The sequence below is a fragment of the Scyliorhinus torazame genome, chromosome 5 (genome assembly GCF_047496885.1).
Source record: "Scyliorhinus torazame isolate Kashiwa2021f chromosome 5, sScyTor2.1, whole genome shotgun sequence".
Lineage (NCBI taxonomy): Eukaryota > Metazoa > Chordata > Chondrichthyes > Carcharhiniformes > Scyliorhinidae > Scyliorhinus > Scyliorhinus torazame.
In genome coordinates, this window is record NC_092711.1 from 148979778 (window position 1) to 149113506 (window position 133729).

The window sequence follows — 133729 nt, forward strand, 5'->3', positions numbered from 1 at the left end:
GTCCAAGGGTCAGAGGATGGTTCCCACAAAGTGTGGAGGCCATTCACCAACTTGTTCCAGGATCTGTTTGAAGCCAGCGATCAATGGAAAACTGGGGAGGGAGGTGGGCCAACGGGATCGCAGAGAGTAGGCAGGAAAAGGGATGTGGGGAGGGTAGGGTGAGGCTACTGGGAAAAGGAGGGAGAGGCCAGAATCCAACTGACACAGAGAGCCGAGAACAAAAACACAAGAAGAGGAACCCCCAAGGGAAGGTTTAAAACAGGACAGGGAGTGCGCGGGGTGGAAGGGGGGAGGCCCATCAATGGGGGGGAAGGGAGGGCACCGTCCACTTGTAAATAACAGATAACTCCCATTGTACAGTGAAGGGCCCAGGAAAGGACCCAGAAACGACGAGTGTCGGGGGCGGTGGGAAGGGACGGGTGATGGGGGGACCGGCACCAAGGAAATTGACATGCACATTGTAATCTGCAGTTACCCTGACTGCTTGGATCGTGTATAATAAGCATTGCCACAACCCTGCTACTCGATTGGAAAAAAAACTGCCCCAACCAATCCCGCTTCAATTTAAAGTGTTCCTCATAATCCAGATGCGTTTCCTGTAATAAAGCTATGTCGACTTTCTCCTTAAGAAAGGAGAGGATCTTTTTCCTTCTGATAGGGTGATGGATGCCCCGTACATTCCCTGAGAAAATTTGCAGATTAACTGCCGCCATTAGTTAGGCGACAGAGAGAACAGGAACAGATTTTCACACCACAATCGGGCGTGCGCCATTACCCCCTCCTCCAACTCTCTTTACCAAAGTCTCCCCAAACTGCTCCTTTCACAGATAAAAGCCCCGTCTGTACCAGAGTAGGATAAAGTAAACAACACATAAACCCTCCCACAATAACAAAAATACAAAGGAATCACGAGCACAATAGATCCAAGGGGACATTCCTCAATAAGACTGAGGACCCGGAGGATTAACCCCACGGCCAGACTGTCGTTACCCTCAGGAAACCTTCTCCAAAATGAGGAGAAGAAAAGTAACTTTTGTAAATTGTTTTTACAGGATATTAGAAGAGGAGGAATTACAGACAGAAATCTCAAACATCACGTCTCAATCTGACTGAGTCTCTGAATTCCTTGTAACTGAATATCACCGGACTTTGAATCTAGAAGGAGAAATGTTTTTCTTTTCTGTCGGCTACAAAACATCATTCTGACTGGAAAAGCACCGAGACACACACACCCGAGTGAGAGTGTTCCAGAGCACGGACTGTGGAAAGAGTTTGAACCAGTTGCACAGATTTTTTAAAAATCACACCATTCACATGGGGGAAAGACCGTACATGTGTTCTGTGTGTGGACGAGGCTTCAACTGATCGACAAACCTGGAGAGACACGAGGGCACCCCCACCCTGGAGAAACAGTGGATATGTGGGGACTGTGGGAAGGGATTCAGAGCTCCATCTGCACTGGAAGCTCATCGGCACATTCACACTGGGGAGAGGCCGTTCACCTGCTCTGTGTGTGAGAAGGGATTCATTCAGTTATCCGCCCTGCAGTCACACCAGCGAGTTCACACTGGGGAGACACCGTTCAATTGCTCTGTGTGTGGGAAGGGATTCGGTGATTCATCCAACCTGCGGATACATCAGCGAGTTCACACTGGGGAGAGGCCATTCATCTGCTCTCAATGTGAGAAGGCATTCACTCAGTTAGTTCACCTGCAGTCACACCAGCGAGTCCACACAGGGGAGAGGCCGTTCACCTGCTCTGTGTGTGGGAAGGGATTCGGTGATTCATCCAACCTGCGGATACATCAGCGAGTCCACACTGGGGAGAAGCCGTTCACCTGCTCTCAGTGTGAGAAGGGATTCACTCAATCATCCGACCTGCAGAAACACCAGCGAATTCACACTGGGGAGCGGCTGTTCACCTGCTCTCAGTGTGAGAAGGGATTCACTCAATCATCCAGCCTGCTGACACACCAGCGAGTTCACACTGGGGAGAAGCCATTCACCTGCTCTCAGTGTGAGAAGGGATTCACTCAGTTATCCAGCCTGCGAAGACACCAGCGAGTTCACACTGGGGTGAGGCCGTTCACCTGCTCTCAGTGTGAGAAGGGATTCACTACTTCATCGAGCCTGCTGACACACCAGCGAATTCACACTGGGGAGAGGCCGTTCACCTGCTCTCAGTGTGAGAAGGGATTCACTCGGTTAGCCCACCTGCAGAGACACCAGCGAGTTCACACTGGGGAGAAGGCGTTAACTTGCTCTGAGTGAGAGAAGGGATTCAGATATCCAGACACCCTGCAGGAACACTAGCGAGTTCACACCTGGAAGAGGCCATTCACCTGCTCGGAGCAGGGGAGACATTCAATGATCCGTCCCAACAACGGAGACACTAGCGAGTTAATTCTGGGGAGAGACCATTCATCTGCTCTCAATGTGGGGAGGGGGTTTGTGATTCATCACACCTGTTGTGATAGTTCACAATAAATTACAGATGTTGGCTCCATTGTTATTGTTTCTTCTCTCACTGACATGCAGGACTGCATTTTGTTCATTCTGACATCTGGTGAATGGTGATGATTGGAGGGTTTCTTTCTGCTGGACTGGCCGGTCTAACACCTCTGCCTCCGGTGGGCTGACCATTTTTGAGCCTCGTTGCGATTACCTGGTTCCAAGTTTGACGAGGAGCACAGAATGAAAAGGTGTTTGCACGTTGGAAGATATTTAGTCCCCAAAGCAGCCACGTTGCCATGAAGATGGGCTGTGGTGGTTACAGGGTTCTTTTGTCTAATTTATCTGGGTGTTTCTCGCAGAAGGAAACTGTCATGGTATGAGGGTCAAGTTGTCTGGTAGACTGGGAAATTACAATAAACATATCACTGAAAGTGGCAACGCAGGTGGATAAGGAGCTAAGAAGGCAGACGGCATGCTTGTCTTCATTGGTCGGGGCATTGAGTATAAAAATTGGCAAGTCATGCTGCAGCTGTACAGAACCTTAGTTAGGCCACACGTGGAATATTGCTGACAATTCTGGTCACCACATTAACAAAAGGATGTGGAGGCTTTGGAGAGAGTACAGAGGAGGTTTACCAGGATGTTTCCTGGCCTGGAGAGGTTGGATAAACTCGGATTGTATTCACGAGAGTAACTGAGTTGAGGGACGACCTGATTAAAAAAGTGGATAGTCAGAAGCTTTTTCCCAGGTTGGAAAAGTCAATTACCAGGTTGTGGTAATACCAGGTATGGCAGTACCTGAGAGGTGAATCACCATTGGCTAGACCTAGGAGTCTACCATTGGCTAACGTACGTAGCTCCGCTCTGAGAGGCGGGGTATAAGAACCAATGCCATCCCAGCAGCCTTCACTTTCTGTATCGAAGCTGCTAGGTACAGTTCTAGCTGATTAAAGTCGATTAGTATGACTCTCCTTGTCTCGAGTGTAATTGATTGTGCATCACAGGTGACAAAGGTTTAAGGTGCGAGGGGCAAAGTTTAGAGGGGATGTGCGAGGGAAGTTTTTTTACACAGAGGGTGGTGAGTGCCTGGAACTCGCTGCCGGAGGAGGTGGTGGAAGCAGGTACGATAGTGACGTTTAAGAGGCATCTTGACGAAAACATGAATCGGTTGGGAATAGACGGATACAGACCCTGGAAGCACAGAAGGTTTTTTTTTAATGTTTTTATTCTCCATTTTCACATTTTCCTTCAAAATTTACACCCCACCCACAAACAGTAAACGTAACATACAAAATCAATCCCCTTATCAACAACGATTTCATCCTCCCACCACCCCACCCAACGGCCCACCTGTCAATATATGCATCCAATAAAACAAACCCTCCCACGGTGGCAACAAAAAACTAAGGAGAAAAAGAAAATGGAGTCCGGGGCCGCCCATGGTCACCACTAACCTATAGAGTCCACTCCCCTCCCCCCCCCTTATACTCAACACCATCCAACCTCTGAAAGAGCAGTACATGATACCTAAGAGTTGTAAACAACGCCCCCCCCCCCCCCCCCCCCCGCACCTCTCTCTCTCTCTCGCTCTCTCTCCAACTCCTTCCATCCACTGCCTTCTGTAAAACTCCTCCCCCCAAACTCGGTTCCTTTCCCCCAACTTTCCACCCCAGCTAGACCACTCGGACCCTGTTCTGCCAGGCTCCGATGGCCGCAGCCCCTCCCCCCACCTCACTCCCGTTCACTGGCCAGCTTAAACCGGCCAGCGCGGAGGCCCCCTCCCGGGTCCCTTTCCCCTTGCTGGCCCTAGGAAAGCCCAGAAATCCCCTTTTAGCACACAAACCCCGCATATCCACCTACACCCCAAAGAACCCTCATTACGACTGAAAGTCCCATTTCTTCTCTTGTCCAAATATATACAACATTGGCTCCTTTAGCCCATACACCCGCACGCAGTGAAACAAAAAAGAAGAAAATACAGTCATGAGGTTACATCGGCACATGGCCATTCCTCAGTTTGTCAGTTCTGCCACAGTCCTGCCTTCGCAAACTCCTCCGCTGCATCCGCCATTCCAAAATAAAGGTCCTTGAGCTTGTAAGTCACCCTCAGCTTCGTTGGATATACAATGCCACACTGCACCTTGCTAATGTACAGTGCCCTCTTCACCCGGTTGAAGGCAGCCCGCCTCCTCGCCAGCTCCACCGTAAAGTCCTGGTATACACGTATACCAGCCCACTGCACCACCCGCTTCTGCTTGGCCCAGCTCAGGACCTTCTCCTTCACACTGTACCTACGGAAGCACAGAGTCACTATCCTTGGCGGCTCACTCGCCTTTGGTACAGGCCTCCACGACCGATGAGCCCGATCCAGTTCATATCGGGAGGGATCCTCCCCCTCCCGCAATAGGTTCACCAGCATCGCGGCAAAATACTCAGTCGGCCTCGGTCCTTCAACTCCTTCGGGCAGCCCCAAAATCCTCAAATTCTGTCGCCTGGATCTGTTTTCCAGGTCTTCCATTTTTCCTCGCAGATCCTTGTTAATGTCCATCACCTTCCGCATCTCCTTCCCCATCGAGGTAAGTTGATCACCGTGCTGCAATAATGTCTCCTCCACTTCCTTCAGCGCCTCCCCTTGCTCTCGCACCTCCGCCACTGCATTCGTCACCGGGGAAATCGCCTCCTCCACCAGCACACTCAACCTCTCTCATCTCCTTTCTCATTGTCTCCATGTATTTTGTAAACTGCCTTTCGAATTCCACAGCCATCACCTTAGTTATTTCTTCAGCCGTAAGCAATACGGCCTCCCTTGGTGCTTCAGCCTCCATTTTCCTTAGTGACCCCGCGGTGACCTTTCCACTCCCTGACGGACCTTCAGCTGTTTTCTTTACGGCCGTTATTTTGCTCACCCTTGATATTTTTCTTCACTGTGCCTTCACTGCCGCCTCTGTGCCTTCTCCTTGCTTTTGCCGCCTCCGTGGACCCTGGGACCGGGCTTAAAGCCCCGAAAATGCTGTTCCCAAATGGGAGCCCTCCATTGTGCGGCTGCCTCCCGCCCGCCATCACCGGAAGTCCCAGAAGATTTTAGTTTATACCGCTATCACGATCCGAGAAGGCTTGGTGGGCCGAAGGGCCTGTTCCTGTGCTGTACTGTCCTTTGTTCTTTGTTCTTTGTATGACAACAGACAATAGACAGGTAACCACTCGCATTTTATTTACATAAAATATAGATTCCTTTAAGAAGCAAAAATTAAACCGCAAAAGTGAAGCTATCATAGCTAACAAGAAAAGTTAAAGATTCCATGAGATAAATGGAGGAGACTCAGAAAGTGGCCCAAATAGTAGTGAGTCTGAGGATTGGGAACTTGTTTTAGAGTTCAGCAAAGGAGGACCAAGAAACTGATAAAGAGAAAATAGAATATGAGAGCAAACTGGGGAGAAACATCATAACCAACAGGAAAAGTTCCTATAGGAATGTGAAAAGGTAAAGATTAGCAAAGACCAATGTGGGTCCATTCCAGACAGAGACAGGAGAGTTTATAATGGTGGATAAGGAAATGGCAGAGAAACTAAACAATGTGTGTCTGTCTTCATGGAGGAAGATCCAGAAATTGTGCCCAAAACACGAGAGAACCAAGTGACCAGTGAGCACGAGGGACTGAAAGAGATAGTGGATGCATTGATTGTAATTTTCCAAAAATCCTTGGATTCTGGAGAAGTACCAGAGGATTGGAAAACTGCCAATGTGACGATTAGCCTAACATTTATTGTTGAAAAAAATGTTGGAATCAATTATTAGGAAGTAATAGCAGCACATTGAGAAAATCATAATCTAATCAAGCAGAGTCAGCATGGCTTTGTGAAAGGGAAACCGTGTCTGACTAATTTATCAGAGTGTTTCGAGGAAGTCTCAACCAGAGTGGATAGAGGGGGACCAGTAGATGTGTTGTATTTAAACTTCCAGAAGGCCTTTGACAAGGTACCTCACAAAACGTTGGCATGAGATGAGAACCCATGGCGTTGGCGTGGATAGAGAATTAGCTAATGAGCAGGAAACAGCAAGTGGGGATAAGGGGTTCTTTTTCAGGTTGGTGACCTGTAACCAGTGGCGTTCCACAGGGGTCAGTCCTGGGATCGCAACTGTGCAATTTACATTAATGACTTGGAGGAAGGAAGCAAATGTACTGTGCCCAAATTTGAAGACAAAAATAGGTGGAAAGAAAAGTTGCGAGGGGGATACAAACAGTTTACAAAGAGATATTGAGAGGTTAAGCAAGTGGACAAAAAGTTGCCACATGGAGCATAATGTGGGAAAATGTAAAGTTCATTTTGGAAGGGAGAACAAAAGAACAGTATTGTTTAAATGGAGAAAAACTGCAGAAAGCTGCAACACAAAGGGACTTGGGGGAACTTGTGCACGAAACACAGAAAGCTCACAGACAGGTGCAGCAGGTAATCAGGAAGGCGAATGGAATGTTGGCCCTGATTCCAAGGGGGTTGGAGTATAAGCGTCGGGAAGTCTTGCTGCAGCTGTACAAGGTGCTGGTGAGGCCACATCTGGAGAACTGTGAGCAGTTTTGGTCCCCTTATTTAAGGAAAGATATTTTATTGGAGGCTGTTCAGAGAAGGTTCACTGTGATGATCCCCATTATGGAGGGATTGTCTTCGGGTCAAAGGTTAAACAGATTGGGACTCTACTCATTGGAATTTAGAAGAATGAGAGGTGATCTTATTGAAACATCCAGGATTCTTAAGGGGTTTGACAGGGTAAATGCTGAGAGGATGTTTCCCTTCGTGGGAGAGTCTAGGACCAGAGGGCATAGTCTCAGAATAAAGAGATGTCAATTTAAGACTGAGATGAGGAGGAATTTCTTCTGAGAGTCTTTGGAACTGAGAGAGTTGTGGGGACAGAGTCCTTGTGTATATTTAAGGCTGAGATAGATTATTATTTTTTTTTTTTAAATGTGAATTTGGAGTGCCCAATTCATTTTTTTCCAATTAAGGGGCAATTTATTGTGGCCAATCCACCTACCCTGCACATCTTTGGGTTGTGGGGGCGAAACCCATGCAAACAAGGGGAGAATGTGCAAACTCCACACGGACAGTGACCCAGAGCCGGGATCGAACCTGGAACCTTGGCGGCGTGAGGCAGCAGTGCTAACCACTGCACCACTGTGTTGCCCAGCTGAGATAGATTCTTGATCAGTGAGGGAACCGAGGATTACGGGGAAAGGGCAGGAAAGTGAACGTGAGGAATGTTGGTTTCAGTCATGATCCTATTGAAATGTGGAGCAGGCTGGAAGGGCCGAATGGCCTACTCCTATTACTTATAAGACCATAAGACATGGGAGCAGACTTCCGGGTGCGGCGATGACCAGCTGAGTCGCACGTTTCGGCAGCTCCCGGTGAAACGGACTTTTGGGCTCTTGATAGGAGCCCCAACGGCAATTTTGACGGCTAAAAACACTGTACGGTAAACCAGAAGGGAATCCCCCCTGGATACGGATGAAAAAAGGAGGAGAAAGTGGCCGGATTGCAGTGGATCCTTTAGAACAGCGGCAAGGAAGGCAAGCAAAAACCAAGATGGCGTCGGAAGGTGGCAGTTTAACATGGGGCCCTGAACAACAAGAGTTCTTGAAATGCTGTGTGGAAGAGCTCAAAAAGGAAATGAAGAAAGAGCTGTTGGCCCCGATACTACAGGCGATCGAAGGGCTAAAGGAGGAGCAAAAGACCCAGGAGCGGGAGCTTCGGGTCGTGAAGGCAAAGGCAGCCGAGAATGAGGACGACATACAGGGCCTGGTGGTGAAGACGGAGATGCATGAGGCACATCAGAAACGATGTGTGGAAAGGTTGGAGGCACTGGAGAACGCAAGGAGGAACAACCTGAGGATTCTTGGTCTTCCTGAAGGTGCGGAGGGAGCGGACGTCGGGGCATATGTGAGCACGATGCTGCACTCGTTAATGGGAGCGGAGGCCCCGGCGGGTCCGTTGGAGGTGGAGGGAGCATACCGAGTGATGGCGCGAGGACCGAGAGCAGGAGAAATTCCCAGAGCCATAGTGGTGAGATTCCTCCGTTTTAAGGATAGAGAAATGGTCCTTAGATGGGCAAAGAAAACTCGGAGCAGTAAATGGGAGAACGCGGTGATCCGCGTTTATCAAGACTGGAGTGCGGAGGTGGCGAGAAGGAGGGCGAGCTTTAATCGGGCCAAGGCGGTGCTTCATAAAAGGAAGATAAAATTTGGAATGCTGCAACCGGCAAGACTGTGGGTCACATATCGAGGGAGGCACCACTACTTTCAGACGGCGGATGAAGCGTGGACTTTTATTGTGGAAGAAAAACTGGAATGAGCGGGTTATTAAAAAGAACGTTTGAACAAAGTGGTGGGGCGAAAAGGGGGGAAAGAGGAGTTTTATGTACTAATCCTGCGATGTGGTAACTTTTCTCTCTTCCACAGGTGGTGATGGGGGGAGGAGGGGAGGTGGAGGAGATGGGGTGTTGGCCATTGGGGGCGGGGCCAAGGGAGAAGCGCGGGCTTGGTTCCCGCGCTATGATAATCATGGCGGGAATAGAGAAGCAGGAAGGACGGGGCGTCGCACGGTGCGAGCCGAGGTCACGGGGGGAAGCCGAGGTCGGCCAGAGTTTGCTGACTTCTGGGAGCAACATGGGGGGAGTAATTACGCTAGCGGGGGATCTAGCGGGGGGGGGTGGGAGGGGGGAATTACTGGGCTGCTGCTGCTGGGGAGAGGGGGGAGCTGGTATGGGAGGGGATGGGCGGGGGGGGGGCACCGCCTGGGGGAGATACAGCTGTGTGGGAACCGGGTGAGGAGCTGGAAAAAGGGGATGGCTAATCGACAAGGGGGGGGGTAGGAAGCCCCCCAACCCGGCTGATCACGTGGAACGTGAGAGGGCTGAACGGGCCGATAAAGAGGGCACGGGTACTCGCACACCTTAAGAAACTTAAGGCAGATGTGGTTATGTTACAGGAAACGCACCTGAAACTGATAGACCAGGTTAGGCTACGCAAAGGATGGGTGGGGCAGGTGTTCCATTCGGGGCTAGATGCGAAAACAGGGGGGTGGCTATATTAGTGGGGAAGCGGGTAATGTTCGAGGCAAAGACTATAGTGGCGGATAACGGGGGCAGATACGTGATGGTGAGTGGCAAACTACAGGGGGAGACGGTGGTTTTGGTAAACGTATATGCCCCGAACTGGGATGATGCCAATTTTATGAGGCGGATGCTAGGACGCATTCCGGACCTCGAGATGGGAAAGCTGATAATGGGGGGAGATTTTAATACGGTGTTGGAACCAGGGCTGGATAGGTCGAAGTCCAGGACTGGAAGGAGGCCGGCAGCAGCCAAGGTACTTAAAGATTTTATGGAGCAGATGGGAGGTGTAGACCCATGGAGATTTAGCAGACCTAGGAGTAAGGAGTTCTCGTTTTTCTCCTATGTCCATAAAGTCTACTCGCGAATAGACTTTTTTGTGCTGGGAAGGGCACTGATCCCGAAGGTGAGGGGAACGGAGTATACGGCTATAGCCATTTCGGATCACGCTCCACACTGGGTAGACTTGGAGATAGGGGAGGAAACAGGAGGGCGCCCACCCTGGAGAATGGACATGGGACTAATGGCAGATGAGGGGGGGTGTCTAAGGGTGAGGGGGTGCATTGAAAAGTACTTGGAACTCAATGATAATGGGGAGGTCCAGGTGGGAGTGGTCTGGGAGGCGTTGAAGGCGGTGGTTAGAGGGGAGCTGATATCAATAAGGGCACATAAAGGGAAGCAGGAGAGTAAGGAACGGGAGCGGTTGCTGCAAGAACTTTTGAGGGTGGATAGACAATATGCGGAAGCACCGGAGGAGGGACTGTACAGGGAAAGGCAAAGGCTACATGTAGAATTTGACTTGCTGACTACGGGCACTGCAGAGGCACAATGGAGGAAGGCACAGGGTGTACAGTACGAATATGGGGAGAAGGCGAGCAGGTTGCTGGCACACCAATTGAGGAAAAGGGGAGCAGCGAGGGAAATAGGGGGAGTGAGGGATGAGGAAGGAGAGATGGAGCGGGGAGCGGAGAGAGTGAATGGAGTGTTCAAGACATTTTATAAAAAATTATATGAAGCGCAACCCCCGGATGGGAGGGAGAGAATGATGGGCTTTTTGGATCGGCTGGAATTTCCCAAGGTGGAAGAGCAGGAAAGGGTGGGACTGGGAGCACAGATCGAGGTAGAAGAAGTGGTGAAAGGAATTAGGAGCATGCAGGCGGGAAAGGCCCCGGGACCGGATGGATTCCCAGTCGAATTCTATAGAAAATATGTGGACTTGCTCGCCCCGGTACTGACGAGGACCTTTAATGAGGCAAAGGAAAGGGGACAACTGCCCCCGACTATGTCTGAAGCAACGATATCGCTTCTCTTAAAGAAGGAAAAGGACCCGCTACAATGCGGGTCCTATAGACCTATTTCCCTCCTAAATGTAGATGCCAAGATCCTGGCCAAGGTAATGGCAATGAGAATAGAGGAATGTGTCCCGGGGGTGGTCCAGGAGGACCAAACTGGGTTTGTGAAGGGGAGACAGCTGAACACGAATATACGGAGGCTGTTAGGGGTAATGATGATGGCCCCACCAGAGGGGGAAACGGAGATAGTAGTGGCGATGGATGCCGAGAAAGCATTTGATAGAGTGGAGTGGGATTATTTGTGGGAGGTGTTGAGGAGATTTGGTTTTGGAGAGGGGTATGTTAGATGGGTGCAGCTGTTGTATAGGGCCCCGATGGCGAGCGTGGTCACGAATGGACGGGGATCTGCATATTTTCGGCTCCATAGAGGGACAAGGCAGGGATGCCCTCTGTCCCCATTATTGTTTGCACTGGCGATTGAGCCCCTGGCGATAGCGTTGAGGGGTTCCAAGAAGTGGAGGGGAGTACTTAGAGGAGGAGAAGAACACCGGGTATCTTTGTATGCGGACAATTTGCTACTATACGTGGCAGACCCGGCGGAGGGGATGCCAGAAATAATGCGGATACTTGGGGAGTTTGGGGATTTTTCAGGGTATAAATTGAACATGGGGAAAAGTGAGTTGTTTGTGGTGCATCCAGGGGAGCAGAGTAGAGAAATAGAGGACCTACCGTTGAGGAAGGTAACAAGGGACTTTCGTTACCTGGGGATCCAGATAGCCAAGAATTGGGGCACATTGCATAGGTTAAATTTAACGCGGTTGGTGGAACAAATGGAGGAGGATTTCAAGAGATGGGATATGGTATCCCTGTCACTGGCAGGGAGGGTGCAGGCGGTTAAGATGGTGGTCCTCCCGAGATTCCTCTTTGTGTTTCAGTGCCTCCCGGTGGTGATCACGAAGGCTTTTTTAAAAAGGATTGAAAAGAGCATCATGGGTTTTGTGTGGGCCGGGAAGACCCCGAGAGTGAGGAAGGGATTCTTACAGCGTAGCAGGGATAGGGGGGGGACTGGCACTACCGAGCCTAAGTGAGTATTATTGGGCCGCTAATATTTCAATGGTGAGTAAGTGGATGGGAGAGGAGGAGGGAGCGGCGTGGAAGAGATTAGAGAGGGCGTCCTGTAGGGGGACTAGCCTATAGGCTATGGTGACAGCCCCATTGCCGTTCTCACCGAGGAACTACACCACAAGCCCGGTGGTGGTGGCTACACTGAAGATTTGGGGACAGTGGAGACGGCATAGGGGAAAGACTGGAGCCTTGGGGGGGTCCACGATAAGAAACAACCATAGGTTTGCCCCGGGGGGAATGGATGGGGGATATGGAATGTGGCAAAGAGCAGGAATAACGCAACTGAAAGATCTGTTTGTGGATGGGAAGTTCGCGAGTCTGGGAGCGCTGACCGAGAAATATGGGTTGCCCCAAGGGAATGCATTCAGGTATATGCAACTGAGGGCTTTTGCGAGGCAACAGGTGAGGGAATTCCCGCAGCTCCCGACACAAGAGGTGCAGGACAGAGTGATCTCAAAGACATGGGTGGGGGATGGTAAGGTGTCAGATATATATAGGGAAATGAGGGACGAAGGGGAGACTATGGTAGAAGAACTAAAAGGGAAATGGGAAGAAGAGCTGGGGGAGGAGATCGAGGAGGGGCTGTGGGCAGATGCCCTAAGCAGGGTAAACTCGTCGTCCTCGTGTGCCAGGCTAAGCCTGATTCAGTTTAAGGTATTACACAGGGCGCATATGACTGGAGCACGGCTCAGTAAATTTTTTGGGGTGGAGGATAGGTGTGCGAGGTGCTCGAGAAGCCCAGCGAATCATACCCATATGTTTTGGTCATGCCCGGCACTACAGGGGTTTTGGATGGGGGTGACAAAGGTGCTTTCAAAAGTAGTGGGGGTCCGGGTCGAACCAAGCAGGGGGTTGGCTATATTTGGGGTTGCACAAGAGCTGGGAGTGCAGGAGGCGAGAGAGGCCGATGTTTTGGCCTTTGCGTCCCTAGTAGCCCGGCGCAGGATATTGTTAATGTGGAAAGAAGCCAAGCCCCCGGGGGTGGAGACCTGGATAAATTACATGGCAGGGTTTATAAAGCTAGAGCGGATTAAGTTTGTTCTAAGGGGGTCGGCTCAAGGGTTCACCAGGCGGTGGCAACCGTTCGTCGAATACCTCGCAGAAAGATAGATGGAATGGAAAAAAGAAGGCAGCAGCAGCAGCCCAGGATCGGGGGGGGGGAGGAGGAGGAACCAGAAGGACTCTCAGGGTTGTTAATATATACTGTATAGTATGTATAGGTCGTTGCTACAGATAATTATATATTGGACTGTTAAATTATATTTTTGGAGAGTGTTACTTGTGATAAGGCAGTTGCCAATTAGGGTTAGTTTTCATTTTTGTTATTTATTATTTATTCATTTTTTAAAAAAAATTTTGTTTGTTTATAAAATATGTCATTGTTATTTGTGTTGTTATAATATTGTGTAAAGGATGCACAATGTACTGTGTTGGTTGACCAAAAATTTTCAATAAAATATTTGTAAAAAAAAAGACATGGGAGCGGAAGGCCATTCGGCCCATCGAGTCCACTCCACCATTCAATCATGGCTGATTTCAACTCCATTTACCCGCGCTCTCTCTCCATAGCCCTTAATTCCTCGAGAAATCAAGAATTTATCAACTTCTGTCTTAAAGACACTCAACGTCCCGGCCTCCACCGCCCTCTGTGGCAATGAATTCCACAGACCCACCACTCTCTGGCTGAAGAAATTTCTCCTCATCTCTGTTCTAAAGTGACTCCCTTTTATTCTAAGGCTGTGCCCCCGGGTCCTAGTCTCCCCTGGTAATGGAAACAACTTCCCTGCATCCACCCTATCTAAGCCATTCATTATCATGTAAGTTTCTATTAGATCTCCCCTCAACTTCCTAAACTCCAATGATTATAATCCCAGGATCCTCAGACGTTCATCGTATGTTAGGCCTACCATTCCTGGGATCATCCGTGTGAATCTCTGCTGGACCCGCTCCAGTGCCAGTATGTCCTTCCTGATGTGTGGGGCCCAAAATTCCTCACAGTATTCTAAATGGGGCCTAACTAATGCTTTATAAAGCTTCAGAAGTACATCCCTGCTTTTATATTCCAAGCCTCTTGAGATGAATGACAACATTGCATTTGCTTTCTTAATTACGGACTCAACCTGCAAGTTTACCTTTAGAGAATCCTGGACTAGGACTCCCAAGTCCCTTTGAACTTCAGCATTATGAATTTTGTCACCGTTTAGAAAATAGTCCATGCCTCTATTCTTTTTTCCAAGTGTAAGACCTCGCACTTGCCCACGTTGAATTTAATCAGCCATTTCTTGGACCACTCTCCTAAACTGTCTAAATCTTTCTGCAGCCTCCCCACCTCCTCCATACTACCTGCCCCTCCACCTATCTTTGTATCATCGGCAAACTTAGCCAGAATGCCCCCAGTCCCGTCATCTAGATCATTAATATATAAAGAGAACAGCTGTGGCCCCAACACTGAACCCTGCGGGACACCATTCGTCACCGGTTGCCATTCCGAAAAAGAACCTTTTATCCCAACTCTCTGCCTTCTGCCTGACAGCCAATCGTCAATCCATGTTAGTACCTTGCCTCGAATACCATGGGCCCTTATTTTACTCAGCAGTCTCCCGTGAGGCACCTTATCAAAGGCCTTTTGGAAGTCAAGATAGATAACATCCATTGGCTCTTCTTGGTCTAACCTATTTGTTATCTCTTCAAAGAACTCTAACAGGTTTGTCCGGCACGACCTCCCCTTACTAAATCCATGCTGACTTGTCCTAATCCGACCCTGCACTTCCAAGAATTTAGAAATCTCATCCTTAACAATGGATTCTAGAATCTTGCCAACAGCCGAGGTTAGGCTAATTGGCCTATAATTTTCCATCTTTTTCCTTGTTCCCTTCTTGAACAGGGGGGTTACAACAGCGATTTTCCAATCCTCTGGGACTTTCCCTGACTCCAGTAACTTTTGAAAGATCATAACTGATGCCTCCACTATTTCTTCAGCTATCTCCTTTAGAACCCTAGGATGTAGCCCATCTGGGCCCAGAGATTTATCAATTTTTAGACCTCTTAGTTTCTCTAGCACTTTCTCCTTTGTGATGGCTACCATATTCAACTCTGCCCCCTGACTCTCTGGAATTGTTGGGATATTACTCATGTCTTTTACTGTGAAGACTGACGCAAAGTACTTATTTAGTTCCTCAGCTATTTCCTTGTCTCCCATCACTAGATTACCAGCGTCATTTTGGAGCGGCCCAATGTCAACTTTTGCCTCCCGTTTTTAATGTATTTAAAGAAACTTTTACTATCATTCCTAATGTTACTGGCTAGCCTACCTTCATATTTGATCCTCTCTTTCCTTATTTCTCTCTTTGTTATCCTCTGTTTGTTTTTGTAGCCTTCCCAATCTTCTGACCTCCCACTACTCTTTGCCACATTATAGGCTTTCTCTTTTGCTTTGATGCATTCCCTAACTTCCTTTGTCAGCCATGGCTGCCTAATCCCCCCTCTGATAACCTTTCTTTTCTTTGGGATGAACCTCTGTACTGTGTCCTCAATTACTCCCAGAAACTCCTGCCATTGCTGTTCTACTGTCTTTCCCACTAGGCTCTGCTCCCAGTCGATTTTCATCAGTTCCTCCCTCATGCCCCTGTAGTTACCTTTATTTAACTGTAACACCTTTACATCTGATTCTACCTTCTTTCTTTCAAATTGGAGATTGAATTCTACCATATTATGATCACTGCCTCCTAAGTTCTCCCTTACTTTAAGATCTTTAATCAAGTCTGGCTCATTACATAACACAAAGTCCAGAATGGCCTGTTCCCTCGTGGGCTCCATCACAAGCTGTTCCAAAAAGCCCTCCTGTAAACATTCGATGAATTCCCTTTCCTTGGGTCCACTGGCAGCATTATTTACCTGCATATTGAAGTCCCCCGTGTTCACTGTGACCTTGCCTTTCTGACATGCACTTTCTATTTTGTGGTGCATTTTGTGCCCCCGGTCCTGACCACTGTTAGGAGGCCTGTACATAACTCCCATTATGGTTTTTTTGCCTTTGTGGTTCCACAACTCTACCCACACAGACTCCACATCATCTGGCCCTATGTCGTTTAGTGCTATTGATTTAATTTCATTCCTAATTAACAAGGCAACCCCACCCCCTCTGCCCACCTCCCTGTCTTTTCGATAGGTTGTGAATCCCTGGATGTTTAAATGCCAGTCCTGAACCCCCTGCAACCATGTCTCTGTGATGCCTACCACATCATACCTGCCAGTCACAATCTGGGCCACAAACTCATCTACCTTGTTCCGTACACTGCGCGCATTTAAATATAGCACCTTTAATTCTCTATTGACCGTCCCTTTTTGTTTTCTTAGTGTGGTGGACCTTGGTTTACTGAACCTTTCCATACACTGTGTCATATTTTGTGGGATGGGGACTATCGTAACCTCTCCTGAGTTTTGTCTTTTCGTGATTTTTTGTATTCCTAAGCAGCTACGCTTCCCACTGATTACTTCACCTCTTGGTTCCCTGACTTTCCCTTCCCCCCCAATCTTTAGTTTAAAGTCCTATTGACCACCCTATTTATTCTTTTCGCCAGAACACTGGTCCCAGCTCGGTTCAGGTGGAGACCATCCCAACGGTATAGGTCCCCCCTGTCCCAAAACTGATGCCAGTGTCCCATGAAAAGGAACCCCTCTTTCCCACACCACTCTTTCAGCCACGTGTTAACTTCCCTTATTCTTGCCTCCCTATGGCAATTTGCACGTGGCTCGGGCAGTATTCCAGAGATTATGACCCTTGAGGACCTGTTTTTAAAATTTGAATTCTAGCTCTTTATAATCTCTAAACAGGTCCTCTTTCCTAGACTTGCCTATGTTGTTGGTACCGACATGGACCACAACAACTGGATCCTCCCCCTCCCTCTCCAGTATCCTTTCAAGCCGGTCAGAGATGTCCCGCACCCTAGCACCGGGCAGGCAACATACCATGCGGGACTCTTTATCCTGCTCACAAAGGATACTATCTATCCCCCTGATTATGGTCTTAGTGTGGTCTTATTCCCACCTACCCCTGATAAAGATTCACCCCCTTGATTTTCAAGAATCTATCCAGCTTTGCCTTAAAAATATTCAAAGACTCTGCTTCCACTGCCCTTTGAGGAAGAGAGTTTAGAAGACTCCCAACCCTCTGAGAGATAAAGTTCTCCTCTGCCTAAATGGGCAAGTTATTACTTTTGTAGTGACCACAATTTCTAGATTCTCCCACAAGAGGAAACATCCTTTCCACATCCACCCTGTCAAGGTCCCTCAGCATCTTATACGGTTCAATCAAGTCACCTAAACTCCATCGGCCACAAGCCCAGCCTGTCCAATCATTCCTCATAAGACCAGCCTCCAATTCCAGGTATGAGTCCAGTAAACCTTCTTTGAACTGCTTCCAACACATTTACATCATTCCTTAAATGAGAGTAATACTGTACACAGTGCTCCAGATGTGGCCTCGCCAATATAGTACATAGAACATATAGTGAAGAAGGAGGCCATTCAGCCCATCGAGTCTGCACCGACCCACTTAAGCGCTATCCCCGTAACCCAATAAGCCCTCCTAACCTTTTTGATCACTAAGGTCAATTTATTGTGGCCAATCCACCTAACCTGCACGCCTTTTGACTGAGAGCACCTGGAGGAAACTCACGCAGAAACGGGGAAACGTGCAGACTCCACAGACAGTGATCAAGTGGGGAATCGATTCTCGGACCCTGGAGCTGTGAAGCCACAGTGGTATCCACTTGTGCTACCGTGTATAACTGAAGCAGAACCTCCCTACTTTTGTATTCAATTCCCCCACAATAAACAATAACATTCTATTAGCTTTCCTAATTACTTGCTGGACCTGTATACTCGCCTTTTGTGATTCATGCTCTTGGACACCCAGATCCCTCTGAATCTCAGAGCTCTGCAATCTCTCACCATTTAGATAATAAGCTTTTATATTCTTCTGGCCAACATGGACAATTTCACATTTTCCCACGTTCCCCATTTGGCAGATCTTATTCCACTCATTTAATATCTACCTTTTTAACCTCCTTATGTCCTCTTCATAATTTCCTTTCCTGCTTATCTTTGTATCATTGGAACATAGGAGGAGTTGGCCATTCAGCCCATCGAGCCTGCTCCACCATTCAATATGATCATGGCTGATCATCCACTTCAATGCCTTTCCCCCCACACTATCCCCATATCCCTTTGTGTTATTGGGATTTAGAAATCTGTCAGTCTCTGCTTTAAACACACTCAATGACTGAGCTCCCACAGCCCTGTGGGGTAGAGAATTCCAAAGATTCACAACTTGTAGATCTCTGTAGATCAAACCATTGCCCCGTTCTATCCCCGTATCCCTGTCAGTTTATTTCCCTTAAAAGCCCATCCAATTTCCTTTGGGTAACATTCCATCATCTCTGCTTCTACCCGCATCGTAGGAAGTGGCTTCCAGATATTTCCCACTTTCTTCAAATGCAAACGAGTCTCAGTCAGCACAGAAAGAGGCCATCCCGCCCATTGTTCCCATGCTAGCTCTTTGAATTAACTAATTAGTCCCATCGCCCGGCAAGTTTCTTTTCCTCCAGAATCTGTCCAGTTAACTTGTGAAAGTTACAGTTGAATTTCCTTCCTGCACCTTTGTCAGGCAGTGAATCCCAACAACTCGTTCTGTTTTAAATCTAATAATTTCACAATACATTGTGTTTGGATTTTCACAGGGGATTTGAAATGGAGAGAAAGACAAGGGGCGAAATTCTCCGATATCGGCGCGATGTCCGCCGACTGGTGCCCAAAACGGCGCAAATCAGTTGGGCATCGCGCCGCCCCAAAGGTGCGGAATGCTCCGCATCTATGGGGGCCGAGCCCCAACCTTAAGGGGCTAGGCCGGCGCCGGACGAATTTCCGCCCCGCCAGCTGGCGGAAAAGGCCTTTGGTGCCCCGCTAGCTGGCGCGGAAATTACATCTCCGGGCGGCGCATGCGCGGGAGCATCAGCGGCCGCTGACGGCATTCCCGCGCATGCGCAGTGGAGGGAGTCTCTTCCGCCTCCACCATGGTGGAGACCGTGGCGAAGGCGTAAGGGAAAGAGTGCCCCTACGGCACAGGCCCGCCCGCGGATCGGTGGGTCCCGATCGCGGGCCAGGCCACCGTTGCCCCCCCCCCCCCCCGGGACCAGATCGCCCCACGCCCCCCCCCCCCCCCAGGACCCCGCCCGCACCGCCTTGTCCTACCGGTAAGGTAGGTGGTTTAATCTACGCCGGCGGGACAGGCATTTTAGCGGCGGGACTTCGGCCCATCCGGGCCGGAGAATCGCGGGGGGGGGGGGCACGCCAACCGGCGCGATTCCCGCCCCCGCCGAATATCCGGTGCCGGAGAATTCGACAACCGGCGGGGATGGGATTTACGCCAGCCCCCGGCGATTCTCCGACCCGGCGGGGGGTCGGAGAATCTCGCCCATGGTTGTTGCACAAAATCAAGACTCAGTCTTTATGAGTGATCTTCATGAATGGGCAGAGTGTGAAATACCCAGGTTTGCGGTGCCAAGATGCCAGTCTGGCAGTGCCAAGATGCACACGTCCCAGGGGCTGTGCCAGGGGGGCACCCTGCCCTAGCCCTGACCATTCGGGGGCATCCATGGCCCAGGAACCCCTCGGGTACCATGATGCCTGGCCCATGTCTGTGTGGGGCCAATACTCATCGGCGTCCATGTGACCGACTGGGGAGTCGCTTAAATCAAGCTTTGCCTTAAGATAGGGGGTCCTTCCCGTTAACGGGATGGAGATTGGCCTTCATCCGGCCAGTGGGAATAGGCCGGTTAGATCGGAAACCGATTGGCGCTTGGTGCCCAATTTCGGACTCTCCTGCGATCTAACTGGCGCACTTGGATTCACGCCTTGCGCATCGTGGCCATTCGATCGTGCCCTGATTCTCATTTGCTGTAAAAATGTCAAAGGTTAATTGCTGTGTATAAAGAAAGTGCAATGTGGATAAATGTACTGACAAGAGAGACCTTCAAACTCTGATTAGCCTCAACATTTGAAACTGTATGAATAAGGGTTTGTATGGAATCAGATAAAGGGATAGTATGAAACAGTTCTATTGTATTCCTGTCTGAGATAATCAGAAGGTGGAGTCAGTAATTGGGGATCCAATTAAATTAATCTAGTAACCAAATTGAGCAATTATCATGTCACAACAGACCCAACTCTGACGTGAGGTAATGGTCACTTTGGGGATAAAAGTAGAGGTTCTGAAGATCTTCCTTGCTGGCCAAGTACTGAAGACTCCCGAGGCCGAGTTCCAAATAAATTACTGTGAAAGAAGGAGCTAGACTCCCGAGGCTGAATTCCACAAGAATTACTGTCAAAGGAGCCAGAGAGGGTTACGCTTCTACAGACTGATCACCCACATGAAGTTGGAAAAGTCAATGTCTTAAACTTGTTCAGTAAACATTTTCATTTAATAAACTTATTTTTAAATTTACTATCCAGACAATTCTGATTTTGTCTTAATTGGTTAAAGTCTTGTCTGAACCAAAGTGAATTTATTAAATCGCAAGTTGGGTGTGGCTCAAATCAATTAAGTTCCAGATAACAAGATCAGATAACATAAACCTTCAATTCAAAAAATTACATGTCTATAGCGCCTTTCACAACCACAGAACGTCCCAAAGTGCTTTACAGCCAATGAAGTTCTTTTAAGTGTAGTCACTGTTGTAATGTAGGAAGCGCGGCAGCCAATTTACACACAGCAAAATCCCACACACAGCAAATGATAATGAGCAGATGATCTGTTTTTAGTGATGTTGATTGAGGGATAAATATTGACCAGGACACCGGGGATAACTCCCCTGCTCTTCTTCAAAATAGTGGCTGTAGGAACTTTTGCATCCACCTGAGAGGGGCAGACAGGGCCTCAGTTTAACATCTTGTTTGGAAGACAGTGCAGCGCTCCCTCCGTGCTGGGACCAGGAATGTTGGAACTGGTTTTTGTCCACAGGTCCCTAACTGGGTCTTAACCTTCTGATCCAGAGGTGATAGTGCTGCCCACTGACCTATGACTGACACTAGCTAGAAAGGAAAAGTTACGCTTTAAAACCCTCCACCCTTTGCCTCCGATGCCTAAATCTAATAATTAAAACCCAGTATAAATAACATATATTTCACTGACAAATGTTGAAGTGTTGATTTTGAGCCACAAGTTTTAACTTCTCATTTCCTCCTCTGCCCCTTTCTGTCTCTGTCGCTTGTATCAATGACAGCCAGGTGACGGAGCTGAGGGCTGAATTTAGCTGAGAAATACAGGAGCTGTGCCCCATTTGGGAAACTGCCATGGACGTCGCACTAATAGAGAGACAGGAAGGTGCTGGAGGACTGACTGGGAAATGGACCTCCAACCAATTGTTACATTGGTCACTATTCCGATCCCAGACCAGACCCCAACAGAGGCTCGGATACTGGACCAAAGCCCCAATATTTCAGTTTATTTGTCAGACTGTGCGGAAAGAATGATTCGCTCCAGGAGTGATCGCATGAAGAAATAGGGCTTGGTTATTTTTAAAATAAAACTTTCTTATGACTACAATTTAAACTTTTTAACTTCACACCCAAAAACAACAGCTTACAATTACCCATTTAAACGTCACTACTCAATCTCCCATTAAACAACAGGAAAAGAAAGATACAGCTCTCAATCTATCTTACTGTGGGAGAATTGTGGACCCAGAATTCAACTCCTCTCTCCAAATCTTTCTCCAAAAACTGCTCTCTCAAGACTTTTTAAATGTCTTTCTGCCTTCCTCGGTTCCACCCAGCAATGCCCTCATCTCCCCAAGCTGGAAAACAAATGAGCTCTGACGGCTGCAAAGTACAGTAATTCCACAAGTACTTTCCCAGTCAAACCACAGTCCATTAGCCCAGACTGAAAACACATTCCTTTGACAATTTCACCTTCTGGCTACTAAAAACACCCAGGCCCTGCAAAACAGGATCCTTCTTTAAAATAAAAAAAGGGCCACTGCAGTGAACCGCACTCTAACCCCACGCTTTTAACCCTTAAATTGCCCAATACATTTATAATCAAATTTTCCTAAAATCTTCCAATCGTCACACCTCCCCCTTTAAAAAGATGAACCAGCGATGTACGCAGATGGCTTTGTTTTTCTAAAAACTTTTTGAATTTTAAACATTTCTTATGATTACATGAAATGAAATGAAAATTGCTTATTGTCACAAGTAGGCTTCAAATGAAGTTACTGTGAAAAGCCGCTAGTCGCCACATTCCGGCGCCAGTTCGGGGAGGCTGGTATGGGAATTGAACCGTGCTGCTGGCCTGCCTTGGTCTGCTTTCAAAGCCAGCGATTTAGCCCTGTGCTAAACCATGCTAAGCTATGTGCTAAACTAAACATGCAACTTATACTCTGTAATATCGTTTTACATTTTTCAACAGGCAAACATACATGCGAGTGTAGTAAGTATAGTCCATTTTAGTCTTCTCACATGTCACCATCGCGAGCATAAATTTATCCACTCCTAGATTTCCAAAGACCGGGGCAGCCTCCAAGATTACACAAGAAAAGCTTCAACAATTCCGTGATATGTAGTTGCCTGGCTCTGACAGCAGAATTCTTCACTTGATGGTCAGACAGGTTGCTATCGATGCTGCAGCATTCATCATCTGTTCTTCACATTTATCAGCTGCTTTGTATTCTGTGTCTGTTGAGGATAGCCAAAAATAATTGGCAATAGATGCAGGTGAGATGTTTCCCCGGGTTGGAGAGTCTAGAACCAGGGGACACAATTTCAAAATAAGTCACTTTGGATCGGTCTCGGAGGAGACATTTCTTTACTCAGAGGGTTGTGAATCTTTGGAATTCTCTACCCCAGAGGGCTGTGGGAGCTCAGTCATTGAGTGTGTTTAAAGCAGAGGCTGACAGATTTCTAAATACCAATAACATGAAATGAAAATCGCTTATTGTCACAAGTAGGCTTCAAATGAAGTTACTGTGAAAGGCCCCTTGTCGCCACATTCCGGCACCTGTTCGGGGAGGCTGGTACGGGAATTGAACCCTCATTGCTGGCCTTGTTCTGCTTTACGAGCCAGCTGTTTTAGCCCACTGTGCGAAACCAGCCCCTACACAAAGGGATATGGGGATAGTGTGGGGGAAAATGCATTGAAGTGGATGATCAGCTATGATCGTATTGAATGGTGGAGCAGGCTCAACGGGCTGAATGGCCAAGTCCTGCTCCTATGTTCCAATTATACAAAGATAGGAAGGAAAGTAAATTGTGAAGTGGACATAAGGAGACTAAAGTGATATAGATAGGTTAAGTGAGTGGGGAAAAAAATCAGCTAAATGGAGAATCATGTGGGAAAAGGTGTAATTGTCCATCTGGGTAGAAAGAATAAAAAAAGCTTATTATCTAAATGGTGAGAGATTGCAGAGCTCAGATTCAGAGGGATCTGGGTGTCCAAGAGCATGAATCACAAAAGGCGAGTATACAGGTACAGCAAGTAATTAGGAAAGCTAATAGAATGTTATTGTTTATTGTGAGGAGAGTTGAATACAAAAGTAGGGAGGTTATGCTTCAATTGTATAGGACATCGGTGAGACCACATCTGGAGCACTGTGTACAGTATTACTCTCATTTAAGGAATGATGTAAATGTGTTGGAAGCAGTTCAGAGAAGGTTTACTGGACTCATACCTGGAATTGGAGGCTGGTCTTATGAGGAATGATTGGACAGGCTGGGCTTGTGTCCGATGGAGTTTAGGTGAGTTGATTGAACTGTAAAAGATCCTGAGGATCTTTGACAGGGTGGATGTGGAAAGGATGTTTCCTCTTGTGGGAGAATCTAGAAATTGGAGTCACTTTAAAAGTAATAACTTGCCCATTTAAGGCAGAGGAGAACTTTTTTTCTCTGAGGATCGTGAGTCTTTGGAACTCTCTTCCTCAAAGGGCAGTGGAAGCAGAGTCTTTGAATATTTTGAAGGCAGAGCTGGATAGATTCTTGGTAAGTAAGGGGGTGAAAGGTTATCGGGAGGGTGGCGGGTATGTAGATTTGAGGTTACAATCAGAGCAGCCGTGAACTTATTGCATGGTGGAGCAGGCTCGAGGGGCCGAGTGGCCTACTCCTGCTCCTAATTTGTGTGTTATCACATCCTTTATAATAGATTGTAGCATTTTCCCTCCTACTGATGTCAGGTTAATGGGTCTGTGGTTCCCCGTTTTCTCTCTCCCTCCTTAAATAGTGGGGTTACATTTACCACCTTCCAATCTGCAGGAACCATTCCAAAATCTGTAGAATTTTTGAAAGATGATCACCAATGTATCCACGATCTCTACAGCCACATCTTTCAGCACTCTGGGATGTAGAGCATCAACTTTGTGGGATTTTATTAACTTTCAACCCACATGAATTTCTCCAATACTACTTTGTTACTAATACTAATCTCTTTCAGTCCCTCATGCACACTAGTTCCTTGGTTCCCTTGAGTTTTTGAGAGATTTTCTGTATCTTCCTCCATGTAGACAGACACACATTGTTTAGTTTCTCTGCCATTTCCTTATTCCCCATTATAAACTCTCCTGTCTCTGCCTGGAATGGACCCACATTGGCCTTTGCTAATCTTTTCCTTTTCACATTTCGATAGGAGCTTTTACAGTTCTCCCCAGTTTGCTCTCAGATTCTATTTTTTTGGTTTAGCAGTTTCTTGGTCCTCCTTTGCTGAATTCCAAACAAGTTCCCAATCCTCAGGCTTACTACTGTTTTGGCCACTTCAAGAGGCGCTTCCTTTGATCTAATGGGATCTTTAACTTTGATTTGTGTTCCTTAAAGGAATCTAGATTTGCTGTATTCTGGAAAATGAAAGTCACCAAAGGACCATGGGCTGCTCTCCCCTTTGAGAGAGAGAGAGCTTACTGGTGATGACTTACTTGAGGGTCACCAGACTTCAGGTGAGGGGCAATGTTGAGAAGGCAGGGCCTTCATGGATAACCTCTGAACGGGAATTGAACACATGCTGTTGGCGTATCTCCGCATCATGAACCAGCCAACTGAGCTAACTGACCAGCTGGTAAATATGTAACATTTCCTTTAATATTAGCTATTCTCTGTTTCCCAATCCACCTCAAACAACTTGCCACTCTGCAGGGGCTGTTTAGCACAGGGCTAAATCGCTGGCTTTGAAAGCAGACCAAGGCAGGCCAGCAGTACAGTTCAATTCCCGTAACAGCCTCCCCGAACAGGTGCCGGAATGTGGCGACTAGAGGCTTTTCACAGTAACTTCATTTGAAGCCTACTTGTGACAATAAGTGATTTTCATTTTATACCCTCGTAGTTTTCTTCTGTAAGGAACACCCAAATAAATTAAACAGGAAAAAACATTTAACCACCACAGTCCATCTCCATGGCAAGGTGGCGTGCTTTGGGGGTTCCAAACAGAAATAGGAACTAAATATCTTCAAACTTACAAATACTCTTTCAGTCTGTGATCCTCGTGAAATTTAGAACCAGGCAATTGCAACAAGTATCAAAGACCATCAGCCCACTGGCGACAATGTCGTGAGACCAGCCAGTCCAGTAGAAAGAAATCATCTGACCATCTCCATTGACCAACTATCAGAATGAACAAAATGCAGTCCTGGATGTCATTGAAGCAGAAACAATAACAGAATCCAACCCCTGTAATCAATTGTGAATTTGGTGGCAAATCAGCAGGTGCGATGAATCACAGATTTCCTTCCCAGGCTGAGAGCACGAGTGGCCTTTATCCAGTGTGAAGTCGTTGGTGTGTCCACAGGCTGGATGAGTGAATAAATCCTTTCCCACACTGAGAGCAGGTGAACGGCCTCTCCCCAGTGTGAACTCGCTGATGTGACCGTAGGCTGGTTGAAACTCGGAATGCCTTCCCACACTGAGGGCAGATGCATGGCCTCTCCCCAGTGTGAACTTGCTCATGTGACTGCAGGGTGTCTGACCGAGTGAATTTCTTCCCACACTGAGAGCAGGTGTATGGCCTCTCCCCTGTGTGAACTCGCTGGCGTTTCTTCAATATGGATAGCTCAGTAAATCCCTTCCCACAAGCAGAGCAGGTGAATGGCCTCTCCCCAGTGTGAACTCGCTGATGTTTCTTCAGGCTGCATAACTCAGTGAATCTCTTCCCACACTGAGAGCAGATGAACAGGCGCTATCCAGTGTGAATTAGCTGATGATTCCGCAGGTTGGATGAATCACTGAATCTGTTCCCACATTGAGAGCAGGTGAATGGCTTCTCGCCGGTGTGAATTCGCTGGTGTGCCCGCAGGTTGGATAACACAGCAAATCCCTTTCCACACAGAGCAGGTAAAGGACCTCTCCCCCATGTGAATGCATCGATGAGCTTCCAGCACAGATGGGGATCTGAATCCCTTCCCACAGTTCCCACATTTCCACGGTTTCTCCATGTTTTGGGTCTCCTTGTGTCTCTCCCGGTCAGACAATCAGTTGAAGCCTCCTGCACAGAACACGTGTATGGTCTCTCCCCGCTGTGAATGGTGTGATGTTTTTTTCAGGCTATGTAACTGGTTAAATGAATGAATGAATGAAAATCACTTATTGTCACAAGTAGGCTTCAATGAAGTTACCGTGAAAAGCCCCTAAGCTCTTTCCACAGTCAGTGCTCTGGAACACTCTCACTCGGGTGTGTGTGTCTCGGTGCTTTTCCAGTCACACTGATGGTTAAAATATTTTGAAGCCAACAGAACAGACAAATATTTCTCCTTCTAGATTCAAAGGCTGATGATAATCAGGTCCCAAGGAATAGAGTGGCTCCGTCACATCGAGAGGTTACGTTTGAGATTTCTGTCTGTAATTCCTCCTCTTCTAATATCCTATAAAAGGAGTTTACAAAATGAGTTTACAAAAGTGTAGGATAGAAATTCAGAATCGACAACTCTCATTTCTATGGAACATTTTTTCCTCTCTCATTCCCCAATACCGAGTCTCCAAAAACTACCCCATACGTCGTCTTCAGGGAGCGGATTCGGAGGGGCGGAGTGACAGAGCTGTGAGCATTGAGAAAGAGACCATTCTTTTAGCCAGACAAATAAATGTGTCAAACTGAGGGAGCAAAGGATGTCAATGTCTTTAAGGGAGGGAGAGACCTGGGCCAAGCTTTCCAGAGTCTGCACCCTCCCTGGATTCACTTCCTTTCCCTTCAGTTGCTGCAAGTCACCAATTGAAGGTGAGAATGAGAAAAGAAAGTTTTACTCACAGATGTTGGAGACGGGAGGAGGTGTGAAGCTCAAGCTCATTCAGAGTGAGGAGCAGCAGCTTTGCTGGGTCGGAATGAGCAGGTTAACAAGCTCAATTCCAAAGTCCGCAGGCAGACAATGAAGGAACTCTGATTGGCAGGCGGAGAAGAGTCCTACCGGTCCTCTCAGTTTGCCATTGGTCAATACCCCGACATGTGGGTCAAGGGGCGGGGCCTCCCCGCACATGCGCACCTACACCGCCCTTTGAACATGCGCAGTCCCGGACCTCGGGGGAGATCACCGAGCGGCTTCTCGCTCAGGCGGGAGCAATCAGCCAGTTGCCTGGAAACCTTGTCTGGAGGAGGTGTCGGGGGAGGGGGAACAATGGGGACGGGACTGCGCACTGGGGAACCCGCAGACGTCACCGTGGAGCAGAGTGATTTGGTATTGGTTGAATCAGGCACGGCTCCGTTGTGACGTCACAATTCGGAGGTTGGACAATGAGTTTCAGACTAAAACTTCCTCCTCATCTGGGAGCTCAGTGTTTCCTCCTTTCCATTTCCTTTCTCATTCTGGGGAGACATTGGTGACTTGCAGCAACTGTAGGAAAGGAAGCGAATCCAGGGAGGGTTCAGACTCTGAAAATCTTGGCCCAGGTCTCTCTCTCTCTCTCTCAAAGACATTGACATCCTTTGGTCCCTCAGCTTGACACATTTATTTGTCTGGCTAAAAGAATGGTCTATTTCATACTGTTCACATTAAAGTGATTAAGCCATTTATTATTATTTCTTGTCTTCTGATATAGTTCTGTGAATAAGTTCTCTATTTTATTACAGCACAGAAGGAATCCATTCAGTCACTTGAGTCCATGCCGACTCTCTGCAGAACAATTCAGGCTGTCACATTTCCTCTCGATATCACCATACCTCTGCAAGTTTATTTCCTTCACGTGCCCTTCTACATTCAGTTTCAAATAATCTTATCGTCTCAACTTGCACCACTAGGTAATGAGTTCCAAGTCATCAGCACTCACTGCCGAAATAAAGTTCTCCCCCACTGCCCCATATGTCTAATCATGGGTTAATATTAGATACAGCAGAATGAGAATGGAGGGAGTATGTGGGATGGAAATTTACAGCTTTAGGGGAACAAGGGAAGAAAAATATTCCATAGAAACTAGACTTGTCTTCTGAATTTCTGTTTTATTTGACAGTGATGATATTTATAATCTCCTTTTCCAGTACATTAGAAAGTGAGGATTTACAGACAGAAATCTGAAAGTAAATCTCGCATCTGGGTCTGACAGAGTCACTCGATTCCTTGGGACCTGAATATGATCGGACTTTGAATCTAGATGTAGAAATGTTTGTCTGTCTCAAGAGATTTTAAAGCACCAAGACACACAGACACCTGGGTAATTGCGTTCCAAGGAACTGACTGGAAAAGGCGTCAACCAATTACTTTGTTTTATAAATTTAGAATACCCAATGATTTTGTCCAATTAAGGGGCAATTTAGTGCGACCGATCCACCTAACCTGCACATCTTTGGGTTGTGGGGATGAGACCCGCGCAGACATGGGGACAATGTGTAACTCCACACAGACAGGGGGCCGGGATCGAACCCGGGTCCTCAGCGCCCTAGGCAGCAGTGCCAACCACTGCACCACCGTGCCGTCCTGATGTTAACCAATTACACAGCCTGAAAAAACATCGCATTATTCAGAGTGGAGAGAAATCCTGCATATTTTTGCTGTGGACGATGCTTCAACTGATTATGAAACCTGGAGAGTCTCAAGGACGCCTGCACTATGGAGAAACCCTGAAAATGTGGGCACTGTGGGAAAGGATTCAGATCCCCATCTGTGCTGAAACTCATCAATGTCGTCACACTGGGGAGAGGCCACTCACCTGCTCTGTGTGTGGGAAGGGATTCACTCAGTCATCCCACCTGCTGCCACATCAAAGAGCTCAAACCGGGGAGAAGCCATTCACCTGCTCTGAATGTGGGAAAGGATTCAGTAATTTATCCACCCTGCAGACACAGCAGTAAATTCACACTCGGGAGAGGCCTTTCAAATGATCTGCATGTGGACAGGGATTCACTAAGTCATTCAGCCAGATGATAGACCAGTGTGTTCACACTGGGGAGAAAGTGTTCACCAGGATGTGGTGTTCACCTGCTCTGCTTGCAGAAAAGGATTCCGTGATTCGTATAGCTTTCTGATTCATCAGCGAGTTCATACCAGGGATCGGATTCACTCAATTATCCAGCAGCTGACACTCCAATGAGAGAGTGTCATTGGAGAGACCGTTCACCTGACTGACTGCGGGAAGGGATTCACTCGGTTATGGGAAGCGACTTTTTGTGGATCATTTCAAAGGAGATGTACTCTCCCAGACTCAAAGAGCATCAGCCCACTGTCAGCAAGGTCGTGAGAACGGCCAGTGCAGCAGAAAGAAACCCTCTAACCATCCCACCTCACCAAGTGTCAGAATGAACATGGTTCAGTCCTGGGTGTGATTAACAGCAGAAAAACAGCAGAATCCAATCCCTGTCATCACTTCTGAACACTCTTCTGTCTCAACAGGATGCATAGCAGAGTGAATCCTTTTCCACAAATAGATCAGATGAACAACCTCTCTCTGCTGGTGTGTCTTCAGGGTGGATGAATCACAGAATCCATTCCCACAATCAGAGCAGGTGAATGGCCTCTGCCCGATGTGGATTCATTGGTGCATCTGCAGTTTGGATAACTGAATAAATCCTTTCTCACACTCAGAGCAGGTGAATGGCCTGTCCCTGTGTGAACCCGCTGGTGTTCCAACATGTTGGATGACCTTCTAAACCTCTTCCCAAGGTCAGAGCAGCTGAACGGTCTCTCCTCAGTGTGAGTGCACTGGTGGGACATCAGTTCTTGAGAACTTTTGAAGCCACTCCCACAGGCAGAGCATTTAAAGGGACTCTCATTGGTGTCAGTGACTTGGTGTATTCACAGGTTAGAAGAACGAGTGAATTGCTTCCCACACACAGTGCAGGTCAAAGGCCACTCCCCGGTGTGAACTCACTGGTGTGTCAGAAAATTGAATGACTCACTGAATCCCTTCCCACACTTTTTGCAGGTGAACGGTCTCTCCCCAGTGTGAACTCGCTAATGTGTCAGAAGGGTGGATGAATGTTTGAATCTCTTCCCACAGTGAGAGCACATGAACGGTTTGTCCCCAGTGTGAGCTCATTTGTGTCTCTGTAAGTGGGAATCCCTTCCCACACACACAGCAGGTGAATGGCCTCGCCCCAGTGTGACTGTGTTGATGAATTTCCAGCTTCGATGGGGATATGAATCCCTTCCCACAGTCCCCACATTTCCATTGTTTCTCCATGGTGCAAGTGCCCTTGTGTCTCTCAACATTTTATCATTTGTCCACACACATAACACGTGTTGGGTCTTGAACCCAAAAGAGAAAATGCTGGAAAAACTCAGCAGGTCTGGCAGCATCTGGAAGGAGAGAAAAGAGCTGACGCTTCGAGTCCAGGTGGCCCTTTGTTGGGTCTTTCCCTGCATCAATTCTTTATGTTTTCTTCAAGCTGTATAACTGATTAAAGCTCTTTCCACATTCAGTGCACTGGATGTCCTCTGTCCTGCTAGTGGGACAGGACATATCAGCAGAGGTGGTGGCACAGTGGTACACAGTCGGGAGGGAGGGAGTTGTCCTGGGGTCAATTCACTCTGGACCCCATGAAGTCTCATGTCTTCAGGTAAACATGGGCAAGAAATCCTCCTGCTGATTTCCACATACTGTCCAGCCTCAGCTGATGAATGAGTACTTCTCTATGTTAAACACCATCAAGGGCACAGAATGGACTCTGGGTGGGGGAACTTCAATGTCCATCACCAAGAGTGTCTCAGTAGTATCATTACTGACCAAGCTGGCCGGGTCCGAAAGGACGTAACTGCTAGACTGGGTCTGTGATAGGTGGTGAGGCAAAAAATTACCAGACCTCATTATCACCAACCTGCAGATGCTCTGTCCATGACAGTCTCGGTAATAGTGATCACTGCACAGTCCTTGTGGAGACAAAGTCCTCTTTTCAGATTGAGGATACCCTCCATCATGTTGTGTGGCACTACCACCGTGCTAAATGGGATAGGCTTTGAACAAATCTAATAACCCAAGACTGGACATCCATGAACGCTGTGGACCATCAGCAGCAGAATTGTACTCAAGCATAATCTGCAACCTCATGGCCCGGCACATCCCCCACTCTACCATTACCAGCAAGCCAGGGGATAAACCCTGGTTCAATGAACAGTACAGGAGGGCAAGCCAGGCGCAACACCAGGCATACCTAAAAGTGAGGCATCAACCTAGAAGCCAAACAGCATAAGCAGCAAATAATAGACAGAGCTAAGCAATTCCACAATGAATACATCAGTTCTAAGCTCTTCAGTCCTGCCACATCCAACTGTGAATGGAGGTGGACAATTAAACAACTCACTGGAGGAGGAGGCTCCACAAATATCCCCATTCTCAATGATGGATGAGCCCAGAACATCTGTGCAAAAGACGTTTGTAACAATCGTCAGCCAAACGTGCGAGTAGATGATCCATCTCGATCTATTCTGGAGGTTCCCAGCATCACAGATGTCAGTCTGTAGTGCCCTCGGCACGACTATCTCCAGCTGCTTCATCAATTACCTTCCTTCCATCATAAGGTCAGAAGTGGGGATGTTTGCGGATGACTGCACAATGTTCAGCACCATTTGTGACTCCTCAGACACTGAAGTAGTCCACATTCAAATGCACTAAGACCTGGACAATATCCAGACTTGGGCTGACAAGTAACAAGTAACATTTACACCATACAAGTGCCAGGCAATGACCATCTCCAATAAGAGTGAATCAAACTATTCTCCTTTGACATTCAATGGCACTACCATCACAGAATCGGCCAATAATGGGATTGAAAGTTTCAAATCTCCAGGGCCTGATAATCTTCATCCCTGAATACTTAAGGGAGTGCTCCGAGAAATAGTAGATCAATTGGTGGTCATTTTCCAAAATTCTTTGGACCTGGAATGGTTCCTACAGATTGGAGGGTAGCTTATATAACCCCAGTATTCAAAAAGGGAGAGAGAGAGAAAACAGGGAACTACAGACCAGTGAACCTAACCTTGATAGGACGGGAGTTGCTGGAGCCATGGTAGCACAGTGGTTAGCACAGTTGCTTCACAGCTCTAGGGTCCCAGGTTCAATTCCCAGCTTGGGTCACTCTGTACGGAGTCTGCACATTCTCCCCATATCTGAGTGGGTTTCCTCCAGGTTCTCCGGTTTCCTCCCACAATCAAAAGATGTGCAGGTTAGATGGATTGGCCATGTTAAATTGCCCTTAGTGTCCAAAAAGGTTGGGTTGCTGGGTTACGGGGATGGGGTGGAGGCGTGGGGTGCTCTTTCCAGGGGCCGTTGCAGACTCGATGGGCTGAATGGCCTCCTTTTGCACTGTAAATTCTGTGAGTCCATTATCAAGCATTTCATAGCACAGCATTTGGAAAGCAGTGATGCAATCAGACAAAGTCAGCATGGATTTACAAACAAAAATCATGCTTGACATATCTACTAGAATTCTTTGAAGATTTAACTAGTAAAATTGACCAGGCAGAACCATTGGATGTGGTTTATTCAGACTTTCAGAAGGATTTCGACAAGGTCTCCCTGAACAGGTGCTGGAATGTGGCGACTAGGAGCTTTTCACAGTAACTTCATTGAAGCCTCCTTGTGACAGTAAGCGATTATTATTAGAGCCACGGGGCACATATGAACATGACCCGGATGAGCAGGGGTGGAGGATAGGTGTGGGCCGTGCGCAGTGGGCCCGCAAACCATGTCCACATTTTCTGGGTGTGTCCAGGGCTTGTGGGACTCTGGCAGGGGTTTGGTGACATCATGTCGGAGGTACTGAAGGCAAGAGTGGTTCTGAGTCCAGAGGTAGCGATCTTTGGTGTGTCAGAAGACCAGGGAGTTCAGGGGGTGAGAGGAGGCGTTGCTGGGGAGCTGTTTATGTCAGATGTTGGCTGGGCTTTGGGTGTGTCATTGTTCATTGTGTTAAAATTTATAATATAAATGCCTCAATAAAATATTTAAAAACAAAAGAAAATGTGTCAGGTTTAAACCGCATGTCACTCTCCAGGGAGACAATTAAATGTTTGATCAATTAAATTAAATAAACTAATGTTAACAAACTGATTAGTGCAGCTGCTGCCAGACTTTCCAGCTGTTCCGACACAGCTGCAATGTGAAATAGATCCCAATTCCATCCCTTCATTAACTATAACAGAATAATAAACGTTGGGTTGGAATGATGAAAACGGGACGTGTGCGCGGCTTCAAGCCGATAATGCTGAGTTAGTGGTTTAATGGATGATTGACCAGAGCCCTAATGGGAACACGGCCAGGTTCTCCCCGTGATTATTTACTCAGTGCCAGTGATGAGATTGCATCACAGCCCCTTTTACAAATATCTCTGAAACTGTGCACCCAGCTTCATTCAAACATCTGTATATTCATCAGGAGTGTTTTGTTATGCTCTTGACGTAGCATAACTGCTTCCTTGATGTGCACTCTGACAAAGGAAGGTTCAGACTTGGAGATAGCTTTAACACATTTATTACTGTTAACGATTCTCCTACTTGGATTCAACGCTATTGCTAATCCTTCTATGGCTACTCAGACTGACGAACCAGTCTGCTACAATCCACATGGTGGGTGTGATGTTCAATCAACCCTGTGACTGTACCCACTGAGTGTCTGGAAGGAGGAAGATCATGTGTGCTGTGTCCTTATATATGGGTTGGTGTAATGCCCCCCTGTATTAGTGTCACCTCTGTGTGTATCGTGAATGCCCATTGGTCGTGTCCTATTTTACTGGCCTATTGGTTGACTGTGTGTCATGTCTCTGGTGCTCCCTCTAGTGTCTATCTAGTCTACGTGTATTTACATTAGCCCCTTGTGTATTTACAGTGATGGATATCACCACAAGGAGCATTTCCAGTTCCGTCCAGTTGGTTTCAATGTGGGAAGTTCGAGTTCAGCGCCGTTACTTTTAATGAATCCACGCCCAAATCAGTAAAGGTTACATTGAGTCCAGTTCTGCACAACAGCCTTCATTATAGACAGTCCCAAGTCAATGTGATTACATTCAGTGAGAGGTCCAGTTACAGATGGACACATTGAGGAAAATCACGTTTAAATAAACGACATAGGCGGTCCAGTTCATCATGGTTACTTTCACTTTAGTGCCCAGCACAGAATCAATGAAGTGTTACTGCACAGAAGGAGGCCATTTGATCCATGGTGTCTGAACCGGCTCTCCAAATGAGAATCATGATTTAGGGCCATTCCCCTGCCTTTTAACCGCCCCCTACACATTGTTGTCCATTCCCGCAGAAACGTGGCAGCCGACACTGTGTCTGAGCTAATTCCACATCAGAAAGAAAGTCCTGAACATGTCCAGTTAATTTTGGTTAACTTGAGCTCGGGAGGAAAGTTCAGCAAGTCTCCGATCCATGTTCAGAAATCAGGTTAGTCCAGAGCCCCAGGGGGTGGACATCAGTGTGAGCGGATCCAATTCAGTGATAAGAAATCAGTGTGCCGATATCTAATTTAGTTTTATTAACGCGCTCCACGCCCATTCAGCAAGTTTAGACATTTTGGGAGGCGGAGATGAACCCGGTTGAATGCAATGTGCACGGCTCCAGTTAAACTGATAGATTGAGTGTGGACAGAGCTGTCAACACAGTGTCCACAATACATTCATATTCTTCTGCTTCTCTTTCTGCATCTGCTCCTTCTTCTTCTCTTCTTCTTGTGGTGATATGCAACACTGTAAATACACAAGGGGTTAATGTAAATACACTACGACTAAGGAAACACGAGAGGGAGCACCAGAGACGTCATGACATGCAGACATACAGCTAATGAACACATAGAGTAGGACACGACCAATGGGCAGTCAAGACACCAGAGGTGACACTACCACAAGGGGCCATTACACAACCCATATATAAGGACAGGGCACACATGCTCTGTCTCTTTTCCACAGGCGACACTTAGAGTAGGACAGGGGCAGATCAGAAGCATCACACCACCACGTGGCTTAGAGAAGACTGGTTAGTTAGACTGAGTTACTATAGCAAGATTAGCAGGAGAGTTGAACTCATAGGGAACTGTGCTAACGGTTCAATAAATCACATTGAACTTGCTTCAAAGTCTGGAGTACCTTTTGTCAAAGCTGCATCGAGTTGCAGCCTGTGTTACCCCAGAGTACATAACACAACACTTCTTATTAACATTACTGTCTCCTGGAACCTCCGGGTGGTGGTACGGGAACGGCTGTGGCTGGAGGGGGGGGGGGGGGCGAGGGGGTGAAGGGGGGAGGGCTTCCAGGTTTGGGGGTTGGCGTGGGAAGGACAGTCCTGTCGGCCGGGACCAGCCCGCCATGGCAGGGCGGTGCCTAAGCCACGGCCGCCATTAGGATGGCCAAGCTGATGGGCACCGACCCTGGGCGCTGGCTGAGTGCAAGCCCCTGGCTGTGCGGATGGGTGCCGGACCCCCCCTCCCCCCGGGGGGCGGGTAACCCAGCCAGCAGCACCCACCGGCGGGTAGGCCCAGGGCCGCACCCATGGCATCAGTGAGGACACTGCCATCCATCGGTGGTGCTAGCAGGAGGGTCAGGCAACAGGAGTCGGGCACAGAGGGTGTGGCAGGGGTGGGTGCTCATGCATGTGTGAGCGCAAGTGTGGCGCAACCGGCCAACCAGACCGGCCATGTAGCCCATGACATGTGGTTGTGGAAGGGGCCATGCGCAATGGTTAAACCTGTTGTCTACCCCCCACCCCCTACAGATCCTAATGTTTGGGCACCAGCCAGCGATGTTGGCCGCCGTGGTGGGGGCCGCTGTCCTGCCTGCAGCCCTGTGGCAGCGTCGGCTCAGGCGGCTCAGAGAGGCGGCTGCTGCAGAGGGACGGGCTGCAGAAGGCTAGGTGGCACCCACTCAGGCTGGAGGGCCGCCCGCCTGATAGGGGCAGAAGGAGGAGAACAACGATGGGGGTGGTGCACTGGATGGCGATATCGATGTTGATGGGGGGGGGGGGGAGGAGGAGGAGGAGAAGGAGGAGGAGGAAAAGGAGGAGGAGGTGGTGCCATGGTGCCGGAGGAACTTGATGAGGCCTCGTGTCTACCGGCGCCGTATGTCCTTCGAGGACCTGCCAGACAGGGCATGCAGGAGGAGACTCTGGATGAGCCGGGAAACTGTAGCCCATATCTGCCACCTGATGGCACACCTGGCAACGCGTGGAACCGGGGGAGGGCACGCTATCCCAGTGGCCGTCAAGGTTATGGGGCCCTGAACCTTTATGCCACAGGGTTGTTCCAGCCCCGAGTGGGACCTGTCCGGCATCTCCTAGGCATTGGTACACCGCTGCATTCGAGCAGTGACAGACACCCTGTACCTCATCGCGTACCGCTACTTCCAGTTCCCTGTGGACCAGCCCCACCAGAATGCCCAGGCAGCGGGCTTCGCAGCTGGGGCCAGAGTACCCATGGTCCAGGGGGCGATCGATGGAGTTCACGTTGCCATGCGACCACCAGCGGATAACAGGGACGTCTTCATGAACAGGAAAGGGTCCTACTCCATGAACATTCAGGTGGTCTACGACCACCAGATGAAGATCCTGCACATCTGCGCCCAGTATCCTGGCCCAATCGTTCATCCCCGCCATGTTTGAGGAACCCCCCCCCCCCCCAGGCCCCCCGCTACCCCCGGCTGAGGGGCTGGTTGCTGGGCGACAGTGGTTACCCATTGCGGTCATGGCTGATGACGCCTATACGGAGGCCACGGACCGACGTGGAGACCCGCTACAATGAGGCCCATGGTCGAGAAGTGCTTTGGGATTCCGGAAATGCTCTTCAGTTGCCTGGACCGCTCTGGAGGGGCCCTCCAATACCTGTCGGAGAGGGTCGGCAGCATCGTTGTGGTCTGCTGCGTCCTGCACAATATAGCCCAGCAGAGAGGCGATGTGCTGGAGGAGGAGGCCGAGGGGAAGCCGGGGAAGGGCACGGCTCTCCAGATGAGGAGGATGGGGAGGGGAGGGGGTGGGCAATCGACGGGACATGGGGGCTGGAGATGGACGGGAGGCTGCACTACGCCACCGGCTTGGCCAGCGAGCACGGGAGGTGTTGATTGCTGCACGTTTCACCAACTAGGTGGTAGGGGCTCGCTGAGCACGGGCACTGACCCCACTGTACAGCACCACCTCACCATCCCCGCACGCCCACCTCGCACTGCTGCCATTGTGTCACTGCTGGAGGAAGTGAGTGTTTGAAAAGGTTGGAGGGGCTGTCACTGCTGGAGGGAGTGAATGTTTGAGCGGGTGGAGGGGCTGTCACTGCTGGAGGGAGTGAGTGTTTGAGTGGGTGGAGGGGCTGTCACTGCTGGAGGGAGTGAATGTTTGAGCGGGTGGATGGACTGTCATTGCTGGAGGAAGTGAGTGTTTGAAAAGATTGGAGGGGCTGTCACTGCTGGAGGGTGTGAGTGTTTGAGTGTGTGGAGGGACTGTCACTGCTGGAGGAAGTGAATGTTTGAGGGGGTGGAGGGTCTTCCTGTCGAGCGGCTGCTTTGTTCTCGATGGTCTTCAGCTTCTTGGCTGCTGCTGGAGTTGTACGAATCAATCAATTGGCGAGCATCCCATCAACACCTTGACTGGGGCCTTGTAGACTGTTGCCAGGCTTTACGGATTCAGGTGGCAAGTTTCTCGCCACACAATTACTAACATCTGAGCTGAGCGCAGCCAGTTTCAGCCTGGATAGCTCCAGTACAACACAGTTCAATTCGCTGTGGATCTACCCACTTGTGCACTGCAGCATTCAGTGTGGTCAAGAGAAGAGTCACTAGAGCGGGACTGAAAGCCGCTCTCACAGTTATCTGCTCAGCTGACATGGTCCAAGCCCAGTCACGCTGCTTTCAGTGGATATTGTCCCACTGGACTGCACGTGGATTCAGTGTGGGCGGGTCCACTTCAACACGCAAACAATAGGCAAAAGTGTTGAAATTCTGAGCAGGCCAGAAAGTACCTTTGGAGAGGAATGGATTGTATTTTCTCGTAGCGAAGACCCTGCACCAGTTAACTTCAGCCAGTTTGCACTGGGTTACCACAAGAACAGTTCAGCAGGGTTCTCTTCACAGTGAACATGGTTCGATCAGCACATTCAGTCTGGACAGGACTAGCTGTGCTCTGATACACCACACCAACTGGCTCTGTCAGAATATTTACATAGATTGTCTAAACATTACATGTAGATTCTGCCCAACTGCATCCGTGACAATCCTCACACCGCCACCTGGCTCTTTTCATACTGAAGAAAACATCGTTTCGCTTCAGTCAAAGATTTTTAAAATTCCTTTTAGAGGAATGCTGACTGGGTCAGTATTTATTGCACATCCGTCCTGCCCTCCATTGCAGGCGGCAGGCAAGGTTGGGCATTAGTGAATCAGATGGCTTTTACCAGAATCGTTGCTTGGCCATTGTTTGGCTTTGAATTCCAGATATTTATTGATTTCTAATTTCACCACCTACCTTGGCTGGATTTGAACCCTGGATTCGCTCTGGGTCACTGGGCCAGTGACAACACCACCGCGTCATTGCCTCCCCAGTGTCTGCCAGCAAAATAATGGATACATCTGGGTTCTAACGCCTGCGTTCCCCTAGGGTATTTGAAATATTATTTTTGTTCCTAGTTTTCCCAGGTCACCGACCGCATCTCGTTCCCCACAAGCTGGTGAATCGTTCAGCGCCGTTTCCTCTTCTCGCCATGAAATGGAACCTTTCATCAATATTGTCTGAGATCTGCAGCTTTTCATCGCCGTTATATTTATTTCTGTCTCCCATACTCGACATTCATGTGTTTATTTCTGTGTTCGGCCATCGAATAATAAACCAAATGCCCACCCCAGCTGCTACTTGCTGGATGAGATGAATCCAGTGATATTGATGGCAGTAAGAGGTGAAATTCAGTGGCGCTGGAGGTATTCTTTCTGTTTTATCCCGACTTAGAGAAGGTGCAACACAGCTGGAGAATTGCAAATGTCAGGCCTTTGTTCAAATACAAAAGACTTTACGAATGAGCTCAGCAATACAGACCACTCAGTTTAACTTCGGTGGTGCGAAATTCCTGGAAACAATTATTCGGGATAGAATTAGTAGTCACGTGGAAAAATGTCGATTGATTAGAAAGAGGCAGCATGGATTTCTAAAGGGATAATTGTGTTTTAATGAATTGATTGAGTTTTTTGAAGAGGTAACGGCGAGTTCTGGTGAGGGTATCGATATTGAGGTGTTGTACATGGACTGTAAAAAGGCATTCGATACAGCGCCAGACACAATACTTGTAACAGGAAACAGAATAATGGCCACTGGGTGTGTTTTGGGCTTGAGGAAGGTTTACAGCGGAGTTCCCCAGAGGTACATATCGCGACTCTTACTGTTCCTGATGTATATTATTGTTCTCGATCTTGGTGTGCAGGGAAAATGTCATAGTTACAGAGCATTCGGAATTTGGAGCATTGTAAACCTTTAGGGGGCAAAAAGGCACAGACAAGTTGTTGGAGTGGGCAGAAAGGTGTCAGCTGGAGTAGAATGTGGAGAAGTGTATGGTGATGTTTTATGTTAGGAAGAAAATGGAGTGAAAATATAAAATAATGAGTGCAACTGTAAAGGGGAGGGTTGCAGGAGCAGAGGGTAAAAGGTGTCTATGTGTATAGATCATTGAAGGTGGCAGGAAGGTGGTGAGAGCAGTTCAGAAAGCAGATATCGTCCTGGGCTTTATTAAAAGGAGCATCGTGTTAAACAGCAACGAGTTTATGCTGAACTGATACAAGACACTAGTTAGACCTCAGGCCTACACCATAGGGTGTGACCTCATTGGAGAGATCTTTCATGTTTAGCAAAACCACGACAAATATCCTATTTTATTGATCCATAGGAAAAGTGTCACCTCCTTCAATATATTTCCTCCCGGCGCCCCGGAAAAGCAATGTTATCTATTCTATTGTTTCTGTTCAGGAAACAATGCTGGCCGCAGGGTACCCATGCTGCCTTAGTGCAATCTATCATTATCGCTCTTAGACTACAGTATTTTCACCAACAACAAATGTGAAACAGCTGCATTTTCAAAACGAAGGACATAACATGGCAATGGTGTGCTTTTAATTACAGCTTAGCCAAGGACACATGTGTAAGGATAGCAATGTCTCTGTTAATTTGGATATTGTGTAGGGAACTTTTCGAATTGGCTTAAATATCAAGATATATTGTATTACCAATGTGTATGTCGAGAGCGTCTACGAAGGTTATGGGCATGAACTAATTTGATCCGTGTATGATAGAACAGGGTTGGATCAGCATCTGGAAGCACTGATCTAAATGATTAGTAACTTGAAGGGATTGAGATAATTTGAATGTCCTTAATGGCCAGCAGAAAGCAAAAAGAACAACATTAAAACTCTTCTGAATTTAGCTTGTGGAATGGCAAATCTTACCGAACAAACTCCTTCAAGGTAAGTAATGGTTTAACATGAAGATAAAGAAGACAATTGCTGTCAGGCTCCTTCCCACCAGTATTGCAGATGGAAATGTCCAACGTGAAGATGAACTATTCCTGAACTATCGCACTCGGCTCTCAAGGCAATGCGGGATGCACCGTGAATGCTGGAATTGCCAGACACACACACACTCTGTGATGCAAAGACAAAGCGAGTGTGAGACATGGATAGGGAGTTGCAATTACTGAAAGGAACAATTGTACAACAATTTCGAGCCACATCTTAAGGAAATTGCTGCCTCCAATATAGGCTCAGATTGATTTAATTATTCCAGATCACAATCCTGATTACGGTTGTAACGCCTGGAGCTGGAATCCTCCTGTGGTCGGGATTCCCCTTTCGCGCCGGCAGCGCACCCCGGCCCGCGGCTTTCCCGGAGGCTTCAATGGGAAATCCCATCGACAAGCGGCGGGAGGATAAAATCCCGCCTCAGCGAACGGCGCGATGCAGAGAAACAGGCGGCTCGGAAACCGGAGAACGTTACACTTGCACATGCGTGTTCCAGTCTGGAACTGTGGTTCAGGAAGTCCCCATGTTGCTGCACAATCTAATTGTTTGCATTATGAATGCAGTTCCATTGACCATCAAATCCGGCGAGTGAGTGCGGGGTGCAGAGGAAACAAGAACTCGCGGGTTAGCCGCACCTACGGGGACACAGTTGCAGAATAACACGGATTGGATGCTGACGTTTGAGGGGATTATGGGATTCGAGCAGATTAGGAAGAGAAACATATTTGGAGCGGGTCCTATTGAATATCAAGGATGGAATCGGTGTCACAGTTATCCATGACCTTGGTTCAGGAGATTGGACGATGAATTCGGTTGGGTGGAGATGAGGAATATTTGGCGAAAGAAGTCACTAGTGGGAGGGGTGTAAAGGCCCCAGATAGTAATAAACATGCGGGACAAAGCACACAAAATAAACAGTAGATGCACGTGTGAAGGGATGACAATAATCATGGATAACTTTAATAGACATTTAAACTGGACAAATCAGATTGGCTGTAGAAATCTGTAGGATGAGTTCGTGGAAAGATTTTGAGATCGTTCCTCAGAGCAAGTTATTGAACAAACCAGCGAACATATATTAGCCATGATGTGGCGATTCCGGCGTTGGACTGTTGTGAGCACAGGAAGAAGTCTTCCAACACCAGGTTAAAGTCCAACAGGTTTCTTTCAAATCACTAGCTTTCGGAGCACTGCTCCTTCCTCAGGTGAATGAAGAGGTAGGTTCCAGAAACATATGTATAGACAAAGTCAACGATGCAAGACAATGCTTTGAATACGAGCATTTGCAGGTAATTATGTCTTTACAGATCCAGAGAGAGGGCTGATCCCTCTGTAACCTGGGGTTACCCCTATCTCTAGATCTGTAAAGAGTTGATTATCTGCAAATGCTCGCATTCTGAGCATTGTCTGGCATCTTTGAATTTGTTTCTATTTATGTTTCTGGAACCTACCTCTTCATTCACCTGAGGAAGGAGCAGCGCTCCGAAAGCTAGTGTTTGAAACAACCCTGTTGGGCTTTAACCTGGTGTTGTCAGACTTCTCACTATATTATATTAGAGTTGGCACCGTGTAATGCAAGGAGGATGAGTGAGTCCAAGACTCGTGTCTGAAACTGAAATAAGAGCAGCAATGTGGGTGTGAAAGCTGAGCGAGCTGGAGTGAAGCTGAGAATAGGCCGGAGAATAGATCAATTGAGACAGAGTGGCAGACATTAAAGGGGATATTTCAGAATATCCAGGAGAAGTAGATTCCCATTAGAAAGAACAATTCCAAGCACAGGACCCGCATTCCGCGGTTTAATAAATCATCAGGGAAAGAACAATTATCTAACTGTGCAATGGTGAATGACAGGCCTGGCGATTGGTCGGAATATAAATAACAACAGAGAATAACTAAAAGGCGAACGAGAATAAATGAAATAGTTTGTGAGATGGCGGTAGCTGGAAATGTAGCAAGAGTTTGGACAGTGTTTGAAGACAGAGAAAGTGAAGTGAGTGTTAATCCTCTGCACAGTGACGGTGTGAAGATTATAGCAGGTCACCGGCAAACCGCGGATGAAAAAAAACACTTTCTATTTACTGTCGAAGGTGCAAAAAACACCCCTGCTAAAGATTGAAGTGAGGGATTAGATGACAGAGAGAGAGAGAGAGAGGGAGGGGGGGGGAGTACTGCTTGTGAATTCTCACCAGGGGAGTGATGGAACAATCTGATGGAGCTGCGGCTGCCAATTCCATGGACACTAGTGAAGGTCATTCTCGGGTCTGAAAAGCTGTGGCTACTGAGGCAGCAGATGTGTTCACAGAATCACAGAAAATGCAGTGCGTGAGAGGCCATTCAGCCCATCGAGTCTGCGGCGACATGTGAAAAACACCTGACCTACTTACCTCATCCCATTTGCCAGCAGTTGGCCGATGGCCTTGAATGTTCTGCTGGGCCAAGAGCTCGGCCAGCTTCGTGTTGGTGTCAATTTCCCAACATGGAGTGGATTCTGGAAGGACTGCATCAGACATCAAAGGAGCACATTTCACCCAATATCCAAGAAGGAAGGAGGCAAAAAACAGGAAACCAAATTCCAGGACGTCTATCAGGGTGGGGGATAGAATCAGTCAGCAGAGAAGTTACAGCTGAACACGGAGAACAACAGAAGGTAGAAGGGTGGGGACAGTCGAAACCCAATGAGGAGTGGAAAGAAAGTCGGAAGGTACTTAAGCGGGAATTTAGGGCGGCTCGGAGGGGCCATGAAAAGCCCCTGGCAAGTAGGATGAAGGCAAATTCCAAAGCTTTTTATTCATATGTAAAAAAGCAATAGGGTGGCCAGGGAAAGGATTGGGCCACTTAAGGACAGTGTGTGTGTGTGGTGGGTGGGGGGGGGGGGGGGGGGGGGGAGGTCTATGTGTTGAGCCGGAAGAAATGGGCGAGGTACTAAATGAGTACTTTGCATCAGTGTTCACCAAAGAAAAGGACTTTGTAGAAGTAGATTCTTGGGTAGGGTGTGTGGACAGTCTCGGCCATGTTGACATCAAAGAGGAGGAGATAGTGAGTGTTTTAAAAGACATTAAGGTAGTTAAGTCTCCTGTGCCAGATGGCATTTACCCCAGAATACTGGGGGAAGCAAGGTCGGAAATTGCTGGGGCTTTGACTGACATCTTTGTATCCTCATTGGCTACAGGTGAGATCCCAGAGGACTGGAGAATGGCTAATGTGGTACCGCTGTTTAAGAAAGGTAGCAGGAATAATCCAGGAAACTATAGGCCGGTGAGCCTCACGACAGTAGTCGGTAAATTATTGGAGAGAATTCTCAGAGACAGGATTTATACCCATTTGGAAAAAATGGACTCATTAGCGATGGATAGCATGGTTTTGTGAAGGGGCGGTCGTGCCTCACTAACTTGAACGAGTTTTTTGAGGAGGTGACAAAGATGATTGATGAGGGGAGGGTGGTGGATATTGATTATATGGACTTCAGTAAAGCCTTTGACAAGGTGCCTCATGACAGACTGGTTCAAAAGGTGAACTCACACGGGATCAGAGGTGAGGTGGCAAGATAGATACAGAATTGGCTTGGTGATGGAAGGCAAAGGGTAACAGTAGAAGACTGTAACTAGTGATCTTCCACAGGGTTCTGTGCTGGGGCCTCTGTTGTTTGTAGTAGACATAAATGATTTGGAGGAAAATGGAGCTAGTGAGATTAGTAAATTCGTGGATGACACCAAGGTTGGTGGATTTTTTCCATAGATTATCATAGAATTTACAGTGCAGAAGGAGGCCATTCGGCCCATCGAGTCTGCACCGGCTCTTGGAAAGAGCACCCTACCCAAGGTCAACACCTCCACCCTATCCCCATAACCCCACCCAAAACTGAGGGCAATTTTGGACACTAAGGGCAATTTATCGTGGCCGATCCACCTAACCTGCACATCTTTGGACTGTGGGAGGAAACTGGAGCACCCGGAGGAAACCCTCGCACACACGGGGAGAATGTGCAGACTCCGCGCAGTCAGTGACCCAAGCTGGAATCGAACCTGGGCCCTGGAGCTGTGAAGCAATTGTGCTATCCACAATGCTACCATGCTGCCCATAGAATAGGTAAATTCTATGCCCATAGTATAGGTACATCGAATAGGTTGAGACCTGGGCAGATAAATGGCAATTGTAGTTTAATACGGACAAATGTGAGTGAGGTAATGCATTTTAGAGGGGAGATATCTGTAAATGGCAAAACTCTTAGGAATATAGAAAGTCATAGAGATCTGGGCGTGCAGGTCCACAGATCTTTGAAGGTGGCAACACAAGTAGACAAGGTAGTCAAGAAAGCATATGGAATGCTTGCCTTCATTGGAAGGGGCATAGAGTATAAAAACTGGCAAGTCATGCTACAGTTGCATAAAACCTTGGTAAGGCTGCACTTGGAATATTACGCACAATTTAGGTCGCCACACTACCAGAAGGAGGCTTTGGAGAGGGTGCAGAGGAGGTTTAACAGGATGTTGCCAGGTCTGGAATGTGTTAATATGAGGAGAGGCTGAATAGACTCGGACTGTTTTCATTAGAATGACAGAGGTTAAGGGGTGACCTGTTAGAGGTCTACAAGATTATGAGGGGTATGGATAGAGTGGATGGGCAGGCACTCTTTCCCAGGGTGGGGGATCAGTCACCAGGGGGCATCAGTTTAAGGTCCATGGGGCAAAACTTAAAGGAGATGTGCGAGGCAGGTTTTTTACACAGAAGGTGGTGAGTGCCTGTAACTCGCTGCCAGGGGAGGTTGCAGATACATTAACGGCGTTCAAAAGGCATCTCGACAAATACATGGATAGGATGGGTATAGAGGGATACGGCACTGGGAAGTGCTGAGGGTTTTGGCCAAGGGTGGTAACATGACCGGCACAGGCTTGGATTGATGAAGGGCCTGTTCCTGTGCTGTATTGTTCTTTGTTCTTTGTAATAAAGAACACAGAAGAATACAGCACAGGAACAGGAACAGGTCCTTCGGCCCTCCAAGGCTATGCCGGTCATGATGCCCTGACTAAAAACAAAACCTTCTGCCCTTACTCGGTCCATATCGTTCTACTTCCTCCCTACTCATGTACCCATCCAGATGCCTCTTAAATGTTGCGAATGTGCCTGCTTCTACCACAACCTCTGGCAGTGCATTCCACGCACCCACCACTCTCTGTGTGAAAGACTTACCCTGCATAGCTCCCTTTAACTTTCCCCCTCACTTTGAACCTGTGCCCCCTTGTAATTGACATCTGTCTATGTCTCTCAGTATTCTGTAGACCTCTATCATGTCTCCCCTCAGTCTCCATCTTTCCAGTGAAAGCAATCCTGGTTTATTCAACCTCTCTACACAGCCAACACCCTCGAGACCAGGCAACATCCCCGTGAATTTTCGTTGCAATCTCTCCAAAATTTCCACGTCCTTCTGATAATGTGGTGACCAGAACTACACACAATACTCCAAATGCGGTCTAACCAAGGTTTTACATAGCTGCAACATGATTTCCCACTCCTGTACTCAATGCCCCGGCTGATGAAGGCAAGCTTGCTATATGCCTTCTCAATAACCTTGGCCACCTGTGTTGCCATTTTTAGGGAACTGTGGACCTGCACGCCCAGATCCCTCTAGATGTTAATGTTCTTAAGGGTTCTGCCATTTACAGTATAATTCAGACCAAGATTTGACGATCCAAAATGCATCACCTTACATTTATCCGGATTAAATTCCATCTGCCATTTCTGTGACTAAAGTCTCCAATCGGGAAGAGTCAGCATGGTTTATGCGGTAGTGCGATCACGTTTTACGGATTTGATTAAGTTCTCTGACGGAATGAGATGCTCGGTGGAGAAGGTGGAATGTGGGCTTCCAGAAGGCATTTGTCAAGATGTTTTATACGAAAATTAAAATTCATGTTATAGTGGGTAACATATCAGCCTAGATCAAAGATTGGCTGGCTGACAGGAAACAGAGTGTGGACATTTCTCTCTGATCGGCAGGGTGTGGAGGGTAGTGCCCACCGGGGTCGGCTCTGCAGCCGGAACTTTAAAATAAATATGAATGAATTAGACGAGGGGAGCAAAGGCAGAAGAGGCCATTCGGCCCATTGAGTCTGTACCGACCCTCTGAAAGAGCACCCAACCTAGGCTCACTTTCTCCCCTTGTCTGCGTGGGTTTCCTCCGGATTCTCCGGATTGCTCCCACTGTCCAAATATGTGCAGGTTAGGTGGATTGGACAAGCTAAATTCCCCTTAGAGTCCATCGATGTGCGGATTAGGTGGGGTTATGGGGTTACGGCGAAACGGCAGATAAGTGGGTCTTGGTGGGAGCTCTTTCAGGCGGTCGGCGCAGAGCTGATGGGCCAAATGGCCTCCTTCTGCACTGTCCAATTCTCTGGTTCTCTGAAATGTAACTGTGCTGAAATAGACCATTTTGCCAGATGTTTTAACATACTAACAGCGATTTGAAAAATCGAATGCATCATTGCTAAACTGGACATGCTAATAGCGAAGGTAACTGTTGGATTGGAGCTGCTCAGGGTGAACTGAACCGGTCCACATTCAATAGAGTAAGAAGTCTTCCAACACCAGCTTAAAGTCCAACAGGTTTGTTTCGAATCGAACAAACCAGTTGGACTTTAAGCTGGTGTTGTAAGACTTCTTACTGTGCTCACCCCAGTCCAAGTCCGGCATCTCCACATCATCACATTCAATATAACAGCCGTAAACTGGGCAAGTCGGCACAGCGTAACATATCTGAAGTGGGTGGACACACTCCCAATGTGAGATGATTGAACTGTTTCTGTCACAGTGAACACATTGAGCAGTTGGTGATGCTGAATCCTCCCACTGTTATAACAATGTACATGGAGGTGTCCTGTGTCATTGGCGCTCTTGGAGTGATATCCAACTGTTAACATGGGGCATATGTAGCTGTGTGTTAAAGTGGGTGGAAAGTTTGAAAGCGATTTATAACCAAAGTGCAGCCAATTCCTGACCGCAGGGGGAGAATAATCATCAGTGGCGAGGACGTGGACGTGTTTTTTTCTCGGGCGATTAGCATTTCTCAGGATTGTTAATGGTGAAAACCCTTCTTTAGCCTAAACACGATATTCGGGCAGTCACCGTTTCTATTAAAGAAACAGAATGTGTTTTCCTTCATATTCTCTGGGTATTTCACCTTAGAGCTGTGTCAGATCACATGAAAAAAAACATTCGATTTCATCAGAACAAAAACAGCTGTTGCACTAATCTGTGTTTTACAGTAACTTTCATTAAAGTTTAATTTAATTAAGGCTGAATTTGCAGCCCGCTAATTGGCCCCCTGGAGGCTGACATGAGGTATAATAGTGACCATTTTTAGTGAGTTTCAGACCGCTCGCAGCTTCTGATAGAAATGCACGGGGTCCCCAAAGGTCTGGTGTTTGCTATCTACTATCCGGTGATTGCAGCAATCGGAATTCCAGGTAGAGCGCTCTGGTTAGTTAGTAGCGGCGAGAATTGTTGTTTCGCTGTGTGAATTCCCTATTCTATCAGGAGCGCTTCTCCAATTTACAGTTCTGTTTTCTCCAGTTTAATGATATATCATTTCATTTCCAACGCCATGAAGTGTTTATTTTACAGAGTTTAGGTTCACTTCTATTACATTATAATGGTTCCACTCTAACAGTGTTTAATTATAATTTAATATGATGTGATGTAATTTCACAAAAACAATGTTGCAATGTATCCCCTTCAATGTTGTGATTTCTCCAATTTACCATCAAAGTTTATTTATATTATTGATAATGCATTATTTGCCGCCTTTATACCATCTTGCTTTGACGGTTACCTCACATCGCTTTCATTGTGTATTTTAATTCGTCCTCACTTGGTGCTCACATTTAACCCTGTAACTTATTTCCAATTGTGTTACTGACGCTGTTATTGTGGGTAGATATTCACCGTTATCACGGCGTAAATGCAAATCTGTACCATTAATATGTGTGGCTGAATGAACAATAAGTTATATTGGTCTGAGTGAGGTTGTGGTGTGGCATTGAGGTAGTAGCTGGTGCTGGATTCTCACACTGTTATGACAATGTGCATGAAGGTGTATTGTCTGATTGATGCTCTTGGAGTGAAATACCAAACTGTTGTCAGGGGACAGATGGAGATTTTCTGTTAGTGACTTTGTCAGTGACGGTGTGATTCCCACAGATAAGGCATTGTGTGAGAGGATTTAACTGCTGAATAAACACGGCTGAATTGAATGAATTGATTCATTAAAGCAATCCTATTACCCTCTAATGTTGAGACATGTTGGCAGTTTTATCGATGTCCTTGAATGGGTGATGTTATTCTTTGCTGGAACTCCCCGAGCTCAGAGCTCATGTCATCCGTCTCTAACAGTCTCTACATCAGTTTATAATCGCCCGCATTTCGCTGTTATTGGATTTCTAAATTGGTGATTGATAAAAAGTGATTTTATTTTCTGTTGCTACAAAATCTCTCGGACTGTTTTCATCTTTATAACTTTGTCTACATTGCGTGAAGCCCCCATGCCTGGTGTTATTTCTCTCAGCCAGTGGAAAATGTCTTCATTTCAAACAGCAACTACACAACAGAGTTCCTGCTCAGAGTGCAGTGCATCAATAATAACAGGGCACATTCCGGCAGGGCGTCTTTCTGCAAAGGTGACAGGATCACGGATCAATGAAATAATATCGATGCTATCAGTGATTTTCATGTGAAGAGTTCTGATTTCCCATTACATCTTATCTATTTGGATTCTTCTGCCTCCCCCGCCCGGCGGCTGCAAGATCGCCCTGGGCGGGACGGGGACCACGTTAAGGTCCATTGACCTTGGGTGGGAGTTCCCGGTGGCCGGGCGGGCGGGCGGGGCCGGACAATCCCGATTTATTCATGTTATCTGCAGCTTCCTAAACACATTGCCATTGTTCCGTCCCCTCCTTCCGCTTCAGGGTTACTGTATTCGGAGAAGATTGAAACTGGGACAGTGGTAAAGATACTGACCCAATGTCATGGGCCAGTTGGAATCTTTGCATCGTTTTTGTCAAATTAAAACATATCCCAGAATATATCGCAGACATGGCGTTAATAGAACATAGAACATTACAGCGCAGTACAGGCCCTTCGGCCCTCGATGTTGCGCCGACCTGTGAAACCACTCTAAAGCCCATCTACACTATTCCCTTATCGTCCATATGTCTATCCAATGACCATTTGAATGTCCTTAGTGTTGGCGAGTCCACTGCTGTTGCAGGCAGGGCATTCCACGCCCTTACTACTCTCTGAGTAAAGAACCTACCTCTGACATCTGTCTTATATCTATCTCCCCTCAATTTAAAGGTATGTCCCCTCGTGCTAGACATCACCATCCAAGGAAAAAGGCTCTCACTGTCCACCCTATCCAATCCTCTGATCATCTTTTATGCCTCAATTAAGTCACCTCTTAACCTTCTTCTCTCTAACGAAAACAGCCTCAAGTCCCTCAGCCTTTCCTCATAAGATCTTCCCTCCATACCAGGCAACATTCTGGTAAATCTCCTCTGCACCCTTTCCAATGCTTCCACATCCTTCCTATAATGCGGCGACCAGAATTGCACGCAATACTCCAAATGCGGCCACACCAGAGTGTTGTATAGCTGCAACATGACCTCATGGCTCCTAAACGCAATCCCTCTACCAATCAAAGCTAACACACCGTACACCTTCTTAACAACCTTCTCAACCTGGGTGGCAACTTTCAGGGATCTATGTACATGGACACCGAGATCTCTCTGCTCATCCACACTGCCAAGAATCTTACCATTAGCCCAGTACTCAGTCTTCCTGTTATTCCTTCCAAAATGAATCACCTCACACTTTTCTGCATTAAACTCCATTTGCCACCTCTCAGCCCAGCGCTGCAACTTATCTATGCCCCTCTGTAACTTGTAACATCCTTCCGCACTGTCCACAACTCCACCAACTTTAGTGTCATCTGCAAATTTACTCACCCACCCTTCTACAATCCTCCAGGTCATTTATAAAAATGACAAACAGCAGTGGCCCCAAAACAGATTCTTGTGGTACACCACTAGTAACTGGACTCCAGTCTGAACATTTCCCATCAACCACCACCCCTTTGTCTTCTTCCAGCTAGCCAATTTCTGATCCAAACTGCTAAATCACCCTGAATCCCATGCCTCCATATTTTCTGCAGTAGCCTACCATGAGGAACCTTATCAAACGCTTTACTGAAATCCATATACACCACATCAACTGCTTTACCCTCATCCACCTGTTTGGCCACCTTCTCAAAGAACTCTATAAGGTTTGTGAGGCACGGCCTACCCTTCAAAAAACCGCGTTGACTATCTCTAATCAAATTATTCCTTTCCAGATGATTATACATCCTATCTCTTCTAAACCTTTCCAAGATTTTTCCCACAACAGAAGTAAGGCTCACTGGTCTACAGTTACTGGGGTTATCTCTACTCCCCTTCTTGAACAAGGGGGACAACATTTGCTATCCTCCAGTCTTCTGGCACTATTCCTGTAGACAAAGATGACTTAAAGATGAAAGCCAAAGGCCCAGCAATCTCCTCCCTCGCTTCCCAGAGAATCCTAGGATAAATCCCATCCGGCCCAGGGGACTTATCTATTTTCACACTTTGCAGAATTGCTAACACCTCCTCCTTATGAACCTCAAGCCCTTCTAGTCTAGTAGCCTGAATCTCAGTATTATCCTCGACAACATTGTCTTTTTCCTGTGTGAATATTGACGAAAAATATTCATTTGGCACCTCTCCTATCTCCTCGGACTCCAAGCACAACTTCCCACTACTGTCCTTGACTGGCCCTACTCTTACCCTAGTCATTCGTTTATTCCTGACATATTTATAGAAAGCTTTAGGGTTATCCTTGATCCTACCTGCCAAAGACTTCTCATGTCCCCTCCTGGCTCTTCTTAGCTCTCTCTTTAGGTCCTTCCTAGCTAACTTGTAACTCTCGAGCGCCCTAACTGAACCTTCATGTCTCATCTTTACATAAGTCACCTTCCTCTTGGCAAGTGTTTCGACTGCTTTAGTAAATCACGGTTCCCTCACTCGACCACTTCCTCCCTGCCTGACAGGTACATACTTATCAATTCAGCACTTCTGGATGATTCTCACTGATGCTCCATTGAAACACGGGTATAGTGTCCAGGAAGGATGAACGCCAACTGCTTTATCCTCTGTGTTGAGGTATAAGTTCAGTAAAGTGTCGCCATTGAGTTTAACCAAACGCAGTTTTAGACATTTTAATGAACAGGGGTTGTTTCCACGATTTAGCTCAGTTAAATTGGTAGAGAATTAATGTAATTCCTTCTGCACCAGATGAATGTCCCTTTTTCAAGTCCCTTTTAGCCAGATTATTAATAAATATGCACCAATGAAGGAGTTCAGAATGAAAAGATAAAGCGCAGCAGCCCCCGGTTTAATTTCTGTGCCTCTACCCGGCTTCAGCAAAGTAATTTAACCTGGCCGACGGCAACGACTAGTAAAACCCATAAAGAGCAGTTTTTCTTCAGGGAAATTATGAATATCTATGTGCTCAGGCCATAAGGAAGGCAACCAGAGGTTATTCCAAACAGCAATTTAATATTTGGGGATGTAATCTCCCCCACTCCGCAGATTGGCAAACTGTGTAAATTATAGAGAAAAAAAGCTTCCTCTTCTCCGTTACCTGTTATTATAATGGGCGTGGTGCGCGTTAATAAAACTAAAATAGATATCGACACACTGATTTCTTATCACTGAATTGGATCCGCTCACACTGATGTCCACCCCCTGGGGCTCTGGACTAACCTGATTTCTGAACATGGATCTTTGCTGAACTTTCCTCCCAAGCTCAAGTTAACCACAATTAACTGGACATGTTCAGGACTTTCTTTCTGATGTGGAATTAGCTCAGACACAGTGGAGGCTGCCACGTTTCTGCGGGAATGTACAACAATGTGTAGGGGGCGGTTAAAAGGCAGGGGAATTGCCCTAAATCATGATTCTCATTTGGAGAGCCGGTTCAGACACCATGGATCAATTGGCCTCCTTCTGTGCAGTAACACTTCATTGATTCTGTACTGGGCAGTTAAGTGAAAGTAACCATGGTGAACTGGACCGCCTATGTCGGTTATTTAAACGTGATCTTCCTCAATGTGTCCGTCTGTAACTGGACCTCTCAACACTGAATGTAATGGCAATGACTTGGGACTCTCTATAATGCACGCTGTCGTGTAGAACTGGGCTCAGTGTAACCTTTCTGACCTGGGCGATTATTCACAATATATATTGATGATTTAGATGAAGGAAAAAAAATGTCATATTTCTAAATTTACAGATGACACTAAGTTGAGTGGGAGGGTGAGCTGTGAGGAGAATGCAGAGATCCTTTAGTGTGAATTGTACAAGTTGAGTGAGTGGGTAAATGAATGGCAGATGCAGTATAATTGGGATATCTGCGAGATTATCCACTTTGGTTGTAAAACAAGAAGGCAGATTATTATTTGAATGGCCATAAATTAGAAGAGGGGAATGTGCAATGAGACCTGGGTGTCCTCATACACCAGTCACTGAAGGTAAGCATGCAGGTACAGCAGGCATTAAAGAAGCCAAATGGTATGCTGGCCTTCAGAGTGAGAGGAATCGAGTACTGGAGCAGGGATGTGTTGCTGCAATTATACCTTGGTAGGCAACATCTAGAATATTGTTTGCAGTTTTGGTCTCCTTATCTGAGGTAGGATCTTCTTGCTATAGAGGGAGTGCAGCGAAGGTTTACCAGACTGATTCCTGGGATGACAGGACTGACGTACGAGGAGAGATTGAATCGGTTAGGATTGTATTCGCTGGAGTACAGAAGAATAAGGGGGGATCACATAAAAACCTGTAAAATTCTAACAGGACTGGACAGGGTAGATGCAGGGAAGATGTTCCTCATGATGGTAGTCCAGAACCAGGGATCTGAGGATACCGGGCTGTCCATTTAGGACAGAGATGAGGAGAAATTTCTCCACAGAAAGAATGGCAAGCCTGTGGAATTCGTTACCGCAATTGAGTCCAAAACATTGTGTGGCTTCGAGAAGCAGTTATATATAACGCTTAGGGCGAAGGGACCAAAGGAAATATGGCGGAAGGAGGGATTAGGCTCCTGAGTTGGATGATGAACCATGATCATACTGAATGGTGGAGTGGGCTTGAAGGGACGAATGGCCTCCTCCTCCTGCTCCTATTTTTTCTTTGTTTCTATGAATGTAACGGCGCAGAACTCGAACTTCTCACATTGAAACCAGCTGGACATAACTGGAAATGCTCCGAATTAATATACAGATGTTTGAATGAAGCTGGGTGCACAGTTTCAGAGTTATTTGTAAAAGGGGCTGTGCTGCCATCTCATCACTGGCACTGAGTAAATAATCGCGGGGGAGAACCTGACCATGATTCCCATTAGGGCTCTGGTCAATCATCCATTAAACCACTAACTCGGCATTATCGGCTTGAAGCCGCACACACGTCCCGTTTTCATCATTCCAACCCAACGTTTATTATTCTGTTATAGTTAATGAAGGGATGTAATTGGAGCAGTCTGTCACTCTGTCTATTTTACATTGCAGCCGTGTGCGAACATCTGTAAAGTCTGGCAGCAGCTGCACTAATAAGGCATAAGACCATAAGACATAGGAGCAGAATTAGGCCACTCGGCCCATCGAGTCTACTCCGCCATTCAATCATGGCTAATATTTTTCTCATCCCCATTCTCCTGCCTTCTCCCCATAACCCTTGATACCCTTATTAAGAACCTGGGCAGCACCGTGGCGCAGTGGTTAACATTGCTGCCTCATGGCGCCGATGTCCCAAGTTTGATCCCAGCTCTGGGTCACTGTCCATGTGGAGTTTGCACATTCTCCCTGTGTTTGTGTGGGTTTCGCCCCCACAACCCAAAGATGTGCAGAGTAGATGGATTGGACACATTAAGTTGCCGCTTAATTGGAAACAATGAATTGAGTACACTTAAAAAAAAATATTTTTTTAAATTAATCAACAACCTATCAATCTATGTCTTAAAGACACTCAGTGATTTGACCTCCACAACCTTCTGTGGCAAAGAGTTTCACAGATTCACCACCCACTGGCTGAAGAAATTCAACCTCACCTCTGTTTTTAAGAATCGTCCCTTTAGTCTGAGATTGTGTCCTCTGGTTCTAGTTTTTCCTCCAAGTGGAAACATCTTCTCCATTCCCACTCTATCCAGGCCTTGCAGTATCCTGTAAGTTTCAATAAGGTCCCCACTCATCCTTCTAAACTCCAACGAATACAGACCCATAGTCCTCAACCGTTCCTCATGCAACAAGCTCTTCATTCCAAGGATCCTTCTTGTGAACCACCTCTGGACCCTTTCCATCATTGGGTGACTGGCAGAAGGCAGAGAGTGTGGAAAAAGGGGTCTTTTTAAGGATGGCGGCCAGTGACTAGTGGTGTGCTTCAGGGGTCGGTGCTGGGACCACAACTTGCCACAATATACATTAATGATCTGGAAGAAGGAACTGAAAGCACTGTTGCTAATTTTTCAGACGATACAAAGATCTGTAGAGGGATAGGTAGTATTGAGGAAGCAGGCGGGCTGCAGAAGGACTTGGACAGGTTAGGAAAGTGGGCAAAGAAGTGGCAGATGGAATACAATGTGGAAAAGTGTGAGGTTATGCACTTTGGAAGGAGAAATGGAGGCATAAGCTATTTTCCGAATGGGGAGATGCTTAGGAAATCAGAAGCACAAGGGGACTTGGGAGTCCTTGTTCACGATTCTCTTAAGGTTAACATGCAGGTTCAGTCGGCAGTTAGGAAGGCAAATGCAATGTTAGCATTCATGTTGAGACAGCTATAATACAAGCCCAGGGATGTTCTTCTGAGGCTATATAAGGCTCTGGTCAGACCCTATTTGGAGTATTGTGAGCAGTTTTGGGCCCCATATTTAAGGAAGGATATGCTGTCCTTGGAAAGGGTCCAGAGGGGGATCACAAGAATGATCCCTGGCATGAAGAGCTGCTCGTATGAGGAATGATCGAGGAGCCTGGGTCTGTACTCGTTGGAGTTTAGAAGGATGAGGGTGCATCTTATTGAAACGTACAGATACTACGAGGCCTGGATAGAGTGGACGTGGAGATGGTGTTTCCACTTGTAGGAAAAACTAGAAGCAGAGGACACAATCTCAGACTAAAGGGACAATCCTTTAAAACAGAGATGAGGAGGAATTTCGTCAGCCATAGGGTGGTGAATCTGTGGAACTCTTTGCCGCAGAAGGCTGTGGAGGCCAAATCACTGAGTGTCTTTAAGACAGAGATAGATAGGTTCTTGATTAATAAGGGGTTCAGGGGTTATGGGTAGAAGATAGGAGAATGGGGATGAGAAAAATATCAGCCATGCTTGAACGGCGGAGCAGACTCGATGGGCCGAATGGCCTAATTCTGCTACTATGTCTTATGGTCTTATGGTCATTGCGGGCATCTTGTTCCGAATGACCCTTTATCATCTGTCACTTCTTCTTGCTCATGTTGACACCAAAAAGCTACGAGGAGAAGATCTCTGAGTTAACAGTGGGTTTAGACAACATCAGCACTCAAAATCCTAAATCAATAATTGCCCCTTCGCTGCTCTCAGCTTGAGAATTTTGTCAAACAATGTGATTGACGAGTTTACCAATGGTTTTCAATTCATTCACATGAAGAGATCGCTTCAAGTCCGAGCCGGATATAACACATTTTAAAAACAAGTGTTGTTATTAATTTATTTTTGGGCTCTGTTATTGCATATATTATTAGGGCGGCACGGTGGTTATCATTGCTGCCTCACAGCACCATGGACCCCATAACTAGAATTATGATTTTTCTTTGGATGTAAGTGTAATTTAGCTGCTGTCGTAATCTCACCGGCACACATTCTACGTCTCCATCTGTCTCTCTTTATTTCCTAATTGTTGCAGCAAACTTGGCAGCGATCGTGATCCTGTCCCGAGGAAGATGTGGCTTCTCCCGATGTATCACCTGCTACTTGGTGTCTATGGCAGTGTCAGACTTCACAGTCATTGTTAGCTCTGTAATACTAAACCGGATTGCTGGCATTTATTTCCCATTCACTTTCCTGTCCATCACACACGTATGTCGTTGCCGGGCTGTCCTAAACTGCACAGTGTTTGGAGTTTCTATATGGCTAACAGTGGCTTTCACCTTTGACAGATACGTGGCAATTTGTTGCCAAAATCTGAAAACAAAATATTGCAGAGCGAAGACAGCGGCAGTTGCCATCGTGGCAATTTGTATATGTTGCTTTTTTGCATCTTCTTTCCTGTATTTGATTTATAAACCGTTGTACATAATTAATGACGTGCCCTGGTTCTGCAATGTAAAGGTCATGTTTTATACATCACCAGTATGGATCGCATATGACTGGATAATCCGCATTTCCACTTGGCTCTCATTCATTCTGATTATATTGCTCAATGCTCTGACCATCAGAAACATCCGAGTGGCCAACAGAGCCCGCAGGAGACTCAGGAGCCAGAACAATGGAGAGAATGAGAGTGACCCGGAGATGGAGAAGCGGAGAAAGTCCATTGTTTTACTGGTCGCCATCTCGGGCAGCTTCATCCTGTCCTATGTGTTAACTGTGATTGCCTTCCTCTACGTTAGGATTGCGGGAACTACTTATTTCTCTGGCTCCAACTTCGAGGAATCAAATTATATTCTGGAGGAAAGCGGAATTATCTTGCAGGTGCTCAGTTACTGCAGCAACCCGTTTATTTATGCTGGGACACAGAGTAAATTCCGAGACGAGTTAAGGAATGGGGTGAAATATCCATTCATTCTGATCCGGAAAATATTTAAATAATGCCAACAGTCCAATGCTGTAATAATTCACCGTTATCGTCCACGTATAAATATTATCCAATCCCAGTTACATTGTCATATTTTGTGTCGTTTATCCTCTGAACGATTTTAGAAATATACAAGCCTGATCACCGCACAAATCAGATTTTAACCTCTTTTCAGTTAGTTGCCAATTCTCTTCCCCATCGAATAAATATTTTGACATTCTGCGGTGTCCGTGCAAAATGCAGGAGAGAGATTCTGACCACTCAGCTGCCATTGAACAGAAAACAATTCTGTGTAATGTGGGGGCCTCGATATCTCTCTGGGTGTGGATTGAATGCTAACGTTGAGCCCTCAATGTATTCTCACAGTAACTTCACTGTAGTGTTAATGTAAGCCGACTTGTGACAGGAGGAAAGATTATTATTATAACGAGAATGTGGACTGCCCAGTGCATTGCTCTTTCCTCAAAAAACGCCCAGGCACACTTGTAACCTTGTGTAGCCAAGCTGTGTCCATATTCATAAGAGCAGAGCAATTTAGCGAAGAAAAAGATGAATTCACGTCCAATCCATTGCACACTCTGCTAGTATTCGAGGCACACCCAGACAGGCAGTCCCAGACAGGCAGTCCCAGACAGGCAGAGCCAGGCAGGCAGAACCAGACAGGCAGGCCCAGACAGGCACTCCCACACACGCACACCCAGAGAGGCACACCCAGACAGGCACTCCCACACACGCACACCCAGAGAGGCACACCCAGACAGGCAGTCCCAGACAGGCAGACCCAGACAGGCAGAGCCAGGCAGGCAGAACCAGACAGGCAGACCCAGACAGGCAGTCCCAGCCAGGCAGTCCCAGACAGGCAGACCCAGACAGGCAGGCACAGACAGGCAGACCCAGGCAGGCAGAACCAGACAGGCAGTCCCACACAGGCAGTCCCAGACAGGCAGACCCAGACAGGCAATCCCAGACAGGCAGTCCGCACTGGTGATGGTGGGGAACTGGAGGGAGCTTGATTGTGCGGGGCCACATTTGTCAATTGGCTCTTTGTTGCTTCTCGAAGCTCCCGCTGCCGGATCGCCGTCATGTCTTTGGCAGCGTCCCGGAACACTCACTGTGTGTGTGGGACGCGCTGGGATGTCACGGGACACTCACTGTATGTGTGGGACACTCTGGGCTGAGGCAGCGTCCCGGGACAGTCACTGTGTGTGTGGAAAACTCTGGGCTGAGGCAGCGTCCCCGGAGACTCACTGTGTGTGTGGGATGCTCTGTATTGAAGTGATCCTGAATTTACACAGTTCAACCTCTGGTGTGACCCAGGAAGCAACTTCCACCAAACAATGGCATTTACCAAATTCAAACAAAATCTGGCCGAATACCAGCCAGATTTTCGCTTGCGTCAGCATCTCTCTCACCTTGCAGCCAATCACTGACCGTTTCTTCCTGCCTCTGTATTTGTTCTCCACCTGGCTCCACAGTGGGTGAGAGAGGGACAAGCAGCAGGATTTTACCCGAACTCTCCATTCACTTGCTGCCAGCAGAACGCGGGGACTGCAGCTTCAATCAGCGGATTACTGCCCATCCCGGGTAAACTCCAACCCGGAGCACAGGCTCAGAAACATGCAGGTACATTATACCCCGCTCACTTAACCTCCGAGCAGCATTGACACAATCCCTCAGTGAGTGGCCCTTCCTTTGAGCTTCTTCTGTTGTATTCAGCTCCTGTGGCCTCAATGGACTGGATTATTTCAGTTCGAAGTTTTCTTGTCATCACGCCCGAGATTCGGACCCTGATCTGGAGGATAATTGTGTCGGTGTGTGCAACAAAATCTGGCCCAATAACACGCAGATTTGCGCTTGCGTCAACATTTCTCTCACTTGCAGCCAATCACTGTCCGTTTCTTCCTGCCTCTGTATTTGTTCTCGACCTGACTTTTTCAGCTCTGATGTGAAGCAACAAATGTCACTGAACTGATTCTGGCAGACCTCTTTCCTGCGAAACTGCGATTCAGCTTCGTTGAACGGTTTGGTGGACAACAATAATTCATCATTCCCTGACCGGGAATTGAACCCGGGCCGCGGCGGTGAGAGCGCCGAATCCTAACCACTAGACCACCAGGGAAACTGACAAACAGGGTTTTAACCCGTCTGACAGCATTCGCCTTTCATTCTTATTTCCCAGTTTTAATTAGAAATATACAAAATTACATGTTTATAATGAACAGAAGTGACATCTTCAGCCAATCACAACACCAATTGTTGTTCGCTGGAACACGAAATCGACAGTGAGGTGAAATAGCCCAACAAGCTGCTCATGTCTAACTTCCAATTTCCAAAACCCACCAACTTGATCACTGTCGCTCCTGTGAAACTTACAACGCAACATCCAGCAGACATTCATCAGTAAATAGAAATAACTCATTTCAATTGTTAAAAACATTTTTTGTCGCAATTAAGTTTTGATCAAAATTTGAAGTTTCCAGTTTATGTTGATCTTTTTCTGAAGTGAAACTACCACGTTTGCTGAACATAAACAAACTCCCCTGTTTCAGACAGGGCAGGAACATTAAAACTTACTCATCTGTAATTATGAGGCAAAGCTTCCTCGTTCCGATTTGTTGTTAAACATTAACACAACATGTCATCTCACAGCCTTGTGACATTTACACTTTTACAAGTTTGGAATGTGTTTCTCTCTTCCCCGGCTCCACAGTGGGTGAGAGAGGGACAAGCAGCAGGATTTTACCCTAATTCTCCATTCACCCGCTGCCAGCAGAACGCGGGGACTGCAGCTTCAATCAGCGGCTAACTGCCCATCCCGGGGACACTGTAACCAGGAGCAAAGCTCCCAATACACCGAGCACAGGCTCAGAAACATGCAGGTAGATTATACCCCGCTCACTTAACCTCCGAGCAGCATTTACACAATCCCTCAGTGAGTATCATTTCCTTTGAGCTTCTTCTGTTGTATTCAGCTCCTGTGACCTCAATGGACTGAATAATTTGAGTTCGAAGTTTTCTTGTCATCACGCCCGAGATTCGGACCCTGATCGGGGGGGGGGGGGGGGATTATCGTGTCTGTGTGAGCATCAAAATCTGGCCCAATACCACTCAAATTTACGCTTGCTTCATAATCTCTCTCACTTTGCAGCCAATCACTGTCCGTTTCTTCCTGCCCCTGTCTTTGTTCTCCACCTGCTGCACTTGTGACTTTTTCAGCTCTGATGTGAAACAACAAATGTCACTGAACTGATTCCGGCACAGCTCTTTTCTGTGAAACTGCGATTCAGCTTCATTGAACATTTTACTGGGCAACAATAATTCATCATTCCCTGACCGGGAATCGAACCCGGGCCGCGGCGGTGAAAACGCCGAATCCTACCACTAGACCACCAGGGAAACATACGACAAAAATTGTAATCCGGGTTGACAGTATATCACTCACCTTTTATTTTGATTTCCGAGTTTTCATTAGAAGTATAAAAAATTACATGTTTAAAAAGAACACAAGTGACATCTTCAGCCAATCACAACACCGATTGTTGTTCGCTGTAACATGAAATCGACAGTGAGGTGAAATCGTCCCAAAAGCTGCTCATGTATAACTTCCAATTTCCTAAACCCACCAACCTCATCACTGTGGCCCCTGTGAAACTGACAACACGCCATCCGGCGGACATTCATTCGTAATTTTAAATAACTCATTTTAATTTTTGAAAACATAGTTAATCCTTTTCGCGATTAAGTTTTGATCAAAATTAGAATAGTTTCCAATTTTTGTTGATCTTTTTCTGAACTGAAACTATCATACGTTTGCGGAACAAACACAAACTCTCCTGTTTCACACTGGGCAGGAATATTAAAAAGTACTCATCTGTAACTATGAGGAAAGCTTCCTGGTTCCGATATGTTGTTAAACATTAACACAACACGTCATCTCACAGCCATGTGACATTTACACTTCCACAAGTTTTGAATGAGATTATTTCTTGCCTGGCTCTACAGTGGGTGAGAGAGGGACAAGCAGCAGGATTTTACCCGAACGCGGGGACTGCAGCTTCAATCAGCGGGTTACTGCCCATCCTGGGGACATTCCAACCAGGAGCAAAGCTCCCAATACACCGAGCACAGGCTCAGAAACATGCAGGTAGATTATACCCCGCTCACTTAACCTCCGAGCAGCATTTACACAATTCCTCAGTCAGTGGAACATCCTTTGAGCTTCTTTAGGTGTATTCAGATCCTGTGACCTCAATGGACTGAATAATTTCAGTGAGAAGTTTTCTTGTCATCACGTTGGAGATTTGCACCGAGATCGGGGAGATATTTCTGTCTGTGAGAGCAATAACATCTGGCCCAATACCACGCAGATTTGCGATGCGTCAACATCTCTCTCACTTGCATTGCAGCCAATCACTGACCGTTTCTTCCTGCTTCTGTATTTGTTCTCGACCTGATGCACTTGTGACTTTTTCAGCTCAAAAAGAGCTGATGTGAAACGACAAAAGTCACTGAACTGATTCTGGCAGAGCTCTTTTCTGTGAAACTGCGATTCAGCTTCGTTGAACGGTTTGGTGGACAACAATAATTCATCATTCCCTGACCGGGAATCGAACCCGGGACGCGGCGGTGAGAGCGCCGAATCCTAACCACTAGACCACCAGGGAAACTGACAAACAAGGTTTTAACCCGTCTGACAGTATAGCATTCGTCTTTCATTCTTATTTCCCAGTTTTAATTAGAAATATACAAAATTACATATTTAGAATGAACAGAAGTGACATCTTTAGCTAATCACAACAGCAATTGTTGTTCGCTGGAACATGAAATCGACAGTGAGGTGAAATAGCCCAACAAGCTGCTCATGTGTAACTTCCAATTTCCAAAACCCACCAACTTGATCACTGTGGCTCCTGTGAAACTTACAACGCAACATCCGGCAGACATTCATCAGTAAATAGAAATAACTCATTTCAATTGTTAAAAACATTTTTTGTCGCAATTAAGTTTTGATCAAAATTTGAAGTTTCCAGTTTATGTTGATCTTTTTCTGAAGTGAAACTGTCACGTTTGCTGAACATAAACAAACTCCCCTGTTTCAGACAGGGCAGGAACATTAAAACTTACTCATCTGTAATTATGAGGCAAAGCTTCCTCGTTCCGATTTGTTGTTAAACATTAACACAACATGTCATCTCACAGCCTTGTGACATTTACACTTTTACAAGTTTCTCTCTTCCCCGGCTCCACAGTGGGTGAGAGAGGGACAAGCAGCAGGATTTTACCCTAATTCTCCATTCACCCGCTGCCAGCAGAACGCGGGGACTGCAGCTTCAATCAGCGGCTAACTGCCCATCCCGGGGACACTGTAACCAGGAGCAAAGCTCCCAATACACCGAGCACAGGCTCAGAAACATGCAGGTAGATTATACCCCGCTCACCTAACCTCCGAGCAGCATTTACACAATCCCTCAGTGAGTATCATTTCCTTTGAGCTTCTTCTGTTGTATTCAGCTCCTGTGACCTCAATGGACTGAATAATTTGAGTTCGAAGTTTTCTTGTCATCACGCCCGAGATTCGGACCCTGATCGGGCGTGGGGGGGGGGGGGGGGGGGGGGGGGAATTATTGTGCCTGTGTGAGCATCAAAATCTGGCCCAATACCACTCAAATTTTCGCTTGCTTCATAATCTCTCTCACTTTGCAGCCAATCACTGTCCGTTTCTTCCTGCCCCTGTATTTGTTCTCCACCAGCTGCACTTGCGACTTTTTCAGCTCTGATGTGAAACGACAAATGTCACTGAACTGATTCTGGCAGAGCTCTTTCCTGTGAAACTGCGATTCAGCTTCGTTGAACGGTTTGGTGGACAACAATAATTCATCATTCCCTGACCGGGAATAGAACCCGGGACGCGGCGGTGAAAGCGCCGAATCCTAACCACTAGACCACCAGGGAAACTGACAAATAAGGTTTTAACCCGTATGACAGTAAAGCATTCGTCTTTCATTCTTATTTCCCAGTTTTAATTAGAAATATACAAAATTACATATTTAGAATGAACAGAAGTGACATCTTTAGCTAATCACAACAGCAATTGTTGTTCGCTGGAACATGAAATCGACAGTGAGGTGAAATAGCCCAACAAGCTGCTCATGTGTAACTTCCAATTTCCAAAACCCACCAACTTGATCACTGTGGCTCCTGTGAAACTTACAACGCAACATCCGGCAGACATTCATCAGTAAATAGAAATAACTCATTTCAATTGTTAAAAACATTTTTTGTCGCAATTAAGTTTTGATCAAAATTTGAAGTTTCCAGTTTATGTTGATCTTTTTCTGAAGTGAAACTGTCACGTTTGCTGAACATAAACAAACTCCCCTGTTTCAGACAGGGCAGGAACATTAAAACTTACTCATCTGTAATTATGAGGCAAAGCTTCCTCGTTCCGATTTGTTGTTAAACATTAACACAACATGTCATCTCACAGCCTTGTGACATTTACACTTTTACAAGTTTGGAATGTGTTTCTCTCTTCCCCGGCTTCACAGTGGGTGAGAGAGGGACAAGCAGCAGGATTTTACCCTAATTCTCCATTCACCCGCTGCCAGCAGAACGCGGGGACTGCAGCTTCAATCAGCGGCTAACTGCCCATCCCGGGGACACTGTAACCAGGAGCAAAGCTCCCAATACACCGAGCACAGGCTCAGAAACATGCAGGTAGATTATACCCCGCTCACTTAACCTCCGAGCAGCATTTACACAATCCCTCAGTCAGTGGAACATCCTTTGAGCTTCTTTAGGTGTATTCAGATCCTGTGACCTCAATGGACTGAATAATTTCAGTGAGAAGTTTTCTTGTCATCACATTGGAGATTTGCACCGAGATCGGGGAGATATTTCTGTCTGTGAGAGCAATCACATCTGGCCCAATACCACGCAGATTTGCGCTTGCGTCAACAGCTCTCTCACTTGCATTGCAGCCAATCACTGACCGTTTCTTCCTGCCTCTGTATTTGTTCTCCACCTGCTGCACTCGTGACTTTTTCAGCTCTGATGTGAAACAATAAATGTCACTGAACTGATTCTGGCAGAGCTCCTTTCTGTGAAACTGCGATTCAGCTTCATTGAACATTTTGCTGGACAACAATAATTCATCATTCCCTGACCGGGAATCGAACCCGCGGCGGTAAAAGCGCCGAATCCTAACCACTAGACCACCAGGGAAACTGACACGGAAAAGTTTAACCCGGGTTTACAGTATATCATTCACCTTTTGTTTTGATTTCCGAGTTTTCATTAGAAGTATACAAAATTACATGTTTAAAATGAACACAAGTGACATCTTCAGCCAATCACAACACCGATTGTTGTTCGCTGTAACATGAAATCGACAGTGAGGTGAAATAGTCCCAAAAGCTGCTCATGTGTCACTTCCAATTTCCTAAACCCACCAACCTTATCACTGTGGCTGCTGTGAAACTTATCCGGCGGACATTCATTAGTAATTCCAAATAACTCATTTCAATTTATCAAAACATTGACAGTTAGTCCTTTCCGCAATTAAGTTTTGATCAATATTAGAATTTTTGTTGATCTTTTTCTGACGTGAAACTATCACGTTTGCTTAACATACACAAACTCCCCTGTTTCATACTGGGCATAAGCAAGAAACTTACTCATCTGTAACTATGAGGCAAAGCTTCCACGTTCCGATTTGTTGTTAAACATTAACACACGTCATCTCACAGCCGTGTGACATTTATACTTCCACAAGTTTTGAATGAGATTCTTTCTTCCCCGGCTCCACAGTGGGTGAGAGAGGGACAAGCAGCAGGATTTTACCCAAACTCTCCATTCACCCGCTGCCAGCAGAACGCGGGGACTGCAGCTTCAATTAGCGGGTTACTGCCCATCCCGGGGACAGTCCAACCAGGAGCAAACCTCCCAATACACCGAGCACAGGCTCAGAAACATGCAGGTAGATTATACCCCGCTCACTTAACCTCCGCGCAGCATTTACATAATCCCTAAATGACTTATGCTTCTTTCGTTGTATTCAGCTCCTGAGACCTCAATGCACTGAATAATTTGAGTGAGAAATTTTCCTGATGCCACGCCCGAGATTTGCACCCAAACCTGGGAGATACTTGTCTCTGGTGAGCAATAACATCTGGCCCATTGCCACCCAAATTTTGGCTGACGTCAACATCTCTCCGTCTCTTCCAGCATCTGTACTTGTTCTCGACCTGCTGCACTTGGACTTTTTCAGCTCTGATGTGAAACAACAAATCTCACTTCACTGATTCTGGCAGAGCTCTTTTCTGTGAAACTGCGATTCAGCTTCGTTGAACGGTTTGCTGGACAACAATAAAGCATCATGCCCTGCACGGGAATCGAACCCAGCTCCGCGTCAACATCTCCCTCATTTTGCTGAATTCCAGTCGATTTGTCAAGCATGATTTTCCCTTTCATAAATCCATGCTGACTGTCGTCTTTTATAATTTTTCCTACTTCAAGACTGTGAAAAAAACAACTTTACACCTTGGTTTCGATAAAACTAACTTCGTCTTTATTGACCAAAGTCTGCACGCAGATGGCTACAGGTTAGAGAGAGAGAGAGCTGTTAAGGTAAACCTGCTCATTCTTTCTCAAGCTCGCAAAGACATGGAGAAAACGTTCAATATTTATACAAAAGCTGTATCATTTTACAAAAACAGACCTTGTTCAAAAATGTCAATACAGTCATAACTTCTGATCAAACATGTTGTCATGGAAAGACCCTGACTCGGCTTATTTGCAGTATTTTGTCTTTAGAGGATTTAAGACGTGGTCCTATTTTGTTTTTCACCTCTGCCCTCATGATGCCTTGACGCAGATGGACCTAGGTCATGAGGAGGTTGCGTTATTGGGACATTCCTGGATCATGGCTTTGTTATCAGGTTTTACTAAGGTCAGGCACTATTTTCCCCCTTCTGGCCTTGTATGATACGATTATGTGGATTCTTAGCTTTGTCTAGTTTGTCAGGGTCTGAACTTGGCACTTAGCTGACACAGCTGTCTTACACTTCGTTACAGGCCGTAAAATTCTCAGCCATTGTCATCCAGGGTACCTGGGAATTATGCGTCCATGAGCTATTTGATGTTTTATTCCACACCCTGGACCAATCAAGAACAAACATACCCTTGTTGGAGGGTTTGGTATCGGTCCCTGCCATTCGGTTGTAAGGTTACACCTACTCTGCCCCATTGATGGTCCTTCTCCTGATTTACTAAAACATAGGGATCCTTGCGCAGTGCTCGATGGGATGGTAAGGGCAGGGGGATTCGAAACATGGGGATATCCAGGTTGATACCAGGCTAAAAATCTAGTCATCCCATAGCCAGCCGATCTCCCAATTTTCATATCTCCACCGAACCCCTGTGTTCGGTTTTGACGCAGTATCCACTCAACTGTTTCTGCTAAGTGGAATGGGAGTGATTGGAGAGGTAGCCCCTCCTTGGAATGGATGGGGATACGGGTACAAACCCAACAGTTACTTACATTCAATCTGTCAGCATAAATATATGACATACATAGAAAGCTATTAGCACGCAGCTCTTGGTCAGTTTGTTCGCCTACTGTCGAATGGCCATTCAGACCAATTAGTCCAAATAGTCCAAATGTGACAATGAAGATCCTCATTCTGCGTCCTCGTTGGGGCTGAAACCAATCTTCTTACAATCCGATAGGTGTACCCAACTTGAACGTCCTTCGAGTTTAACGGCAGTCGGTGTAGTCAGCAATACTTGAAAAGGGCCGCTCCAGCGTTGCCCTAACTTCTCTCTGTCCCAATTCTTTATCAGCACGTAGTCTCCTGGTTTGACTACTGGATATCGAGGGATCTTTGTTCCGGCTGCTGCTGGGAGATGGGCCTCTTTTACCTGCGAGTGGAGAAACTTTAAAGAAAATGTTAATTGCTTCAAATAACTCAGCATTTTATCTCCCATAACGTGGAGGTCTACTCCCTCTAGGGGTTCTTCATGGGCATCCCAGGGAGTCCTCATTGGCCGACCGTAGACTATCTCTGCAGCTGACAGTCCGGACCGCCAATGTGGAGTAACCCTCATGTGAAACAGTGCCAAAGGCAATATCTTTAGCCAATTTAATCCAGTTTCTTCGGTCAATTTAGATAATTTTTCTTTTAAGGTCCCATTTGCTCTTTCTACAATTCCTGCTGCCTGTGGATGATACGCGCAGTGCAGTTGTTGTTTAATTTTGAGTGCTTCGCATAATTCATAATTGATTCGAGCCACAAAATGTGTTCCATTGTCTGAGCTCAGCATTCTGGGAATCCCAAATCGGGGAATAATTTCTGTCAATAGTAATTTTACCACCGTATGTGCAGTACAGTTGGTGGTGGGGAAGGCTTCAATCTATTTACTAAATACATCAATGATCACTAAACAATATTTATAGCATTGTACTTTAGGTAATTCAATAAAATCAAGCTGTATGCAGGCAAAAGGACCATCTGGCAAGGGGGTTGTTCCGGGAGGGCATTTAATGCCTTTACCCTTATTATTTTTCATGCAAATAAGACATCGATCCAGCCGCATTTGTGCTGCTGTATTCAGATCTGGGTGCCACCAAGTTTTCAAAAGTAGCTGTACCATTCCCTCCTTGCCAAGATGGGTACAAGAATGCAAATAATCAATAAGTATCGGCAATGACGAATCTGGAACACAAACTTGACCTACTGGGGTAAGCCAGAGGTTTTGTGTCAACGAGTGCGAACACCCCATTGACTTCCATAGTGTGTGCTCAGAATCAGAGGCGTCCCTCTGTAACCTTTGAATTTCAGCTAACTCTGGCATGCCCTTTTCTGATAGAATAGGTAGCTGATTTAAAGCCTGTGTACCCCCTGCGGGAACAATTATAGGGGCTGATGCAGATGCTGCCTTAGCGGCTGAATCAGCACGGGCGTTTCCTAATTGCACAGGAGTGTACCCGGAAGTGTGCGCAGCACATTTAATGATAGCCACGAGGAGATTTTTAACCCAAAGAGCATTTAGAATGGGAGAGCCTGCAGAGGTAAGGAATCCACGTTGCTGCCAGAGGCGGCCAAAATAGTGGGTGACACCAAAAGCGTACCTAGAGTCTGTGTACACATTCGCACTTTGGTCTTTGGCCAGAACACAAGCTCTAGTAAGGGCGAATAGCTCAGCTTTCTGTGCCGAGACTGGAATCTGGAAAGCAGCTGCTTCCAGAATGTCAGTGTCTGTAACAATGGCATACCCTGATTGCGGGACACCCATTTGGGAAATAGAAGAACTGCCATCAACATAAAAAGTGAAATCAGGATTATCAAGAGGGTGGTCAGTTAAATCGGGACGAGTTGCGGTAAGGAAGTGATTCCTAAGCAAACAGTCATGTGGTGGATCAACAAGTACATCAGGGGGATGTTCGAGGAATGCTGTGGGATTTAAAGTGGAACAGTAATGGAAAGACAGGTATGTGTTCTGTAATAGTGAGACCTCATATCGGCTCAAGCGGGCCTGTGTCAGATGCTGGGTCTGCTGAGATGTAAGGAGAGCCACAACAGAGTGTGAGGTATACACATGCACGGGCTGATGAAGGGTTAAATTAGAGGCTGCCTGAGCTAACACATGTACAGCAGTGAGAATTTGAGTGCAGGGGGGCAAACCACAAGCTACTGGATCCAATTTAGTAGAATAATAGGCAACCGGACGGCGTTGGTCACCATGTTCCTGTGTCAAGACACCCATGGCACATAGGTCAAGGACATTAACATACAACTGGAAGGGCCTGTCATAAAGAGGTCGTCCTAGAGCCGGGGCGGAAGCCAGCGCGTTCTTGAGAGTAACAAAAGATTGCTGTGCTAAATCGGGTAGTTCAAACTTAAGGGGTGAATTCTGGGAGGAATAAGGAGTAAGCTCCTTAGTATGAGCAGTAACATTCGGAATCCATTGTCTGCAAAAGTTCACTAAACCTAAAAAGGCTCTCATCTGCTTTGGCGAGGTAGGAAGTGTGGTTTGCAAAATGGGAGTAATACGATCCTGCGTAAGGGAACGTTCAGTAGCGCTTATCAGAACGCCCAGAAATTTAACCTGCCTCTGTCCTTTGTGTACTTTATTAGGTGGTATTACATATCCCCAGGAATGGAGACGGGTGAGCAGATAAATGGAGTCGCGTTCGTTAGAAGCAAAGTCAGGGCTAGCAAGGAGTAAGTCATCGACATACTGTATAATAGTAGATCCCCCCGGGGGTGTCAAAGTAGCTAATTGGGAGTGCAGTGCCTGTGAGAAGAGTGTCGGTGAATGAATGAAACCTTGCGGTAGCCTAGTCCAAGTGTACTGGTGCCCTCTGAATGTGAAGGCAAACAAATACTGGGATTCAGCGGCAAGGGGTATCGCAAAAAAGGCATGTTGTAAGTCCACAAGGGTAAAGACAGCTGCCTCAGGCGGGATATTACTGAGGATTGTAGCCGGGTTAGTGACCAGGGGATGCAAGGGTTCAACGATTTGATTGATACAGCGGAGGTCCTGGACCAAACGCCATTCAGACGGCCGCCCAACCTTAGGAACCGGAAGAATAGGAGTGTTACAGGGCGATTGGCACGGAACCAAAATTCCCTGTTGAAGGAAGGATTGTATCATGCTGGAGATTCCTTCCTGAGCGTCAGGGCGAATAGGGTACTGAGAAATGGAGGGCAGGGGCACACCGGACTTAACCTTAATGAGAACTGGAGGCACATTAGTAAGACCCACTTTGTGATTGGACGCAGCCCATAAGTCTGCAGGAATCTCTGGGGATGAGGAACGGTTGGTCCGATGGTGGTTCAATGTACCATCAACACAAAAGGGCTGTGAAAAATACTGTAACGTGCCTTCAGGGAAGGTCTGTCGTCCAGTATAAAAAGGATCACATTTTCCTTGGAGGGTAGCAACCAGAAAGCCCAGTGACCTGGCACTGTAGCCTGCATTGACAGTGAGGGTAACGTGAGGTGCCACTAGTCCAGACTGTTTCCAGAATACGAGGGGCACTTCAACAAGAAATGCAGAGCCCTCTTTTCCCTCAGCATGAGCGATGAAAGTAACCGCCACCGTGGACCCGAGGGAGTCCCGGTAGATGGTCTCCAAATCGGGCAAGCACCCCGTGTGGTCATAGCAAAGGGTCACGTGTGGATGAAGAACATGCAAGGGAGGTGAAAAATTGGAGTGATCAAAATCAACGGACCACCATTGGGGAGTGAAGAAAAGGGGTAAATTTCGAGGCTGGACTTGTGGAGCCGTGGAGATCGTGACGCCGTCGTCAACGCAAACAATCTCAACTTGTAAGGGACATAACAGATCACGGCCAGCAAGATTAACACCGAGGGTACGCGTGACAGTGAAGGGAATACAACATTGACGGTCATTAAATTGAACCAGAAGGGGTTTCGTGAGTTGGTATGTAGCCCCCTCACCCATAAAACCAGAAAGTTCCACATATTCGTCTGAGAGAGGAAAACAATACTGTTTAACTAACGTCAAATTCAACGTAGAAGCAGTTGCCCCTGTATCAATGAGGAAGGGGACGGGAATACCCTCAATGTGAATTGTAGCTGTGGGTTCCTCAGAGTGGTCGCCAGAGAGAACCGGGAAATTGGAGCGGGCCAGTCAATAGGGGTGGGAGTCAGTGAAGGGAGCATACCGCCGTGGAGGGGGTGCCCTGTCTCTGCGTGGAGCAGGGCAATCCCTAGCGTAGTGACCCGTCCGTCTGCAATTAAAGCAAGTGACACTGTCTCGGGTTGGAGGACAAGGCCGGGGAGGGCCTTGGTGACGTTCATATGGTGGGGCGTTCCTGCGAGGGGGTCGCTGGACAAACTCCGACTTTATTCTGGGTGTAGGAGGGTCCCTTCTGAAAGCTTCGCGGTCACGGCCATTGCTCCAGTAATAAGAGATAGCACGTCGCATGTGGGATTTGGAGCTATCAGACCAATCCATATTATTAGTTTTAATACTGGTTGCTATGCGGTCAGGCACGACCTGCATAAGCAGCGCATTGAACTGGGGAGATTTCAACCCCGCATTAAAAGTCTCATCACCGGAATAAAGAGTGTAAATTCCACAAAAGCGGTCAAAAAATTCAGGACCCTCCTCCTTAGGAGTGGGTGTACAATCAAGAATTTTGGAGATATCTACAGGTTTACGGAGAGCACGCTTAAGTGCTGGGAACATTAAAGCGAGTTGAGCCTCATCTGATGGATTGTTGGTTTTAAACGCATCCCATGTGGTTCCATGATCCCCTAATTCTCGTTTCCATTTCTCACCTAAATCTGGGGGAAGGGATGAAAAAATAAGGGAATACTGATCCCTAGGGGTAGCACCATACACAGTCGCAGTTCTCCTCAGATATTCAGTAAAGCCCTCTGGGTCCGTTTTATGTGGCGGACAGTGAGCCATGATCAAACAGAGCTCCTGAGGTTTAAAAGCCTGCCATGTCTCAATAAATTGGTCGTCGTCATCAGTCGCTCGAGGGTTAACGAGACGTCGGATTGGAAAATTTGCAGGGGGAGGCGGTGGTGGAAAAGGCTCCTCTACCGGTGCTGTACTGATAGTTAATTCTTGGAAAGCCTGATTAACAGAGGTAACGGGCTGATCGAGGAAGGTGGTTGGTGCTTTTGAGTGAGTGCGTGTTGCAATGGGAGTAATAGGAGCAGGGAGATTATCGGCAGCAAGATTGTTACAAGGGGGAGTGTGAGAACGGGGCTGCCGCACCGTGGAGGTGGGAAGAGGTGGCCGTGGGATTTAATTCCTCCTCCTCCTCTGTATCAATCAAATAGGGAAACAACGGCATGCCAGAGGTAGTGGGAGGATCCTCCTGATTTTTAATCTGATGGGCTATTCCGACCTGCTTACCACCCGATGCAGTATTATCCCCCCCTTGATTCTTAGGATCTTTCCTGTCCCATAGTTCACATTCGAATTTCAACGTTTCCCAGTCTTTGGTTTCTCCGTCTTTATAATCAGCAATCCCTCTCCTACGTGCATTGTCCCTCCAACTCATTAACAAGGACAGTTTGTGTCGTCTGTCTGATTCTTTTTGCCATTTGGTAATTAATTTCTTCCATTTGGCTCCGGCATTCCGAGACCAAATGGCTGTCTCTGCCGCGGTGCAGTTTTCTAAATTCCAGGTACCACCTAGTGGCCAAATTTCAGATCCGAATTTCTTATTTAAAGCTGAAGACAAGAGGCGTAAATTGCGTTCCTTATCAGGGAACATGGTGCACATAAAAAGCAAGGGAGAATTGTCCTCCGTTTTGTCCAGGCACTGGCCCATGACTTTTAAGGAGTGGGAAAAAAATTAAAAGAGAGAGAGAAGAAAAAAAATGGGGAAAAACTGCCTTGTAAATTTAAAAATCAAAAATCCAAATCTGGTCCCTGACCTAGCCAAGCCTGTGTATCCCTGTCTTGGGAAAAAAAACAAGAACAGGGGGTCCCTGACCTTAGGTTTTGAACGACAACCGGGTCCCAGACCCTAAGAACATTACTCTCAGACAAATTTAGATTCGAACACCGTCACCATTCAGCGTTATCCGTCAGGGACGAGGGGTCACAGCACCGATCCGAGAGAGAGAGAGAGACCAAGGTTAAAGCTTACCTTGTTGCGCTGTCCGTCTCCGCTCTCCGGGTTCGTGCTCGATCACTTGTTCGGTCCCCCACGGAAGCCACTCAGGGTATTGGTGAGGGCTCGCAGTGCCACTGTCGTCTTTTAAAATGTTTCCTACTTCAAGACTGTGAAAAAAACAACTTTACACCTTGGTTTCGATAAAACTAACTTCGTCTTTATTGACCAAAGTCTGCATGCAGGTGGCTACAGGTTAGAGAGAGAGAGAGCTGTTAAGGTAAACCTGCTCATTCTTTCTCAAGCTCACAAAGACATGGAGAAAACGTTCAATATTTATACAAAAGCTGTATCATTTTACAAAAACAGACCTTGTTCAAAAATGTCAATACAGTCATAACTTCTGATCAAACATGTTGTCATGGAAAGACCCTGACTCGGCTTATTTGCAGTATTTTGTCTTTAGAGGATTTAAGACGTGGTCCTATTTTGTTTTTCACCTCTGCCCTCATGATGCCTTGACGCAGATGGACCTAGGTCATGAGGAGGTTGTGTTATTGGGACATTCCTGGATCGTGGCTTTGTTATCAGGTTTTACTAAGGTCAGGCACTATTTTCCCTCTTCTGGCCTTGGATGATACGATTATGTGGATTCTTAGCTTTGTCTAGTTTGTCAGGGTCTGAACTTGGCACTTAGCTGACACAGCTGTCTTACACTTGGTTACATAAGTTGGCTATTTTTCCCATCATGCTATTGCTGAGTTTGTACACTTTCACGGGTTACTCCCCTGTTTCAGACTGGGCATAAGCAAGAAACTTACTCATCTGTAACTATGAGGCAAAGCTTCCACGTTCCGATTTGTTGTTAAACATTAACACAATTCGTCATCACACAACTTGTGACATTTACACTTCCACAAGTTTTGAATGAGATTCTTTCTTCCCCGGCTCCACAGTGGGTGAGAGAGGGACAAGCAGCAGGATTTTACCCAAACTCTCCATTCACCCGCTGCCAGCAGAACGCGGGGACTGCAGCTTCAATTAGCGGGTTACTGCCCATCCCGGGGACAGTCCAACCAGGAGCAAACCTCCCAATACACCGAGCACAGGCTCAGAAACATGCAGGTAGATTATACCCCGCTCACTTAACCTCCGCGCAGCATTTACATAATCCCTAAATGACTTATGCTTCTTTCGTTGTATTCAGCTCCTGAGACCTCAATGCACTGAATAATTTGAGTGAGAAATTTTCCTGATGCCACGCCCGAGATTTGCACCCAGATCTGGGAGATACTTGTCTCTGGTGAGCAATAACATCTGGCCCATTACCACCCAAATTTTGGCTGACGTCAACATCTCTCCGTCTCTTCCAGCATCTGTACTTGTTCTCGACCTGCTGCACTTGGACTTTTTAAGCTCTGATGTGAAACAACAAATCTCACTTAACTGATTCTGGCAGAGCTCTTTTCTGTGAAACTGCGATTCAGCTTCATTGAACGGTTTGCTGGACAACAATAAAGCATCATGCCCTGCCCGGGAATCGAACCCAGCTACGCGTCAACATCTCCCTCATTTTGCTGAATTCCAGTCGATTTGTCAAGCATGATTTTCCCTTTCATAAATCCATGCTGACTCTGCCCAATCCTGCCACTGTTTTCCAAGTGCTGTGCAATAATTTTGGGATTCTCAAATCCCTACAGTGCAGGAGGCTATTCACCGTATTTTATTACAATGAAATAAAGGTAACTACAAAGACATGAGGGAGGAGCTAGCCGGAGTTGATTGGAAAAGGAGCCTAGCAGGGAAGATAGTGGAACAGCAATGGCAGGAGTTTTGGGGGGTTATTAGGCAGGCACAACAGAAATTCATCCCAAGGAGCAGAATATATGCTAAGTGGAGGACAAGGCATCCATGGCTGATGAGGGATGTCAAGGACAGCTTAAAAACTAAAGAAAAAGTTTACGAAGTAGCGAGGATTAGTGGGAAGCCAGAGGATTGGGAAGCCTTTAAAAGTGAGCAGAGGACAAATGTTGCTCGTTTTAGCCTTAGTTTAATTGCTCTTGTTCTATCACCTTTGCTCTTGAGTCACCAGGTATCTTTCTGATACCGCCACGTGGTTCAAGTCCGAGTAATGATCAATAATCCAACACACCGCTTAGTAAGAGTTAAATCAACGCACATTTATTATACACAGTAAATACTTATACGTTAATTCTACTTCTAAGCTACTTCCTACAACTAACAGGCCAATACTTAACTTTGGGAATGGCCCACCAGGTCAGGGAAACGAATGGCCTTTCGTATGGGTTCTGAGCCTGCGGGATTCAAAGCTGGTACAGGTCGATAGCCAGGAGCGCCTATCTCGTAGCGAGTGTTGAAGTAAGACTTACCATTTTAGCAGCTGTTGCAGAAGGTCAGCAGAAGGGTCTCGAAGGATGGAGAGAGGAGAAGAAGGGTGCAGAGAGATCGATTTGAACTTGGACTCTATTCTTATAGTCCCCAGAGGCTTCCCGCCTTTCGGGGCGGACCCTGTACCTGGTTCCAAGTGATTGGACTTTGTCCCAATCACTTGGTTCGATATTCTTCAATGCTGGAGCGATTCCTTGATCAATGGGCGGTTTTGGGGTGGTCGTTCACCTCTCTTTGTGTAGGCTCCTGCTGGCGCCGAAAAGTCTGGGTTGGCTTTGTGTCTAATTTGTTGCACATTGTTCCCGGGGATTGCTAATTAATATTCAGATGGCCGGTGTGTTGTTCTGCTGATGGCTGCAGGTATCGATTCTGTCCAGCCTCCCCAGAGGCGAATACACAGTTTTACCTGCAGCTGTCTGTTTGAGTCCTGTTGGCTGATTTTCCCATCAGCCTCTTCCGTTTGCCATTTTAAATCGGGGTTTGGCCATTCTAATCGGGAGTTAGCCATTTTCACTGGCTACAAGCCCTCCTTGTGATCCTAACGCGAAGCGTGAAGGATCACATCATTATGTTACTTTCCATTCCCAGACCTGGGGGGGGGGGGGGGGGGACACTTCCTTCATGGCCTCTGCACTGACCATAGCTATGCACAAAAAATTTTAACTAACAATTCTAAGGGCGCTATGTCAGACAGGGACATGCATTACAAAACAACAAACTTGGAACCTCTAACTTATCCTTAATATACTACACTCGCTTAAACATTCCATTATCCTACCTTCCTCAATCATACAACAAAATCATAGCATTTCATACAGTCTCTCCTGGCTTGGCAGTCAAGCTCAGGATCATACAAATTTTGCTCATGAAAAAGTTTTTTACATCTCTTTATTTACAACAACAATAAACGCAAGTGAATGCACTTTATTATTTTATAATAGATCGCGGGGGTCGGGGGTCTGGTCATAACTGAACATAAGGGATCTGATCTTATATACCGGGGTTCGAGCGCGGTAGGTTATCCTTCTTTATTTTCGTAGACGCATAGTCTGCACTACACAGCAGAGTATCACCAACGTTAATAGTGTTTCGATCACATAGGACAGGGAGTACCAGGTTATGAACCTGGCACACCAAGAAGATGTAGTGTCACTGGTGACTGGGCTCTGGGTACTGCGGGGCAATGAAACATTAACGGCTGGGGGGTTTGAAGTCATGGGGTTCGCGGTCACGCGCAACCAAATGTCCAATAACATTATGTTGATCCATATGAAGGAAGTCCTCATGGCTGTTCTCTTTCCTTTTCTTTCTTTGTTTTCTCCGGTCCTGGAGTTCTGTAGAAACAAGCATAGCGTCTGTAACTATCTTTAATATCTGGTATGCTAGTGTGTCTGTCCTTTTGTGCCAATTATTCCCTTTATAATTGGTCACTATGTGTGACTCCCTCATTTTATAAAAAAACAAATTTTAGGAGAAGACACACTTCCCAATGATGAACCAGTGCTGATTTAGCATCCAAATGTTCCAGGATGTAAATAGCAGATGGCTGGCAACCTAAAGGTTACCTAAACAAACAAAACCTTTTGAACTGAAAAATGCCAAAATGAGGTGCGTATGGGCCGCGACGGGTACGATTTGGATGGAGTCCCCGGATAGGATGGCTACCAATGCCGTATCTCTCCTACCTGAGCGTAGTTGACCAGCGGGGGGTTTCCAGGCAGGGCGGGTCTCAAGCCGTTTCTCCACTGCCTGAGCAACCGACAAGAACGGGCAAAAATGTAGTCATCGTGGTGGGGCTGCCGTAGTGGTTCTATCCTTCGAACCAGAAGGGCAGTTACGATCGGGCGTCTGCTACCCCAACAAGTGTCTGCAGCCAAGCTAGTTCCTCTGAACAAGTGTCTGGCAACATTGGGTCTCTGTGGGCAAGTGCTCAGAGGTTTCAGGTGAATTGGCGTCTGGCAATGGTTAGTCTCCGAAGGCAAGTTCTCAGAGGTTTCGGCCGAATAGGCGTGTGGCAGTGAGAAAAATTCTCCTGTCGGACATACAACATTGAACAAACTTACAAACAACATAAAACATTCTGCAGGTGCCATCAGAAAGGACAACACTTCTCCCAAGCGGTTCCTTTAAAACATCATCTGGGCACCTCAGTTCTCGGTTGCGAACAGGGTCGCAAAGGGGTTGGCGGTTTGGGAGTCAGACCCAAGGTCGTCCTCTTCTCCCGGGTGCCAAACTCTGGAGTGGATTAGGGCTGAAAGGGCTGCCTAGTGCGAGTTGGGGTCGCTCTCGTCGTTGCGGACGAGTCGGTATGAGTTATCTCGGTGCCAGTAATTGGTGTCTAGTTGTGTGGGGACAAAATTGGGGTCGTCAGTGTGGTTCGGTGGTGGGGCTTGTTCAGGAAAGTGATCAGGAAAGGATCACTTGGATCGAAGTCGGAGTCGCTGGGTGTGGGTCCTGGTGCATGGGGATAGTAGGGAGGCGTGCTGTGGCTATCGTCCAAGTCACAGTCGCTGTCTCTGCTGCTGCAGTCTGTGGGCATTCCGGGGCGGAGTGTATATTTCGGGGATGGCGTTAAGGTCGAGTCCGTGGCTGGGCTGGTCGTGGTGGGGGTTGGTCGGGTTATGTTGGCTGTGGGCGGGGTGTGGTGTGCTGCGTCAAGCATGACATGGTGTGCGTGGTTCGACTGTGTTCCATAAGCCTTCAGCTGGTTTATATGAAACCACGCAGTCTTACCATTGGGGTACTTTATTTTGTAAACGGAAGGGCTTACTTTATCCGCAATGTAATACGGACCCGAGTATTTTGGTGACAGGAATGTGCTGGGGTTATATACAGAAAGCATCACTTGCTGTCAGATACTATACTCAGTCGCATGCACTGCCTTGTTGAAACAAGCCTTGCTTTGTTTCTTTCTGGTGCCCAATTTTACTGTGGCTGCTAGCTGAGCCGTTTTAACATTTGCAACTAATGGAGGGCCGTCACTTCGGGGCTGGTCAGGTCCAAACCTAACAAATATTCTGTGCCTTGCATGGGGCGTCCGGTCATGAGGGTGTGTGGTGTGTAACCTCTGGAGGTAGAAATAGTGTTACACAAAGAATCAGCACAAAAGGGAGGACTGAGTCCCAAGTGGTGTTGTTCTGCTGGACCATTTTTCTGAGGGTGGTTTTTAGGGTCCGATTAATGCCCTCCACGATACCACGTGGGTGGTATGCTATGTGGAATTTTTGGGTGATGCCAAATATCGTGAGGACGTTCTGCATGACACGTCCCGTAAAATGGGAACCTTGGTCGGATTCATAAGAACATAAGAATTAGGAACAGGAGTAGGCCATCTGGCCCCTCGAGCCTGCTCCGCCATTTAATGAGATCATGGCTGATCTTTGTGGACTCAGCTCCACTCTCCGGCCCGTACACCATATCCCCGAATCCCTTTATTCTTTAGAAAGGCATCCACCTTTTTCTTAAAAACGTTTAAAGAAGGAGCCTCAACTGCTTCACTGGGCAAGGAATTCCAGAGATTCACAACCCTTTGGGTGAAGAGGTTCCTCCTACACTCCGTCCTAAATCTACATCCCCTTATTTTGAGGCTATGCCCCCTAGTTCTGCTTTCCCCGACCAGTGGAAATAACCTGCCCGCATCTATCCTACCTATTCCCTTCATAATTTTCTCTGTCTCAATAAGATCCCCCCGCATCCTTCTAAACTCCAATGAGTACAGTCCCAGTCTACTCAACCTCTCGTCATAATCTAATCCCCTCAACTCTGGGATCAACCTAGTGAATCTCCTCTGCACTCCCTACAGTGCCAATATGTCCTTTCTCAGGTAAGGAGACCAAAACTGAACACAATACTCCAGATGCGGCCACACCAACACCCTATACAATTGCAGCATAACCTCACTAGTCTTGAACTCCATCCCTCTAGCAATGAAAGACAAAACTTGATTAGCCTTCTTAATAACCTGTTGAACCTGCACACCAACTTTTTGCGACTCGTGCACCAGCACACCCAGGTCCCTCTGCACAGCAGCATGTTTTAACATCTTACCGTTTAAATAATAATCCATTCTGCTGTTATTCCTCCCAAAATGGATAGCCTCACACTTGGCAACATTGAATTCCATCTGCCAGACCCTAGCCCATTCACCTAACTTATCCAAATCCTTCTGCAGACTTCCGGTATCCTCTGCACCTTTTGCTTTACCACTCATCTTAGTGTCGTCTGCAAACTTTGACACATTGTACTTGGTCCCCAACTCCAAATCGTCTACGTAAATTGTGAACAACTGCAGGCCCAACACTGATCCTTGAGGGACCCCACTAGTTACAGGTTGCCAACCAGAGAAACACCCATTTATCCCCACTCTCTGCTTTCTGTTAGTTAACCAATCCTCTACCCATGCTACCACTTTACCTTAATGCCATGCATCTTTAGTTTATGCAGCAACCTTTTGTGTGGCACCTTGTCAAAAGCTTTCTGGAAATCCAGATATACCACATCCATTGGCTCCCCGTTATCTACTGCACTGGTAACGGCCTCAAAAAATTCTACCAAATTAGTCAGACACGACCTACCCTTTGTGAACCCATGCTGCATCAGCTTTTGGGGATTTATTAATTTTTAATCCAATTAAATTCTCCAGTACTACTTTTTCACTCATGCTCACAATTGTGAGAACACCTTGGTGTTCTCATGTTTTGGGGAGAATTTCTGTATCTTCCTTCATGAAGCCAGACACACAGTGTTTAGTTTCTCTGCCATTTCCTTATTCCCCATTATAAACTCTCCTGTCTCTGTCTGGAATGGACCCACATTGGTCTTTGCTAATCTTTTCCTTTTCACATTCCGAGAGGAGCTTTTCCAGTTCTCCCCAGTTTGCTCTCATATTCTATTTTCTCTTTATCAGTTTCTTGATCCTCCGTTGCTAAATTCTAAAACTAGTTCCCAATCCTCAGGCTCACTACTATTTTTGCCACTTTATGAGCCTCTTCCTTGGATCTAATAGAATCTGTAACTTTTCTTGTTCGCTACGGTTGCATCACCATTCCTGTTGGATTTTTGTTTCTTAAAGGAATCTATATCTGAGCAGCTGTGAAAATGAACAAAAGGCAGTGCTGGATATAATTGAGAGTAGAAACAATAACAGAAGCCAACTCCTGCAATCAATTGTGAACCTTTTGGTGTCTCAGTAGGTGGGAAGAATTACTGCATCACTTTTCCTGTGGATTTTTGTTCCTGAAAGAAATGTGTATTTGTTGCAAATATGTAATAAATCTTTAAATGCCAGCAAATGTCTGTTTATTGTCTAACCTTTTATTGTAATTTCCCAACCTACCACAGACAACCTGTCCCTCATACCTCAACAGTTTCCTTCTTTGAGAAACACACAGAAAAATTAAACAAAGAACCATGTAACTACCATCGCCCATCTTCATGGCAACGTGGCATGCTTTAGGGGGTTCCAAACAGAAATGGGAACTAAATATCTTCTAACTTCCAACACATTTCCACTTTTGACCCTTGTGAAATTGGAAACCACGTATTCGCAACAAAGCTCAAAGAGCATCAGCCCACTGGAGGAAACGTTGCAAGACCAGTCTTTCCAGTAGAAAGAAACCCCGACCATCCGTATTGACCAATTGACAGGATGAATAAATTGCAGTTCCGAATGTAATTGAGAGCAGAAACAACAACAGCAGAATTCAATCCCTGCAATCAATTGTGAACTTGTTGGTGTCTCAGTAGTTGTGATGAAACACAAAATGTGTTCCCACATTGAGAGCAGATGAACGGCCTCTCCACTGTGCGAACTCGCCAGTGTCTCCGCAAGTGAGATAGATCACTCAATGCCTCCCCTAATCAGAGCAGGTGAAAGGCCTCTCCCCGTGTGAACTCGCTGATGTCTCTGCAGGTTGGATGAATGTCGGAATCCTTTCCCACAATGAGAGCAGGTGAATGGCTTCTGCCCAGTGTGAATTCGCTGGTGACTCTTCAAGTGGGATAACTGAGTGAATCCATTACCACACTGAGAGCAGGTGAACGGCTTCTCCCCAGTGTGAAATCACTCATGTCTCCACAGGGTGGATGAATGTCTGAATCCCTTCCCACACTGAGAACAGATGAACGGCCTCTCCCCTGTGTGAACCCGCTGGTGTATCGTCAGGCTGGATAACTGAGCGAATCTCTTCCCACACTGAGAGCAGGTGAACGGCCTCTCCCCTGTGTGAATTCGCTGGTGTGTCCGCAGGGTGGATAAATCTCTGAATTCCTTCCCACACTGAGGGCAGGGGAACGGTCTCTCCCCACTGTGAACTCGCTGGTGTGCCTGCAGGTGGGGTGACTGAGTAAATCCTTTCCCACACTGAGAGCAGGTGAATGGCTTCTCACCAGTGTGAATTCGCTGATGTGACTTCAGGCTGAATAACGCAGTGAATTCCTTCCCACACTGAGAGCAGGTGAATAGCTTCTCCCCAGTGTGAACTCGCTGGTGTGTCTTCAGGTTGGAAACCTGAGTGAATCCCTTCCCACATTGATAGCAGGTGAATGGCTTCTCCCCAGTGTGAACCCGTTGGTGTGACTTCAAGCTAGATAACGCAGTGAATCTCTTCTCACACTGAGAGCAGGTGAACGGTCTCTCCCCAGTATGAATTCGCTGATGTGACTTCAGGGTGGATGAATGTCTGAATCCCTTCCCACACTGAGAGCAGGGAAACGGCTTCTCCACAGTGTGAACTCTTTCATGTGACTTCAGGCTGGATAATTCAGTGAATCCCTTCCCACACACAGAGCAGGTAAATGGCCTCTCCCCTGTGTGACTGCGTTGATGAATCTCCAGCTTTGATCGGACTCTGAATCTCTTCCTACAAACTTCACATTTCCACGGTTTCTCCATGTTTTGGGTGTCCTTGAGTCTCTCCAGGTCGGACAATCAGTTGAAGCCTCATCCACACACAGAACACGTGTACGGTCTCTCCCCGCTATGAATGGTGTGATGTTTTTTCAGGCTGTGTAACTGGTTAAAGCTCTTTCCACAGTCAGTGCTCTGGAACACTCTCACTCGGGTGTGTGTGTCTCGGTGCTTTTCCAGTCACATTGATGTTTAAAATCTTTTCAAGCAGACAGATTAGTCAAACATTTCTCCTTCTAGATTCAAAGGCCGATCATATTCAGGTCCCAAGGACTCAGTCAGATCAAGATGTGACTTTTGCGATTTCTGTCTGTAATTCCTCCTCTTCTAATATCCTGTAAAAACAAATTACAAAAATCATCACTGTCAGTACAGGATAGAAATTCAGAACAGACAATTCTAGTTCCTAGAGGACATTCTTTCCTCTCTCATTCCCAAAAGCTGTAAATCTCCATCCCACACGCTCTCCCTCCATTCTCACTCTGCTGTATCTAATATTCACCCCTCCAATTTTTCTGAAGGTGCTGATTCAGCGCCCCCCCCCGCCTCTCTCCCCCCCGCCCCCCCCACCTCCCTCTCCCCCGCCTCCCTCCCCCCCCCCACCTCCCTCCCCCCCCCCCACCTCCCTCCCCCCCCCCACCTCCCCCCCCCCCCACCCCCGCCTCCCTCCTCGGCAACACAAACCATAATCAGCCTATGGATGTCCAGGTCCTGGATGCTCCTAAACACCCACCTCAAAGTCCACATATTCACAATTCAGGCATAAACATTCACCAGGACCATTGGCATCCCCTCCAACTTCCCACTAACCATCACATACCCACCCCCTGGATCGGCCACAATGTTCCCCCACCTCAAAAGCCACTCACTTATTAACCAACACCGCCATCACCCTTGTCTTCATGTCTAAGCTGGTACGGGAATCCCTGCCCCACCCACCCCTTCCTTAGCCTCGTCTGATTTTCCACCTTTATGTGCGTCTCCTGCAAGAACACAATGTCCGCATTCAAATTCATCAGATGCGTAAGAACACAAGATCGTTTAACCGGCCCATTCAACCCGAGATATAGATTTCAAAAGCAGGGAGGTCATGTTGGTATTGTGTAGAACTTTGGTGAGGCCACAGCTGGAGTACTGTGTGCAATTCTGGTCGCCACATTATAGGAAGGATGGAAGTGCACTGGAGGAGGTGCAGAGCCCATTCTCCAGGATGTTGCCTGGGATGGAACGGTTAAGTTATGAAGAGAGGTTGGATAGGCTTGGGTTGTTTTCAGTGAATCAGAGAAGACTGAGGGACAACCTGATCGAGGTGTACAAGATTATGAGGGGCATGGACAGGGTGGATAGAGAGCAGCTGTTCACCTTAGTTGAAGAGTGGACACAAGTTCAAGATGAGGCAACACGGTAGCACAGTGGGTAGCACAGTTGCTTCACAGCTCCAGGGTCCCGGGTTCGACTCCCGGCTTGGGTCACTGTCTGTGCGGAGTCTGCACGTTCCCCCAGTGTGTGCGTGGGTTTCCTCCGGTGCTCAGGTTTCCTCGCACCTTCCAAAGATGTGCAGGTTCGGTGGATTGGTCGTGATAAGTTGCCCTTAGTGTCCAAAAAGGTTAAGTGGGGTTATGGCCATAGGGTGGAGGCGTGGGCTTGGGTAGGGTGCTCTTTTCAAGGGCTGGTGCAGACTCGATGGGCCGAACGGCCTCCTTCTGCACTGTAAGTTCTATGAGATTCTACGAGTAGGAGGTTTTGGGCTGGTTTAGCTCAGCGGGCTAGACAGCTGGTTTGTAATGCAGAACAAAGCCAGCAGCGCGGGTTCAATTCCCATACCAGCTTACCCGGACAGGCGCCGGGATGTGGTGACTAAGGGCTTTTCACAGTAACTTCATACTTCTGACAATAAAAGATTATTATTATTAGGGGAGAATTGAGAAAAAACCTGTTTACCCAGAGGGTGGTCATGGTACTTCAGGAGAACAGCGACCACGACACCACACAACCCTGCTATGGCAACCTGTGCAAGATCATCAACATGGGTACCATCATTACATGTGGGAACACCACCCAACAGGCACGCGGTACAGACTCATGCGACTCGGCCAACATGGTCTACCTCATACGCTGCAGGAAAGGATGTCCCGAGGCGTGGTACATTGGCGAGACCATGTAGATGCTGTGAAAACGGATGAAACGACATCGTGCGACAACTGCCAGGGAGGAATGTTCCCTTCCAGTCGGGGAACATTTCAGCAGTCAAGAGCATTCAGCCTCTGATCTACGGTAAACCTTCTCCAACGCAGAATCGCCGAGCAGAAACTGATAGCCAAGTTCCACACGCACGAGTACGGCCTCAACCGGGACCTTGGATTCATGTCTAATTACATTCACCCCCACCATCTGGCCTGAGCTTGTGGAATCCTACCAACTGACATGGCTTGAGACAATTCACACCTCTTTAACCTGCGATTATCCCTCTCTCCAGTCGCTACATCTGGACCTGTAAAGACTTAATTGCCTGCAAATACTTACGTTCAAAGTATTGTCTTGCATCATTGACTTTGTCTGTATATGTGGTTGTGGAACCCACCTCTTCACTCAGCTGATGAAGGAGCTGTGCTCCAAAAGCTAGTGATTCGAAACACCTGTTGGACTTTAACCTGGTGTTGCAAGACTTCTTACTGTGCTTACCCCAGTCCAACGCTGGCATCTCCACATCATGGTCTCGAATGCACTGCCTGGGAGGGTGTAAGAGGCCTCACATCCTTCTAAAAAGTACCTGAATGACCTGGCATGTCATAACATTCAAGGCTTTGGGCCACGCTCTGACAAATGGCATTTGGTAGGCAAGTCAGGTGTTTTTCATGCATCGGTGATGACTTGATTGGCCGAAGGGCCTTATCTGTGCTGTAGTCTGTGATTCTAAGAGAGAGAGACTTGGGCCAACCTTTCCAGAGTCTGCACCCTCCCTGGATTCACTTCCTTTCCCTTCAGTTGCTGGAAGTGACCAACTGAAAGTCAGAATGAGAAAAGAAATGGAAAGGGGAGAAAAGAAAGTGTTTTACTTACAGATGTTGGAGTCAGGAGGACGTTTCAATCTGTGTGAAGCTCAATCTTTATTCACACAAAGCCCGCGCTCTGATTGACTGGAGGACCAGAGTCCTTCCGGTCCTCCCACTGGTCCCATTGGTCAATACCTGAGGAGAAAGGTCAGGGATGGGCACTTCCGTATATGCGCAGCTTTTCCTCTACCTTGAACATGGGCAGTTTTTCCTCTACCTTGAACATGCGCAGATTTTCCTCCACCTTGAACATGCGCAGATTTTCCTCCACCTTGAACATGCGCAGCTTCTCCTCTACCTTGAACATGCGCAGCTTCTTCTCTACCTTGAACATGCGCAGTGGCGGAGATCACCAAGCGGCTTCTCCCTGTGGCCGCAGCCGGTTGCCTGGAAACCTTGTCCTGAGGAGGTGTTGTGGGAACAAGAGCAGCCGCGCCCGCGCGCCGGTCTGCGCACTGGAATCCGGAAACGTCATTGTGGAGCAGAATGATTTGTATTAGCTGATTCAGGCAGCTCTATTGTGACGTCAGGATGACTCAGAGGGACGTACCCAGCTCAGCCTCCTATTGGGGCAATATCACTGGTCACAGAAACACGATGCTGCGGATTGGACAGCAGCTCCTCGACCCGGAGGGAGGAGGCCCTCCTGCTCCACGTGGGCTTGTTCCCGCCCCATCCTGGCGCCATCAGAGACCAATGGGAATCCGAGGAAGATCGGAAGGGCACGGGTCTTCCTGCCAATCAGAGTGCGGAATTTGTGGTGATGGCTGCCGAGAGATTCCCCAGGAAGCTGCTGCTCCTCTGTCTCTGAATGAAGATTGACGTTCACAGACTGAAACTTCCTCCTCTGTCCAATCTCTCTGAGTAAAACACTTTCTTTTATCCCCCTTTCCATCTCTTTTCCCCCTTGTCGATGGCAGGCCCGTGCAAGTGCGGAATTTGGCACCGTACCCCTCGTTGTTGTCAGTGGGGGGTGGGGTTGTTTTGGCGATCTATGGTAGGATTATGGAGGAGGACGGGGTGTCCATGGAAAGGATTGAGGCCAAGTGGGAGGAAGAGTTTGGGATGGTGTTGGAGGGAGGACTATGGTGTGAGGTGCTGCGGAAGGTTAACACCTCCATGTCGTGTGTGAGGCTGGGGTTGATTCAGTTGAAAGTTGTGCACAGGGTGTAATGAAGGTGAGGATGGGCCGGTTGTACAAGGGGGTGGGGGGATAGCTGTGAGCAGTGTGGGAGGGGTTCAGCCAATCCAGTCCACATGTTCTGGTCCTGCCCAAAGTTGGACAAATTTTGGGTGTCAATTTTCAGCACCATGTCTAAGGTTCTGCATGTGGATTTGGAGCCGGGTCTCCTGGAGGCCATATTCGGGTGTCAGACCTGCCGGAGCTGCAGATGGGTGAGTGGGCAGATGTTTCAGCCTTCGCCTTGTTGATTGCCTGCAGACAGGACCTGTTGAGGTGGAGACCAGCTTCCTCACCGCCCCCCCCCCCCCCCACCTCCCCCCGGGCCTCGGCATGGCTGGGGGATCTAATGGAGTTCTTGTAGTCAGAGAAGGTGAAATTTGCTCTGAGAGGGGCAGTTGAGGGGTTCACCAGAGATGGGTTTTGTTTGTGTTATATTTTGGGGATCTGGTGACCGTCAAAGAGCAGGTGGGCAGTTTGGAGGTTTGGGTGAAAGGCGTTGGGGTTTGGGTCTGTTTTTTTGTTGTACAAATGGTAAAATTTTGAAAACTTGAATAAAAATATTTTTTTAAAGATACAAACTTCAGGGGGCAGCACGGTGGCACAATGGTTAGCATTGCTGCCTCACAGCAGGACACACCCGCACCATGGAGAAACGATGGAAATGCATCAATGCGTTCACACTGGGGAGAGACCGTTTAGCTGCTCTCACTGCACAAAGAAGTTTAGAAGGTCATCCACACTGCGGAGACACCAGCAAGATTTAGTTGTCCATCTACAGTGGAAACGCATTGACACATTCACACCAGGGTGTGACCATTCTGCTGCTCTGTGTGGGAAAGGATTCAGTGTTCCATCCAGCCTGTGGACACACCAGCGAGTTCATACTGACGAGAGGCCGTTTGCCTGCTCTGACTGGGAAGAGATTCAATACTTCATCCCACCTAATAATAAAAATCTTTATTAGTGTCACAAGTAGGCTTCCATTATCACTACAATAAAATTACCGTAATCGCCACACTACAGCACCTGTTCGGGTACAGTGAGGGAGAATTCAGAATGTCGAATTCACATAACAAGCACGTCTTTCGGGACTTGTGGGAGGAAACTGGAGCACCTGGAAGAAACTCATGCAGTCACTGTGAGAATGTGCAGACTCTGCACAGACACTGACTCAAGCTGGGAATCGATCCCGAGTCCCTGGCACGAGCCAGCTGATGGGGATGGCAGGAGCGTCCAGTGTGGTCACTGAATACATTGTGGGAACTGCCCAGTTAAAGAGGCTACCTTGACTCGCTAGTCTGAGAATCCACCCCTTGTCCCTCTGTGTGACGCTGGCTGAGAATAGACGTCGGGGCTGCTCAATGTACTGAAAGCCATTTGCTTCTGTTCTCCTTGTCTAAAATCAAATTGGAAGAAAAGGGAGACAACTCTGAAACTGGGAAAACAGAATTCCAGGCGTTATTGACATCACTGTACATATTGCAGACACACATTTATTTATCTTTGACCACAGAATCTCACTGCACAGGAGGCCATTCGGCCCATCATGCCTGTGCTGGCTCTTTGAAAGAAGTACTCAATTCGTCCCACTATCATGCCCTTTCCCCATGAACCCTGAAAACTAGTCCCTTTCTAATTATCCATCTCCCTGTGTTGAATCTGCTTCCACTAGCCTGTCAGACAGTGCATTCTGGGCTGGTTTAGCACACTGGGCTAAATCGCTGGCTTTTAAAGCAGGCCAGCAGCACGGTTCAATTCCCGTACCAGCCTCCCCGAACAGGCGCCGGAATGTGGCGACTAGGGGTTTTCACAGTAACTTCATTTGAAGCCTACTCGTGACAATAAGCGATTTTCATTTAATTTCACATTCCATTAACCCACGCTTTTTACGATGCTTTAATTACACTGCTGGCCGCAAAACTTAGTTGTCCTTCAAAAAGAATAAATTTAGAGTACCCAATTCTTTTTTTTCCAATTAAGGGGCAATTTAGCGTGGCCAATTCACCGACCCTGCACATCGTTTTACATTGTGGGGCTGAGATCCACGCAGACACAGGGAGAATGTGCAGACTCCACATGGACAGTGACACGGGGCCAGGATCGAACCCAGGTCCTCGGCACTGAGGGGCAGCAGTGCTAACCACTGTGCCGCCGTGCCGCCCCCAACAATGAATTTAAAGACAATGTGGTGAAGCTTTGGGATTCTCTACCCCAGAGGACTGTGGAGCCTCAGTCATCAAGTATTTTTAGACCGAGAGTGATAGGTTTCTCGATATTGAAGATATCGAGGGATATGGGGGATAGTGTGGAAAAATGGTGCTGAGGTAGATCGGCCAATGATCCCATTGAATGGTCGTGTAGGCTTGATGGGCTGAATGGCCGACTGCAGCTCCTATTTGTTATGGTCTCTGTGTCCTGGACAGGAAGCAGTGAGCAGGGATCTGTCAATCAGCCTGAATCAGCACCTTCAGGAGAATTGGGAGGGTGAATATTCAACACAGCAGAGTGAGAATGGAGGGAGAGTGTGTGGGATGGAGATTTACAGCTTTTTGGGAACAAGCGAGGAAAGACTGTTTCATAGAAATTAAAATAATCTGTTCTAAATTTCTATCCTGGACTGACTGTGATGTATTTTGTAAACTCCTTTTACAGGATGTTAAAAGGATAGGATTTACAGACAGAAATCTCAAACATCACGTCTAGATCTGACAGAGTCACTCGGTTCATCGGCCATTAAATCTAGAAGGAGAAATGTTTGCCAGACCTGTTGACTTCAACAAAGTTTAACCATCAGTGTGACTGGAAAAGCACCGAGACACACACACTCGAGTGAGAGTGTTCCAGAGCACTGACTGTGGAAAGAGCTTTAATCAGTTACATAACCTGAAAAACCATTGCACCATTCACAGCGGGGCGAGACCGTACACGTGTTCTGTGTGTGGACAAGGCTTCAACTGATTGTCCAACCTGGAGAGACACGAGGAGACCCAAAACATGGAGAAACCGTGGAAATGTGGGGACTGTGGGAAGGGATACAGAGTCCCATCTGTGCTGGAAATTCACCGACGCAGTCACACTGGGGAAAGACCATTCATCTGCTCTCCGTGTGGGAAGGGGTTCAGTCAATTATCCCACCTGAAGTCACACCAACGAATTCACACTGGGGAGAGGCCGTTCACCTGCTCCCAGTGTGGGAAGGGATTCACTGCGTTATTCAGCCTGAAATCACACCAGCGAATTCACACTGGGGAGAGGCCATTCGCCTGCTCTCAGTGTGGGAAAGGATTCACTCGGTTATCCAATCTGAGGATACACCAGCGAGTTCACACTGGGGAGAGGCCATTCACCTGCTCTCAATGTGGGAAGGGATTCAGTCAATTATCCCACCTGCAGAAACACCAGCGAGTTCACACTGGGGAGAGGCCGTTCATCTGCTCTCAGTGTGGGAAGGGATTCACTGAGTTATCCAATCTTAGGAAACACCAGCGAGTTCACACTGGGGAGAGGCCGTTCACCTGCTCTCAGTGTGAGAAGGGATTCACTACGTTATTCAGCCTGAAGTCACACCAGCGAATTCACACTGGGGAGAGGCCATTCACTTGTTCTCATTGTGGGAAGGGATTCACTGACTCAAGCAGCCTGCAGAGACACCAGCGAGTTCACACTGGGGAGAGGCCATTCACCTGCTCTCAGTGTGGGAAGGGATTCACTCAGTTAGCCAATCTGAGGAAACATCAGCGAGTCACACTGGGGAGAAGCCGTTCACCTCTCTGTGTGGGAAGGGATTCTGTGTTTCCTCGTCCCTGCTGAGACACCAACAAGTTCACAATTGATCAGTGATGGATTCTGCTGTTATTGTTTCTGCTTCAATTACATACAGGACTGCATTTCGTTCTCTCTTCTCTTTCTCTCTCTCAGGGATTCTGAGACAGGAAAAGTGATGCAACCTGTGGCGAACAAGAAAAGTTAAAGATTCCATTAGATCAAAGGAAGAGGCTCATAAAGTGGCCAAAATAGTAGTAAGCCTGAGGATTGGGAACTTGTTTTAGAATTCAGCAAAGGAGGACCAAGGAACTGATGAAGAGAAAATAGAATATGAGAGCAAACTGGCGAGAAACGTAAAAACCGACAGGAAAAGCTCCTATAGGAATGTGAAAAGGAAAAGATTAGCAAAGACCAATGTGGGTCCATTCCAGGCAGAGACAGGAGAGTTTATAATGGGGAATAAGGAAATGACAGAGAAACTAAACAATGTGTGCCTGTCTTCACAGAGGAAGATACGGAAATTGTCCTAAAAACACGAGAGAACAAGGGACTAGTGTGCAGGAGGAACTGAAAGAGATTGGCACCACAGGGAACACAGTCCATTCCAATGAGAAATGGTGCTGGATTTGCCGGATTCATGATTGACACTCAGGAGGCTGACAAGCTGCAGCTGCACAAACACACTTCATTCCCCACCACCATCCCAGCCAACAAGATGGCAGAGAGGAGAGTGGCACTCCGCTTTACGACACCGAGCTTGAGACCCTGCTGGATGCCATGGAGGAGAGGCGGGCAACCCAGTACCGCGGCCCGGGAAGGAGGCTGCCAGCTGCCACCATTCATCGTGCCTGGGTGCAGGTGGCAGAGGCAGTAACCTCCGTGAGCAACACCGTCCAGACAGGCCAACAGTGCTGTAAAAAACTGTACAACCTCCTCCGGGTGAGTGGCAGCACTGTGCCTCTGGCACCAAACCCGTCCCATGCTGTTCCTTGGCTCCACCCAAACAGATTCCACATTTTGTATTCCTGATCTGAGATCCTCCCTTATTAATGTACTGATGCCATCCCTTATTATCAGTGCAACACCACCTCCTTTTCCTTTTTGCCTGCATCATCAGCAAACTCAACAATCATTACCTTCAGACCCATCATCCAAGTCATTGATGTAAATTGTAAAAGATTGACTCCCCAGCACTGATCCCTGTGACACACCACTCGTTACATCTTGCCAACCAAATAATGACCTATTTATGGTTAGTCTCAGTTTTCTGGTAGCTCGCCAATCTTTCACTGTGAAAGACTGTTCTGGAGTTAAAGGCTGCCAGATTGGGAAAAGAAAAGAACGGAACCCTCAGGAATCACTTTGGACTGATACTTTTAAGGTGTAGGTTTCCTACAAAAATAATATTTAGTTAATGTTGCTTCTAGTTTGTTTGTTGCAGTAAAGTTATAAAACCTTATGTCCTGTCATGTGGTCCTTTAATTTGTTGACTGGGGATTTGATTTTTGTTTTGAAGTTACTGATCTTTACAGAGATTCTAATCCACAAGTTTTGTCTCCCATTTGAGCCTCGGGCACCTTTCTGTCTCGTTATTGATCGTGTCAATGACAGCCAGGCAACTGAGCTGAGGGCTGATTTTAGCTGAGAAGAACAGGGCCTGTGCCCCAGTTGGGAATCTGCCATGGGTGTCACACTAATAGAGGACTGACTGGGAAATCAAGGGATGGGGATGATCAGGGCTGATGGTGTCTTGAACCCAGGGTTCAGTGCGTGTGTCCAAAGTGGGGAGTCACAGGAACAGGCTACAGAGGAACCAAAGAGAAACATTTGGGTCCTGAATATTGTAAACATCCTTTCATGGTTACTCTTTTACTCTGGTTGTCTTTGATCCACAAGTAATGTTCCGATATTATTTAAAACCATGCTCTATTTCATTAATAAACTTGTTTCATTAAAAATATTTGATTTTTGGTGGTATTTTTCTGCTTAACTTCATTCACTTTGGGGAAAGTGGGTGAAAGAGGTTGACAGGCTCTTTAATTGAAAGTGAGTCTCTCTTAAGCTAATTGCAAAGGAGCCAGAGGGCGAGAGGAGATTTTATTTTTCTTTTGACACAATGTTTGAAAATGTGGTTCAGAGAGTCAATCGGGATTGACTAATTTATAGAGTATTTTTCAGGAAGTAACAAGGGATGTCAATAAAGGGGAACCTGTTTATCTAGGTTTCCAGAAAATATTCCCCAGGATGTCACATCAAAGGTTATTACACATATTAAGAGCTCAGGATGGGGGGGGCAACATATCAGCATGGTTAGAAGGTTGGTTAGCTAACAGGAAGCAGAGAGTAGGTATAAATGGATTACGTTTGGATTGGTAAGATGCAACAAGTGGAATGTCACAAGGATCAGTGCTGGGCCCTCAACGATTTTACAATCTATATGAATGAGTTGGGTGATGGGATTGTATGTATGGCAGCTAAATTTGATGATGGCACAAAGTTTGGTAGGAAAGTAATTTGTGAAGTGACCTTAAGGAATCTGTAAAAGACAACAAATAGGTTAAGTGAGTGGGAACAAATTGACAGACGGAGCATAACGTGGGAAAATGTGAATGTGTCCACTTTGGCAGAAAGGGTTAAATAAAACAGAACTTTATTTAAATGGGGAGAGATTGCTGAAGCATGAGGTACTGAGGGATCTGGGTGTCCTGGTACAGGAACCACAATAAATTAGTTTGCAGGTACAGCAAGTGATTAGGAAGGCAAATTGAATATTGTCATTTGTTGCAAAGGGACTGGAATACAAATGTAGCTATGATTTGCTACAGTTGTACAGGGCTTTGGTTAGAGCACTGTGTACAGTTTGGGTCTCCTTATTTCAGAAATTAGATTAATGCATTGTAAGCAGTTCAGAGAAGGTTGACTCCCTCGGTTTCTGGAATGAGGGGGTTATCCTCACCGGTACCCCAAAACCATGTCACATATTCTTAACTCTCAGATGCTCTGATGAAAAGATCAAAGAGAGTGTGTCTTTCTTATCTGTCCTGTTATGGTGCTGATATTTCTTGTAGTATCTGGGCTTTCAAATGTAGATTTCTTTAAAATTAAGTTCATGGGCCAGGGTGTAAATATATCTGGGTGGCACGGTGGTCAGCACTGCTACCTTAAGACGCCGAGGACCCGGGTTCGATCCCGACCCCAGGTCACTGTCTGTGAGGAGTTTGCACATTCTCCCCGAGTCTGCGTTGGTCTCACCCCCACAACCCAAAAGATGTGCTGGGCAGGTGGATTGGCCATGCTAAATTACCCCTTTATTGGAAAAAAATAATTGGGTCCTCTATTTTTTTTAAAAAAGCATGTCAATATTTCCAAGAGAAAGTGATCAACTTATTCATCCCGTCTACACATTCCAGACTTTCACTAGAATGTCGGAGGATACAAGATTGATATATTTCATTCACCCACACCCAAGGTAAATATTCCAATCATTTATTGTCAAGGACAATATTCCCAGTATCTTTCATACAGAAATTAAACATTCCCGTCTGATCCCAGGTATTAACCTATTCTGTTTGTTTGTTCATGTCAGGCTGGGATTGTTCACCTTGGAGCAAAGGAGGTTGAGGGGACATTTGAGAGAGGTGGACAAGAATATGACAGGTTTATTTGATTTGATTTATTATTGTCACATGTATTGGTATACAGTAAAAAGTACTGTTTCTTGCATGCTTTACAGACAATCCATACCGTACACAGGGAAGGAAGGAGAGACTGCAGAATATAATGTTACAGCTATAGCTAGGGTGTAGAGAAAAGATCAACTTAATACGAGGAAGGTCCATTCAAAAGACTGATGGCAGTCGGCAAAAAGCTGTTCCTGAGTTGGTTGGTACGTGACCTCAAACTTTTGTATCTTTTTCCTAACGGAAGAAGGTGGAAGAGAGTATGTCTGGAGTGAGTGGGGTTCCTAATTATACTGGCTGCCTTTCGAAGGCAGTGAGAATAGTAGACAGAGTCAATGGATGGGAGGCTGGTTTGCGTGACGGATTGGGCTGCATTCATGACCTTTTGTAGTTTCCTGCGGTCTTGGGCAGAGCAGGTTCATTACCAAGCAGTGATACAACCAGAAAGAATGCTTTCTATGGTGCATCTGTAGAGGTTGGTGAGAGTCGTAGGTGACATGCCAAATTTCCTTAGTCTTCTGAGAAAGTAGAGTTGTTGGTGGGCTTTCTTAACTGTAGTGTCAGCATGGGGGGGGGACCAGGACAGGTTGTTGGTTTTCTGGACACCTAAAAACTTGAAGCTCTCGACCCTTTCTACTTCATTCCCATTGATGTAGACAGGGGCATGTTCTCCACTACGCTTCCTGAAGTCGATGACAATCTCCTTTATTTTGTTCACATTGAGGGAGAGATTATTGTCGTCGCACCAGTTCACCAGATTCTCTGTACCATTCCTGTACTCTGTCTCGTCATTGTTTGAGATCCGACCCACTATGGTGGTGTCATCAGCAAATTTGAAAATCGAGTTGGAGGGGCGGGGAATATTTTGATGCGGCGAATGGTAATGACCTGGAACTCACTGCCTGTGAGGGGCAGGTGTTGTGTGGAAATGAAGACAATGGAGGATTTCAAACGGAAATTGGATCGGCATTTGAGGGAACTAAATTGCAGGGCTGCAGGGATAGAACGGGGCACTGGGAACATATCAGTCATGACAGAGTCAACGGATGGGAGGCAGGTTTGTGTGATGGACTGGGTTGTATTCACGACTCTCTGTAGTTTCTTACGGTCTTGGGCCGAGCAGTTGCCATACCAAGCTGTGCTGCAGCCAGATAGGATACTTTTTATGGTGCATCTGTAATAATTGGTAAGAGTCAATGTAGACATGCTGAATTTCCTGAGGACGTATAGGCGCTGTTGTGCTTTCTTGGTCGTAGTGTTGACGTTGGTGGACCAGGACAGATTGTTGGTGATTTGCACACCTAGCAATTTGAAGTTGGCAACCATCTTCCCCTCGGCACCATTGATGCAGACAGGGGTGTGTACGATATTTTGCTTCCTGAAGTAAATGACTAGCTCCTTAGTTTTGCTGCCATTGATGGGGAGATTGTTGTTGTTACACCATGCCACTAGGTTCTCTATCTCCCTCCTGTACTCTGACTCATTGTTGTTTGAGATCCGACCCACTGCAGCCGTGTCATCGACAAACATGGAGGTGGAGTCAAATTTTGCCACACAGTGGTGTGTGTACAGCGAGTATAGTAGGGAGCTAAGTACGCAGCCTTGTGGAGCCCTACTATTGACGACTATCGCAAAGGAGGAGGCATTGTTGTTTATCCTTACTGATTGCTGTCAGGGGCTGGTTTAGCACACTGGGCTAAATAGCTGGCTTTTAAAGCAGACAAAGGCAGGCCAGCAGCACTGTTCCATTCCCATACCAGCCTCCACGAACAGGTGCCGGAATGTGGCGACTAGGGGCTTTTCACAGTAACTTCATTTGAAGCCTACTTGTGACAATAAGCGATTTTCATTTTCATTTCACTTCAGGAAGTCGATGATCCAGTTGCAGGGGGAGGAGCCAAGATCTAGGTTTTGGAGTTTTGATATGAGCTTGGCTGGGATTATGGAGTTGACGGCAGAGCAGTAGTTAATGACTAGAAGTCTGACATAGAAGTCCTTGTTGTCGAGATGCGCCAGGAATGAGTGTAGGGCCAGGGAGATGGCAGTGGCGTCTGCGGTGGACTGGTTGCGGTGGTATGCGAATTGCAGTGGATCAAGGCACTCTGGGAGTCTGGAGTTGATGTGTCTCATGGCCAACCTCTCGAAGCACATCATAATGATCGATGTCAAGGCCACCGGATGGTAGTCGTTGCCTGGTTCTCCTTTGGCACCGGTATGGATGGTGGTCTTCTTGAAGCAGGTGGGAATCTCGGAACGGAGTAGGGAGAGGTTGAGGATGTCCGGAAACACATCCGCCAGTCTGCACAGTATCTGGGTTCATGACCAGGGATCCCGTCAGGACCCACCGCTTACCAAGGGTTCACTTTCAAGAAGGCCGATCTGACTTCGCAGGCTGTGATGGTGAGTGTGGGTGTGTCCAAGGTTGCTGGAGCAGTTGACAAAGGTTTGTTGGTTTCCTGTTGAAGTGAACATAGAATGCATTGAATTTGTCGGGGAGGGGTGCCCTGTTGCCGAAGATTCTACTTGGCTTTACAGCTCATTATGTTGTTTAAGCCTTGTCACAACTGACGCGAGTCCATGTCATTAGTCTGTGATTCTAGCTTAGTCTGGTATTGTTTCTTGACGCCCTGTTGGCTTTGTGGAGGTCGTACCTAGATTTCTTGTATAGGTCAGGGTCGCCTGCCTTAAATACCTTCAGTACGAAGTGAATCTCCCGATTAAACCATGGTTTCTGGTTGGGTAATATACGTACTACCATCTTTGACACACAATCTTCTACCCACTTGCTGATGAAGTCTGTGACGGTGCTGGCATACCCGTTTAGGTTGACTGCTGAGTTCTTGAATATGGACCAGTCCACTGACTCGAAGTAGTCACGTAGGAGCTCTTCCATTTCCTCTGACCAGCACTGCATGACTTTCTTAACCGGATTCTCCCGTTATGTTTCTGCTTGTACGCCGGGAGAAGGAGCACCGTCTTGTGGTCCGATTTTTCGAAGTGCGGTTGGGGGATGGATCGAGAGGTGCCCTTGATGTTTGTGTAGCAGTGGTCAAGGATGTTGGGGTCCCTGTTGGGACAGGAGATGTGTTGGTGGAATTTTGGCAGTACACTCTTGAAGCTGGCCTGGTTAAAGTCCCCGGCCACAATGAACAAGGCCTCCCGGTATTCTGCTTCATTGTTAGGTGTGACCTCGCACGTGTTTCATCAGGTTGGATGAGGTTCTAAAGCTCTTTGTGCAGTGAGAGCAGCTGAACGGTCTCTCCTCAGTGTGACGGCGCTGGTGGATCATCAGTACCGGGCAGCTTTTAAACCCACTCCCACAGTCAGAGCATTTAAAGGGTCTCTCATTGGTGTGAATGACATTGTGGCTCAGCAGGCTGGATAACTGAGCAAATCCCTTATCACACACCGAGCAGATGAATGGCCTCTCCCCAGTGTGAACTCGCCGGTGTGTCTGCAGGTTGGATAACTGAGTGAATCCCTTATCACACACAGAGCAGATGAATGGCTTCTCTCCAGTGTGACTGTGTTGATGCCTTTCCGGCCCGAATGGAGCTGTGAATCCCTTCGCATAATCCTCACATTTCCATGGTTTCTCCATGGTCCAGGTGATCTTGCGTCTCACCACGTTGGACGATCAGTTGAAGCCTCGTCCACGCACAGAACACGTATACAGTCTCTTCCTGATGTGAATGGTGTAGTATTTTTTCAGGCTGTATCACTGGTTGAAGCTCTTTCCACAGTCAGTGCTCTGTAACAGTCTCACACGGGTGTGTGTGTGTGTGTCTCAGTGCTTTTCCAGACACACTGATGTTTAAAATCTCTTGATCAGACAGAATAGACAAACATTTTGCCTTCTAGATTCCAAGGTCGATGATATTCGGTTCCCAAGAATTGAGTGACTCAGTCAGTTCTTGACGTGATATTTAGTTTGAGATATCGGCCTCAAACTCTTCGCATTCGAACTTCCTGCAAAAATATTTTACAAAAATCATCATTGTCAGTGCAGGTTAGAAACTCAGAACAGACAATTCTAGTTTCTATCGAACATTCTTTCTTCTCTCTTTCCCTCAAATGCTCTAAATCTCCATTCCACACACTCTCTCCATTCTCACTCTGCTGTATCTAATATTCACCCTCCCAATTCTCCTGAAGGCACTGAATCAGGCTGATTGACAGATCCAAGCTTTCTGTCCTGGACACCGAGGCTGCCAGACAGATATATGTCTCTGTTACTGGACGATAAATGTGTGTAATATACAGACTGGATTCACTTCCTTCCCCTCCCAATTCTTATGAAGGTGCTGATTGATGCTGATCAACAAATCTAAACTCATTACAACCTGTACAAGAGTAGAGACTCTCCATCTAAGTATATTTACGGATTAGAGATGGGGAGATTCTGAGGAAGAATTTTATTTAATCATGGAGTGGTCATGACCGGAAAACCACTGCCCACAAGAGTTGTGGAAGTTGAGATGATCAATAGTTCAAAATAGAATATGAAGAAAATAAGCTTTCAGGTAAACAGGGATATCGAGGGGGAATGGGACTGACTGGATTGCTGTGCAGAGAGTCAGCACTGACTTGAGTTTCCAAAAGGATTTCGTCAGTGCTGCAATAACTGTATGACTGGAAATAGATAATGTAGCTACAGTACTATATTACAGAACTAGAAATAATAATACATGTATTTTATTACTGTACCATCAATAATATATCTAATACATTCCATATAACACTAGATATATATCTGTCCGATATAACATTTTTAAAAATTATTTTACGGGGTGTGGACATCGATGATGAGGCCAGCATTTATTGCCCATCCCTAGTTGCCCTTCAGAAGGTGGTGATGAGTTGCCTTCTTGAACCGCTGCAGTCCTTGAATTGTAGGTACTGAGGTTCCCAGGTATCTGCTGCTCTTGGCCTTCTAGATAGTAGTGGTTGTGGGTTTGGAAGGTTCTGTCTGAGGAACCTTGGTGAGTTACTGCAGTGCACATTGTAGATGGTATACACGGCTGTCACTGTTCGTCGGTGGTGGCGTGTTTGAATATTCGTGGAATGGGGAGCAGTCAAGCAGGCTGCTTTGTTCTGGATGGTGTAGAGCAGCATCTTGAGTGTTATTGGAGTTACACTCAACCAGGCAAGTGGTGATTATCCTATTACACGCCTGACTTGTGCCTTGTATATAGTGGACAGGCTTTGGGGGTCAGGAGGTGCGTTACTCGCTGTAGTCTTTGGCCTGCCCTGGTGGCCAACACATTAATATGGCTAGTCCAGTTCAGTTTCTGATCAATGATAACCCTCAGGATGTTGGTTGTGGAGGATTCAGCGATACTAATGCCACTGAATGTCAAGGGGCGGTGATTAGATCCTCCTTTGTAGGAGATGGTCATTGCCTGACACTCGTGTAGCATAAATGTAACTTCCACTTATCAGCCCACATCAGGATACTGTCCAGGTCATGCTGCATTTGGACATGGACTGCTTCATTATCTGAGGAGTCACGAATGGTGGTAAACATTGTGCAGTCATCCACAAACATCCCCACTTCTCACCTTATCATGAAAGGGAGGTCATTGATGAAGCAGCGAAAGATGGCTGGGCCAAGGAGTGCGCCCTGAGGAACTCCTGGAGCTGAGATGATTGACCTCCAACCACCACAACCATCTTCCCTTGTGCCCGGTATGACTCCAAACAGCAGAGAATTTTCCCCGATTATCATTGACTCCAGTTTAGCTGGGGCTCCTTGATGCCATACTCGGTCAAATGCTGGTTCAGCACACTGGGCTAAATCGCTGGCTTACCAAGCAGGCCAGCAGCACGATTCAATTCCCATACCAGCCTCCCCGAACAGGCGCTGGAATGTGGCGACTAGGGGCTTTTCACAGTAACTTCATTGAAGCCTACTTGTGACAATAAGCGATTTTCATTTCATTTTCATTTCATACTGCCTTGATACCAAGGGCAGTCACTCTCACCTCTTTTGACCATGTTTGAACCAAGGCTGTAATGAGGTCAGGAGCTGAGTGACCCTGGTTGGACCCAAACTGAGCGTCTGTGAGCAGGTTTTGCTGAGTAAGTACCACTTGATAGCGCTGTTAATGACTCTTTTCATCACTTTGCTGATGGTGGAGTGTATTCCGACAGGGAAGTAATTGGTTGGGTTTGATTTGTCCTGTTTACTGTCCCTTTCATGTCAGCCATCTCCTGGGGAAACTAGCCCTTTAAATGTGAACATTAGGAAAGAGATCATCATTTTAGCCAGACAAATAAATGTGTCAAGCTGAGGGAGACAAAGGATGTCAATGTCTTTAAGAGAGAGAGAGAGAGAGACCTGGGCCAAGCTTTGCAGAGTCTGCACCCTCCCTGGATTCACTTCCTTTCCCTTTAGTTGCTGCAAGTCACCAGTTGAAGGTCAGAATGAGACAATAAATGGAAAGAGGGAGAAAAGAAAGTGTTTTACTCACAGATGTTGGAGACAGGAGTCTGTGTGAAGCTCAAGCTCATTCAGGGTTGGGGGAACAACAGTTTTGCTCGGCAGAAAACTCCATGTCCAGCTTCCGCATTGAGACAATGGGGGAGCTGTGATTGGTGGAGGAGCAGAATCCTTCCGGTCCTCCAATCTTCCTATTGGTCAACACCTCAGCAGGAAGGTCAGCAGAAGTGAGCTCCCCTACACATGCGCAGTTTCCCCTTCCCTTAGAAATGCGCAGTTTCCCCTTCCCTAAGAAATGCGCAGTCCCTGGTGAGGGGCTGTGGAAACCATCGACGGTCGGAACTGTCAGCCGTTTGCCTGGGAACCTTGTCTCGAGGATATGTGGGGGATGGGGAACAATGGATGGGGCGGGGCTCCCTTGTCTGCGCGCTGGCAAGTGACGTCACCCCAGAGCGGACTCATTCCTATTGGTTGATTTAGAGGCCGAGTTCCTTTGCGATGTCACAATGTGGAGGTTGGACAATAAGTTTCAGACTAAAACTTCCTCCTCTGGACAACATCTGGGAGGAAATCAATGTTTCCCCCTTTCATAAATTCACAAGATATAGGAGCAGAATGAGGCCATTGGGCCCATCGAGTATAACCCTTCAACCCCGATTAAAAATCTGTCGAACTCCCTAAAATTACTGTCCCAGGTCCACGCACTCTGGGGTAGTGAATTGCACAGATTCACAGCCCTTTGGGAGAAGAAGCTTCTCCTCAACTCTTTGGAATTTGCTACCACTTTTTTAAAAAATAATATTTATTGTCACAAGTAGGCTTACATTAACACTGCAATGAAGTTACTCTGAAAAGCCCAACTCGCCACATTTTGGCGCCTGTTGGGCACACGGAGAATTCAGAAAGTCCAAATTATCTAACAGCATGTCCTTCGGGGCTTGTGGGAGGAAACTGAAGCACCCGGTGGAATCATAGAATTTACAGTGCAGAAGGAGGGCATTCAGCCCATCGAGTCTGCACCAGCCCCTGGAAAGAGCACCCCACCCTAGCCCATGCCTCCACCCCATCCCTGTAACCCAGTAAACCCACCTAACCTTTTTGGACACTAAGGGCAATTTATCATGGCTAACCTACCTTTTACATGCCCAATCCACGTAACCTGCACATCTTTGGACTGTGGGAGGAAACCAGGCCACCCGTACAAAGCCTACGAAGACACAGGGAGAACATACAGACTCCACACAGCCAGTGACCCAAGCCAGAATCGAACCTGGGACCCTGGAGCTGTGAAGCAACTGTGATCACCACTGTGCTACCATGCTGCCCATCTTATCCTAAGACTATTACCTCTCGTTCTAGAATGCCTGAAAGACGTGCTGTTAGGTGAATTGAACATTCTGAATTCTCCTTCTGTGTACCCTAACAGGCGCCAGAATGTGGCAACATGGGGAGTTTCACAGTAACTTCATTGCTGTTTGGTTTTTTAAAATTTAAAGTACCCAATTCATTTTTTCCAATTCAGGGGCAATTTAGCGTGGCCAATCCACCTAGGCTGCACATCTTTGGGTTGAGGGGGCGAACCCACTCAAACCGGGGAGACTGCAAACTCCGCACGGACAGTGACCCAGATCCGGGATCGAACCTGGTACCTCGGCGCCATGAGGCGGCAGTGCTAACCACTGCACCACCGTGCTGCCTCATTGTGGTGTTAATGTAAGCCTACTTGTGACAAAAATGCAGATTATTATTATTATTAAGTGGGAGTAGCCTCTCCAAGGCAGCCTTCAGGACACGCGACAATGCAGAATCGCCAAGCAGAAACTTTTAGCCAAGTTCCACACACGAGTACGGCCTTGACCGGGACCTTGGATTCATGTCACATTACATTCACCCCCCCCCCCCCCCCCCAACCATCTGGCCTGGGCTTGCAAAATTCTACCAACTGTCCTGGCTTGAGACAATTCGCCCCTCTTTAACCTGTGATTATCCCTCTCTCCAGTCACTCCGTCTGGACCTGTAAATACTTAATTACCTGCAAAGACTCGCATTCAAAAGTATCGTCTTGTATCATTGACTTTGTCTATGTATGTTTCTGGAACCCACCTCTTCATTCACCTGAGGAAGGAGCTGTCCGAAAGCTAGTGATTCGAAACAAACCTGTTGGGCTTTAACCTGGTGCTGTAAGACTTCTTACTGTGCTCACTCCAGTCCAATGCGGGCATTACCCCATTAAAGTAAAGGGGCAAAGTGGCAACATGGTGGCACAGTGGTTAGTGCTGCTGCCTGACGGCGCCGAGGTCCCAGGTTTAATCCCGTCTCTGGGTCACTGTCCGTATGGAGTTTGCACATTCTCCCCGTGTTTGCGTGGGTTTCACCCCCACAACCCAAAGATGTGCAGGGTAGGTAAACTGGTATTGCTAAATTGCCCCTTAATTGGAAAAAATAAATTGGGTACTCTAAAATTTCAAAAAAAGTAAAAGGGCAAAGTCTATTTATAGTTTAAGAGATACATTCCTAATAAAAACAGTGTTTAGGCACTGTTGCTTCTATTTTTTTGCAGTAAAAGTTAAAAAATCTGAAGTTTTTGCCTTTTGACTCTTTAATTTGTTCACTGGGTTTAGAATTTATCATTTAAAGTTACTGATCTGTTCAGAAATCTTACACAGTTGATTTAGAGCTACAAGTTTCAACTTCCCATTAAGCCTCAGGCAACTTCTGTCTCTCCATTGCTCATGTCAATGACAGCCCAGCAACAGAGCTGAGGGCTGGAGATGCTGTCACTCCTTGTAGGAGCTGGAATCAGTAGAAAGAAGAACCATAGTTTCTGGTTGAGCTAGGTGTTCGCTGCCTGACCATATATAAATAGCTAACCAGGTAATATGCTGTGATGAGGGTTTAAAAACAGACCCTGGGTAGACGAGTTCACTGAAGCTGTGGGCTTGTCAGCTGTACAGTGAAACCAGGCATCCAACAGCCACAAAGACCTCTAATATTGGACACTGGGTTTAACCCTGTTCTGTAAAAAACAGACCTATCTGATACTGGGGGTGATATGGTTAATCTGACCCTTAATTCATTTAATTCCAAAAGTGAATAACATTGATTCAAGTATAGTGATTACTCTGTTAATCTGTCAACAAAGTGGTGTCAGTTCATGCAGATCTCTGTCTGAACTCAATTTAATTACATATTTTTGTTACTGACTAGTATAGTGTCCAATCTAAAAGGACGGTAGCACAGTGGTTAGCACAGTTGCTTCTCAGCTCCAGGGTCCCAGGTTCAATTCCCGGCTTGAGTCACTCTCTGTGAGGAGTCTGCACTTTCTCCCCGTGTCTGCGTGGGTTTCCACCGGGTGCTCCGGTTTCCTCCCAGTCCAAAGATGTACAGGTCAGATAGATTGGTCACGATAAATTGCTCTTAGTGTTCAAAAAAGATTAGCTGGGGTTACTGGGTAACAGGGGTAGGGTGGAGGCATGGGCTTAAGTAGGGTGCTCTTTCAAAGAGCCGGTGCAGACTCGATGGGCCAAATGGCCTCCTTCTGCACTGTAAATTCCATGATTCCTCTATGACACAGCTCAGAATAGGGATGTTTGGTTTGTGTTTCCTGTCTGCAAAACCTCTCTGCTCATCGCCTGGGAAAGGTGATTACAAAGGACATCGCTGTGAGTAAAGGGTAGAAATCCAGAACTGACAATTCTAGTCATCAGAGAACATACTTTTCCCTCTCAAACTAGAAATCACTGTTCCCCACACACTCCCTATTGATTATAGATCGAATACATCCTCCTATCACATTACCATGGGCACCTCACCAGCAGAGAGACAGGAAGGTGCTGGAGGATGGACTGGAAATGGGGCTCTACCAATCAGGGCACAAGGTTTGGGACAATGTGTGTGTGTGTGTGTGTGTGTGGGGGGGGGGGGGGGGGGGCTTTGGTATCGTGACTCACAGGGTTCCGTTCTCATGTCCAAAGCAGGGAGTCACGGGAACAGGGTACAGAGGAACCAAAGAGAAACAATTTGGATCCTGAACATTGTGAACATCCTTTACTCTGGTTGTATTTGAGCTGCAAGGCATTTTGTCTTTATCACCTTGTTTGTTTCATTAATTAACATTTGTTATAAAAATGTTGATTTTTGAGACTTTTCATGATTAGATTGATGCACTTTTGGGAAAGTGGGTGAGAGGGGTTGACAGGCTCTTATTAAAAATAAATTTAGAGTACCGAATTATGTTTTATCCAATTAAGGGGCAATTTAGCAGAGCCAATCCACCTACCCTGCACATCTTTGGGTTGTGGGGGTGAGACCCATGCAGACACTGGGAGAATGTGCAAACTCCACACAGACAGTGACCTGGGGCTGAGATCGAATCCGGGTCCTCGGCGCCATGAGGCAGCAGTGCTAACCACTGCATCACCATGCCGTCCCTGACAGACTCTTTTAACAGAAAGTGAGTCCCTCCATGGTAATTGGCAAAGGAGCCAGAGGGACAGATGAGATTTTATTTTTGACACTGCGATGTTAGACAATGGGCTTCCGGGAGTCAATACAACCTTTATCCCTCTTTCCCAAATTCGGGAATGATTCACAGTGATAACCCTTATTGGTGACAGCGGTTAGATTTTATTCAGTAGAAACAAGAGCTGACTCATGCTAATGTCTGAGCAATTGTATCAAAGTGCAGCAGCATTCCCATTACACTCTGGGTCGAAGCACCATCTCCAGGTAAATGCTCCCTGCTCTGCCCCAGATGCCATGGCCCCAGTCAGTGGAATATGTAAAACCTCAACAAATCTCTGTGCTCAGGGAGTCCCTTCTTATACTTTATTACATCACAAAGTCTGTGGAGACTGATTTAACCCAATCATTGCTGAGCTAACATTTGAACGGACCAATTACAAAACCAGCCATTGAACCATCTGTACCCACTCAAGCCACATCAAACTCGCAAACAATTGTCTTCCCCACGCTCCGTCCCCAGTACAGGGAGTCAGCATTCCCATGCCAAGCAGTGAAAACATGGTGGCCTTGACACTCAGGGTGTTGTCTAGGATTCCAGGCACTCTTGTTTTCTCTGTCCTCTGGGATTTGTTTATCTCCCTGTTCCCACACAGCAAGTTGTCTGTTCTCAGCTCTGTTCGATTTCTGCTGGAGTTTGGTCCCTTTTACACCTTTCGGATCAATAAAACATTTGGTCAGCGAAGACCCAAACCACAATTTCCCATCCTGTCACCTGTCAACCATCCTTACCCAGAGCATAATCTCAACAGGAATAAAAACAGAAGTGGAACAATCAAATTCAAAATAAATCCACAGCCAGTCATAGAATTTAATTTAATGTTCACTAATTAGCAAGAAAACCCGAAGCAGGGAGTCCCCCAGGATTCTTACACTCCACACCTTGAGGGAGAGGAGAACTCTCTCTCTGACCCCTCACTCAATTTCACTCCGTTATTTTCCAGTACTGTTCTGGCTCCACCTGGGGTAACATCTACTCGATCTTTTCGTCTCCTGGAGCACCGTGAGTTCTTGGTTACTGGTACAGTGGGACAGATGTTTCAAGGAGTAGATGAAACATGGACGTAAAAGATTCTCCAACTCTCTCTTTACCCCCGTTCAACTTGTGAGCACTTCTTACTTGTATTATTTCTCCCAAGTCCATTATTGGCCCAACTGAATTTTTAAATTAAAAAATACATATAGCTACAGGATGTGGGCCTTGCTGGCTAGACCCAGCATTTATTGAACATCCCTAGTTTCCTTCGAGAAGGTAGTGGTGAGCTGCCTTCTTGAACCACTGCAGTCCATGTGATGTTGGTATATCCACTGTGCTATTAGCGACTGAAGGAACAGCAATATATTTGCAGATCAGGATGGTGTGTGGCTTGGAGAGGAACATCCACATGGTGCTGTTCCCATGTGTCTGCTGTCCTTGTCCTATATGGTAGTGATCATGGGTTTGGAAGGTACTGCCTGAGGAGCCTTGGTGAGTTCCTGCTGTGCATCTTCTAGATGGTACACACACTTCTGCTCCTGTGCCTTAGGTGGTGGAGGGAGTGAATGTTTGTGGGTGGGTGCCAGTGAAACAAGCTGCATTGTCTTGGAAGGTGCCGACCTTATTTAATTTTGGAGATGCACTCAGCCAGGTAACTGGAGAGTGATCCATCACACTCCTGAACTCGAGATAATGGGCAGCCTTTCAGGAATGAGGAGGTGAGTGACTCACGGCAGGATTCCCAGCCTCTGACCCACTCTTGTAGCCACAGTATTTATATGGCTAGTCCAGTTCAGTTTCTGGTCAATGGTAACCCCCAAGATGTTGATAGTGGGGTATTTAGCAATGGTAATGCCATTGAATGTCATGGGGAGGTGGTTAGATTCTCTCATGAGGGAGGTGGTCTTTGCCTGGCATTTGTGTGGCTCAAAGTTACTTGCAGGACTGCAGAGCTCAAATCTGATCGATTGGTTGTTGGATCATTTAGCTCTGTCTATTGATTGCTGCTTTTGATGTCTGGCATGCAAATAGTCCGGTTTCATTCATAATACCATTCCTGCCTCGCAGTGCCAGGGACCTGGATTCAATTCCAGCCTTGGGTGACTGTCTGTGTGGAGTTTGCACATTCTCCCCGTGTTTGCATGGGTTTCCTCCATCGCTCTGGAGTCCTCTCACAGTTCAAAGATATACAGGTTAAGTGGGTTTATGGGGATATGGCGGGGGAATAGACTGAGGTAGCTGCTCTGGGTACGGTTGGTGCAGACTCGATGGGCCGAATGGTCCCCTTCTGGGACTGTAGAATTCCATTCTATGGAATAAACATCCTTGCGGATTCTTACAGCTTTGTGCTGGGCCATTTCAGAGTCAACCACATTGCTGTGGATCTGGAGTCACACGCAGTCTAGACCAGGTAAGGAGGCAGATTCCTTCCCTAAAGGGAATTAGTAAACCAGATGGGTTTTTTCTACCAACAATGGACAAGATCATTTGACTTTTAGTTCGCGTTTTTAATATATGTATTTTATTCCAAACACAATCAATTATACAAACAAACAACAACCGAATACCATTGGCTTTCAAACAGTTTGTCATTTTCCCCCTTTTCTTCCCTAAACTACCCCAACATTACTTTCCCAACTGCTGCCCCCCCCAACCCCGGCGACAAACAGATCCTCAAATAGAGACAGAAAGACCCTCCATCTTACGTAGAACGCTCTTTACCCTCGGAGAACGTATTTAGTCTTCTCCAACTTAGAAATTCCGCCAAATCCCCCAACCATGCGAATACCTTCGGTGGGGCGACCGACCTCCAACCCAGTGAGATTCGCCACCGGGCAATCAGAGTGGTGAAGACCCACTTCCCCTCCAGCAGCTCTGGCAGATCTGAAACACCAGAAAGCCCCACCAAAGAGCGCGGCTCCATCGTCACCCCCACACTTCCGGCAGGGTCTCAGAAATCAATGGCCAGAATCCCTCAACTTCGGGCACACCCAAAACATGTGAACATGATTGACAGGCCCCCTCCTGTACCTCTCACATCTGTCCTCAACCTCAGGGAAGAACCCACCCATACGAGCTTGAGTCATAACATGCAAAAAACAACATAACATTTACAAAATTTGTATATACACGTCGAGACAGAACAATCCCACCATTAGTCCTCCCCCAACCCAAGCTCCTTGACAAAGTCATCCGCTTCCTCTGGCATCGTAAAATAATGCTGTTTGCCCTTGTGAAAGTCACCCAGAGTTTGTCCGGGTACAACACCCCAAACCGGAGCTTGGTCAAAAGAGCGCCACCTGAGCTCTGTTAAAACCCGCCTGCCATTTGGCCAGGTCGGCCTCAATGTCCTGGTAGATCCGGATCAGATTCCCCTCCCAGCTACAGTCTCACATTGACTTCACCAACCTCAGAATCCTCTCCTTCTCCTGGAACTTGTGCATCCGGCCGATCACTGCCCACGGTGGCTCACCAGCTCTCAGCCTCCGTTGTAATGATCGGGGGGCCCAATCCACCTCCGGGGCCTTATCGCAGACCCCCTTCTCAACCAGCTTCGTGAACATTTTCAATACATTCCCCGTGGCTCTCGTTCCCTCCACCCCTTCCTCAGATCTACAATTCACAGATTCTGTCGCCTGGACTGATTCTCCTGGTCGTCCACCTTCGCCCTCAGCACCTTGCAGGCCTCTCCCAGCATCACTATCTCTGCCTCCAGCAACACGATCTGATCACTGTGATCCAACATCATCCTTTCCACCTCTCGGATCATTGCACCTTCTGACTCCAGGCGCTCCACAACCCACTCCAAAGTCCCACGAAGAGGGGCTACTGTTTCCTCAATCGCCCTGGACCAGTCCTCTGACATCTCTTTCCGATGCTGCCGAAACATCCTCCAACTCCGCCATACTCTCAGTTGCTGCACCACACAGATCCTCCATCTCAAGCCAAGGCTTTACTCAACTTTTGCCGGGTGTTGTAACCTGCTGATATTCCACTTTGGAGGAGAAACCACTTCCCTCCACTTATTCTGCACTTTATACAAACTAAGTCGCCATTAACTGGGCAGAAAGGGCCAGAAATCCAAGCTTCCAAGATGCAGCCACCTTGTGTGCAGCCGATAAATTCATGGCCTCCACTGGAAGTCATTCCAGGACATTTTTGTCATTTAATCTCACCAATCCCTGACTTTCCCTTTTGTTCTCCCTGACCCTCCCCCTTTCTCACCAGCATCAAACCCATCACATTTCTCCCTCTCTTTAGCTCTGAGGTAGAGTTACATTGGACGTGAAACGTTAACTCTGTTTCTCTCTCACAGATGCTGCCAGACCTGCTGCGTTTTTCCAGTTCTTTCTGTATTTATTTTAGATCTACCTGTAATGGGGGGAAAACACTATTATTATTCAGGATAAAATAAATGTCCTTCATCAATTTTTGGAAATGCACTCTCCCAGGCTCAAAGAGCATCAGCCCACTGGAAGCAAAGTTGTGAGATCGGCCAATCCAGCAGAAAGAAACTCTCCGACCCTCCCACTTCACCAAGTGTCAGAATGAACATGGTTCAGTCCTGGATGTGATTAACTGCAGCAATAACAGCATAATCCAACCCCTCTCTTCACTCGTGAACTTGCTGGTGTCTCAGCAGAAGTGTTGACCGAGTGAATCCCTTCTCACACACGGTGCAGGTGAATGGCCTCTCCCCTGTGTGAACTCGCTGGTGTGCCTGCAACGTGGCTAAGAGAGTGAATCCCTTCCCACATTCAGAGCAGGTGAATGGCCTCTCCCCAGTGTGAATTCGCTGGTGTGCCTGCAGATTGGGTAGCTGAGTGAATCTCTTTCCACAGTCAGAGCAAATGTACGGCCTCTCCCCAGTGTGAATTCGCTGGTGTGTCTGTAGGTGGGATAACCGAGTGAATCCTGTCCCACAGTCAGAGCAGGTGAATGGCCTCTCCCCAGTGTGAACTCGCTGGTGTCTCTGCAGGTGGGATAACCAAGTGAATCCCTTCCCACAGTCAGAGCAGGTGAACGGCCGCTCCCCAGTGTGAACTCGCTGGTGTGCCTGTAGGTTGCTTATTTGAGTGAATCCCTTTCCACACTGAGAGCAGGTGAACGGCCTCTCTCCGGTGTGCAGGAGCTGATGTGTCAGCAGATGGGATGAGATTCGAAACATCTTTGTGCAGTGAGAGCAGCTGAACGGTCTCTCCCTAGTGTGAACTAGTTGGTGTGTCAGCAGTCTGGAAGAAGTACTGAACCCCTTCCCACACGTGGAGCAGGTGAATGGCCTCTCCCCGACGTGGACTGGCTGGTGCTTCTTCAGGTTAGATAACTTAGCAAATCCCTTCTCACACTGAGAGCAGGTGAACGGCCTCTCCCCAGTGTGAATGCGTCGATGAGTTTCCAGTGCTGATGGGAATCTGAATCCCTTCCCACAGTTCCCACATTTCCAAGGTTTCTCCATGGTGCTGGTGTCCTTGTGTCTCTCCAGGTTGGACGATCAGTTGAAGGCTCCCACCGAACTCGGGTATGGTCACTCCCCGCTGTTTTTTTCAGGCTGTGTAACTGGTTAAAGCTCTTTTCAGTCAGTACTCTGGAACACTCTCCCTCAGGTATGCGTGTCTCGATGATTTTCCAATCACACTGATGGTTAAATCCATCTGAAGCAGAAAGAATAGACAAATCTTTTTCCTTCTCGATTCAAAGGCCGAAGATATTCAAGTCCCGGTGAATTGAGTGAATCAGTCAAATCGAGACGTGAGGTTTGGTTTGAGATTTCTGTCTGTAATTCTTCCTCTTCTGATATCCTGTAAAAGGAGTTTACAAAAGACATCACTGTCAGTACAGGATCGGAATTCAGAACTTTTCTGGTTTCTATAGTCCTCTCTCATTTCCCCAAATCTGTAAATCTACATCCCACACACACACCCTCCACTCTCACTCTGCTGTATCTAATATTCACCCTCCCAATTCTCCTGAAGGTGCTGATTCAGGCTGACTGACAGATCCCTGCTCACTGCTCACTCATCACAGAGAGATGAAAATCTTCATGCAGGCTGCTAGCCTATCGGAAATATGTAACAGGACTAAAATTGTGTTTGATGTATCGGATTGTTCCAGTTGGTTAAAATATACGGGGTTGTGATTGATCATGATCTGGAACTTTCTGGATTGGATGGACGCTGCAGGGTTACTTTTGTCAATAATAGATTATTATTATCCTCCTGTAACCAAAGGCTGTCCTACTCACTATTTACCACCACCAATTTTCACACAATCCGTGAATTTACTGAGAGACCTGGCCCAACCTTTCCAGAATCTGCACCCTGGAATCACTTCCTTTTCCTTCAGGACCAGAGACCTTCCGGCCCTCCAACTATTCCCATTGGTCAACACCTCAGCTGAAAGGTCAGGAGGTGGGATCTTTCTGCACATGCGCAGCTCCACATCACTCCCATGGACATGGGCAGTCCGGGCCGCCCGCGCGGCGAATAGAGCGGTTTCGTCCCCGCGGTGGGCTATGGGAGCTGTAACCGCCATTACCCATCCTGTTTCCAGTCTCCAAACTCCTTGGCATGGGATGAAATGTGTGTGTGTGTGTGGTGTGTGGCCGGGTGGGGGGGGGGGGGGGGGGATGACTCCACCCTGACACACAGTACATATGGGTAGTCAGTGGATTTGATTGTGGCGCCCCTTAACAAAACAGTTTGTTAACTTAATATGTAAAGGTTAGACACGTGGGTGAAATATTGGGGAGGGCAATAGTTTAGTGTGAAACTGAACTCGAGTGTCAGCGCCTTCAGGGGAGGAGATTTTGGGGAAAAGCAGGAGGATAGTGGAATGAGTTAGCGTTGAAATGAATAGGAAGGAGAGACTATGTGGGGGAATGAGATGTAGAATTTCTGAGAGCAGTATTTTGTGTCACATCACGATCTTCGACAACCTTCGTGAAACTTTGTTTTACAATGTTCCTGGAAAATCCTTGGCATTTTTTTATTAAGTCAAATGTGCTGACCAATAGGGCGGCACGGTGGCACAGTGGTTAACACTGCTGCCTACAGCGCTGAGGAGCTTGGTTCGATCCCAGCCCAAGTTGACTGTGTGGAGTTTGCATAATCTCCCTGTGTCTCCGTGGGTTCACCCCCGCATTCCAAAGATATGCCGGTTAGGTGAATTGGCCACATTAAATTGCCCCTCAATTGGAAAAAAATAATTAGGTACTCTAATTTTTTTTTTTTAATGTGCTGTCCAAATGCAATTAATGCTTTATTGATGACAGCCACTTGAACTCCTCGACTACTCCCAAATACCAAGTACCTGTTCATGAACAGTCTGATCAACCATCTAATTCACACAGACCAGCCGAGCCCACCCATTAGCCTGGTATTGCCTTTAACTCTGACATTGTCCATTCCGGGTTCAAGAGAAAATGTTTCACTCACAGAACATTTCAGATCATTGTTTCCAATATTGCCCAATCAATGCCTTTCCCAATCCGGTATCTGAGTGAGCTGCTGAGGCAATAAATTCAACTACAAACATCAAATGGGATTTCTTCCAATATATCTTTGAAGAGCAGATCTTTTTTCAAGTGGACTAAATTGGTTATGTTTTCTCGGTCACAGTCCTTTCCGACAACAATTATTAATTATCAGCCAGTCTTATTCAAATTATGGAGTCTGTTTTATACAGTAAGAAGTCTCACAACACCAGGTTAAAGTCCAACAGGTTTATTTGAAATCAAAAGTTTTCGGAGCACTGCTCCTTCATCAGGTGAAGTGCTCCAAAAGCTTGTGATTTTAAATAAAGCTGTTGGACTTTATCTTGGTGTTGTGAGACTTCTCACTATGCCACCCCTGTCCAACGCTGGCATCTCCACATCATGTTTTATACAGGACAAAGCATCTGCTTGTTCAGTACCTCATTCACCATCTGAAACAGTGACTCTCTTGACATCCTGAGCACAATGGTGGCAGTGTGTGTACCATCTACAAGATATTTCACTGTAGCACAGTGATAGGGCAGGATGTTAGCACAGTAATAGGGGCAGCACGGTAGCACAGTGGTTCAGGCAGCATAGTGGTAAGGGCAGCACGGTAGCACAGTGGTTAGCACAGTTGCTTCACAGCTCCAGGGTCCCAGGTTCGATTCCAGGCTTGGGTCATTGTTTGTGCAGAGTCGGCACATTCTCCCCGTGTCTGCGTGGGTTTCCTCCGGGTGCTCTGGTTTCCTCCACAATCCAAAGATGTGCAGGTTAGGTGGATTGGTCAAAGTAAATTGTCCTTAGTGTCCAAAAAGGTTAGGTGGGGTTACTGGGTTATGGGGATAGGGTGGGGGCATGGGCTTAAGTGGGGTGTTCTTTCCAAGATCCGGTGTAGACTCGAAGGGCTGAATGGCCTCCTTTTGCACTGTAAATTCTATCATCTATGAGCTCACCAGGCCTCCTTCAACATCACCTTCCCAACCCATAACCTTGACTGTCATGAAGGACAAGGGCAGCAAACACATGGGAACAGCACCACCTGAAATTCCCTTAGGACGACTTGGAATTATCTGCTTCAGGGTCTGTGAATACAAAAAGTGCTTCAGATCAATATCTGTGTGTACACAAACCTCTTTAGTTCAGAGTCTGTCCAGACCCTGGTCCCTTTCAGCTCAGTATCAGCTTGCTCAGCCCATTCTGCTGCATTCTGGGCCGGTTTTAACATGGCTATTTCCTGATCTTTAGCCCCTACCCTCTGATCCTCGCTAATTTTACATTTATAAGCGTGGCGCTGTTTCAACATTAAGATCCCCACCCTAAACTTGAGCATGTTTTCCATGTTAAAACACCGCATCTCAAACAAAGTTTTTAACACATCAAATGCCAAAACGTTTTTTTAATAAGTATTTCATTGGCTGAAGAGGTGGGAATCTTCTGTGATGCAAGTTCTTCGCTCACAATGTACAGCACCCGAACCAGGCCATTCAGTCCCTGTTATTTATACTGTACACGAGACTCCTCCACTTTACTTCATCAAGCTCCAGCTTTCTTCCTCATGTGTTTACCCAGCTTCCCCTTACATACACCTGTATTGTTCACCTCAAACACTCTGTGGCAGCGAGCTCCACATTCTCACCACTCTTATCCTTCTCTTCTCCTTCATCTGTTCATCCAGCCACCCCTGATATACATCAATACTATCCACCTCATCCACTACCCGTGGTAGTGAGTTCCACAATTACACTGTTCGCTGGGGAAGAGGATTATTTTTGTAACCTCTTCTCCTTCATCTGTTCTTCCAGCCACCCCTGATATACATCAATACTATCCACCTCATCCACTACCCATGGTAGTGAGTTCCACAATTACACTTCGCTGGTAAGAAGATTATTTTTGTAACCTTTGTCTTTATCCCTTTTAGTTACTGCCCAGTTTCTCAGCTCGATTTGCTGTTCCTGGAATGGGGTAAAGGATAGGGAAAGGATGAGACTGAGGCTTCATATCACTTCCCCGAACACCGTGGCTCAGTCAATCTCATACTCTCGCCTCTGAGGCTGAAGGGTTCAAGTCCCCCCTCCAGAGACTCGACTCCCCCATAATCCAGGGCTGATTCTCTTTCAGTCTTCAGCTGCCAGGTTCCTAAACTCTGGAATTCCCTCCCTTGACCCCCCTCCACTTCTCTCCCCTCCTTCAACACTCTGCTTAAAACCTACCTTTTCCTTTCGGTGACATCAAGGACTTGAAAAACTCACGGGAGATAATTTATTTGAAATTAATCCAGAATAATAAATTCCCAGCCCAGTTACAGGGATTATTAACAACAACAGAAAATACCTCAGCTGTCAGAGTGAACATGGTTCAGTCCTGGATATGATTAACAGCAGCAATAGCAGAAGAATCCAACCCCTACATTCAAACAGAAACTCACTGGTGTGTCAGGATATTGTCAGGGAATGAGTGACTCCCGTCCCACTGTTATGGGCCAGGGTTTAGGCAACTCCAAAATGTATTATGGAGTTCACCTGATCTACAACCTTTATGTTGAATTTGGCTCGGATGAGCACAACATTTTTCAAAATTTTTCATTTTTCAAAAGCCTTCGCCTCAGGTGTGATTCAACAGACTCCCTAGACACCTTAATCAGAACAAGTTTTATTCGAAGAATATAGTTAACATATATATATAAACACACAGCAAGAATGATCAATTACATATATAAAGGCGCCACACAGCTACAGTAATTTATGTATAACATTTAACGAATTCCCTCTTTAACTGTTCCAATTCAATAACAAAATCCAATAAACCAAAAAGCCCTACTCAAACCACACACTGCATTCTCACTTGAATGGGACTGGTCTTTTTCCTGAAATTTTGATCCAGTCTCAACCAGCAGATTTAAACTCCTTCCGGAAACCAAACTATATATTTTTAAGATACCAAAGCAGGTATCCACAACCAATGTTTTTTTTTACTGGAACAGATATTTCAAATGAAAATAGAGAGAGATAGGAAAAAAACACTTATTTCCTCCTCTGCACTCAATGCACACAATGAAGCTGAGACCAAACACCTGACAGCCCAGCTCCATACACAAAATGACATCACTGAAGCCATGTGATAAGACAATAATCTTTCTTCAAGGGACACTCGCATGACACCACACACACAACATTTAATCAGCCTCTTCCTGGAGTGAACTCACCGGGGCGTCAACAAATTGGAAAACTGGGTGTATCTCTTCACACACAGGGAACACTTAAATGCCCTAAGATAAAAGCTAATTACTGCAGATGCTCAATCAGAAACAAAACAGAAAATGCTGAACAGTCTCACCGGTCTGCCAGCATCGGTGGAGAGAGAATGGAGCTACCGTTCTGGATGTCTCTTTGTCAAAGCTGGAGGAAACTGGCAATAAGATGAGATTTCTCCTGTTGTGAGGGGTGGCGGCGTGGAGCAGTGGGGCTGGATAGAGGGCCAGTGACAGGTGGAGATATAGGGGCTGGTTTAGCACAGGGCTAAATTGCTGGCTTTTAAAGCAGACCAAGGCAGGCCAGCAGCCGGTTCAATTCCTGTACCAGCCTCCCCAACAGGCGCCGGAATGTGGCGACTAGGGGCTTTTCACAGTAACATAGAACATAGAAAATACAGCACAGAACAGGCCCTTCGGCCCACGATGTTGTGCCGAACCTTTGTCCTAGATTAATCATAGATTATCATTGAATTTACAGTGCAGAAGGAGGCCATTCGGCCCTTTGAGTCTGCACCAGCTCCTGGAAAGAGCACCCTACCCAAACTCAACACCTCCACCCAACACCAAGGGCAATTTTGGACATTAAGGGCAATTTATCATTGGCCAATTCACCTAACCTGCACATCTTTGGACTGTGGGAGGAAACCGGAGCACCCGGAGGAAACCCACGCAGACATGGGGAGGACGTGCAGACTCCGCACAGACAGTGACCCAAGCCGGAATCGAACCTGGGACCCTGGAGCTGTGAAGCAATTGTGCTATCCACAATGCTACCGTGCTGCCCTTAAGAACAAATAAATCTACACTATATCATTTTGCCGTAATCCATGTACCTATCCAATAGCTGCTTGAAGGTCCCTAATGTTTCCGACTCAACTACTTCCACAGGCAGTGCATTCCATGCCCCCACTACTCTCTGGGTAAAGAACCTACCTCTGATATCCCTCCTATATCTTCCACCTTTCACCTTAAATTTATGTCCCCATGTAATGGTTTGTTCCACCCGGGGAAAAAGTCTCTGACTGTCTACTCTATCTATTCCCCTGATCATCTTATAAACCTCTATCAAGTCACCCCTCATCCTTCTCCGTTCTAATGAGAAAAGGCCTAGCACCCTCAACCTTTCCTCGTAAGACCTACTCTCCATTCCAGGCAACATCCTGGTAAATCTTCTTTGCACCTTTTCCAAAGCTTCCACATCCTTCCTAAAATGAGGCGACCAGAACTGTACACAGTACTCCAAATGTGACCTTACCAAAGTTTTGTACAGCTGCATCATCACCTCACGGCTCTTAAATTCAATCCCTCTGTTAATGAACGCGAGCACACCATAGGCCTTCTTCACAGCTCTATCCACTTGAGTGGCAACTTTCAAAGATGTATGAACATAGACCCCAAGATCTCTCTGCTCCTCCACATTGCCAAGAACTCTACCGTTAACCCTGTATTCTGCATTCATATTTGTCCTTCCAAAATGGACAACCTCACACTTTTCAGGGTTAAACTCCATCTGTCACTTCTCAGCCCAGCTCTGCATCCTATCTATGTCTCTTTGCAGCCGACAACAGCCCTCCTTACTATTCACAACTCCACCAATCTTCGTATCGTCTGCAAATTTACTGACCCACCCTTCAACTCCCTCATCCAAGTCATTAATGAAAATCACAAACAGCAGAGGACCCAGAACTGATCCCTGCGGTACGCCACTGGTAACTGGGATCCAGGCTGAATATTTGCCATCCACCACCACTCTCTGACTTCTATCGGTTAGCCAGTTCGTTATCCAACTGGCCAAATTTCCCACTATCCCATGCCTCCTTACTTTCTGCATAAGCCTACCATGGGGAACCTTATCAAATGCCTCACTAAAATCCATGTACACTACATCCACTGCTTTACCTTCATCCACATGCTTGGTCACCTCCTCAAAGAATTCAATAAGACTTGTAAGGCAAGACCTACCCCTCACAAATCCGTGCTGACTATCCCTAATCAAGCAGTGTCTTTCCAGATGCTCAGAAATCCTATCCTTCAGTACCCTTTCCATTACCTTGCCTACCACCGAAGTAAGACTAACTGGCCTGTAATTCCCAGGGTTATCCCTAGTCCCTTTTTTGAACAGGGGCACGACATTCGCCACTCTCCAATCCCCTGGTACCACCCTTGTTGACAGTGAGGACGAAAAGATCATTGCCAACGGCTCTGCAATTTCATCTCTTGCTTCCCATAGAATTCTTGGATATATCCCGTCAGGCCCAGGGGACTTGTCTATCCTCAAGTTTTTCAAAATGCCCAACACATCTTCCTTCTTAACAAGTATTTCCTCGAGCTTACCAATCTGTTTCACACTGTCCTCTCCAACAATATCGCCCCTCTCATTTGTAAATACAGAAGAAAAATACTCGTTCAAGACCTCTCCTATCTCTTCAGACTCAATACATAATCTCCCGCTACTGTCCTTGATCGGACCTACCCTCGCTCTAGTCATTCTCATATTTCTCACATATGTGTAAAAGGCCTTGGGGTTTTCCTTGATCCTACCCGCCAAAGATTGTTCATGCCCTCTCTTAGCTCTCCTAATCCCTTTCTTCAGTTCCCTCCTGGCTATCTTGTATCCCTCCAATGCCCTGTCTGAACCTTGTTTCCTCAGCCTTACATAAGTCTCCTTTTTCGTCTTAACAAGACATTCAACCTCTCTTGTCAACCATGGTTCCCTCACTCGACCATCTCTTCCCTGCCTGACAGGGACATACATATCAAGGACACGTAGCACCTGTTCCTTGAACAAGTTCCACATTTCACTTGTGTCCTTCCCTGCCAGCCTATGTTCCCAACTTATGCACTTCAATTCTTGTCTGACAACATCGTATTTACCCTTCCCCCAATTGTAAACCTTGCCCTGTTGCACGTACCTATCGCTCTCCATTACTAAAGTGAAAGTCACAGAATTGTGGTCACTATCTCCAAAATGCTCCCCCACTAACAAATCTATCACTTGCCCTGGTTCATTACCCAGTACTAAATACAATATTGCCCCTCCTCTGGTCGGACAATCTACATACTGTGTTAGAAAAGCTTCCTGGACACACTGCACAAACACCACCCCATCCAAACTATTTGATCTAAAGAGTTTCCACTCAATATTTGGGAAGTTAAAGTCGCCCATGTCTACTACCCTATGACTTCTGCACCTTTCCAAAATCTGTTTCCCAATCTGTTCCTCCACATCTCTGCTACTATTGGGGGGCCTATAGAAAACTCCTAACAAGGTGACTGCTCCTTTCCTATTTCTGACTTCAACCCATACTACCTCAATAGGGTGATACTCCTCGAACTGCCTTTCTGCAGCTGTTATACTATCTCTAATTAATAATGCCCCCCCCCCACCTCTTTTACCACCCTCCCTAATCTTATTGAAACATCTATAACCAGGGACCTCCAACAACCATTTCTGCCCCTCTTCTATCCAAGTTTCCGTGATGGCCACCACATTGTAGTCCCAAGTACCGATCCATGCCTTAAGTTCACCCACCTTATTCCTGATGCTTCTTGCGTTGAAGTATACACACTTCAACCCATCTCCGTGCCTGCAAGTACTCTCCTTTGTCAGTGTTCCCTTCCCCACTGCCTCATTGCACACTTTGGCGTCCTGAATATCGGCTACCTTAGTTGCTGGACTACAAATCCGGTTCCCATTCCCCTGCCAAATTAGTTTAAACCCTCCCGAAGAGTACTAGAAAACCTCCCTCCCAGGATATTGGTGCCCCTCTGGTTCAGATGCAACCCGTCCTGCTTGTGCAGGTCCCACCTTCCCCAGAATGTGCTCCAATTATCCAAATACCTGAAGCCCTCCCTCCTACACCATTCCTGCAGCCACGTGTTCAACTGCACTCTCTCCCTATTCCTAGCCTCGCTATCACGTGGCACCGGCAACAAACCAGAGATGACAACTCTGTCTGTCCTGGCTTTTAACTTCCAGCCTAACTCCCTGAACTTGTTTATTACCTCCACACCCCTTTTCCTACCTATGTCGTTGGTACCAATGTGCACCACGACTTCTGGCTGCTCCCCCTCCCCCTTAAGGATCCTGAAGACACGATCCGAGACATCCCTGGCCCTGGCACCCGGGAGGCAACATACCTTCCGGGAGTCTCGCTCGCGACCACAGAATCTCCTATCCATTCCCCTAACCATTGAATCTCCTACAACTATTGCTTTTCTTTTCTCCCCCCTTCCCTTCTGAGCCCCAGAGCCAGACTCAGTGCCAGAGACCTGGCTGCTAGGGCCTTCCCCCGGTAGGTCATCCCCCCCAACAGCATCCAAACGGTATACTTGTTTTGAAGGGGAACGGCCACGAGGGATCCCTGCACTGTCTGCCTGTTTGTTTTTTTTCCCCCTGACTGTAACCCAGCTATTCTTGCCCTGTACCTTGCGTGTGGTTACCTCCCTGTAACTCTTCTCAATCACCCCCTCTGCCTCCCGGATGATCCAAAGTTCATCCAGCTTCAGCTCCAGTTCCCTAACACGGTCTTTGAGGAGCTGAAGTTGGGTGCACTTCCCGCAGGTATAGTCAGCGGGGACACCAGTTGTATCCCTCACCACCCACATCCTACAGGAGGAGCATGCAACTGGCCTAGCCTCCATCCCCTCTTACCTTACAGAATATAGCTGCCGTGTAGACCAACTGGACCTCCGCCCTCCGACTCTGCTCCCAGTCAGCTGCACTCTCTGTAAACCCCTGGCTCTCTTCTCACTCTTTGCGGAAATGTAGGAAACAAAATAAAAGGAGCACCTTACTCCCTCCTCACCTAACTCTCTCAGTCACCAAACTCTCACTATAGCACTCAAATGCACCAAATTCAGCACTCCCTCAGTCACCAAACTCTCACTATAGCACTCAAATGCACCAAATTCAGCACTCCCTCAGTCACCAAACTCTCACTATAGCACTCAAATGCACCAAATTCAGCACTCCCTCAGTCACCAAACTCTCACTATAGCACTCAAATGCACCAAATTCAGCACTCCCTCAGTCACCAAACTCTCACTATAGCACTCAAATGCACCAAATTCAGCACTCCCTCAGTCACCAAACTCTCACTATAGCACTCAAATGCACCAAATTCAGCACTCCCTCAGTCACCAAACTCTCACTCTAGCACTCAAATGCACCAAATTCAGCACTCAGTGCAAACAAAGTCTGCACTGTAGGGGATCACTTTTATACTGTGAATCGAGCCTCTGAAAACTGGCCTAATCCAATTAACTAATTAACAAGCTCCAGCTGCAAGTGCCTACAAGTAGAAGCTTGTTTAAAGCTGATTGAAAATTCACCTTCTTCTAAACCAAACAGCAACTTTTAAGTTAATTAACTAAATAAAAGAAAGACTAGACTTTAGATAAAAATGAAGCCTTATACTCCCTCAGTCACCAAACTCTCACTATAGCACTCAAATGCACCAAATTCAGCACTCAAACTTCATTTGAAGTCTACTTGTGACAATAAGCGATTTTCATTTCATGAACAACGTCTGATGCATTTATTTATAAGAAACAATAATGAAATTTGAGACATGATTCACACATGATTGTAAGTAACAGGTTCACAGAATGTGTAGGTGACTATCTGTGTAAAAGAGGTGACTTTAATGTGAATGGTGAGTCAGTCTTAGATTATATAAAATTGGTCTCTTCCTTCATACATCGGAATAAAGCTGATCCTGAGTATCTCCTGGTGGGGACTGGGTTGTCCCACAACGGTCGCCATCAGCATTCTCAGACTCAGAAGTTTTTGTTTGATCAGTTATTATTCAAAAACACGATTCTTTCGCTGATGACAATTCATTACATAATGATACTGAGAATCAATGATGAAAACACTGATTAATCATCCCCAGTGCATTTCCCGGGTTCAAACACCTCCGGTTACCATCCAAGACCCATATTTTGTTTCAACTTTCAAATTGATGAACAGTTTGACTATTTTCACATCACCTATCAACAAACATACCTTGCTCCCAATATGTCACCCAGGTGTCTAAATCTTTACACCTGAAGTTAACGAAATATTTTGTAAACATAGAATATAGAACATACAGTGCTGAAGGAGGCCATTCGGCCCATCGAGTCTGCACCGACCCAATTAAGTCCTCACTTCCACCCTATCCCCGTAACTCAATAACCCCTCCTAACCATTTTGGTGGCTTTGACGAATGTGATATAAAATAGTTACTTTAGAGATACTAGTTAATGTAATGTAGAAATAAGCCACTTTGATTTTTGCAGTTAGGGACAAAGGAATTTGAGACCGCATGGAAAAAGCAGGAAGAGGTGTGTCTATGAGAGTGAGACTGCATTGATAGGGGCCAGAGAAAGGGATTGGAAGTGAGCCAATCAGAGTAGATCGAACAGGTCAGGAGGGACATAGGCTGACCTATGTCCGTCGAGTATGTGAAACTTGATACCATTTGAATTGATTTTGCAGAGATCTCTTTGTCTTTTAGTCAGTCGTTTTTCTGGAGTGTAAGAGGCAGGATGTCCTGTTACATTTCTGTAAGATGATTCAAGCTTGCAAGCTAAATAAATAACTTCTGTTTACGTGCGAATCCGTCTCAACTTTTATTGAGGCCAGACTGACAGAGAAAGAAATTTGGAGATCAACAGCTTTATCATGGCCAATCCACCTAACCTGCACATCTTTGAACTATGGGAGGAAGCCGGAGCACCCGGAGGAAACCCACGCAGACACAGGGAGAACGTGCAGACTCCGCACAGACAGTGACCCAGTGGGGAATCGAACATGGGAAGACACAGTGCTATCAACTTGTGCTACCGTGTTGCCCCCCCCCCCTCTCCCGTAAGGGGGTGTCACAATCAAATCCAGTGACCACCCAGATGTACTTTGTATCAGGGTGGGGTCACCGCGCCCTGCCCCCCTTTTGAACACTGTCCCAGGTGTTTGGAGACTGGGCCCTGGATGAGTAATGGCGTCCGTCGCTCCCACAATCCCGCGCGCTGGGGAAATCGCTCCATCTGCCGTGCGGCAGGCGGCCCAGGACTGCGCATGTTCAAGGGCGAAGAGAAACAGCGCATGTGCAGTGGAGTGCCTACCCCCTGACCGTTCCCTCAGGTTTTGACCAATAGAAAGAGGTGACACCGAACAGACTCTTCTCCTCCAGCGAATCAATGTGTGGGCTTTGTGTGACTGATTTAGCCCCACACAGACTGAAACTTCCTCCTGTGACTAAAACACTTTCTTTTCGCCCCTTTCCCATTTTCTCATTCTCACCTTCAATTGGTCACTTGCAGCAACTGAAGGGAAAGGAAGTGAATCCAGGGAGGGTGCAGACACTGGAAGGTTGGCCCAGGTCTCTCTCTCTCTCTCTTAAAGACACTGACAGCCTTTGCTCCCTCAGCCTGACACATTTATTTGTCTGACTGAAAGGATGGCCTCTTTCCTAATGTTCACAATTAAAGCGCTGGTTTCCCCAGGATATGGCTGACAATTGAGGGAGCAGTAAATTATCAGAAAGAGATATGTCTACTGTTGGTATATGGTACAGATTAGATATATTATTGATGGTTCAGTAATAAAATATATTTGTTATTATTTCTAGTTTTGTGATATAGGTGTGTATCTATGTTTCATTTTTCCAGTCATTGAGTGATGATAGCACAGAAGGAGTCCATTCATTAATTTGAAACCGTAACGAATCTGTTGAGCAAACTAGTCAGTGCAATTATATCTCTCTATCCATGTTCCCTGCAGATTTAGTTCCTAAATGGGCCCAAGCTATTTCATTTTGAAATCAATAATCATTGCAGCTTCCATCAACCTGAAAGGCAGGAAGTTAGATTTCCTGACAACTCGCTCCTAAATAAAGTTTTTCCCGTACACCCATCTATAATCAAGCAATACAGTTCGGCGGCACAGTGGTACGGCTGCTCACAATACCAGAGACACAGGTTCGATTCCAGACTTGGATGTGACTTGGGTGACATATCCTTTGCTAATGTGGTGACCAGAAGTGTAACCAATATTCTACGTGTGGCCTAACTAAGGTTCTGTGCAGCTGCAGCATGACTTGCCAATTTTTATACTCAATGCCCAGACCAATGAAGACAAGCATGCCGTCTGCATTCTTAGCTCCTTATCCACCTGCGTTGCCACTTTCAGTGATATGTTTATTGTAATTTCCCAATCTATCACAGACAACTTGCCCCCCATACCATGACAGTTTCCTTCTGCAAGAAACATCCAGATAAATTAGGCAAAAAGAACCCTGTAACCACCATAGCCCATCTTCATGGCTGCTTTGGGAACTAAATATCTTCCAAAGTGCAAACACCTTTTCGTTCTGTGCTCCGCGTCAAACTTGGAACCAGGTAATTGCAACTAGCCTCAAAAATGGTCAGCCCACCGGAGGCAGAGGTGTTAGACTGGCCAGTCCAGCAGAAAGAAACCCTCCAATCATCACCATTCACCAGATATCAGAATGAACAAAATGCAGTCCTGGATGTAAGTGAGAGCAGAAACAATAACAACGGAGCCAACATCTGTAATTTATTGTGAACATGTTGGAGTCACAACGGGTGTGATGAATCACAAACCCCCTCCCCACATTGAGAGCAGATGAATGGTCTCTCCCCAGAATTAACTCGCTCGTGTCTCCGTAGTTGGAACGGATCATTGAATGTATCCCCTGCTCAGAGCAGGTGAATGGCGTCTTCCAGGTTTGAACTCGCTAGTGTTCCTGCAGGGTGTATGGCTATCTGAATCCCTTCTCTCACTAAGAGCAGGTTAACGCCGTCTCCCCTGTTAACTCGCTGGTGCCTCTGCAGGTTGGATAACTGAGAGAATCCCTTCCCACACTTAGAACAGGTGAACGGCCTCTCCCCAGTGTGAACTCGCTGGTGTATCTGCAGATTCGATGAAGTAGTGAATCCTTTCTCACACTGAGAGCAGGTGAACGGTCTCTCCCCAGTGTGAACCCGCTGATGTTTCCGCAGGTTCGATGAAGTAGTGAATCCCTTCTCACACTGAGAGCACGTGAACGGCTTTTCCCCAGTGTGAACTCGCTGATGTATCTGCAGGTTTGATGAAGTAGTGAATCCCTTCTCACACTGAGAACAGGTGAATGGCCTCTCCCCAGTGTGAAGTCGCTGATGTTTCTGCAGGCTCTTTAAAGTAGTGAATCCGTTCTCAAACTCAGAGTAAGTGAACGGCCTCTCCCCAGTGTGAATGCGTCGATGAGCTTCCAGCTGAGATGGAGCCCTGAATCCCTTCCCACAATCCCCGCATTCCCACGGTTTATTCATGTTTTAGGTCTCCTCGTGTCTCTCCAGGTTTGGCAATAAGTTGAAGCCTCGTCTACACAAAGAACACGTGTACGGCCTCTCCCTGCTGTGAGTGGTGTAATATTTTTTCAGGCTGTGTAATTGGTTAAAGCTCTTTCCACAGTCAGTGCTCTGGAACACTCTCACTCGGGTGTGTATATCTCGGTGCTTTTCCAGTCACACTGATGTTTAAAATCTTTTGAAGCCAACAGATCAGACAAACATTTCTCCTTCTAGATTCATAGTCCGGTGATATCCAGTTCCAAGGAATTGAGAGACTCGGCCAGATTGAGACGTGATGTTTGAGATTTCTGTCTGTAATTCCTCCTCTTCTAATATCCTGTAAAAACCGACACTCTCCCTCCATTCTCACTCTGCTGTATCTAATATTCATCCTCCCAATTCTCCTGAAGGTGCTGATGCAGGCTGATTGACAGATCCACTTCCTGTCCTGGTCACAGAGATCATAACAAATAGGAGCTGCAGTCGGCCATTCGGCCCATCAAGCCTGCCCATTTATTCTGTGGGATCATTGGGCGATCTATGTCAGCGATATTTTCCGTGTTATTGACCAGAGGCTGAGTGTGCTGACTCAATATCTGTGAGCTCAGGAGGCCGAGCTGTAAAACACCAAGGAAAGGATCGACGATCCTGAAGAGAGAATCCTGAATGTTGAGCAAGATGCCTCCTCGGGGGAGGCAAGAATTAAATCCTTGGAAAACCAGCTGAGTGATGTGGTGGACTCCTGGAGAACTTGGAGAACCGAGGGTCAGAGAAAGAACATCCGAGTTGTCGGCCTGCCAGAAGGTGTGGAGGGTGAGGCTCCGGTTAGGTTCTTCGAGGACCGGCTGCCATGTTTTCTCAAGCTGGATGTGAAGCCTGGGTGTTTCAAATTAGAAAAGGCATCGGATCCTGTCTTTGAGGCCGAAGGATAGTTTTCACCCCAGGCCTGTAATCATTCACTTCCATGTGGGAGGGACTTTCGACCCCCATTCCCTTGTTGGCCCTTCTTTTCTTCTCATTTTGGAGAAGGTGTCCTGAGGGTAATGACAGTCTGGCCGTGGGGTTAATCCTCCGGATCCTCAGTCTTATTGAGGATCACCAGAAGGTCCTGGAGATGGGTCAGATGAGATGGGACTTGGCTCCATGAGGGAGTGAGGATTTCCTTATTCGAGGATTTTTCAACAGCAACGCAAACGAAGCATCGAGGCTTCAATGAAGTTTGAAGGGAACTCTAGGCTGTGGGAGTGAATTATGTCGCTTTATCCTGAGACTCTGAAAATTGTATCTACAACTCCGTCAAGTCTTTCAAGAATCCATCTAGTGCCTTGGCCTTCGTTAAATCCATGAAGGTCAAGGATTTGGAGGGATGGTTTGCAGCTCAGACTAACTCAGGCTCTAATCTGGACTCTTTCCCTATCATGGTGTTGTCTGAATTTGTTATCTTTTATCCTGTTGAAGGAAGTTGTTATTCTGTGAGCGCCGATTGAATGTCTTCTCCTCCTTGAGTGTTACAGGTTCTCGTGTTATCTTATCTCAGTTATGGTAGATGTGCCATATGCTTATTATCTGCCGTCTTTCTTCTATTATCCGAGCGTTAATCATGGCAGAATTGAGTGGTGCCATTGCCGAAGGGTGCGTTGTGGTGGATACAGGTCTTCACGGGTGGGTCTAAAATGTGGGAGGGATATTCAATCCCCATTCCCTTGTTGGCCCTTCTTTTCTTCTCCTCATTTTGGGGAAGGTATCCTGAGGGTAACGACAGTCTGGCCGTGGGGTTAATCCTCCGGGTCCTCAGTCTTATTGAGGAATGTCTCCTTGGATCTATTGTGGTGGTGATTCTTTTGTATTTTTGTTATTATGGGAGGGTTTATGTGTTGTTGACTTTATCCTACTCTGGTACAAACGGGGCTTTTATCTGTGAAAGGAGCAGTTTGGGGAGACTGCTTCTGTTCTCTCTGTCGCCTAACTAATGGCGGCATTTAATCTTCAAATTTTCTCAGGGAATGTACGGGGCATCCATCACCCTATCAGAAGGAAAAAGATCCTCTCCTTTCTTCAGGAGAAAGTTGACAGAGCTTTATTCCAGGAAACTCATCTGGATGATGAGGAACACATTAAATTGAGACGGGATTGGGTGGGGAAGATTTTTTTCCTCCTCCTTTTCATCAAGTAGCAGGCGTGTGACAATCCTTATTGATAAAATATCCCTTTTAAGTTTTAAACGTATATCAAGGACAAAGGAGGTAGATATGTGATCATTAGAGGTTTGGTGCATGGAGATGCTGTTTCGAGAGTGAATGTTTATAGATCCCCGAGTTACTCCCTGGAGTTCATTACGAAGGTGTTTCTGGATTTTGCAGAGTTAGCTTCGACTAATTCTTTTGTGGTTGGTGACTTCAACGGCCACTTAAGTCCTCTGGTAGATAAGCTCCCGGTTAACAGGATCACCCCCCGCCCCGCCCCGCCCCCCGCGCATGCTGCAAGCTCGGCCCTCCCACTCTTCCCATTGGTCGACATCTCAGCAGGAAGGTCAGGAGGCGGGCTCTCCTTTGCACATGCGCAACTTTCCCTCTCGGACATGCGCAGTCACGGGCCGGGGGAAGGGGGCGATCACCGAGCGGCTTCTCGCTCTGGCCGGAGCCGTCAGCCAGTTGCCTGGAAACCTTGTCTCGAGGAGGTGAAGGGCGTGCGAACTGGAACCCAGAGATGTCATGGCGGAGATGATGATTTCTATTGGCTGATTTATTCAGGGCTTCATTTCGACGTCACAAAGCGAAAATTGGAGGTAAAACCTCCTCCTGTCTCCTGTGAGTAAAACACTTTTCTCCCCCTTTCCATTTATTTTCTCATTCTCACCTTCAATTGGTCACTTGCAGCAACTGAAGGGAAAGGAAGTGAATCCAGGGAGGGTGCAGACTCTGGACAGCTTGGCCCAGGTCTCTCTCTCTCTCTTAAAGACATTGACATCCTTTGCTCCCTCAGCTCGACACATTTATTTGTCTGGCTAAAAGGATGGTCTCTTTCCCAATGTTCACAATTAAAGGCTGGTTTCCTCAGGAAATGGCTGACATTTAAGGGGACAGTAAATTAATACCAGACAGAGAAATGTCCAGTGTTGTTATATGTTACAGATTAGATATATCATTGATGGTTCTGTAATAAAGTACATTTATTATTATTTCTAGTAGCGTAATATTGTACTGTAGCTACGTTATATATTTCCAGTCATCTCTTCCGTCAGAGGGTTTTTAGTCTGTGGGTTTCTCTTCCACAGGGACCAGTGGAGTCTGGGGGCCATTGAATATTTTCACAGATGAGTTTGACAGATTTTTAAAAACTCATTTTTCACATTTTGTTTTACCGTTGTATGACAATAAACACAAGAGTAACAGGAAAAATTGGTGGAAAATGGGCACAGAGCAGAACAAGAGGTATTGCCGCATAAATACAAGCAACGCATTGCAGAATTCATTCGGAACAGGATATTTGACGGACCAGAGCCTCTAGGTGAAATGCCGGATCAATTGAACAACCAGTAATCGTGTTAACACGGTTAGAGTGGAAAAAAGATTAGATTCTATAAAAACAGGAGGATAACCATGCAGCTCGCACACCCCAAAATATTGTGAAACAGACTAACAACATAGTTGACTTAAAATGAATAAGGTGAATTGAATTTGGTCATGGAAAACCCAGGAGGAGCAAGTCAGCTGAATTGGAGCCTATGAATTTAAGATAGGGCTCCCATACTTTACACAATACTACTTTACACAATATTTCAGACTTGGAGCAGAGTACAGATGTTAAAAATTCCATAGGGATGCATTCTGTAATCAGCCTATCTCGGTTTTGGATAATCTAGGGAGATTATGCTTCAGTTATACAGGACATTGGTGAGACCACATCTGGAGCACTGTGTACAGTATTGCCCTCATTTAAGGAATGATGTAAATGTGTTGTAAGCAGTTCAGAGAAGGTTTACTGGACTCATACCTGGAATTGGAGGCTGGTTTTATGAGGAATGATTGGACGGCTGGTCTTGTGTCCAATGGAGTTTTGGTGACTTGATTGAACCGTATAAGATCCCAAGGGGCCTTGACAGGGTGGATGTGGAAAGGATGTTTCCTCTTGTGGGAGAATCTAGAAATTGGAGTCATCTTAAAATAACAACTTTTCCTACATTGTACTCCATTTGGGAAATTTTATCCCACTCATTTAACATATATTTTTGTAACCTCCTTATGTCCTGTTCACAATTTAATTTCCTACCTCTCTTTGTAACATTGGAACATAGGGGCAGGAGTTGGCCATTCTGCCCATCGAGCCTGCACCATCATTCAATACGATCATGGCCGATCATCCACTTCAATGCCTTTTCCCCCACACTATCCCCATATCCCTTTGCGTTGTTGATATTTAGAAATATGTCAGTTGGGTGGCATGGTGGTGCAGTGGTTAGCACTGTTGCCTGATGGCACCAAGGACCCGGGTTCGATCCTGGCCCTGGGTCACTGTCCGTGCGGAGTTTGCACATTCTCCCCTTGTCTGTGTGGGTCTCACCCCCAGAACCCAAAGATGTGTAGGGTAGGTGGATTGATACTGGTTTTGCAAATCAGTCCATAATTTTCCATGGTTTTTAATTCTATCTGGAATAATTGATTCTGGAAGCTTGCCCACCAATGATGTTAAACTAACTGATCTGTAATTGCTATCCTTTTTGAACAAATGCATAAGATTTGTAATTCTCCAGTCCTCTGGCACCTCCAGCAAAGACTGGGAAATTATTGCCAGCTCCCCTGTAATTTACATTCTCACTTTAACATTTCCTCACCTGTTCAGGTACACTGAGGGAGAATTCAGAATGTCCAATTAACCTAGCAAGCATATCTTTCGGGACTTGTGGGAGGAAACCAGAACACGTGGAGGAACCCCATGGAGACACAGGGAGAACATGCAGACTCTGCACAGGCAGTGACCCAAGCCGGGACCCTGGCACTATGGAGTAAAAGTGCTAATCACTGTGCTACTGTGCCGCTCTAGCGACAAAGTTTCCTAGTCTGCCTCCATGGCCTGGGTAGCATCTATATCCTTGGTAAAGACAGACAATGAGTTTAGTTTCATTTTGAACAGGGTGTCAAGTTACTGTGTCTCATTCTTTAAAAGATCCTTCTTCCCATTTAAACAGGTAATGGTAAGTGGGGGAAAAATGATGCACAGTGACCCAAAAACAAGATACTGTCGACTTTCAGATAAAAGCAAATTACTGCAGATGCTGGAATCTGAAACAAAAGCAGTAAAAATTCAAGTATTTCAGCAGGTCTGACAGCATCTGGGGAGAGAAATTGAGCTAATGTTTCGAGTATGGATGGCTTTGACAAAGAGTCATCCAGGCACAAAACATTTGCTCCCTTTTCTCTCCACAGATGCTGTCGGACCTGCTGAGATTGTCCAGCATATTCTGTTACTGTAGACATTCCCTGTCTGCCCAGTTCTATTTTGAAGTCAGCCCCTGAATTGTGTGGACATAGTTTCAACTTTCTACATTTGAGGAACAAACGTTGAAATATTTGCTCCACACCCACAGGGTTTCATCTGTTTAAAGCCACAAACAGAAAGGTTCAGTTTCCTCCTGGAGTTTGAGACAAATTAGCTTTCAAAATGCTGCAGAGTTTCAACCAATGAGGAAGATCCGGGCTCAGGCCCGCCCCTCATTCACTCTGATTGGTTGGTGGATCAGCCGCTCCCGTTCAGGCATCCAGGTCCGTCCCCTCTTCGTATTGGTCTGGACCTGCTGTCAATCAACCTGGCATTGTGATGCAGAGCATGCGCAATGCGGCTGCTATAGTTGGACACCAGTGCGCAGGCTCAGGAACGAAATTTGGAGCATGCGCAATTCCAGTGTTGGCCTTGCGGATGAGAGTCCTTTGTCCCGGAGAAGCGGAGTCAGCGTCAGGCGGTGGGTGGGAGAATCCGCAAACCCTTCAGAATCATTGTCAGCTCCCTGGTTTGCAGCTGCCGGGAACAGGCCCAGGTTAACCCTCCTACTTCAGCGACTGGAGGATGGTTCACACCAGAGGAGGGGGGACAGTAAATAAGAGCTGTCACTTTGCACTCAAATCAATGAGGATTCTGATCTCTGGAAAGGAAGGAAACCCTGGGAGGTGGGCGGGGAGGATTCACAAACACCCGCTGGAGGCCCCAAACCCCCAATAGGAACCTGCAGGTCCCGAGTTTGCAGCTCCCGGGGCTTGTTTACTTCTTGTCTGCCCAAGTGAGCGGGCATCAGGGTCCCAGTGACCAGGACAGAAAATGATTGATTAATTGATTTTGTTCTCACTTTGCAAAGAGAGGCTTGAGAATTGAACCCAGCCAGAGTGGAGGCAGGAGGTAAATTGTAAGGAAAATAATTGTGAAGGTGCTGTGCTGGGTTTGACGGGCTGACCAACTCTCATGGTAAAAATTAAGGGTGGCGTCTGCCAGAGCTGTTGGAACATAGAAGCGGTAAGGAACATGGTTCTGTGCAGTGACAAAGATCCAGTTTATAGTACAGCCAGCATCCAGGCAGCATGCAGACTGGGTCAGTGAACTCAAATACATTTCTGTAAAATATGGGACTATTAGTCGCCCTGGGATTTGCATTCAGCGTGGGGTGCAAGAGTGTATGGGTTTACTGTTTTGCAGGTACAAATGAGGAAAATATGTTGTATAGAAAATAGAATTGTATTTTCAGGATTTCTCTCTATATAACGTTTTGTAAACTTCTTTTCCAGGGCTGAATGGGTGGATTTACAGACAGGAAGCTCAAACTGAACATCACAGCATGATCTGAGAGAGTCACTGAGTCGCCACGGCCAGAATATCATTAGTCATTGAATTTGGAAGGAGAAATGTTTGTGTGTTCTGCCTGTGTGACACCATTTCAGACATCATTGTGACTGGAAAAGCATCAGGACACACAATGGAATGAGAGTGTTCCAGTACATTGACTGTACAAAGAGCTTTAACCAGTAAAACAGCCTGTAAAAAAATCACACGATTCGCAGCAAGGAGAAACCGTACAGGTGTTCTGTGTGTGTGGACAAAGCTTCAACTGACTGTCCAAACTGGAGGGATATGAGGAAACTGGCACCATGGAGAAACCGTGGAAATGTGAGGACTGTGGTGAAGGATTCAATTCTTCACCCCGGCTGGAAATCCATCGACGCGTTCACACTGGGGAAAGGCCGTTCAACTGTTCTGTGTGTGAGAGGAGATTCACTCAGTCATCTGCCCATCGCTTACACCAGCGAGTTCACGCTGAGAAGAAACCATTCAGCTGCACAACCTGTGAAGAGAAATTCAAGTCTTTACCCATCCTCACTGAACACCAGCGAATTCACACGGGTCAGAAACCATTCATTTGCTTTGTGTGTGGGAAGGGATTCACTCAGGTATTCACCCTCCAGACACACCACCAAATGCACACAAACGAGGAACCATTCAGGTGCATCACCTGTGGAGAGACTTTCAATCAGTCAACTGATCTCAGTGAGCACCAAGGCACTCACACTGGGGAGAAGCCGTTCACCTGCTCCGTGTGTGGGAAGGGATTTCCTTGGGCATCCCAACTGCTGACACATCAGTGGGATCACACCGGGGGGAGATGGTTCTCCTGCTCCTTGTGTGGAGCGGGATTCACTCAGTCACAACACCTGCTGAGACACCAGCGAGTTCACAAATGACTGCACGGATTGGAATCTGTTGTTTTGCTGCTGCTAATCACATCCAGGATTGATAGTCTGACAATATCTGGTTTGATTCTGCTGATGTTAACAATCCCTATAACTGGCTGCAGTTTAATATTCTGAAAATGTCACTGATTTTTGGGGCTGAAATGTCCCTTTTTAAAAGCCCCCCTGTGATCTTTCTCCTCAATTCAAGAACTCTCAACAGGAACACATTTACAGTAAAATTATGAACTTGTACTTCAATCCTAACGTGATCTTTGATGCAAATCAGTGTCTAAAAGGTTCCACTGATTGTCATGTGCAGATTAATCCTTGCTGACAATTATTACTGACTCCTTCAGTGTTATGTCCATTATGATATTAAAATTGTGAAGGAAGCAAAACAAACAGTGAAATATTATACAGGTACTGTAAAAACGTACATAAAAACCTTAACATCAACATTGATACTGATGAAGTTTGGAAGTCGCTGAGTTGAATCATTTCTGACACAGCAGCAGCAACATTTGGTAAAGGTGGAACCCACAACAAAGACTGGTTCAGACTCACTCAGCCGAGATGACATCTGTCATTGAAGCAAAAAGCAAAGTCGACCTGATGTGCAACATAAACCCAACAGC

General features: G+C 46.8%; 3 long non-coding RNA genes and 4 other non-coding genes across 7 annotated transcripts; 1 reads left to right on the top strand and 6 right to left on the bottom strand.

Moving 5' to 3' along the window:
• Positions 1 to 20434: 20434 nt before the first annotated feature.
• On the bottom strand, positions 20435 to 27365 carry LOC140422037 (uncharacterized). Its single transcript, XR_011947235.1, has 2 exons — positions 27251 to 27365; positions 20435 to 22776 (listed from the first exon to the last, which is right to left on the bottom strand). It is a non-coding gene; the product is annotated as an uncharacterized lncRNA (long non-coding RNA).
• Positions 27366 to 59819: 32454 nt separating this feature from the next.
• Positions 59820 to 59891, bottom strand: trnae-cuc (transfer RNA glutamic acid (anticodon CUC)). Its single transcript has one exon. It is a non-coding gene; the product is annotated as a tRNA-Glu (tRNA).
• Positions 59892 to 61097: 1206 nt separating this feature from the next.
• Positions 61098 to 61168, bottom strand: trnae-uuc (transfer RNA glutamic acid (anticodon UUC)). Its single transcript has one exon. It is a non-coding gene; the product is annotated as a tRNA-Glu (tRNA).
• Positions 61169 to 62364: 1196 nt separating this feature from the next.
• On the bottom strand, positions 62365 to 62436 carry trnae-cuc (transfer RNA glutamic acid (anticodon CUC)). The gene has a single exon. It is a non-coding gene; the product is annotated as a tRNA-Glu (tRNA).
• A 1216-nt stretch (positions 62437 to 63652) lies between these two features.
• On the bottom strand, positions 63653 to 63724 carry trnae-uuc (transfer RNA glutamic acid (anticodon UUC)). The gene has a single exon. It is a non-coding gene; the product is annotated as a tRNA-Glu (tRNA).
• A 17345-nt stretch (positions 63725 to 81069) lies between these two features.
• On the bottom strand, positions 81070 to 86239 carry LOC140420042 (uncharacterized). The gene is made up of 2 exons (XR_011946155.1): positions 85756 to 86239; positions 81070 to 83030 (listed from the first exon to the last, which is right to left on the bottom strand). It is a non-coding gene; the product is annotated as an uncharacterized lncRNA (long non-coding RNA).
• An 88-nt stretch (positions 86240 to 86327) lies between these two features.
• Positions 86328 to 92654, top strand: LOC140420043 (uncharacterized). The gene is made up of 2 exons (XR_011946156.1): positions 86328 to 86612; positions 89584 to 92654. It is a non-coding gene; the product is annotated as an uncharacterized lncRNA (long non-coding RNA).
• Positions 92655 to 133729: the final 41075 nt, after the last annotated feature.